The sequence below is a fragment of the Rhipicephalus sanguineus genome, chromosome 6 (assembly GCF_013339695.2).
Source record: "Rhipicephalus sanguineus isolate Rsan-2018 chromosome 6, BIME_Rsan_1.4, whole genome shotgun sequence".
NCBI classification, from domain to species: domain Eukaryota; kingdom Metazoa; phylum Arthropoda; class Arachnida; order Ixodida; family Ixodidae; genus Rhipicephalus; species Rhipicephalus sanguineus.
Genome location: NC_051181.1, coordinates 70,625,021 through 70,769,199, shown reverse-complemented (window position 1 = coordinate 70,769,199; position 144,179 = coordinate 70,625,021). Strand labels below are relative to the sequence as shown.

Here is a 144,179-nt window from a genome sequence, read left to right as displayed (position 1 = left end):
AGGTTGTATCCTCAAATAATCTAAGCAGGATTACGTGGTAGTAATTTCGCAATAATACCGCGACTTACATCATTAAAGGACGAAAAAGATGACGAGTGACTGCACGCGCGAGCATGCGAACAAGGTGCAGAGACAAGCTACAGATAGTCAGTTATCTCTTCATTGTAACAGTTGCGGTTGCCATCAAAATTTAAAAGATACCACTTCCTTTTCAAAATGCCTTGACGAGGGAGCGCGTCTCCTTTCAGAAGCTTATCACATCCACAATAGTGGCGAGGCATGTGTGAGTCTCCCCTCAATTTCCCTCCTTCCGAAGAAGATACAATTCATGTCCCATTGATCCCCTTCCTGCCTCTGGGTAGGCTCAGTCTGTAGTTTCATTGCGATATTGGTGAATATTTATGCTGACAGAAGGAATAAAGCACATTTGATGGCTGCTCAGGGCCGTGGTCTCGTGTCCTTTCTTGTCCCGCCTTTTTAGAGCCGTTTTAGGGGCGAAGCTCCTTATAGCATCACCTGGTCGGTCGTCGCTCCATCCGGCGTTTCCCCGCCTTCCCGTCTCCCGTATAATTCAATAGATGGCGCTGTCCCACAGAGGTGCATCCAAACTGCAGTTGGGTGACGATATACTAGATGGCGCTGTCCCATAGAGATGTGTGATATCGCTCCGTGGTGCTGCTAGAGGACGGACGTGTTTTTCGTGGGCTCCGGAATGACAGCGTCAGATAAGTGGATTTTTTTTTTGCATGATTCGAGCTTGTTTTTTTAGTTAAGCCACTAGATTGCAGCTTAATAGAGCTTACAACTTTGTACTGTTGGTACAAAGTGGTGTGACAGTCGCTTCGGGTGTTTTTTTTTTAAATATTTGTTTGTTCGGCCACCACGTGGCTGAAAGGTGCACGGGTGCTTTGAAGTGTAACATACTTGCGGAGTATCAGCGGAGTTTTGTGATATCATTTGGCTTTAAGTGTATCTAATCCGCCGCGCGAACGATCTATAGCCATGGTCAAAAAGACCGTAAAGTGTTCAGGATGCGGAATGGGGCGGAAAATAGAGGTTTGTGAGGATGAGACGACAGAGAGAGCTGACGCCAAGTGTAAGCAATGCGAGTTAGAGGCGAAGATGGAAATAATGATGGCCGCCCAGAATGAGCTCATGGTGAGAATCTCCGAGCTGGAGAAAGCGGTGGCGACAGAACGGGAAAAAACGATGGCTATGGCGGAAAGGCTTAAGTCAGCCGAGGAGGGATTAGCAAAGGTAGACATGCCAGCAAAGGTAGCCACGGGGAACAAGGAAGCAAGCGGCAGCGGGAACAATGGGGCATCGACCCCCACAGTGGTAGGCGCGAAGGGGGAAACAGGTTTGGAAAAGACAGGTGCAAGGGACACAGGACCCACCTTCCGCGAAGTAGTCTTGGGAACGGGAGGGGACAAAACAACAGCAGTAGCACGCTCTAGTAACAGGTGCAGTGGCCAGGTGCGGGACAGTCCAGCAGAAAAGTCGGATCACGTGATAATCGCCGGGGACTCGAATTTAGCTACATGCGCAGAAGCAGTCAAGGAAAGGGTGAGAGGCGACAAACGAGTTTTAATAGGGAAGTTCCCGGGCCATAGGCTGGGATCAGTGATGAAACAAGCTAACGCAAAACTCGCAACTAAGTCTAATGGACGTAACCTCGTGATAATCGCGGGAGGTCTAAACGACGTCTTGAGTAAGGAATCAGCCGAACTAGCGACCACATTGGCGAAAGGTGTCGATGACATGCGCGCCATTTCCCCTCAGGTGCAGATAGTGGTATGCACAATACCGGAGGTACCGGTGCGTGACGGCAACCTGCAAAGAGCGGTTGTCGACGCAAACAAAGAGATATGGCAGATGAGTAGAGAGAAAGGCATCGAGGTAGTGGAAATAAACAGAGAGGTGCACAGGTGGGGTGGTTTTCGAAGAGACGGAATACACTTCGACAGGAGGCTTGGCCATGAGGTGGGTTGGCGTCTTGCAGGACGCGCAGTAGCTTTTTTGGGGGGCACGCGGGCCCTTCGGTGCCCATGGTAGCTTGTAATGAGAAAAACAACAAGGGGGACTCTTTGACAGGTAGTATAGCGAAAAAACAGAGAAAAGGTAAAAGAAGGGAGAAGGCGCGTGTTGCAATTAGTTACATTAACATGCAGGGTGGCAGAAAAAAGGCAAAATGGTTAGAGATTGAGGAACAGTTAAACAAGGAACAGATAGGTGTTTATGCGGTTACAGAAACACACCTTAGAGACTTGGAAGAGCCACCACATATTGAAAATTATGTTTGGGAAGGATGTAACAGGATCACATCAGAAAGGAGAGGTGGGGGGGTTGGAATGCTAATTCATAGCAGAACAAAATGGGAGAGAGTGAAACAAACTTGTTCAGAGCACATATGGGTTTCGGGCACAGTAGGTGGAAAGAAAACGTGGCTAGGTGTAGCTTACTTGTGGACAGGGAATAACTGCAGAGAAAAGAATCTGGAGATAGTGAAATGCATAAGCACCGATAATAAAGAATTTGGTCATGATGCCGAGATAATCCTTCTAGGGGACATGAACGCTCACATTAATGACCTTGACGGATATTCAGACACCAATGGCAAGTTATTGCTAGATCTCTGCGAGCAACATAGTCTTGAGATAGTTAACGTGGGGCCTAAGTGTGAGGGGCAGATCACGTGGGAAGTCAGAAACAGGCAATCGAGCATTGATTACTGTCTCATGACAGAAGGAATATATGACAAACTTAGAGAGATGAGAATAGACGAAGAAGGCATTAACAGCTTGGGTAGTGATCATAAACGCATAATATTACAAATGGGATATAAAACTGAAAATAAGAACACAGAATCAAAGTTTGGCAGCTCGTATCTAAATGACAAACAAATAACAAATATAGCCGCAAGAGTCGAGGAAAAAGTAGACGAACTACCAGGCAAAGACTGGAAGTATAGTGAGCTGCTACATGTAATCACGAAAGAAATGGAAATAGAGAAGAAAACTATTTGTTGGAAAGGAAAGAAAAAGCCAAAAAGTTGGTGGAACAAATAAATCCGGGAAGCAATCGAGATGCGACGTCAGGCATCACGGGAGCACAGACAGGCAAAAAAGGAGAAGCGACCACAGGACGAAGTCAACCAAATATGGGAAATATATTTAGAGCAAAAATCCATTGTGCAGAAATTAGTCGAGGCAAAAATTAAAGGTGAAAGTGAACGCTGGATGACAGAGATTCGCGAAAAGAAGAAGGCCGCGCCTAGGATATTTTGGAGCCACCTAAAAGCGCTGGGTAGGAAGTCTGTCACAATGCAACAGCATATGGTAGATGAAGGAGGAAATAAATTGGAAGGATATGAAGCGCTAGGTTACATCCGAAAGATAACAGCCGATTCGTTTAAAAAGGTCCCCCAGGGGATTCCCCCGGTGAGTAAAAGTACGCAAAGGAGTGCAACCGACGAAGATGTAGTACTAGAGAATTTCAATTGGAAGAAGGCCGAAGGAAAAATTCCTAAGCGCACTACTCCGGGCTTAGATGGGGTGCCCATCAGTCTCATTAACGAACTCGGACATAACACTAAAGAAGCACTGCTGAAAGCCGTAGAAAAGTGCTTGCAGAAGAGGGAAATACCAGACAGTTGGCGAAAAAGTAGAAAGAACTTAATCTATAAAGGCAAGGGAGAAAAGGATAACATTCGCTCGTATAGACCGCTAACAATTACATCGGTGCTATACAGGTTGGCGATGCAGGCAGTAAAATTAAAAATAGAAGCGTGGGTAGAACAAAATGATATTTTGGGAGAACTTCAGAATGGATTTCGAATCGACAGGCGGTTAGACGATAATCTGTTTGTTCTTACCCAGTGTATAGAAATATCTAAAATAGAAAACAGGCCCTTATACGTAGCTTATCTAGATATCACCGGGGCGTATGACAACGTTAATCAGGAAATTTTGTGGGATATATTGAAGGAAGTGGGCATAGGTGACGACTGTGTACAGCTTTTGAAGGAAATATACCGAGAAAATACAGTTTGTATAGAATGGGAAGGAATAAGTGGCAAGGACAGCGTTGAAATTAGCAAGGGGCTGAGACAGGGATGCCCTCTGTCCCCGCTGTTATTCATGCTGTACATGGCGAGGATGGAAAAAGCGCTAGAAGGTAGCAACATTGGATTTAATTTGTCACACAAACAGGTCGGAGCGATGGTTGAGCAGAAGCTTCCTGGTCTATTTTATGCTGATAATATTGTCTTATTTGCGGACAGTCAAAATGATATACAGCGACTGGCAGATATATGCGGAAGGGAGTGTGAGGCTCTAGGACTAGGATTTAGTGCAACAAAATGTGGATTGATGGTATTCAATGATCACGGAGACCATACGGTCTTAATACAGGGCTAAAAAATACCGAGGGTAAGCGAGTACAAGTACCTCGGAGTATGGGTAAATGAGGGGGATAGATATATGGAAGTACAAGAGAAAGCATCGGTAGCAAAGGGAAAGAGGAATGCTGCAATTATGAAGCACAGAGCTTTATGGGGATACAATAGGTACGAGGTGCTTCGAGGGCTGTGGAAGGGTGTGATGGTTCCGGGGCTTACATTTGGGAACTCAGTGGTGTGCATGAAGTCAGAGGTGCAATCAGGAATGGATGTAAATCAAAGGACGGTGGGCCGCCTCGCGTTGGGCGCTCACGGGAAGACGACAAATGAGGCGGTAAAGGGTGATATGGGATGGACAGGCTTTGAGGTGAGGGAAGCGCAGAGCAAAATGAGATTCGAAGAGAGGCTGAGGAAAATGAAGGAGAGTAGATGGGCAGAGAAGGTTTTCAGGTATTTGTATAGAAAAAGCGTTGACACGCAGTGGAGAAAAAGAACTAGGAGGCTCACCAGTAAATATACGGCTGGAAGTGCGGGCGATATGACAACAAGGAGCATTAAGCGGAAAGTCAGAGAGGCGGAGAGGACTTATTGGATGACAGCGATGGAAAAGAAGCCGGTTCTGAGTAACTACCGAAAAGGAAAAAACGAAATAAGGAGGGAAAGGTTTTATGATAATTCAAGGGGAAGCGCTTTACTGTTTGAAGCAAGGTCGGGCTGCCTTAGAACGCGTAGTTATAAAGCGAAATTCAGTAACGAAGAAGAACAATGTACATGCTGCGGGGGAACTAAGGAAACGATGGAACATGTACTGATTGAATGTGGCGATATTCACCCAGGTATACGTGTGGGCACGAGTCTACATGAAGCCTTGGGTTTTAGGGACAACAATGGAAAGCTGAACACGTCCGCGATAGAAATAAGTAAGAGACGGTTAGAGTATTGGTGGCAGAAAAGTAGAGATAAAGTACAAAAATAAATAACTGGAAAAAAAAAAGGTCATTTTGCCTTAAGAGGCAGAGAGATGGACCGTGAATTTATATTTTTTGGTATAATAACGTAGATTTAATCAATGTAGATAAGGCATTAGGACAACATGAAACAAGGAAGTTTATTTTTTTTTCTTTCTTTTTTTCGCCTTCGAGCCTGGTGGCAGACATGTCACCGCCCCGTTATAAAGGGGACGCTCATAGCATCCATCCATCCATCGTGTGCAATATGGCGGTTGGGGGAAATCACGCTAGATGGCGTTATAGGGGCCGCTGCTCTCAGACTGCCTGCTGCGCCCGTTATCTCTCATTCTCCTTGATCGTCGCCGTACGTGGAGGAGTGCGCTTGCCGGATCGTGCTGCTTGGCGGACCATGGACGACGAGGAGCGCCGGGTGCGGAAGGCCTCTGCATCTCGTGCTCGTCGGTAGGATCCCGAGGTGCGAGCTCGAGAGGCTGCCGCCAAGCGAGCATAGCAGTAATCAAAGCGGCTTATCGCTTTGATTACTGCTGGGCCAAACCACTGAACATTTCACGGTGTAACCATAATTGCTTCAGGAGCTTCGCCTAAGCTCTTCATCATTCACCCGTGGATATGCTGTAATTTTTTTTCACTCGTAATCATGAACCAACGAACGAAGACGAACACAAGCGCTAACTTTCAACAACGTTGAAAGTTAGCGCTTGTGTTCGTCTCGTTCTTCTTTTTTGTCCGTGTGTCTTCCCGCGCTATGCTAAATGCCAGTTTATGGTGGACTTTGGGTTTACGGCGTGGTGATGTGGCGATATGTCATCATTTGTGGAGAGAAGAGGGAGCGATTTCTAGCTGGGTTTGAGAATCAATTGGAAATTGCAGGCCACCTGCTGCGCTGCATTGCTTGGCACGAATTCTCTCGGGAGCCTCGATTACCGATCGGAAGCGTTCGATGGCCATGCTCAAAAAGTGTTGCAGGGCCCCTTTGAATACTTCACGCATTCTGTTTTCTGAACATTGAAAAAAAAAAAAAATAGGGAGGCCTTGCCCTGTTAGGAGAAATGGCGGCAAGCGAACTTTGGTGATTCCGTGGCTGGCATACTACTGTAAGGGTAGCAAATTGTCTCTTCTGTGTTTCTTGCTCGCTTTTTTTATTACTTTTCTTCATTTCAGTCTACTTTATTGCGCAATCCTCCCTGCAAACAGCTCCCTTTCTCCTTACCGGGAATCGCAACACTCGAGTTCCCCTAGTCAACAACGGTCGTTGAAATAAAATCTGGCAACTACGCTCATGAACGTCGTAACATAATTCGACAGTCCTGAACCTAGGTCAAAGCAATGAAATTTGGCGGCGTGAAATCACAAGTCACTAAGAGATGAGATCAGACTGTCATGTCAGAAAGGGCTGATCGCCGAAGAGCGCACTATCCAGAGAGCATGAATTGTTGTAAAACGGCGCGTGAGTATACGCACGTGAAAAGCACACCTTCGAGGGAACTATTTCTGTACGCTCGCCAGAGGCGGTTTTTCCGCGTATGAAGCCGCCACTGAAACATTTGATTTGTAAAAGCTTCGCTTAACGTTAGACATGATGGTCGTCCTGCTGAGTCTCGCGCGCAGTTGGATTACTTCTTTCTCCCCAAAATACCATGATGTAGAAATCAGGGAAACGAACAACATGCAACATTAAATATTACCTAATGCGGCGGCAACCCACACAAGGGCGCTCACTCCAGTCAGGCCGTTCATGTTGATTCGTGCTGCAAAAATAGGCATATCAATGAATGACATCGCAGAAATGGTGCAGAAATATTACAGCCTCGAATGTCTCATGCCACAAAGTATGTTCTAACTCCAAGTTTGGACAACGCGGCGGTTGTGGGACACTGCAGGTATTTCGCTAATATTTAGAAGTCAAGTGAGTACTTTCGCACGTTCAGATCAGAGTTGCGAAGAAACATTAATAGGAGAGTTCAAAGTACAGTACTTAAAGATTGTAAAATTTCCTTTCATAGAAATATATAATTTAGCAAAGTCGCGGAGAGGTACGAGAGCGTCATATAAATCAATAACCTGCTAAGATTATTTTGCCGAACTGAAAGGGCGGTCAAAACGTAGGTAATAGATTACAATTTCCAGTATAAAAGCGAAAAAAAAAATCACGTTCATTCAACAATATTGAAACAAGAAGTGGAGCAATTCGACTCGATACTTCAATGGTGGCTTGGTTTCCTACGTTATTATTTTCACTTAAATACACACTCTGCAATCAGGCGGAATTTGTTGCACAAGGGAATCATTCCTGAAATAATCTCTGTGGAGCTTGATACTTTGCTTAATCTGGGCTTAGGTGGCCGGAGCGATAGATAGACTTTTTGATAAAGAGAGGTTTCCTGAAGATTATCCCAGATCCTTATTTGAAAATTCACGAACTAGTACCCTCTGTGAAGGTGGGAGACCATTGAAGCTGTGTAACACACAGCAGCCTGAGAGAGAGAAAGAGAGGGAGCATAAACGTTTATGGTGAGCTAGCGCGCTGTTCGCCCAAGGTGGGCAGACTGCTTACTCAAGGTAGCCTCGGCCCTTCGCCCACTCTCGCGTCCGTTGAACGTGGCTGCGCTTATTGTTCAGGTCTGCATGCTATAGCTTGGCCTCCCACAGCTATTCGGTTATTGTAGGGGTGCTAGGGTTTTGTGCTCTTTGGAAAACGCACAGAAAGTCATTTTGAATTTAGCCTACGCTGCTTTAAGGCAAGTGTCACTCGATTTCCGTGGTTTGCAGATGCATTTAATTTCCGCATTCCATTGGTTTGTTTGTTTATTCTGTTTATTTTCACTGCACCGGAGGTGTGTACTGAAGTTTGCCCGTTTTTTTGTGGCACGTAACCTGCTCTAGAGATTTCATGTCCGCGAAGTTACTGTTGATGGAGTTACGACTGGCCTAGTTGTCTAAATTTTCGCTGTAATATACCCGTTACCCATGGGTCTACGGCCATGACAGAGCACACTCACCAAGATACGAAGCTGAATCCACAACGGAAGGTTTCGTTGAAGCGTTTTCGCAACAATGGCCCTTATATACTACCAATAGCCACTGTGCCGCCATTTTAGAGGATAATCTCGGAAGTATATTATAAATGCGGTGCATAAATGCGGTGCATAAATGCGGTGCACAAATGCGGTGCACAAATGCGGTGCAATTATTTTGTGCTTCACATGTTTCACTCAAACACGAAAGAGATAAGGAAACAGCAGAGAAAATAGGTCAATTAATTGGAAATGCAATAGCAGTCGGGTAATTACAAAAGATTCAATTTGGTTTGAAGCAGCTATATTTTTACGTAACACTGCTTTAAATTATTGCGTCGATATAAATGTCGTCCTGAGCAAGCATCACCTCTTCTGATCCCTCCTTAAGCACTCAATTGTTTAATAGGCTAAATAACTGGTTATGTGATTAATCTATAGAGCCAAGATTAAGCCTTCAAACGAGTAGTATTGATTTTGCTAGAGGTTCTGATAATTTTGATCAGAACCGCAAAGGACTAGGGCAACTTCGCGCGGGTGGTGCCAAGCTTGAATAAACACTGGAACTGGGCACTGTAGCGTACCATACATGCCTAGTCTAGAGATGGCCAGTTAAGCCTAGATATATCCACATGACCAAAGATATGGGAAGCTAGGCCTAGTAAAGCCACCACTAGGCTCCCTGCCTCTCTCTTCTTTTCTCTCTCTGTCTCTTTATTTCTCTCTATCCTTTTTTCGTTCTCTCGGCCATGGCGGCGCACTCATATGGTTCTCATAAATTGCTGTTCTGCTAGCGTGCCTGGATAGACGAGTGGCTACACCGCTCGCCTTCGCAACGTGGGTACCCGGGCTGGAAACCCGCCTCACCATGAAATTTTATTTCGTTCCATTTATTTCTCCTCCTCCTCTCCAGCTGTCTCCTCCTATGTGCTTCATCCAACGCGTTGCTAGGCGACGCAATGCTGACCCCATCGCTCTGCGAAATTTGTCTGCGCGCATCGAATGACCTCATCTGCGGTTTAAACGGCTTCGCTGATAAAAATATTTTCTAATAACCTAAATCTAATGTATGTGTATGCAAATATAAATGGCACCCCGGTGGAGGCGTATGACGACATGACCAAGGTAAATGTTTGCTACATGAAGGAGTAGAACGCTTTACAGAAATCAACAGAACCTGGTAGAGCCTAGTATAATTTTGGGGTTGGGAAAGGGAGGTGAGCATGATGAGCAGGAAGACGGGTGAAGAGGGAGTGAAGCATAGTGTAGAAAGAATGTGAGAGAGAATTACAGAGTAACAAAGACAGAGAAAGAAATAGACGGAATGAAAAAAAAAACAGCTAGAAAGAAATATAGACAGCGAGAAAAAACAGATAGAAATAGAAGCAGGCGAGAAAGAGAACTAAAGATAGAAGGAGCAAAAAAGAGAAATATATAGAGAGAGACCGAAATTAGAGCTGTGCGAATAGCAAAATTTTGGTTGCGAAGCGAATTCGAATATTGAAGTGTGAGTACGAATCGAATCGAATATTTTTCGAATATTTCTCAAATATTTCTAGAATAACTTTCGAATACTTCGAAGTGAAATTGCAGAAAAAAAAGAAAGGATTCCCAAGCATATTCTCATATAATAGGAACATGAAGGTGTTTCTTTTCGCTAGGTTGATGACGCATTGCCGGGGTGAAGTTTCGTAGTTTTTTTCTTATCAAGAATGAGGCAATGTAGAGGCCGAATTCTATTTATGTACATGATTTGGTGCAACCAAAGTGTTGCCGACACTTTACACGTGATGGGCAAAGATGCCATTTCCTCAGCCTCTCCTCCTCTTTGAACTTCTGTGGAAGCCTAACTGATGTGGCGGACAAGGGTGTGCTTCCTTCAAGTCTGGAGTTCCAAATCTGCCTCATAGACGTCGATATATAAGAACATCTGAAATTTTGGATGCTAAAGAGCTTCGGCTTTCGATTTTTCGGACTTCCTGCCCAAATTTCAGGTCCAAAACAGCATTAATTGAGCCCCCAGCTCTGCCACATCTATCATCCCCATGTTGGAACCAGCGTTTTCTTGAGTTAGTACATTTGCGACCCTAGCAGAACTTGAAAGGCAGCTTTGCCGCAATACCTAAGTGTAATGAGGTGAAGCATATTGAAAATCTAGGGACCCCTTCCAATCGGACGTTGACTGTCTTGGCAAAGCCGGACCGTAACGGAGCTTGAGAGGCAGCTTTGCTGCAATAGTGAGGTGTGTGGAGGTGAAGCATATTAAAAAATCTAGGGACACCTTCCAATCGGACGTTGACTGTCTTGGCAAAGTTCGACCATAACGGAGCTTCAAAGGCAGCTTTGCCGCAATACCGGAGCGTAATGAGCTGAGGCATATAAAAAATCTAGGGATCACTTTCAATCGAACGTTGAGTTTGTCTTGTCAAAGTTCGACCGTAACGGAGCTTGAAAGGCAGCTTTGCCGCAATTCTGCAGTGAAATGAGGTGAAGCATATTGAAAACATGAAGGGACCACTTTCAATGGGCCGTTGACTGTATTTGTTTTTGGGAAGTTCGAATAGTTCGAATAGTAAAATTCCATTGCGAATCGAATCGAATAGCAAACACTATTCGAAAAATATACGAAATTTCGAATATTCGCACACCCCTAACAGAAAGAAATAAAGGAAGCACGAAAGCTCTTAGAAAAGCAGAGATAAGAGAGCAAAAGAAAGAGACCGAGGAAGATAAGAGAGAAAAAACTAAAGAAAACCAACGTGGCCACCCAGCTTCGTAAATGTTTTAGGCTTGGAAGCTGGCTTAATTCTGTGCTAATTCATTTGCCTATTTGCATATTTAATATAGTATTAATATATTATTTATTTGCTTGGTTTTGTTAATTTTTCGTAGACCAGTATTGAGTAGTGGGATTCCGTTTTGGGATAAAATTTGGTCCTCCTCCTTGGCTTTTATTAGGAAATAAGAAGAGTAAGCTAATGACGCGTAAATGTACGTTGTTTTTGCCAAATACCTAATATAAAATGATTAGAAATACAATGCCCATGCAAGCGTAAATTTTACATAGCAATATATATTGGAAAGAACGAACGATGGAATTCACGGCGAAATAGAAAAATTACAGCAATACACGACCTTTAATGATATTAGAACTTTGACATGAACAGATGCGATTGGACACGATGACCAGCTAGTAAGTAGAAAATGGTTATATACGCGTGGAAAAGGATTAACTTTGTAATTGTGGCGTTGTCGCATATTTTCTACAGCCATCACAAGATAATGTACCAGTGAGAGACGTTTTGAGATATTTTGCTCACCAATGCCTGAACGAGTGGTCCACTTCTCGGCAAGTACTGAAGGTACAAGATATGCTTCTGCCCCGAGTGGTTTATATATTCTACTCAGTACAGCGAAGCACAGAAATATGCGCCGGATGAGGGAAAATTATCTGCTACACGAAGACTCAGCTGTGAGCAATTTTCGTACTTCCGCCTAGAGCGTGTGAAATCGTGTCATAACTACGTGTCAAAGCTGACACGTAAATATAAAATAGGTAAAATTTGTTCCTTTACCCCTCGAAATGCATGTTGCCTTCTTCAGTCAATGATGGAAAATCAATACGGGCTATTAGTTTTTCGATAAACAGCGAACAGTAAAATTCTCATAAACTGCCGCCCTCAGTAAGCCAAGGGTAGGTACTAAACATATCCAATGAATCCATTAGACCTCCCAGTTGACATCATGAAATTCAGTGGGAATCTTAACAGCGAAGCGGTTCTTAAATACAGTCGAGGCTTTCATGTCCGCCGCCCATAATAGGGTATCATCGTGAGAGGGTATGCGCCACACAAATTAGGTAAGTTGCACTGGTCACCACTGGTTCAGTAAAGAGGAAGAAGAGAACTAGTCATCAAACGGGTATGTGCCACTGGGCGGCCTATCAGAAAGCTGTCATCATCATAAACGGGTATATCGCACAGAAATTGGGTAAATGTCACTACTTACCACTGGTACACTAAAAATGAAGAAGGCAACAGTTGAAGCTTCTTCGCAAACCTGTGTATAAGAGTGGTATGGTTCGTAATAAATAAGAGTTCGTAATAAAGATCAGCGATACAACATATCCGAAAGACTTGCAAAACATAGAAATGCGTTAGCCTCACGAAGGGAAGGCAACCAGCTTCGCTCTTTCATCACTGTCCGTGAAGCGGAACCGGTTGAACTTTTTTTGAAGTGCTTTCAAAACTAGCGGCGCTATTAACGAACTGTCCTATCTAGTATACATGTCCATTTCGTTGGAGCGCATCCAGCTACTCGAGAAGGCGGCATGCTGAAGGCGACAAGCTGCTTTTTGGCCTCGTCGACACACCGCACCCGCTTAGCACACTCCAAGCATCCCGAGAAATAAAGCGGACGAAATGTGCAGTTGCAGAACACAGAAAAAACTTGACAAGATTTCCTTTGCATATGAATGAATATGAGTGTGTCCAGGGAAGGCGTAACACTTCAGACAATGCGTAGGGGCCATCACTGATGCGTGAAACGCAACGCCACATTAAATTTTATTCATGGGGCTAACTTCATCATAGAATTATAATCAGAGTTATTACACGGCCTCCGAGATTCGCGCGGCTAAAATGGCATATCAGGAACCTGTGTTCCCTGCCTTGAAGCCCATCCGGTTTCTCTGATTTGTCTGAAGAGCTGTAAAACCTTCGTAACGTAAAATGACGTTGAGGAAGTAAAACTTGGAACAGGCGGTGCGCAGCGCGTCAAGCTCAGGGCAATAAGCTGCGGCCGAAGTGTACAATCTATTAAATGGACATTTCGAGAACAGCGCTCCAGCAAGACTCGGAAATAAGGAAGACTTGATTGGGCGAAGTTCTGCCTGGAAAATGGAACGTCATATACAAGCAATTCAATCTGTACACTGATAGCGACGAGAACATCGTCGGCCGTCGAGTAATCTAGTCAGCTTTAAGCCGCGTCGGCATTTGCACTAGTGGCGTCGAAGATTACAGCCTTATTGTTCGTGGCCGCGTTAGTTCCAGAATAAACTTCCCTGTTCGCGTTGGCCGGTCAAGCTCATCACAACAACAACAACAAAAAAATAATCGAGAATGTTTGACACAGGGCTGGGCAGTATCGCGATACAAGAGTATCGTGATAGTATTTCAAAGATACTTTTGAGTATCTGCATTCTGTATCGAGATATATTTGAAAAATGTATTTCTATCTCAGTAGCGAAATACATTTACGATGTATCGCCTGTATCGCGATACTATGCAGGGCACGGGTATCTCGTTACATTTTTTTTTTGTGTCGGAAATGAGTTGATGCTTGTTTCCAATGGGGGAATGGCGTTTTTTTTTTCTTTTTTGTGCCAAGACAAGCAAAGGCGCGCCGCCGGTCGCCGAAAGATAGGGCGGCGATGGTTTCCCCTCAAGCACAGAATGGTCCATGTGGTAAAGCGCGCGACGCCGCAGACGGCAGAATCGCGGGGGCAGTGTTGTCGGCCTCTGCCGACGAAAGTCACTGTCTCTCAAGGTCAGTGCAGCGCGCCAAATTTTTTTTGGGTGGCAAGCTATTACTTCGCGACCCCCCGCGCGGATACCGCCTTGGAACAGGCTTTGCAATGCTTCGCGTGCATTCAGTTCTCAAAGCGGCGGCACTTCCAAAAGCAGTTCCTGTAGTCGTGGCGGAAGTGACTAGAACATGGTTATCTTTGACGCGCTTTGAGCCACGTCTCCATTGTCAAGGTGCGTTCCTAATTGATTAAATGCGCGAAACGGTCTTTTGTGGTAGCAGGCTCCCCCACCGCCGGAGCCGACTTCGCCTGTTGCGGCTTTCTGAATGGGTGCTGGTAGCGTCGGTGGTGGTGACAGCTTCATTGAAGCCGACAGGGTCAGACGGCTTAGGATTCCGAAGATGGGGACAGACTTCGGGTTCTGAACAGTCAGAACAACCCAAGTGAGGGCGGAAGTGTTTCGGTACCCGGATGACCCGATATGAGATATCGCCACGCTGCAGGGCAATCCGGCTATGAAGGCGATATATTTTTCACTATAACACGAATTTGTGCTCGCCTTCAGCGGTAGACAGACTTTTTTTCTTTCGTGAGTCGTGTGCTCAGGCTGAACCGACGCTTTTAGAAGACATCCTATTTGAGAAGCCTACACAGCAACCTTCTCAGCAAAGCAGATCTTCAAAATAAATGTGTGCTTTTTCTCAATTCACTGGTGTTCATTAGTGATTCGAGTGATTTGCTTAAAGTGTGCTATTTCTACCATAGCTTAGTTTGTTCGCCAAGTATGTCGATTTCGGTGTCCAATCCTTGTTACTGTTGCTGTGAAATAGTGTATTTTTGTTGCAATTGATGCTTGTAATTATGTCATTATTGCTAAATATGTACTTTGTCCACCCCCTCCCCTGCAATGTCTTAATGGCGCAGAGGGTAGTGCATTAAATAAATAAATGAGCTGAACGTTTTGATGCGCTGTAACTTCAATTACAACATTATGCTGCACTAATAAGTGTCTTTGCGTAGTATGAGCATCCTCAAAATAAAAGAAGTATTCCAGTATCTGTATCGCTGTAACTGTATTCCGGAATACTTTTTTCTTCTTATTGCAAAAGTATCTCCGAAATATCCCGTTACGTTAAAGGCAAATGTATCTCAGTATCTGTATTTTAGGCTTCCAGTTCATGTATTTCGATATTTGTATACCGGAATACTTTTCTGAGTATCTCTGCCCAGCCCTGGTTTGACATGACGGCTCTGCGTGCCCAAGGCTGTGGTTACGTGTATAAAGGGTCGCTTACATGAAAAATACAAAAAGAAGGGCGCGTGGCATTGCCCTCCTCTCAAAAAGCATTGCACTGTTGGGCAAAACAGAACATCGAAGCAAAAATATCCATACACAAAGGAAGGCCAATACTAAACAAATAAATTCGCCAGATCACACGCCTTTTGGGAATCGGTTTCACGTGAAGCAGTCAGCAAGTAGTTGTCTATGCTGCATTTTTTGGCTTTGAGCCAAACGTTACGGGGTGGATCGGCGTGTTTTAGGGGCGAAGCACCTTAAGGCCGAGCATTGCGCTTCTGTGTCTGTGCACGGTACAGCACCGTGGACACGTGTGGCATCCGGATCCGTTTGGAGTCCGTGCTCATGGTACAGCAGAAGAACCGACATTTGGGCGAGTTGGATTGCGTTAAACATGATGAGTGGTTTTCAGCGCAAACGACGAATACACAGAGAAGAAGACTAATATCAATCATAATTGGGACAGAACAATATAAGACACCTGCAAGCACAAAAGGTTATACTAGTCGGCGACTTACGTACATATTATGGACCTTAAGACCTACATTTGTGGGTGTTAAGGTCCGTAATACGAGAGCAACGCGAGAGTAACGTACAGTTATTCAGACACACGATACCCAGAGCTTCCCCCACTGGTCATAATTCACTTCCTGGAGAAGCGTGGATTCTTTTTTTTGGGGGGGGGGGGGGGTAAGTGTGGTAGTTGTGTACATATCGTGGGCTTATCAGGCACTTCAACTAGACTGGCGTTTAAAGGAAATTTAGTCTTACATAACGACAGCACTCAAGTTACAACCCAGACGTCAGTAATATATAAACGAAGTGCACTTTACGGCGCGATTATGTGGTTTCGGCGCCTTCGTCGAAGTGGGCCACGATGCGCGGCGACTGTAAGCGTCGTTTTAGTTCTTGTAAAGCTTCGTAGTGAGGCGGTTCCCCCTTGCAATCAACGTCTGAGTTGGTGAGAAAAGTTAGTGGCTCGGCAATAGTCTCGACGAACCACCTGGAATATGCGCAAAGTCCAAGAAATCTGCAGACTGCCTTCATGTCGGCGGGCTGTAGGAAGTTGATTCTAGCAGCCGTCTTTTGCGGATCAGGATGGACACTGGATGTATTGATGTCATGGCCGAGGAACAGGAGTTCTTACGCGAAGCGGCAATCTTGAGGCTTGAGGGTGAGACCCGATGACTGGATTGCTTGAAGTACTGCTTCAAGTCGTTGGAGGTGGTAATGGAAGTTTGAGGTGAAGGCTACAACATCAACCAGGTATACTCTGCCACTTCTGGGCTTCCAACACTATGTCCATAACGCGTTGAAACGTAGTCGGTGCTGAGCGAAGCCCAAACGGCAGGACTCTAAACTCAGAGGCCGTCTGGCGTGATGAATGTGGTTTTCTCTCGATCCCTTTTGTCGACATCAATCTGCCAGTAGCTCTTCTTCAATTCCACTGACGGGAATGACCTTGTGTTGCACAGTGGGTTCAACGTGTCGTCTATCCGAGGGAGGGGGTAGGCGTTTCTCTTAGTTTTCTTGTTAAGACGACGATAGTCAACTCAGAACCGCAAGTTTCGGTCCTTCTTTTTCACTAAGGTCATTAGATACGACAATGGACTCCTGGTCCTTACGCCATGTTCAGGCGCGAAATAGATGTGACGAAGCTGGTCGTCACAGTCCCAGTTCGTGAACGTGGTATCTGGTCATCTGCCTCCAACCACGTTTCCGGATCTTCGAATCCTCGAAGTCGGCACTTTCCTTGGTTGATGTAGCCAGGTAGATGTAGGGGCCACCGACGTGGTCATGGTTGCTGTGGAGGTCGAAATCTTGGGCTGCCTGGCGTTGTCAGGAGGGGGCCCGTACTGGGGCTGTAGTGTTAGCTTTCTGCGGCTTGTTCGACGCTCTTGGATGTCCTTAGCGACTTCTGTTTCAATATTTGGACTTGGAACACGGCTTCGTGCAGGCGTCCGGAACATGGACAAACCAGCACCTCCACCAGACGCCACGTGCCCGTGACGCTGAAGAAGGCTCCAAGGCGACATAGAAATACAAAGCTCTTTATTGGGCGAACTTGTGCCCGGCAAATGAAAGGTCAAAGTACAAGCAATTCGAGTGGTACACTGATAGCTGCGAGCCTTACCGCTGATCTGATCAGCGGTAAGGCGCGACGGAGTTTAACTCCAAATTTATTTCACTTCCACAATAAACTCGACCGTTCGCGTTGCCCGCTCAAGCTCATCAGTAATATCTAAATTACTAGGGAATGTTCGACATGCTGCACGGCGCACGCTAGGCAGTGGTTACAAGGTCAAATTTACAAGGTCGTTCCAAGTTTCCCGATAAGGTCGGGATACTTGGAACGAAAAGTGCTCGAAAACCAATTACCACAGACACGAACCCACGCCGCAGGATTGTAGCGCTACTAGGCGACAAATAACGAAAACCAACAAATCGATGGAATTATTTTAATACTCTTATTTTATACATGCCAAAGTAAACTAAAAATTATTCTCGGTTTATTTGACACTTGGCTAAATAGTAGATTGCCTCTTTTTTTTTGGGGGGGGGGAGGGGAGGGTCGAGCGCCATAATGGGGAGGGGGGGCCTTTGTAGGCAGTCTGATGTGTGGGCTTGTGTTTAGTTCGGCGCATTGCCGGATCGACGAGGCATCGCCCGCTTTGGCGCGGTTGTTGCGGGCGTCTTTTCCGTAAGTTATTTATTTACATGTGTGTTGTTTAGAGCCGTGGCACTTTAGAGAAGCTGAACTAGATCACAGAATGTGTATATAACCGCTCCTGATTGGAGACTGCTTTCGCTAGCGCACGGCCGGCGTGCCCTCACTTTTTGTGATGGTGAACACGGCACACTAAGCGAAGAAACGCTGGCTGACGAAGTGATACTTTCAAGGCAGCTGTCTCACTCCAGTGGAGTTCCTCGATTGAGGAAAGTGAGTTTTCGAACTATTGTGCTATTGTGCTCATGAGCCATTGTGTCATAAGTTATTCATCTGCAAATTATTTTTGCGTAAATTACAAGTACACCTTTTGGCTAATAGAACAAGCTTGCTACCCCAATCTTTCTTGTTGATCTTCCTTTGCTCTCGCACATGCACTTGGCGAGCCATCAAGACGCAATAGAATCGCGCATTTATCAAAAGCACGTGAAGGGCCGGTAATTAGAAAAGAAATCAATTTTGCACCATGTAGTGCAAATGCGCGACGTCGCTACTGCTTCCGGTTGTGAAGTTATATTTTATTTTTTTTTATTTTCACTTGCTGTCAGTTATCCCCGCGATACATTGATGGCGACGATGGTAGTGAGCCTCTAACTACTTGACACAAGGGCTTCTATGGAAATTTCGCCAGGAGTTTGCATATACTTTGGTGGTTAACAGGTCGGTTACAATGCAAAAAGAAGCCCGTGTTGCAATATTATGATATAATTTCACCGCGCACAAAAGAGCAAAATGCTATACGATGTACAAGAACAAGCGTTTTTTTCTGTTGTGTCAGCTCCGACTTCGTCCCATAAGAGTTCTTACCAACCCGCCGAGTATCATCACTTTTACATCTTCGAATATTTTTTTTATTGGATTCCAATAGTGGTGGCTTGCAGAACTTTCAGACTTATTGTAAAATTTAGGTATTCAAACGGACTTTTCTTCCGTCAGGACACCTAATATCGTAACGTAATCAAGCTTTTGTGTCAAAATGACGCGTACGCTATAAGTTTTGCGAGTTACACTAATGGCTTTGGTATTCACAATATTTACCCTATTGAAAATTTATCCACCATGTGGTATGGTGGATTCCACCATCCACCATTATGGTGGATTATGGTGCTGGAAGATGGTGGCACATGGTGTATGCTGGATGCTGGCGTATGATGGATGCTGGGAATAGCGGAGCGTAAAACGGCTCTACAGCGTCGGGACCATCGTGATTAGCTGTTACACATAAATAATTGTATAGAAGGCGATGTAGAAAGCATTAGTACAAAAAAAGAAAAAAAAAGCCGTATGCAAAAAAAAAAAAACTGCCGCCACCGGGAGTCGAACGTGCGACCTAGTTGGCTAGTTGGCTACTTTTTGGATAGTTTCTTGTTCCCTCGACTTGAACAAAATTCTTCATATCTTGTGACGTTGCAGCCTCTGGGGTTAGAGTATGCGGTGTCAAAACATGGCGGCCAAGGCGTGTTTCCAGCTGCCAAAATTAAGTTTCATTTGACGCTTGCATTACACAAAAGAAACCACTTTGTATACTGGGCTGGGCGTCGAAGGAGAGTTATTGCAAGCTGCCTCGTTTCGCAGACGATCTATTGCTGAACGCGACTTTAAACTGCAAAGAAAAGTGCACAGGGCAATCGAAAGCGCTCTGCATGTAGGACGCTCTTCACTCATCCTCATTAGGAATTGAATATCTGTAGAACTGCTTGTGTCGTTTCTTAGGATGAGGTACGAACTCTGACTCGGGAATATTTATTGCTCGGACTTTGTCATCTCGCGTGAAAGAATTGCGAGAGTGACTACAGTTTATGTTTGAATCACAGTAGCTGTGAGTTTGAGCACACTCATGCAGTATTCATTATTATTGTCGCCGCCCTGCTGGTAATTCTCGTCCTTTTAAGAAAAGTCGTGCAAGATGCGCGACGGGAGTGTCATCTCTGCAACAGCACAAGGCACTTCGTCGTCCTGTACCAAATAATTTCTAAGGAGCACAATTAATGCTTTACTTCAGTAATTGTAATTTTAAATGATCAGCGCTGTACTTGTGTTTACATTTTCATCAAAAGGCTCTTGAATTGATGCATTTAAATAACAACGTCGAAGTTGTTTGCACACACGCTTGGCTGCTTCTGGCTACATGTACCGCCCTTAGCTCACGTTTGCTACTTTTTGGCTGTTTTATCCAATTGCTTGGCTATTTTCGGTCTTTCTGACCTGGCAACCCTGACAGTTTTACCTTGGTGTCACTATTTCAAAGCTGAATGCCGTGGTGGGAAGGAATTTTATTTAATGCCAAACTGAACACGTATAGAACAGTACGCTGATTAGAGTGCGTAGCTAACAAATGTATTTTAGCAAATCGAATGTCAATGAATTTATGTAAAAAAGCACAGTACTGAAAGCATGCCTGTTTTTTTTTCGGAATTTAGCTGGCCCATAGAATGATGTCTACTAAATGTGACATTTCTCCTAAGTTTCATCGAAGGAGTAACCTTCATTGCAATTAGCAGTATATATGCATAATACATGTTGCAATGTATTATGTTCAGGGGTGTGTCAATATTCGAGTTTCGAATTCGAATCGAATAGTTCCTAATCGAATAATTCGATTCGACTTTCGAATAGCTAGTATTCGAAGTTTCGAATAATTCGACAGCACGAATATCTAAAACGCGACAAAAGCCAAAGGTGCAACTTGGTTAAGGTAGGGTAGCTAAAACTAACGCTAACGCGCCGTTCGTTAAACTTTCACTGACATCCTGGTTCAAAAGCGAGCGCATGTTGACCATAAAGGTGATCATGTCATTTCCGCACGTAGGAAAACACGTATGAAAGCCGTCAGGTCCTTCACAACTTCGCTCCCGAAACGAAGGCACGGACTTTTTGCGTAGTTCTGTCGCATATGCAGCAAGCGCCGTAAAACGACCTGACTTTGGCCTGCGAAACGCTCGGTGATTGGCTTTGCATGTAAAATTTTGTTCACGCTGGGCAGTTGCCACTGCCGCACCGCACCACTAGTTCAGAAACTCCCATCGTTTCTGAGCGCAGTTAAAACACTGCTGTGAACGGGCGCTCGAAGACTTTTGGGCCCGGAGCACACATGGCGATGAAACACAACATTACCGTTGTCAGGTGAGCCTTACTGCTCGACCATGGGGAAAGAAAGCTAGCTACCGTACCCCACCCTGTTAGGAGGTGAGGAGTGCCGCTGCTGACCGGAATGGCGACTCTTCTATCAACATGCCTGTGCGCCTATAAAAGCTGAAACAAAAGCCACTCCCGAACAAGTGCGTAATGAATCTGTCAGCACGCCGGAGCGTCCGTGATTTTTCCATTGTCTTGCCTAACTGGCGGTACACATGTGTAAATATACTATTCGATATTCGATATTTTTTGCCACTATTCGGCACTATTAAATTCAAATTCGACAAGACATTAAATTTCACTATTCGCACACCCCTAAATATGTTGCATTGTCTTACGGCACGGGCTTTGAAACACGTGATGCTTCTTTCTATGTCTACCCCGATCTCTGCAGAGTGAAAGGTGCGCTTTTTTTTACTGTGCCTCAGCATTAGTACATCAGTCAGGTCGTAGGTTGCACACGTAATTATTGTACTGAAATGATGTCGTACAGTTGACATACGATGATCGCTTCATTGCCTTTTACATCCTGTCGCATTCACCATGGCATTTCGGAGCAAATATCTTGATGTCATTCAAATCGTTGATTGACCCGAACCACAACACGTGTATCATGTTTTGAGCCTTTGGGGTAGATAGTCATATTCGTCTCAATTACACTGAGTTTCACGGCTGAAACAAATTGCTCCGTAATAACGACATCCTCTAATAAGCACATGACAGACGGACATTGCAGTGAGATGTTCTTGACACATTGTTCTGTAGAGCTAATTGGGTTTAAACGAACTTTCCGAATGTGTCAAAACTACATGGCAGGAAGAGGCGCTCATGTTTTTACATCGGCAATACCGTACTGCGTGCTCCAAAGATGTAACAATAAAAGCGCATGTCATACGTGCTTGCTGGCAATAAATTTAATGGGTTATACCCTCAAAAACCCTAACCGATATGTTAGTTGCCGTATGCATTATAGACAGACTAAATACATCGAACAGGAAACCTTTGAGCGTTGTCCTTTCTTACTTAAGCTGAAAGTGAACTCATTGTAGAAATATAATTTCGTAGAGCGGCGGGCGCTGCTCATTTCGTTTCTTTACATATTTACTTGGTTGTATATTTTAAGGTAGGTACGGTGCAAGATGGTGCGTTTAGTAAGGAGGTTTAGTGGAAGTTCACGAACAAAAGGTTGCAAGACGGCGTAAAATACACCAAAAATAATATACTAGCCAAACCATGCTGCAGCAAAGTAGGAGTAACGTGCTCCTATCTACGGTATTTATGAAAGGAGGGGGGGGATCTGCCTGGTTAACATACGAAACCAAAAAAGCGTAGTTGAAAAGCTTCAAAACCATATATACAAATGAAAATTGAAAATGTGGTTAGAAAAAGGACATGCTAACGACATTGCTTTTTATACAAAGTTACATGCTGCGTCACTGCATTCACTACGAACTAAACGCAACGGAGCTGTGATCCCCAGCGAATCGCAAGCAAATGATATATCGAGGACATTTTGAAACCGTGGCTGGCCCTACCGCTTCCAGCATCTCTTAATGATTCATTGGGCCAACTTAAAGCATCAATAATATAAGGTAGAACGTGGTTGTTTGTCATATTGGTGATTTATTACAAGCACACAACTATTTAATCAAAATTCTACATGAATTCTAGAAGCTCGGATGGTCGCACTGATGGTAACAATATGGCATTGGCATTGGCTTCATTTCGGGCTCACGATCACCCTCTCCGTGGCCTCTCTTACCGCAACAGTACCGCGGCCTCTGAGGATAATTATGCTTATCCTGTGCCACCACAAACCGCGCTGTGATAGCGGCACACATCTTGTAAACCTGCCCAGGTATATAATTAAACCACAATCGTCACCTCCGGTACGCAGGGTTCACAATGTTAAGGGTCTGCTGCTGCGGCAAGAGAGACCGGGCGGCGTGGCGGGCTATCCGGTCTTGATCAGTGGACCCGGCGACCGTATCATCGTTCAGTGCTAGACTTCTCCACAAATCAAATGTGTTTTTTTTTTTGCATCTCCGTCACATATGCCTGAGGACAATTTATTGAAACAAAAAAAAAGATCCTTAGGCTGCAAAAAGAAGCGACGAATTTGCACTATTGTACGCGACAAACAACACAGAAGAAGTTGTTGGCAAGTCTTTGTAGTAGAACAACACAGTGGTAACAGCAAAGTGCTTGTTCGTGGATGCCTAGCTTTCGGAACAAGCTCAAAGCGACATAAATACGCGATATTTTCTACTCTTTTGGTACAAGAAACGAAGGATACTCTTGCTCCTCTTCCAAGCACCTTCGGTGGAGCACTTGCTTCTGATTTTACGAATGGATGCGTCTTTTTTCAAGTTAAAACTTAAATTGGATACATGTGATAATGCAGTATACCATAGCCCAACATAAGAGGCAGATTACTGTCAGTATAATAAAGAAAAAAATACTTGAATGACTTTAGTGAAAGAGCAGAATCTTTTCGTGTGAGCAGCTGGGATTCCTGTTGCACCTGGTGAAGCAGAACTTAACCATGCGCTTCCTTCCACGCGGCCTCAGAGATGTGCATCGCCGTGCAACGGAAAACCCACCGCTGGGGTCGAGTGGTGACGGTGCTCGACTGCTGACCTCAAGTTGGCGGGATGGAGTCCCGGCCGCGGCGGGTTTTATTTTGATGGAGGACAAATGCTAGAGGCCCGTGTGCTTAGATTTAGGTGAGGGATCCAGAACCTCAGGCAGTTGAAGTTTCCGGGGCCCTCCACTAAGGCTTCCGTCATAATCAAAGCGTGGTTTCAGTACACAATACCTCAACAATTACTATCAACATAGTGCTAGGAAGCGCAAAATAAACATGAACAATACAGGCGAGAATACGAGCGCCGGCATGCGTGTGCCACTTCCCGACACCAATGACAAGGAATTGGGTTGCCACGAATTTTTCACAGCGAAGTTGTTTAAGCCAGTCGACTTTACGGAGATGGACGGTTTATATCTACCTAGGAATGGCGAGAAGAGACGTTGGTAATTTAAATGCGAGAGTGTTAAGAAAAACCGACATCGGCAGCGTTGACTCGAAGAATGGAAAGAAGAAAAAAATGATCGCAGCAGGAATCAAACCGAAGCATTCTGCGTGGCATTCAGTTATTCTACCACATAGCCGCCCAGGTCTATAAACTGGTTTCTAAAAAGAGCCTGTGCAGACGTAATGTCGGTGCAACGTGAACTGTGGTTGTGGTGGTCGCTATTTATTTTACAAGAAAGGAATGAACACTATATATGTACTCCTACGATACAGGCGTCATATCAGATTAACGTCTGTGGTTCCAGTGTTGGATCCGCTTTTATAGCAGTCTAATAAACATTACATTTGTTGGGAGTGCTGTTTCTTGGGCGAGTTGGAAATTCATACTTGGAAGGGTAGCGCTAGTAGACACGGAATAGAGGAAGACACACTGACACACAGACGGAAGCGCTCTAGCAACTCCTAGAGCGCTTCCGTCTGTGTGTCCGTGTGTCTTCCTCCTTCCGTGTCTACTAGCGCTATCCTTCCAAGTATAAATTACATTTGTATTCCTAGGATTCAGCAAGCTATGTGAAGAATTACTCGACCCCGGAGGAATACACCAACGAAAGTTACGCATGATATTCGCATCATCGCATCGTAAAGTACACTAAGTCCGCGAGAACGAAGAAGTGTCCTCTTCATTTGTTACGCGGCTGGGCGAAAGCCTCATGCTGAGAAAGGATGATGCCAGATTGATTGAGAGCCGCTTCGTAGACTAGGCAACGTAGGCCACGTAAGCCCAGGTAGCCCATGAATACGACATGCGCCATCCACTGATGTTGGTCTACGTAGCACTATCCAGGCATAGCAGCCTCGACGGTCTATACCATTTTTTACACTGTTGTATACTGTACACTATTTTTATGTCAATAAATTCAATTCAATTCAATTCAATTCAATACCTCACCAGCGTGAAGGGTGACTTCAGGTTCCGGCATGTCGCCGGCTCTATCGACAGACACTTTGTCGACAAAATGACCGCGGCAGCTACGATTTTCAACAGCTGTGCTATGCCTCATACCTCGCTACACATGGACCCCTCGTCGCCGCGATCACGACCGGATCCGATAACAAGTCATGACGAGCTGCTGGTGCTCGCTGATCACGGTGATGATTACCGCTCAAGAACTGGTAAGAGCCTGTCCCACGCATGCACTGGTTTGTGAAACGTGCGTGGGATCGTCATCATAAGGGACAAGTATAAGCACTACATATGAGCTTACCACTTCTGGTGTTGGTAATACCCACGTTGCCGCTGGGAGTGTTACCGCACTGTGAACAACTGGTTATATAACACATATGCGGCTCTTCAACATCCATGTGTGCGTACAACGTTTCTAGGAATATTTAGCGTCATTTTGTAAAGTTTCGCTCAGTAAAAAAATGACGCCACAATAACCTTCCCGCCGCATGCTTCGCATAACATAGACTCCCACGGTACGTGGGATCTCCCGAATTCTTTTTTCCGAAGTAGTTGCAAGTAACATCGTGGCTTTGTGGTAGGGCACCTGCTTGCCACGCAAGCGGCCTTGGGTCGATCCTCAATGGGACAAAAAATTTTATTGTTTGTTTTATTAGATCCTTTCTCGATTTTCGGGTCACGAACAATTTTTCGCTCACAACCAACAACAGCTCGTTTTGCTCCTCCAGCTGGCTCTCATCCACATGCTGCTCAGCGGGTACACGCTTGGTATTGATTCACTTACTTGCGTGGGCGCTTCTTCTTCACCCTATACTTCCCCATATTTAATGGTGTAGTATTGCTTTCTTCTTTGAAGGCTATAACTAAATTACAAAAGCTCGAATTACGTACGAACAGCACAGGCAGCCCAGCGAAAACGGCGCAACTTGCACAACAGAGTGCCGCAGCCGTGAAGTGGACATTTTAAAATAAATCAAAAACATCAGGTCTCACAGGCTTTAAAACATACTTACACAACATAGCATTACGTAACATGTACACAAAGAGACATTTCTGACGAGACAGCAGGTATTCTGCAATCAGAAACATTCCCTTTCGGTTTCGGATACGTCTAGAAGGGGTTGGAAAAATGGTTTATAGCTTGCTAATGGCTCAAGAAAACTGCAGATTTCTTTTTGCTAAATATGCTCGAATAGACAGTGAGCTTGAAAATGTAAAATAAAGAGAAGTGAATTTTTTCAGAAAGTTCGTTTTCGAAGGTGCTGACATGCGTTAAGCTATCCCGCTCTACTCTTGAAGGCGAAGTTCAAACGTCCTCGAAATTTTTAGTTTGCTTCCACCGAAAAAAGTTCCGCTGCATTTCTGTTTCCGAGAAATGCAACGAGAAAAAAAAAACGTTCTTCTGTAACGGTTCGTAACGCCTTTTATTTTTAATTATGTTTATTATTGTCAGAAGTGAATTACGAATTCTCTGAGCAGGCTGAATGCTTTGCGACAGGGGAGCGAGCAGGATCTCAGAAGTAGCACGTCATCGAGTTCGCTCTGTTATGCGAGACCGCTGTTCTGATCAAAATAAACTTCAGCGCCGAGAATGCCCTCTCCACGCTGGTCTGTTTGACCGGCACACCAAGGTCCACTTGCGTTAACATAAGCAACTCCGGTTCATGCACTTTTCGTTTTTCCCGAAATTTCAGCAAATCTTTAATTTCGAATCGCCGCTTGACATTCGCGCTTATACTGTCGCCTGACATATGCATTATTGTGCATTAATTCTCACGCTGCATGACCTCGGTAGTTCCGGATTGCGAACTTTCCTTTGAAGCGAAAGCAGATTAAAAATATCTCGGTTTCCCGAAGCAAAGAAATAAAAGATAATGCTTCGGTGATGTTATCATTCCGGTCAAAAATATCGTTTTTGCAGCCACGCTGGGTGCAAGTGAATCAAGAGGGTCCCCTTAGTGAACAGGCGCACTCAGACACGAGCCTGGTTGAAGCAGCATCCACGAAGCGTTTTCTTGAGGCCACGACACAGTGCAATGAAGGGTCAATATTACACTCGCAACAGGCATTTTAGAGGCCGTGCCACAAGCAATAGAAAGTAAAAACACAGAAACAAACCTTCAGGCTGCTTTGGTATAATGCAGCACCGGTAGTCCTGGCGCCCATCAGAGCCGTTTAATTGTTGTGGGGGTTGGAAAACATGTCAAAAAATTCATATTGGGAGCCTTGTCCATCAAAAGGCTAATGAACCAGGCGTATGCTGTAGGGCATTTCAGCGCCGCTTAACTTGTATGCACTAGGCTAATTTAAGTGCTATTTCCTAATGCGAGTGCTGGAAATATAGTGCTGGAGTACCCGAAATACCGAATAACAAACCTTCTGCCTACCACTTATTAAAATAGCGAAATTGACTATGGATTACAATAATGCGAAGTATTAGAAACTATGTTAAATGTTTCATGAAGGGTAGTCGAGACACAACGCCATACCAAATGCCCCGTTTTTCTCGTGAGCGTCCGATGAGCCGCTACTGCAATTTTCCATAGCCGCTTAGTTTTCTTTTTAGATGTGAAGCACCTTATGGCGGAGTTCAAACCGGTGGTGGTGGTGGTGTGCGGCGTGACCACCCTTACTGCGCATGCGCAAACTTTCTCCACTTCCCCTCTCCACCCCCCTCTCCCCTTTCCCTCCCCGCATCACCTCTTCCCTTCCCTTTCCCCCTCTCTATTCCCTTTCCCAACCCCTCTCCACTTCCCCTCACCGCTCCTCCTCTCTCCTCTCATCTTTCATCTCCTCCCCTTTCCCCCTCTTCCCTCCCATCTCCCCTCCTCCTTCCCCATCACCTCCCCTGCCTCCTCCCCCTCCCCCTCTCCACTTTCCCCTCCACCTCTCCACTTCCCCTCTCCACTTTCCCCTCCCCCTCTACATTCCTTGTCTAGCCTTAAGAGGCAAGTTGACAGCACACTATGCTTAATCGTGATTAATAATAGGGGTGTGACCTGTATCATGTTGCAATGCTTATTGACTTTTTCTTACATTTAGTAATGACTAAGCAATCAGAGTTTTACTGGCGATAGTGTGAATAGCAGCAGTCCTGAGACGCGTTGTGCGACGACGCAATACGTCTGAAAAGTCTCTGGGCTGATGTGCTCCCTCGAAGTAGAAGGATTTTAAGAGATCGCGCGTTCGTCAAGATGCGTCACAAACATGTCGCTACCAGCACTGCTGATGTCATACAGCCGTCCGGTGATCCCCTATTGCGTAAACGGTAATACGTTTACAGACAAGGTAAAAGTTCAGACCGATATTTGCGAAGCTTGTTGGTGGCGAACCTTGTTAGCGAAGCTCTAGCTGGCTAGCAAGCGGAGCAGCCACTCCCATCAATTACAAAAGAGACAAGCAAAAACCGCTGACAGGGCATTGTATAAAGTGCTGTCATGTTAAGCAGCGAAAGCGATCCCAATAAGTAGTTTTGCAATGAAATTTTTATACCTTACGCTAGAACTGCAGAGCGTTTGGCATACTAGCAGACGCTATATTAAAAGTAAATACGTTAGTGCCAGTTAAGAAATAATAAGCAGGTACTTTTGTTCACAGGCGTTTGCTGCTGCATTATATACAATTATTAAAAGCATAATTTGCAAATAGGTCGAAGTGTCTTCAGATAAAAACGGAAAGTATTGCATAAGATTCAACAATTTGGTAGAATCTTTTATCTTATCGCGATACAATTACAAGTTATGCCTGCCGAGCTCCTGCCTAAAACCACCGTTTCACAAAGCCTACCACAATGACCACAATTATTCCAGTCTATTTTCAGCCCGTGAATATCACCGGGACCACACGTGCTGGCATGGAGTCAATGTGGCAGCTGTGTATTAGCTTAAAATATCTGTGACGCGCACAAGAGTCGCTGCATTGGCTGTACTGCCACAACAATGGGAAAGATGGGGAATGACACACACTGTGTTTCTCTAAAAGTAATGAGCACTAATCCATACAGCTCTGAATTATCAGTGCATCCCTGATACCTACATTACATTCAATGTTGGGAGCTATTGAATGACTGCTTCCAAATGAGGTTTTACTGTAAGAAAATAGGTGGCTGGGCACGTATGAGGTTTTTCTTGATACGCAGCTGTCTGAAGAAGGTATACAAAGTTCCATAAAGCTTTTGATAAGCTTTTATGAACATTGTGCATTCGCATGGCAGGCGCAGCCATGTTTACCGCTGGTCTGTGTTTGATGAAGAAAAAAACGAAAAACTTCTGTTTCTGCAATTTATTAGAAGTGAACACCGATTCAACATGCTCATGATAGAAGCAGGGCCATGTGAATACCGTTTCCTTCACTTCTTCCCATAAGTAAAATCTCCGCTTCCACCTCCTCCACTTCCAGGAAAGCTAACACCTCCACCTCCTGATTCAACACCGCCTCCAATAGCTGCAGCTTCATTGAGGAACAGGGCTGAAAAAGACGAGGAATTATTGTTTTTCATCTTGTGCCGTTGGAACATTTTGATGAAAATTTGTCCCCGCAACTGATAGTGCGCACTAGCTCTTTTTTATTGATTGACCTGCAATTGGCCTTTATTTCTACATTAATTCTGCCATATTTTGAGTCCATTACAAAGTGTGACTGCAGGCTATTAAAAGACAGTATCAAACATTTGACGTCAGTATTCAAGTTTGGAGAAATGAAGCGGACAGACAGACAGACAGACAGACAGACAGATAGATAGATAGATAGATAGATAGATAGATAGATAGATAGATAGATAGATAGATAGATAGATAGATAGATAGATAGATAGATAGATAGATAGATAGATAGATAGATAGATAGATAGATAGATAGATAGATAGATAGATAGATAGATAGATACGCTTAACGTGCCTTGGGTTTGCGAAGAAATCCATCGCATTAAATATGGTGAGGTTCGAAAAATGACATAATATAAAATGCCTCTGCCTGTGCCACCAAGTATAAAAAGGCATAATCCGATTAAAATAAAACAAAAAGAGCTTACGCCAATGGAAATGAATTTTTCATTGAACTATCAAAAAGACCAAAAAAGTAGAGAAACAAAAAAAAACAGGGGAATTCCTACTCTCTAGAGTGCCTCCCCCTCCCCCCCCCCAGCCGAGGGAACGGACCCAGACAGCGAGGACGCATTTGCTCAGAATTATTACAGTGCTTTTATTCCGTTTTCGTTTTTTCCTTTATGTTACTTTTCCGGGGTTTCTTCTCCCAGGCTTGTCTTTGCGACGTTCCCGTTACGTACGCTGCACGAGCGCTCACGCACTCTGTCTCTGAGACATCTCCCGGTATAACCGATGTAACAAGCCCCACATCAAAGCAGAGCCTCGTAGACAAAGCTACTGACTCACGTGACAAACCATGTTCTGTGGTTTGATTTGCACAGTCGTTTCTTGTGTCTTGCAGCGCACGTGAACTTTGCCAGCTGAGAGCTTTACCGTTGTGTTCTCTTACCGAATGTTCTTATGGAACGTTTGTCTGTCGTGATATATATGTCAATGCTTTCCAAATAAACTATAAGTTCGTAGTATACGCTTGTACTTGTCGTGCCAAGTCCCTGTTCGAGTAACGCTCTCGTATTTCCAGCATTTTGTACATGCGGTACATTACCTTGCGTTCTATTCAATGGTAAAACAAGAATGCTTTAACAAGCGTAAAGAAGCACGGACTTAAGCAATTTGAAGAACTAAAGGTATATCGTAGATTTTAGTGCTGCGAAGTTGAGTGGTTCAGAGCATCTTAGGTGCCGTTTTGATTGGGTACCTACGACATAAGTCTCATTTTCAAGAAGCCAACCATTATGACGCTTGTGCATCTTTTTGAAATGACTAAGGCACAAACAATGAGATTGATTGAAAAGGAGCCCTTTTGCGGTGTCAGGTTTATGGGACAGTTGGCGCTTGCGATACAGTGACATTTTCTACACGTAACTAGCACTAACTCCTAGCAGCTCTATGTTATATAATTGTCACTCCGGTATCAATATTAATTTAGATACAGAGAGTCATTGAATTAATGCTTCGTACATTAGTATCCTTGCAGGGATACCTGTAAGCGCTTTTTCGTATGAGCTCCTCCTACGTATGCAGCTGTTTGACGAAATTATTCGTTCTAAGCTCTAGGCGCATTTCTCTTTTACCTGTGTTCGAACGCCACGATCGTAAGCCTTCCTTCCACGCGCGCTATCAAAAGCGAATTATGCTTCAACATGCGTTTCATAGAAGCTTGGGTGTTTGTGTAACGTGTGTTTAACTTCTTGCCGAAAGGAAATCTTCACTTCATCCCCCTTCAATTCCAGGAAAGCCAACTCTTCCACGGCCTGCTCCGCCACCGCCTGCAAGGACTGCGGCTTCATTGATGAACAGCGCCGAAAACGACAAAGTGAATTTGTTTTTGACTTTCAGCCGCTAGAACTTATTGCAAGCACTTTTGCTACCTGAACTGAAAATACACAGAAGCTATTTCGTACCAATTGACTTGCAATTGGCCTTTTCTAATACACTGCCCGACACATCTTGTATCACGCTCGGACTTTGAGCGCAGGCTATAGAAATAGCACCCCGCGCCCGCGAGTGCACAGAAAGATGGGTGTACACAAATAGGCCCTCCCTGGTGCGCCGGTCACCGGCGGAGGGGAAGGGGAAGCGTGGGCCATTCTGATGGCGTTGTCCTTTCTCAGTCCTCTGTGCCAGTTCATGATGTGCCGAAACATTCGAATCGCATTCCCTCTCTTGGTCGTGATGCTTTCCAGCATCACCCAGTTGGAGCTGTTACTTTGGATGATTAGTCCTAGGATTTGCATTTTGTCAACCATGGGTATGCGATTTCTGTCTTAGTCGTGTAACTCTATGCATGGAGGCAGGTGTCAGCGCCAATGGTTTGACGGGCACCCTGGTCTTGGGGGCTGGTAGATCAGCAGGTCGAATTTACTGGAAGAGCGGCGACGTCCCAGTGGAAGGAGATGGGCTTAGGTGACCGAGATGGCTTCTAGCATGCGAGTTTTTAATTCCGCATCGCTGCCATCGGTCCTGCAAATGGTGACATAGTCTGCATAATGGTGTGCTCCACATGTGCAATTTCACCCGGTGCGCGAGAGAGCTTGGCCATCGCCAGTATAAATAAGAATGGTGGAAGCACCGAGCCTTGCGGTGTTATCGCCCATTTCAAAGCTCTACGAGACGTGCTCGCCTCTACGGAGAGTGGCCGCTCGATCCTCGTGAAAAGCCTTGGCGTAGTGATAGAAGCGTGGTCAGAGATTTTGGTTAGATATGACTTTGAAAATGGCTTGATGTCAGATATTGTCAAAAGCTTGCTAAACGTCGGGTCCTAGTAGTGCCTTGGTGTATCGTGTTGGGTGATCTAGCAGGCTTTTCTATATTCTTAGAATGGCAGAATTATGGAGATCTTGTATCCTGTGGACGTTTTTGTGCTGGCCGAGACAGGCGGGTAAATGAAATTGTCTATACTCTCTCGATATCATAAGTGGAATTCCAAGATTGCCACAGTTGAGAAGAAATAGCAGAACGGCGCGACGTCTTCAGCTGTGATGACATTTGTGATAATCAAGCACTGCAAGAATGCCATCCAGATTCATTTCTAGCAAACCTATCATTGCTCATGCTTAGGAGTTTTTGCTGCAGTCACCCAACAGTGCCACCACTAGGTTTAGAAGTACCATTCTATATTACAGAAGTATGTTTAAGTTAGGCAAGACATACAGCGGTCTAAAATTTGCGGACGGGTGTAAAAAAATTCAATGGTCTAGATAATATGAGAACAGAGCGGGTAAATGAAGACCCCTGGCAACGCGCTTAGTGTGAGCAGAGATGTAGAATACGCTATAAAAAGAACACCGAAATTGTTCATCTCTGAAATCTTAGATAGCGACACAAATATAACAGAGTATGAAAATGGAAAATGAGAGGCTAGGAGCTTGGCGAGTGAAAGTCATGCGTTTCATGTTAGCAATGTTCAGAGATATTTTATTGATCATGGTTTATACAATAGAAATATAATAGTAACAGCAATTGATTCAGCGCCATATAAATGAACAAACACCTTTGTGGCCATAGCAGGGACGAATATATTTTGACGCGTATACAGACCGTTTCCGCTTTATTAAGCTGTGGCAGCCAGAACAGTGTCTACAACATTGATGCTTTCAACATTGATGCTTTCAACAACTTCCCTGCTATGAATTTGCTGCGTAGGGATTACCTATAAGGAGCGGTACGTTGGGTTCATTTTTGTTGATATTGGCTTTTGTGTTGACGCTCATGTAGAAGTTGATCATGTTGTCAATCGCTTCAATATAAATAACTGTGAATGAAATTACCACTTTTTGCCTAAGAATGATTGTGTTCTAACGAGGCCCAGCGACCGTTTAAAGAAGTTTGGGGCGGCATAAGTGTCAGGTTAAAATTATCAGAGCCTTCTTTTTGTGCTTGAGATGCGGCTGCAGTAACACCTTCGCTCTGTCCATTTCAAAACTGAATGGTTGGTTGGTTTGTCAAACTTTATTAAACTATCCTCAGAGACGCGACAAGCGCGCAGTGGGCTCCTCCCACGTTGGAATGTGACGGCGAGAAATATCAAATGCCGTGGCGAAATTCGCCTGACGTCGATACTGTGAGCATTTCGACACGTGTAGAAAGTGTACCGATAAGAGCGTACAGTTATACAAATGTATAGTTGGCCAATGAAATGTCTACCAATTTGTGAAGAAATAGAGCAAAAAGCATATCTGTTTTTGCAATTTAGCTTAAACGGAGAATTATGTCAAAGTAGGTTCCACATTTATATTAGGCACAAACCAAAGCAATCACCTTTATTGTAATTCTCACTGTATATATACAATAACTGGATATATGTTGAAATGGCTATGTAGCGCGCGATGTCGAACGTGTGCTAAATTTCTCCAATCTCCACTAGAGTAAAACGTGCACATCGTTTCCTGCGCTTCAGCATTTGTACACCATGCAATCGCAAATTTCAACCGTAATTATTTTACTGACATAATGGCGTACACTCAGCATTCTATGTCTGTTTCACGTGTGCCTATTACAACCTGTCACATTGACCGCGCTATTTCTGAGCCCATTTCTCGATGTCATTCAAATCGTTCATTGCCGCTGCCTCAACACGTGTCTGAAGTTTTGAGCATTTTGGCAGATTGCGTGATTTGTCTCACTAATACTTTATTTTAAGGTTGAAAAAAAAATGCTTCGTAAGTGAGACACCCTGTAATAGGCACAATGCAAACGGCTGTTGCACTCAGATTTTTATTCAAAAAATCAGGAAAATGCGATATTTGATTGCTGCCTTCAGAATTGGTTTTTCTGTAGTGGCAGAGATTTTAAGGTGGTTAAAGAAATTATTAGGGACTGTAATTAAAAAGTTAAATTAATTAACTTTTTAATTAGTGGAGTTAGGTGGTTGTGTCAAATGGGAGAAATGAAGTTATTCATGCCAGAAACCCAACCCAACTTTGAGATTTCGAAAATGTGGCATCTAGTAGTAATTACGAAGTAATGAAATTCAACCAAATTCAATGGCGAAACCTAAACAGAAACATGGAAGAATGCAACTGCCATGTTCTTCTGAGACGTCCAAAATGAGTGAATGACTTTTTCTGTAGCGCTAGGCATCTTAAGATGGTTAGCGACATGACTTTAGACAGTAATTAAGAAAGTTAAGTTAATTAACTTTTTAATTACTGGAGTTAGGTGACAGTGTCAAATAGGGGAATTGAAGTTCTTCGTGCCAGAAACCCATCCCAACATTGAGATTTCGGAAAAGCGCCCTCTAAAAATACTTACGAAGTAATGAAATTCAACCGAATTCGATGGCTTTCGCTGTTGAAAGCCGTTGCATTTCGTTGAATTTCATTACACCACAACAATTACTAGAGGACGCTTTTTGGAAATCTCAAAGCTCGGATGGGTTCCTCGCATGAAGAACTTCAAAGCTCCCATTTGACACAATCGTCTAACTCCGCTAATTAAAAAGTTAATTAACGTAACTTTCGTAATTACTGTCCTAAATGATGTCCTTAACTACCTTAACATTCCTGCCGCTACAGAAAAAGCAATTCTGAAAGCCACGAGCAAATATCGCATTTTCCTGATTTTTTGTGAAGGTCGGACACATTTCTTGAAACACCCTGTATATTGAGCTGTGGAGCAAATTGGGCTTAAAGGACTTGACGAATGTACCAATTATGCCGCGCAGGAAGTGGCGCTGATTTTTTTCATCGGAAATACCATAGTCTGTGCTCCGCAAAATCAACGATACAAGCGAAAGTCATAATTGCGTACAATTTATTGGTTATTTCCTCAAAAACATGACATATGTTAGTTATAGTATTCAGTATCGATAGGCTAAATACATAGAACAGAAAACTTCGAGTGTTGACCCTGTGCACTGAAAATGATGGTGAAGTTATTACCAAACTATACGTTCGTCGAGCTACGGATGCAGCTCATTTTATGTAATTATTATTGTTTATGTATTTTACACCTCCTTTACATAGCCAGATTGTCCGTTAGGTAAGGAGGCTGACTAGAAGTTCACAAATAAAAGGTAGCAAAATTCCATAAAAACACACGCAAAATAACACTAACCATACATGTTACACGATCAATCGAAAATTGAGTATCGATAACACGATCGAAAATTCAGTGCTTAGGGGGTGGGCGAAGAAGAATTCATGACATAAAAAAAATATAGCTTCAGAAGCGTATATAACATAAAAATCGAAATCGCAGTATATGGCGGTATACGTGGTCAATTGCGCACAATTTTTTAAAAAAGCAAATGCTATGTCACTACTATTTATCCAATATTACATGTTGCGCCACGGCAATCACATTGTAATGAACCCAACCGAAGCGTGATCGCTTGCCCAACGAAATTATGTGAAATTATGTGACAATACCCTCTTCGACTGTCGACCTTTTGCACGAGTCGAACCTGTTCGTTTATCTCTGACGCCATATTTTACCATGTCTAAGGGCAAGCTATCGCAATAAGCAAAATTGTTAGGCCGGAAATGAAGGCCAGGTAGTTTCTTTTTTTTTACGCGAAATTAAATAGAAAGTTGTTGGTAAAGTTTTGTAGTGGAAGAAGACAATGGTAATAGCAAAAGCTTGGCGTGTCACCTCCCTTCCGAACAAGCTCAAAGAGCCGGAAGTTTGTGGCATTTTGCATTTCTTAGATGCGAAGCATCCTATAGCGGAGTTCAAACCTGTAGTGGTGGCGGTGGTGTGCAGCGTGACCAGCCTTACTGCGCATGCGCAAGCCCTCTCCACCCACCTCATCTCCACTCCTCCTCCCCATATCTTCCTATCCTCTCCCATCTCCGATCTCCCCTTTCCCATCTCCACTCACCCTTCCCCACTTCACTCGCCTTCTTCACTCCTCCTCTGAAACGCGGGCTCGACATGCCGAAATTCTCTCCTGCGCAACGCCACGATGAGTGCCCGCGCATGCGCGTCCACTCCCCCTCTCTCTCCTCTCCTACGCTCCTGTCGCCCGCGTTCCCCGCTCGCCATGTGAGAATTAACGGCCAGGCTAGAGGGAAGGCACGACGCGCGTAGCGTCCCTCTTCGCTTTCCACGACGCGAGGTCGATAGCATGCCCAACGAACGACAACGGAACGCGATCGTGCAAGTGCTCCGGCTTCGCATCGGTTCATCATCCCCTTTAGTAGGAGATGGTGTAATGTTTTTATTTGTACAAGGGACAAAAGACACTCTGTTTTCGAGTATTCAGAAAATGCATTAAAAATCAAACAGGTACGAAATCGACGCTTCTCGTTGAACTTAAGAGTTACATTAGATACATATTGTGGGGTCTGATGCGATAAACGCTGCCGCCCTCAGAACACACAGACACAGTTCACGCCGTCCGGGCAACAAAACGGAGGTTTATTAAACACTTCTTTAATATATGGCGAGCTCGCCGTCCGAATTAGTAACATGTAACACGCTAACAATGAATACTGGGAAAGCAACATGCACACTCACGACAATATAAGACATACAATACAATATAACATAAGACATACATAAGACATAAAATAAGACATACAAAATACAATACAAATGCGAAGGCGGCGCCGCAGATGCACGACTTACCACGAGAGCCCGAGGGAAGCGAGCCGCGGTACCGTCCCCCACGGACCCCAGCGTGGCCGTCGTCCATCCGCGCGCGCTGCCACACCACAAAAGAGAGACTCACTGCCGTTTCTATGTGCCGGCCTAAATTCGCGGCGGCGATGCCGGCGCCACCGCGCTATACTCGGGTTACGGCAAAGCGCATCCCTGACCTTGGACGAGCGTGTCCACTTACGCCAAGCACGTGCGTTCCAAACACAGCGGCCGCGCCCAAGCTACGACAGTCGCCTTTACAGGGGTGATATAGCACCCCCACAATATGATGTCGAAATATAAGTATACTTTAAGTAAAATCCATATAACTCAGAGGATATCTAATAAAATTTATTCATATAGTTCATTGAAAGAGGAGGAGGTTCTCGTATGAGCTGTTGGAATAGTTGTGGAACCTAACGTAGCAGCTCAACGCCGCGCTATTGTCTATGCGGCTTCTGACTACTTCGGCTGTGCGAACAAACTAAAAAACATAAAGTCAACCCAAGGAATACACCAAAGAACACTAACCTCGAGGTGGGAGTGCCAATACCACTGCCAAAGTCAAGGACTAAAATCACCTCCAATTTTTTTCATCACGTAAGCAGCAATGCTGTATGAAAGCGTTCTAGCTTCTACGAGGTAAAAAAATCACAGCCGGGTATATGTGGCAAAAGTATATCCCTCGTAGCGAAGCGTTGGAAGCCTCTAATGGGTCGCCCTCTCAAGTGCTTACTAGTGGGTCGTCCTCTTCCGCTCTTCTCGGACAGCACGCTCCTCGCGCTCAGAGTCGGCGCCGCCTTGACTGTCGCAGTCGTGTATCATCGCCGAGTGCACGCTAATAAACGTCATTATAATTTGGTGGAGGTGCGGGGTTTTCACAACAACTTCGGCCCTCATTCGATGCCCCTGGCTCTTCGATCCCGTACCCTGCCGCCTACGATGCCTCAAGACGGCTCCCAGCAAACGCCCCCGCCTACACCGACCTCATGTCCAGGTGTCCCTCGTATCCACGAACCTCCGGTCTTCACTGGCGCAGATGGCACCGACGTGGAGGACTGGCTCGCGATTTACGAGCGCGTGAGTGTCCCCAATAAATGGGACGAGGCAGGGAAACTGACTAACCTGGTTTTCTACAACGCGGGTGTGGCGGGCTTGTGGTACAACAACCGCGCATCAGATTTTACCACGTGGTCCGACTTCACGACCGCCACTATCAATGTGTTTGGCCGCCCTGCCGTCGTAAGCTGCAGGCCGAACAGCGCTTACGTGAACGCGCTCAGCAGGCCGGTGAATCATTCACCAGTTACATTGAAGACGTCCTCGATTTCTGTAAGAAAGCCGACGCCACCACGTCCGAATCTGACAAGATCCGGCACATCATGAAATGCATCGACGACGCCGCCTTCACCATGCTGCTCGCCAAGAACCCCAGCACAGTGGCCGAGGTCATAACGCTCTGCCAAAGCTACGAGGAGCTGCGCCGGCAGCAATCGATGACCCGTCGCTCTCCATCATGCGACGCCGAGCTCGCTGGCTTGTCGACCATATCCGACCACTCCGCGTTGCTCGCAGAGATGAAGACATTCGTGCGCGAGGAAATCGCGCGCCAGTTCTCTCTGCTGGACTTCGCTCGCCCGCAGTATGTTCAACAGCCGTCGACCACACTTCTGCCTCCGCACCGTCGAGCAAATGAGCAAGAAATCGCAGAGGTCATGCCCGAGTACCACCAACACCATACGGCTCCTGCACCCTTGAGTTACGCCCAAGTGGTCGCCAGAACACCCTCAGCAATCCCTACGGCTGCCCCACACATTTACGCCGAAGCCTCCGTTCGACCTCACTCTTTCGAAGCGGATGTACCGGTAACCTGCGCCGACGTCACGCACAGGCCACGACTGCAGCCCACCATCCAGTCCTATCAGTTGCCGCCCCGTCAATCCCGTCCTGCACCATGGGCGGGCCCTGCCCCAGCGAATCGATGGCGCACACCTGACAACCGCCCCATATGCTTCGCATGCGGTTACGCCGGCCACGTGGCGCGCTATTGCAATCGCGCGCAGCCGCCTAGAGTCGCGTCGCCTGCCACCAGCCAGTCGAACCGCCCATATTACGACCCACCTACGCCTCTGTCGCCGACGTCTCGCCCCGCTGCATCCACCCGCCGTTCACCGTCACCACGACGCCGCTCGCTGTCACCGATGCGGCCACGTCTGTCCCACGCGACCAGGAAAACTAGTCGTTGCAGTCCACGAGGCAAGGGCTGCGATGCTATCGAACTGCAAAAGCCCTCAGCTAAGCCCATCGAACTTGATAGACGTGTTTGTGGACGGTGTTCGTGCATCTGCCCTTATCGACACTGGAGCCGCCGTATCCGTTATGGACGCAAAGCTTAGCCGAATACTGCGAAAAGTGACGACGCGACTTTCCGGGCTCTCCCTTCGTACAGCCAGCGCCCAAAGTATTCACCCTACAGCGGTGTGCACAGTCCGCGTCATGATTAAGGACGCTATGTACGCTGTCGAATTGATCATAATTCCTGCATGATCTCACGACGTCATCCTCGGATGGGATTTTCTCTGCCGCCACGACGCCGTAGTTCATTGTGCACCCGCCGATATAGAGCTCTCACCATTCTTTACTTTGACGCCGGCAGACAGTCCATCAGCTGCGAGCAAAGTACTCGTCAAAGACGACATCAAAGTGCCTGCAAACTCGTCAACGGCGGTGTCAATCTACTGCGCCAGTCTACCCGACACCGTTGCACTCCTCTCGCCATATGACCGTGTTTGCACGAGGAAAGGCTTGCTGGTGCCTTTCGAGACCGTTCTAGTCACTCAGGGCAGCACCTCTATTTTTGTAATCAATCCCTCCCCGTACAGTGTTACGTTGGTGCGAGGAGAATGTTTCGGCAGCGTGGAACCCCTCGAAGACGCACAAGTTATGGACGAGCCCGATGACTCGCACGGCCGAAGTTCCAGTACGCTCAGTGCTGTTTCGACGTCTGGTTCATCACACGCTGACGTATTTGGTTCCTCCATAGATGACAACCTTACGCAGGTCCAGCGTTCCCAGCTTCTGGACCTGTTGGAAGAATTTCGCGATTCTTTCGATGTCGCTCAAACTTCTCTCGGCGGCACGTCGGCCGTTACGCATGGCATCGACACTGGCGACCACATGCCACTGCGGCAACGTCCATATCGCGTATCTCCCACCGAACGCCGTGTAATCACCGAGCAAGTCGACGACATGCTTCGACGCGATGTCATTCGACCCTCTAACAGCCCCTGGGCGTCTCCTGGCGTTCTTGTTGCGAAGAAGGACGGTTCTGTGCGGTTCTGTGTGGACTACAGACGACTCAACAAGATCACTCGAAAGGACGTGTATCCACTGCCGCGAATAGACGACGCGATTGACAGCCTGCAAGGCGCCGAATTCTTTTCATCTCTCGATTTGCGCTCAGGGTACTGGCAAGTACCTATGGCTGACGACGCTCGACCGAAGACCACCTTTGTAACACCCGACGGCCTGTACGAATTCAACGTCATGCCGTTTGGGCTGTGTAATGCGCCCGCCACCTTTGAGCGCATGATGGATACCGTTCTGCGCAACCTGAAATGGCACACGTGCTTGTGCTGCCTCGACGACGTCGTCGTGTTTGCTCCGGACTTCTCCACGCATCTTCAACGCCTACGGCATGTTTTGACGCGTTTGAGCGACGCCGCTCTGCAACTGAATCTAAAGAAGTGCCGATTTGCAGCACGGCAGCTGACAATCCTCGGCTACGTCTTGTCCAAGGACGGAATTCTTCCCAATCCAGCCAAGCTTCGGGCCGTGTCCGAGTTCCCCAAACCTACGTCCGTCAAAGAACTGCGCAGTTTCGTAGGACTGTGTTCCTACTTTCGGCGCTTCATTCGAAATTTCGCGACTATTATATAGCCACTGACGAAGCTCCGAGAAAGTAACGGGCCCCTCCATTCGTGGTCGTCAGAGTGCGACGACGCTTTCGCAAAGCTCCGTCGTTTATTGACGTCCCCTCCCATACTACGCCACTACCACCCTACGGTCCCTACAGAGGTACACACAGACGCTAGCGGTGTTGGCCTTGGCGCTGTCCTTGCGCAGCGCAAACCAGGGTTCCCTGAATATGTCGTGGCATATGCAAGTCGTAAGCTTACTAAAGCCGAAACCAATTACACCGTCACCGAAAAGGAATGCCTGGCGATCATCTGGGCCCTTACGAAATTCCGACCTTATTTGTATGGTCGCCCATTTGATGTCATCACCGACCATCATGCACTATGCTGGTTGTCGTCATTGAAGGATCCCTCAGGCCACCTCGCCCGCTGGGCACTTCGCCTACAGGACTACGATATCCGCGTGCTGTACCGCAATGGACGCCAGCATGCTGACGCCGACGCACTCTCGCGCTCCCCCTTACCTGACGACAATACTCCGAGCTCAGTGTCTCACAATGCCGTTTCCTCTATCGACATTCACACCATCGCTACTGAACAGCGCAAGGATCACTGGATTGCCTCACTGATAGCCTTGCTGACTGATCCATCGGCGACACGATCCACTCGTGCGTTGCGTCGTCAAGCACACCATTTCGCCGTTCGCGACGACCTCCTCCACCGACGCAATTACGGCGACGGCCGCCAGTGGCTACTCGTAATACCCCGCAGTCTGCGTTCTGACATATGCGAGTCGTTCCACTCTGATCCGCAGTGTGCACACTCTGGGGTATCGAAAACCTACCACCGCATTCGTCAACGGTACTTTTGGCGAGGGATGTACCGCTACGTGCAGAAGTTCGTTCGCTCCTGCATCGATTGCCAGCTCCGCAAAACTTCAACGCACCTATCACCGGCAGGTCTGCAACCTCTACCGTGCCCTGACCGGCCGTTTGGGCGCGTTGGCATCGATTTGTATGGGCCACTTCCTGTAACGTCGGCTGGTAACCGCTGGGCCATCGTCGCTGTTGACCACCTTACGCGATACGCCGAAACTGCCGCCCTCCCAGCGGCTACAGCGCGCGATGTTGCCTCCTTCCTGCTGCACCGATTCATGCTGCGTCACGGTCCACCCCAGGAGCTGCTCAGCGATCGAGGTCGTGTCTTCTTGTCCGAAGTCGTCGGAGCCAATCTCAAAGAGTGCAACGTTGTTCACCGGAAAATTACTGCTTACAACCCGCAGACGAATGGCCTCACCGAACGCTTTAACCGCACGTTCGGGGACATGCTCTCGATGTATGTCGCCGCCGGTCACACAAATTGGGATGCCATTCTGCCTTTCGTCACTTACGCCCAAAATACCGCCCCTCAGAGCACTACTGGTTTCTCGCCCGTTTTCTTATTGTACGGCAGGCACCCGTCGCACACAATCGACACAATCCTTCCATAAAAGCCGGACCCGTCTGAGTGTGCGCCTATTTCTACCACAGCAAGACTTGCTGAGGAGTGTCGGGACACTTAAACAAGACATTTACTACGCATGACCAAGAGCGGCAGAAGAGCATTCGCGGTGACACCACCACTTCTGCACCCACGTTCCTCCCTGGAGCACTCGTATGGCTCTCGGTCCCTACCACTGCACCTGGCCTCTCTTCAAAATTACTGCTGAAATACGACGGCCCCAACCGTGTCGTCGAACGCACGTCCCCGGTCAACTACGTGATCGAACCCCTTGAGCCATCTCTGCACATGCGTCGTCGAGGGCGCGACATTGTCAACGTGGAGCGCCTGAAACTCTACCATGACCCGCTCATAGTGACAAGCAGTTAGGTCGCCATGCGGCTCCCTTTTCGTACCCGGGGTAATTATAGCGAAGCGTTGGAAGCCTGTAATGGGTCGCCCTCTCGAGTGCTTACTAGTGGGTCGTCCTCTTCCGCTCTTCTCGGACAGCACGCTCCTCGCGCTCAGAGTCGGCGCCGCCTTGACTGTCGCAGTCGCGTATCATCGCCGAGTGCCCGCTAATAAACGTCTTTATACCCTTAATATTACGAACACAAAGCTGCCCTCAAGTTGAAATTTTCGCTAATCTGATGCATATTTAAAAATGTGTCTTGTTTTAAATGCGAAGCATTTCTTAGCGAACCTCTGGCACTTTGAGCGTTTCTATCTACGCATCTATCTATCTATCTAGCCGCCTACGTCTGGGTGCTCTCATGATCGCCCCTTAACATGGTGTAGACCAAAATTTGCATCGGAGGGTAAGAGGATTTGACGAATATGATTGCCGGGTCATGACATGAATAACTTTAAAATCCTGTCGCGTACGTCGTCAAACCCTTTCCACTAGACACGTGCGGCACATACCCGTTTACCACTGGCCGCGGTGTATGGGTATGCGCCACAGGTGATTGACAGTTTATATCTACCTAGGAACGGCGAGAACAGACATTGGTAACTTAAATGCTAGAACGTTAAGGAAAACCAACATCGGCACCGTTGACTCGGCGAATGGAAATAATCAAAATTAGGATCCCAGCAGGAATCGAACCCAAGCATTCTGCGTGGCAATCAGGTATTCTACCACTGAGCTACGCCAGGTCTATAAACTGGTTTGGAAAAGCAGCCTACGCAGGCGTAATAGCGGTGCAACGCCAATTGTGGTTGTGGTGCTGGCTATCTAATTTTACAAGAAAGCAATAAACACTACACGATACTCGTACGATGTGTACTCCTACAATACAGGCGTCATATCAGATTAACGTCTGTAGTTCCAGTGTTGGCTCCGCTTTTATAGCAGTCTAATAAGCACGTTTGTATTCCTATGATTCAGCAAGCTGTATGTGAAGCATTACTAGATCCCGGAGGAATACATTAACGAAAGTTACATATGATATCCTCATCACCGCAACGTAAAGTGCACTTCGTCCAGCAGAACGACGCAGTGTCCTCTTCATTTCTTACGAGGCTGGGCGATGGCGTCATGCTGACAGAGGATGATGCCAGATTGATTGACAGCCGCTTTGTACACTAGGCTACGTAGGCCACATACACCCAGGTAGTCTACGACTACGACAAACACCATCCACTGATATTGGTCTACGTAGCACTATCCAGGCCTACCAGCCTCGACGGCCTATACCTCACCAACGCGAAGGGTGGCTTCAGGTTCCGACATGTCGCCGGCTCTGTTGACAAAAAATTTGTCGACGAAATGACCGAGGCATCCACGAATTCCAACAGCTCTAGTGTACCACATACCTCACTACACATGCGCCCCTCGTCACCACGATCACTACCGGATCCTATAACAAGTCATGACCAGCTGCTGGTGCTCACTGATCACGGTGATGATGCCCTTGTTCATGAGCTCTCAAGAACTTCTTGCAGACATGCACACGGGTTCGTGAAACGTGCGTGCGTTCTCGGGACACGTATAAGCACTACATGTCAGCTTACCTCTTCTGGTGTTTGTAATACCCACGTTGCCATTGGCAGCGTTACCCAACCGTAAACAACCCGTTATATAACACATATGCGGCTCTTTAACATATATATGTGTGCGTATCAAATTTATACAAATCCTTAGCGTCATTTTGTAACGTGTCGCTCAGTAAAAAGTTACGCCACTGTCACCTACCGGCCGCATGCTTCGCATAACATCGACTCCCATGGTACCTGGGATCTGCCGAATTTTTTTACAAGGCATATGCGCATACCACTCTATGCCTCAGGGGCACAGTGATGGCATCACTAAAATTTTGTCATTTTACCTCCAAATCCACACAATTTGAAGAGGAACGTCGAACTTCGAAACGCGCAGCAAATGCTAGCAAAGTCGTATCGCTCGATGATGGTGACGTAGTTTTGCGTAAGCCTAAAATGTGCATTACCTTACCTGAAAGAATCATGGAGAATTTGGTGTGACCTATGGCAATTGCATAATGTCGTAAAAACACCGTCGAATACTCCGCTGTAGTGTTCGCATAGTGTAGTTAGAGCTAAGGACAATGAAAAAGTCTTGTGAATTTATCTTTCGGTGTAAACTTATTAAAGGAGGTGGCAAAGCACACCTGATGTACTCTTAACATAATATCTATTTTGTCCTGAGATCAATTTTGGATACTGATTCTATGATATACCACTGTACGGCGGTACGACAACACTCTTGGTCATGTTGTGATATGGGACAGTACCAATTGGTACAGTATCTGGGACAGTACCAATTCCACCTAAATAAACGAAAGAAGATTATCTTGAAGTTATGTGGTGAATACTATTCGTTTTTATGGTCGTCGTATCAATATAGTGGTGTAGGTTTCTGCCTTCGCTCTTAATGTTGTAATTTGCATTCACCACAGCATATGCCAGGTATTTGAAATTAAGCTCTACCTTTGCATTACGTATTTGTATTATATGAGTATCTAACCCACATATGATAAGTTCTCGAAGCTATGTGCTCCCTGATAGGTCATGTGTTTATTCTCGTCTATCTAATTTCTACTACCAGGCTAGTTTGTATCTTACGTTCGCGTACCTAACTGTCGATATCCTAGTGATGTCCCTTGGTTTCTTCATTTCTAACCAGAAGAGAAAAACGTTTAAACGAAAACAACTTCAATAAAAGGCAGGAGCCCTAGTCGGCCAGGTCAGACCTGGGCAGTAGCCCCCCCCCCCCCCCCCTCTGCTACAACATGTGATTTGGCGCCATTTCTGTGTGTTTCAGGTGTGGTGAATGCGTTAAACAGCCCCAGGTAATCTGACGCGGTGTAGGACTCCCCCCCCCCCCCCATCAGGGGCAGGAACCTCGAGAGGACGTTGGTAACATGACGTGTAATGTTTTTAGGTGGGAATAAACCCACGTTTCAATTTTTCTCCAATTGGTGGCCACCTCTCCTGTTAGGTTTTTGTAGGGAGGGGCGTATACTTGTCGGGTAAAACGCTGATGGCCAAGCAGGTCTTTTACGATTGTAGAGTTGTAATTTTTGTGAATGACTGTACCTGTGGATCCGGAGATTTAGGCTTCGTACGCAAATATCTTGTTTGAGTGACGTATAGAGAACGGACAACAATGTTTACCAAATAGAACAGGTTGAGGTCATACACTTCCTTTTTTAAATATCGCGGATGGCCGGAAAAAAGTGCTGGAGGCTCCCCCTTTCCTGCCATTAATCACTGATTGCCCCTGTCACTACTGCATGTGACCGCACGACGTGGAGGACTTCAGGTCGCACGCGGGGCCGCTGAGAGTTCGCACTGCCGCCCTGTATGAGCTCGTAGTCTAGAGCGCCGACAGGTTGAAGCTCCTCGCATCGCCCGACTTATCGCCGAACGAGTTTCTCACTGAGTCCCTAGCGTATCTGCGTCCAGATCCACACACGATGGCCGGGCTGGTACATTACGTGGCGTCGTCGAAGGCTGTAGTGACGGCTGTCGGTCATTCGCTGGATCTCGATACACAGACGCGCGAGTTCTCTGGCTTCTTTGGCATGCCGAAGGTAGATGGGGACGTCGAGTTTGTCTTCGTCGGTGACGCTTGGCAGCATGGCGTTGAACGTCATTGCGGGTCTCATTCGATAAACCAGCTTAAAAGGTACCATCTATGTGGTCTCTTGTAGCGCCGTGTTGTAGGCGAAAGTTGCATACGGTATGATAGATTTCCAATATCTGTGCTCGAAGTGGTCATACCTTACCAACATGTCGAAGAGGGTTTTATTCAGACACTCGGTGAGGACAACTGGTAGAGAGCTGTCTTTCCGTGAGCTGTCTGGCTCTATTTCAAAATTGCTTGAGTAAGCTTTGCCGTAAAACCCGTACCCCTGTCGCTGAGAAGAACTTCTCAACCATGGTTCTCAATCCTGGCTAGGCCCGGTGCTGCTCTGCGAAGTCGTCTGCTCTCAGAGTTCCCAGGAAGGTGTGGTCATCCTGATCATGTTACGGCGGCTGGTCAGTCGGAGTGTGGCGCAAGCACTCGGCATCAGCGTGCTTTCTCCCAAACTTGTACCCCATGGTGGTGCCAAATTCTTGGAGTCTGAGACTGCAGCATGCGAGGCTACCGGGATGGTCTTTTAGGTTTGTCAGGCAGCGCAAGGCGTGATGGTCGCTCACAACTTTAAAACGTCTGCCGTACAGGTAAGCGCGAAACCTTCACGTGGCCCAAATGATGAAAAGGCATTCCCTTTCCGTCACTTAATAGTTGTTTCGGCCTTTCATAGCGACCTGCAGGTTTAAGCAATGACCTTTTCCAGAATGTTCCTTCTCTGTACAAGAACAGCGAAGGGTCGCACACTGTTTGCGTTAGTGCGAGGTTTCGTTTCGGCGTCTTTGTCGAAGTAGGCCACGATGGGCGGCGACTTTAAGCGAAGGTTTAGTTCTTGTAAAGCTTCGGCATTATGCGTTTCCCTCTTGAAATCAACCTATGAATTGGTGATATAAGTTTGTGGCTCGGCCTTGGCCGGTCTGTAAGCGCACTCTCGCTCCCTTCCTTTACGGCCTGAGCAGCAGCCGCGAGTGCAATGAAACTTTTTCTATACGGTCACTAGGGCACGCTCCGCGTGAGGGCGTCGCGAGCCAACACCCCGAAGCGCGCTGCGCCGCATGCAATTCTCATTGTAAACCAGCTGTGCCCGGACAATATCTCATGCTATATATTTTAGGGGCGAAGCTCCTTAAGGCGGCACCCGTTCGTCCCTCGTAGTCGTAGTGCGCAACCAGTCGTAACGCTAGTACCAGATCTTGACCTCCAAGGTGGTGCCGGTGGGAGATTTTTTCTGTGCGTTGTTGAACAACAAAAAATTCGCAGCGTGCGCTTTAACTAAAAGCCGAATTCTTCTGTCTCTCAGTCCCCATTAGCAGCCATTGGCATGTTCCAGTAGGAAACGTTAGTGGAAGTACAAGTGTAAGTCTTAGCTAAAAGCCGACTTCTTCTGTCTCTCATTCCCATTAGCAGCCATTGTTTACCTCGAAGGTAGTGCCTGGTGAGATTTCTCCTGTGCGTGATTAAACAATAAAAATTTGTTCAAAACGCTGTTGATTGATGAAATAAACCAACGAAAGACGCCAGATGTTTTCTAAAAGCAAAACGAAAGAACGCCAGATGTTTCTAAAGCAAAACGAAAAGACGCCAGCTGCTTATCGAAAGACGCCAGATGTTTTCTAAAGCAATGGTTTTCTAAACAATGAAAATTCACAGCGTACATGTAAAATTAAAGTGAGCTGCAAGTCGTCATAACTCATCGAACCTTTAGTATAAACGCGCCCGATCTCACGTCGGTGATGATGTACTGGGCAGAATTCACGGAAGATTCACGGTTTACCGATGAACCTCCGCAGCTTCGCCCACTCGTCATCATTCACTCCGTGGATATGCTGTGATTTTTTTCAGGTTGAAGAAAGCAGTTAAGGAAGTACAGGTGCGTGTGGGGACAGTCTGGCTTCCTCGGCACCCATGCATTCGGCAAAAGAACACGCAGTGTTACTGGCAACGGGAATCTCTATTTTTTAAGACTCGACCACTTTATATTCGATGGAGGCTAAAATGCTTGAGGCCCGTGTGCTAAGATTTAGGTGTCCGTTTAAAGAACCCAGGTGATCGAAATTTCCGGAGCCCTCCACTACGGCTTCGCTCATAATCATATCGTGGTTTTGGAAGGTTAAGCTATTATTATTACCAACTTATACCACTAGCGAAATAGGAAACTCAGATCACGTGGTGGCACGATGAAACATGCGCGATGAGTTCACAGTTTTAAGCAGCATCACAACCACATTATAACAGATTGCCAGCGTTTACGCAGCAATTTTTACCTCTTTAGTTGACAGTTAGCTGTATGGACGGCATGCTGCTGCAGATATAACAATTTTTCTCATGTCTTCACCTGCGCACTCAAGACTGCATCTGGACTCGTGTGGCCTTGGGTTCTATGTATGAAGGTACTCAGCGTGGTGTGTTACGAAATGGGTTCAGCTTCTTTTTTCTCTCTACTTTAGTGCCTGCCTAAGACTGCATGACTGCGTGCTATTTCATGTTATTTTTACCTTGTGTTTTCTATTTCGAAAATTTATTATTATTATTATTATTATTATTATTATTATTATTATTATTATTATTATTATTATTATTATTGTTGTTGTTATAACTTCGTCTTCACCAACCTAGCAGACGAACCTTTTATCATCATCGGGAGTGCTCCTCACGAGCTGCCGCTCGCTCGAGGGCACGAAGCCATCTTTTCTTCCTCATGTTCCATTAAAGTGTTCGGTCGGACGTGCCGTCTATTCTTCTAAACGACATTCTGGTAGCCGGCGGACCTTGAGGTCCACCACATGGTGCCGAAACCCAGCGGGATCTTCCGAACGACGCCTCATCGATTCAAGGTGTCGCGTTGCGACCCCTGAGCCTTTGGCGAAGAGTTCCCGGCTGCCGACTGACCCATGGAACGGCTACTCCGACGACGCAAGTGCTTGCGCTTGCAACTGGATGGCATCGTCCAAGAGGCGGAAGGCCTCCTACGAGAAGAAGAGCTGTCATCGTCACAGGTCAGCGTTTCAATTGACCGAATCAACGCGATCTACGCACAGATAACAAAGATAGATGAAAGCCTAATAGACGAGACGCCTGACGAGCTGATCGAGACTGAGATGATAGACGCGAGCAATTATGGATACAAGATTGTCACATTGACGGCAAAGCTTCGCTTTGCGATTCTGGACAACCAGGCGTCTCAAGCCTCGCGCCCGACGACGAGTCAAGCTTTGACGGCGACGAGCCAAGCTTCCGTCGGTTTCAGGTCGAGACTGCCGCAACTAGAGCTCCAGAAATTTGACGGCAACAGACAAAAATGGCATCGATTTTGGATGCAGTTCTCGACGGCCGTGCACAACAACGACGACCTCAGCGCTGCCGAGAAATTCAACTACTTGAGCACGCTTGTCACTGGAACTGCCGCTGCAGCCATTTCCGGACTCCAGGCAACGGGAGAGTGCTATGAAGACGCGATAGATATCCTCAAGAAACGCTTCGGGGACGAGAGGATTATCGTTCAGGAACATCTTCGAAGCCTCTTAGATCTGAGGCCAGTCTTGTCGTCTTCTAGCACCACCGAACTTCGAGACCTCTACGACGAAGTACAAGTACATGTGAGGAGTCTCAAAGCGCTCGGAACAAGCCCCAATACATACTGCTCCATGCTACAGGAGATTCTCTTGCGAGTCATACCATCCGACTTGGTGCTCAAGTATCACGAACTTCACAAGCTGACGACAACCGCGGTATCAACGATGCAAACGCAAAGGGACCCACAGGACAGGACGACAGAAATGGAGAAAGAGCTGCAAGATCTTCTGCAGTTCCTCGAGCATCAGCTTCATTGCAGAGAAACTCTGGCGGCGTGTGCGTCCCCAAGAAGACCTGAAATCCCTAAACCAACTGGAGAGATGCCGCGACGATTTGGGCATCGTACTATGTCGTCAGCAACGTCTCTGCAGTGTGTGCTGTGGAAGCCTGATACATGTGTGTTTTGTAAGTCAACGAAGCATCGTGCCGAAGTCTGCGACGACGAAACGAGTTTGACAGTTAAGAAGCATATTCTCACCAAGGCCGGGAGATGCTTTCGTTGTCTCAAGCAAGGTCACCTGGCAAGACACTGCAGGGGAAGACAAAAATGCGACAGATGCTCTCGACGACATGTAACATCCATGTGTGACCCGGACTTCCGGAAGAAGGCAAACGACGCTTCTGCGACAGCAGTCAACCTCCTCTCGGAACAATCGAGCCCTGTTATATTATTACAGTCCTTGACAGCCAAGATAGCAGGCACGATGTCTTCAAGGTACTACAGGGTACTCTTCGACGGAGGGAGCCAGCGGAGCTTCATCACCATCGAAGCATCTCGCCAACTTGGCTGCCAGCTGTTACAAGAAGAAACGGTGACAGTTGGAGTTTTCGGAGGTCCCAAGACGCAAAAAACAATGAGAAGAGTCCGTGTGAGCATTTTCGAAAAAGCCACGAAGGCACCGATTATAATCGACGCTTTAGAAGTAGAGGACATCTGTAGCGAGCACATCCCTATTCCAGGCGAACAAGTTATAAAGAAAATGGAAGAGAGTGGAATGGATACACGAGCACTTTCTCTAGAGGGAGACAACGGAAATTCCGTTGCGCTACTAATAGGCTCCGACCACTACTGGAATTTTGTGACTGGCGACGTGAAAACCGTGTGTAACAAATGGAAGAACCTAAAAGCTGTGCAGACTAAATTAGGATGGACTGTGCAAGGGCCAATTCCTTTCCCAAGCAACAGCGCTCACTGTTCCACAGTCATCGTACTTCGGACATGCGTAGAAGAGGACTGTGCTTCTGACGCTCTCACAGATAATTGGTATCCAGAAAGTTTACTTGGTGGAGCTGATGAAGAAACTGTGTTGGACAACAAAATGAGGCTACAACAGTTCACTAGAAGTCACCCGAAAGAGGATGGCCGCTATAATTTCCGACGCCTTAGAAGTTCGGTGTGCAAGCTTGACAACGGCCGCTGTCACTTGGAAAAGAACAAAATCATTCGTATGTACCTAGATGAAGGACCAGCTGACAGATTTCACGCCTACAGGACACCTCGAGCACTGAACAAAGAAGACCTTCGTCGGGAACCGGGTGGCCAAAATCCACAAGCCAACGGAGCCTTCATGCGGCGCTTCCACCAAGGCAAAGAAAATCCGAGAGACTTACAGACAAGAGAGATATCAGCAGAGAAGCTACAGCAGAGAGGACCGCGGTGGCAGGAATCAAAATGGATCGGGGATTCTTCAAGGTGGCCAGAAGACTCTGGTAAAGACATGCGAGCAGAAGTTCCAGAATGTGCCGCCGCGACATTGACTCATGCTGTCAGCACGAAACCACCATTAGGACGACTAATTGACACGGAGTGGTTCAGTTCTCTTATGGATGCTCTACGATTCACCTCGTGCTTAATGATATGCAAGAAAAAGCTGACAAGAGAGCCGACTTCATCACAGGGGCTTTTGACTGAACTTCAAAAGACTGAATGCCACCGGATACATCTCAGACTAAGGACACCTCGTCGACAACCTGACGTGCCTTCAAGAAAGGCACATTCATACGATGACCCAGGTTAAGTTCACGTCGACAACGGCGGACAAGTTTGTGTAAAAGGTCTGCACCTCTTCCATTCGTCTGCCGGGCGGAGCTACATTCAACCGCACTGTTCAGCTGCTATAACCAATTTTAGTCAAAACGCCATCTGCTGGGCGCGGGAAGATGTTGTAACTTCGTCTTCACCAACCTAGCAGACGAACGTTTTATCATCATCGGGAGTGCTCCTCACGAGCTGCCGCTCGCTCGAGGGCACGAAGCCATCTTTTCTTCTTCATGTTCCATTAAAGTGTTCGTTCGGACGTGCCGTCTCTTCTTCTAAACGACAGTCTGGTAGCCGGCGGACATTGAGGTCCACCACAATTATTATTATTATTGTAAGGAGGAATACGATCATATTGAAGCTTCGATGGATCGTCCCACTTGTTGCTAGCGCCCACCTTTTCAAATGTCGACAGCCAATCTTCGACGACTTGTTCATCGGTGCCGTCGAAGAAAGGTGGATCGCGCAGGCGTAGCGCCGTGGGCACGATGATCATCGGGGGTTGGGCCGCGCCTTGCTGGGTGGTTTCGTCAGCCATTTCCGGGGGAGCGGGCAGTCTCCTGTTTCGTAGTTCCAGGTTGAGTACCCCGCACCTCCACCACTCTGCAACGGGGTTTATTGGCGACAAGTAGCGCTTGAGAAGGAGGCTTACGGACGCTGAAGGCGGGCAGCGAAAACCAACACAAGAGGATGAGAACCGCTGAAAAATGACAGATATTTACACTAAATTTGAGCACCAACTGGGAAAGGTGAATCTTCTTAACTCCCTTAACATTTATAGATTTGCATGTGTATTTATTGAAAATATCTTTGGGAGAAGCTTTATGAAAATAAACCATTGCAAATAGTGTGGGCACAGAACAACGCTGCGCCACATGCTCTGGGCGCACCATCTAATAAATCCTTACGTTGTCGAGAGTGTAAATGCATGCCCAAATTCGATGACTGCTAGATTTTGTAGCGCCAAAGGAACGAAGAACCGTGTTTAATGGTTGAGGCTTGGCATATCGATAATAGTGGTGAAGCATGCGTGAGCCAAGCGAACCATCGACTAACCTGCATAAAAAAAAGAAATCAGGTGACTGAATATTTACCTCTCCCGTAGACCACCAGGCATGCCGGGCTGATATGTTCGTCCATGGCATGGGCATACGGAGATAACTTTTCGTGCTTTCTTTCTTTTCCGCCGTTGTGCGTCTCTTCAGTTGTTAGTCGGCGTTCGTGGTGTCCTGACTTGTCTCTTGCGTCCGTGTTTGCGCATCCGGTTTATTTGACATAGATAACCACCGTCTAGTCAAGCTCTATGACAACGAGATGACTGGTTGGCGTAAAAGGCAGTAATGAGGCCTAAAATCGATCGTCTAAACATGTATACGTCACAATGTAATACAATTATGGCAATGGTAAGTGAGGGTACCTATGACATTAAAATAAAGGAGGTGATAATCAAGGCAAGCCTACTTCGTTAGTCTATGTGGGTTATATACAAGCAGTGCTAATGCCTCATTCGAGCCCTTGGAACCAAGGGTCGGGAGGCCCGTGCAGTAATTATCACAGCCACAACGGCAGCATCTGAATGATGCTGTGCTATGTCGAAAAATCACAGCATATCCACGGAGTGAATGATGATGAGTGGGCGAAGCTGCGGAGGTTCACCGGTAAACCGTGAATCTTCCGTGAATTCTGCCCAGTACATCATCACCGACGTGAGATCGGGCGCGTTTATACTAAAGGTTCGATGAGTTATGACGACTTGCAGCTCACTTTAATTTTACATGTACGCTGTGAATTTTCATTGTTTAGAAAACCATTGCTTTAGAAAACATCTGGCGTCTTTCGTTAATCAGCTGGCGTCTTTTCGTTTTGCTTTAGAAACATCTGGCGTTCTTCCGTTCTGCTTTTACAAAACATCTGGCGTCTTTCGTTGGTTTATTTCATCAATCAACGGCGTTTTGAACAAATTTTTTATTGTTTAATCACGCACAGGAGAAATGTCACCAGGCACTACCTTGGAGGTAAAGAATGGCTGCTAATGGGAATGAGAGGCAGAAGAAGTCGGCTTTTAGCTACCGCTGCGAATTTTTTATTGTTCAACAACGCACAGGAAAAATCTCCCACCGGCACCACCTTCGAGGTCAAAGCGTAAGTCTGGTTACGCACTACGACTACGACTACGAGGGACGAACGGGTGCCGCCTTAAGGAGCTTCGCCCCTAAAAGAACGGTTCAGGTCTAAAGCAGAATCTGCTACAGTGGAGTTGGCGGATTTCGTTGCGCCTGATGTTGCAATTTCGTCTGATGTCATGTTCCCTTCATTGCCTTTCTGCCCAGGCACTCAGAATAAGGTGGTTGTCATGAGTAAGAAAGAGCCCTTCGCAAGAAAGAAGACGATGAAACGTTCGAAACGGCGCGAGCGCGCTCGCCATAGCGTGGAGAAGCCGGAGGCGCGTGACCCGAGCTGTGATCGGGACGCAAGGAACGACGCGCTGGCATTGTCTACGTAGACTTGCCAGGAGAAGGTTGTCTCGCCAGCAAGCGCACTGGCGACGGGAGCGGCAGGAGTTCGACTCGGCAGCCTGTGACATGGGCGTCCCGAGAGGTGGCCTGAGTCCTCGACCCGGTTCGAGTGAGGCGTCTCGGGATGCAGCAACCGCGCACAGCCATCACCGACGTTCCTGGCGCAAGCCCCCTTCGAAGCAAGCCGCCGAAGACAGTCCCCGGTGGGCCACGTCGGCTCTTAGCACCGGGCATCAGCGACCGCCGCTAGGCCTAACCTCGGAGGCCTCCGCCACGTCAGCAACGAGATCATGCGATGACGACGACGGACGACGATTCGGCAGCGGCAAGGACGGCAATGGTCGTCAAGAAGGTCGAGATCACCGACTAGGACACGACGCGACCGATCCCGGACTTTGACGGGAAACGCATCAACGGTACCAAGTAAGGTTGGCCCGAGACATGAGCAGCACAAGGCTAGAGCGCTATAGAGCCACCTGACTTTTTCTTTTTGGGACAGTTTAGTTTGTAGTGTGTTTTGTGTGTAGCCGCAGTTTTTACAGTCTCTTTTGGTATTTGTTTGGTATGTTCTTTGTGTATCCTATAAAATGCCGTGCGTGTGCTCATTAAATGTGTTTTGCCGTTAAGAGTCCTGTCTGAATCCATTACCCGCAACTACCTGAAATTCGTGACAAATTTGGCGAGCCTGCCAAGATCAGTCCTGCCCAGTCACCTATTATCGGTTTTTGCGGAGATGGATTGGGACAAGATATTAACTATCATTCGTGAGCGAAAGCTGAACAAAGAACAGGGCTTACAGTTGATCGAAGAAGAGAGAGCACGCATTCAGAAAGAGCGGGAGCACGCGAAAAAAGAGCATAATGCCAAACTTGAGGCAAGACGCGACGAAATGCAAGCAATCTATGCTAGGGAAAAGCAGGCACTAGAACATCAAATAAGATCGGCACAGGCCACGGAGTGCATATGACCGAATGAAAGAATGCCCACAGAGGTTTCATCGACATACATTAGTGTGCCAGATTTTGAGGTCTGCGCTGCAGTTGAGAAAGTGGGTAGTGAGCACAAGAGTTGTGTAAATGACAGCAGTCTTTTAGGCACTGAACACAGAGACGATGACTTACATGTTGTATACAGCTGCAGCAAGACGACGCTTAGCGAAGAGGACGCGAATGTAGCAGAACAGTGCGTGGAGGAAGTGAACGCGACCCATACCGGTAGCAAAGAGATAGAGAGTAGCTGTTCGCTGATAGGCATGCATATTGGGGGAAATTGCACGACGCATTCGCGAGAGATGATTCCAGAGGGTGCTAGAATGAATTATGTGCTTCAGATGCACGGTGTCAAACGTGTAAAACTAAAACAAAATGAAACAGCACGAAAGACAAAAATCGCTTCAAAAACGCTCAATATAGATCCCAATCATCTGGATGAAAGTAGAGTGGGGCAAAGAACTAGTGATGGAAATAGAGTTAGGACGCTGCCTGGGAAAGCTGTTCAGAAGAGGCATCGGGTGAGCAGAAATAGAGGCATCAGCTGTAGTGAGCGTCTGAGACGTTGGGTAGCGAGTAGACGCAGGAAGAAGCTGAAAAAGTTGCGAAATGTGAAAAGGCACAAATTTAAAGGTGGAGTCGTAAATTTGTGGACACCCATAGAGAAAGCGAGATCTCGTGAGTGGGAGGAGTTCTAAATCGAGCAAATGTATAGTTTTCTTTGTAGTGGAGCAAAACTGCTGTGAGCATTGAACTTGCGAACATTTGTACAGTCAGATCATTTGTAGCTTGGTAGTTCTTTTTTGTGTGCGAGAGAGTATCGATATTGTGTTACGGACAATGAATTATTGGACATTGAGTGGTTCAGTGCAGTGTTTGGTGATGTGATCCCAGAAGGGCGTAATGATGACCAGTGAGTGAACGCGAGTTGATGTTACAGATGAAGGTTATGGAAAGCTCAAGATGGGGGCAAGAAGTTTTTTGAGAAGAAACTCTTGAAAAGGGGGCGTATATGTCATGAGTAAGAAAGAGCCCTTCGAAAGAAAGAAGACGATGAAACGTTCGAAACGGCGCTCGCGCGCTCGCCATAGCGTGGAGAAGCCGGAGGCGCGTGACCCGAGCTGTGATCGGGACGCAAGGAACGACGCGCTGGCATTGTCTACGTGGACTTGCCAGGAGAAGGTTGTCTCGCCAGCAAGCGCACTGAAGACGGGAGCGGCAGGAGTTCGACTCGGTCTCCTGTGACACGGGCGTCCCGAGAGGTGGCCTGAGTCCTCGACCCGGTTCGAGTGAGGCGTCTCGGGATGCAGCAACCGCGCACAGCCATCACCGACGTTCCTGGCGCAAGCCCCCTTCGAAGCAAGCCGCCGAAGACAGTCCCCGGTGGGCCACGTCGGCTCTTAGCACCGGGCATCAGCGACCGCCGCTAGGCCTAACCTCGGAGGCCTCCGCCACGTCAGCAACGAGATCATGCGATGACGACGACGGACGACGATTCGGCAGCGGCAAGGACGGCAATGGTCGTCAAGAAGGTCGAGATCACCGACTAGGACACGACGCGACCGATCCCGGACTTTGACGGGAAACGCATCGACGGTACCAAGTTAGGTTGGCCCGAGGTATGAGCAGCACAAGGCTAGAGCGCTATAGAGCCACCTGACCTTTTCTATTTGGGACAGTTTAGTTTGTAGTGTGTTTTTTGTGTAGCTCCAGTTTTTACAGTCTCTTTTGGCATTTGTTTGGTATGTTCTTTGTGTATCCTATAGAGTGCCGTGCGTGTGCTCATTAAATGTGTTTTCCCGTTAAGAGTCCTGTCTGAATCCATCACCCGCAACTACCTGATATTCGTGACAGTGGTGTACTGGTTTGAAATACAGGTACACAAAATAGAGTAAAGCTCGTTCAGTACAGGATTCTTATCTGTAATCAATGACCGTATAGCCCTTATGACGCTTAAAGAGTTGAAAAGATCACATATCTAGGTATTTTCTTTTATATGTCGGATAGCTGATAGTATTGCATCGACCTCTTCAGTAAATCAAAATCACAAAATCAAAAGGAGAATTTTATTAGACCGTATTACGAAAAATGCGTACACAGATATTTGGACGCTAGCCTAAGCGGCTAGTAATGGGCCCAATAGACGTCAGACTCTGCCCAGGCGGCGCTGCGAAAAACACCGCCACCAGCGCCCTCATCGTAGCCCTGGCACTAACTGGGTAGTGCAAGGAGAGCCGCCCGCAAGCGAATGTGCATAGGCCGCAATAAAACCCTCCTCTTTCGTTGGTGTCGAGGCGCGGTTTCCTGAAAATCAACGACCTGGAAAGCTTCTTCCGCCAATCCACGCTTCAGAAACAAAGGAAGCTGATCAAAGCGAACTGCGAGTACAATGCAAAATAAGTTTTAGTTATTCCCGCGCGCTGCAACTCGCAAGTACAAGCGAGCATCACACGACACCGAGTTCGAGGCAAGCCCTCCGACATCCGTTCTACAGAGCCTCAATGCGTTAAAATCGGGTATATACGTATGCCGCAGCGATAAAGTACCTACATACACGATCAATTTACTTAGCTATGCATCTTACAATCAGTGCTACAAAACTCGGTTCATCACGGGCGAATGGCTCCGGCGATTTTCGCTTTTTCAGTTGCATTCTCCCTTAATCTCTCGCTTCCTGTGCATTGGAGTGTTTTATTACGCATCCTCAAATGGTCTCTTGATGGTCGTCTTCCGTTTGTATGTACTGCAAATGGGGATACGTGAGTGTCCACTTTCGCGGGGTACAACCAAAGGCAAAACCGTGGCCTCCGAGATAGCTACGGCAACCGCGGAGGACACGGGAGAAACAAACCTGAAGGGGGTCACGACAAACATTCTGCGATTTATTTGTGTGACGCACGTGGTGTTAGCTAGTTAGAACCAGAACTCTGAGCCTTCAAAACGTACATACGTCCGCAATGCTGTGTTGTGACGACCAACTCGTCGCGGTGGGCGTATCACGCGTCTCCAGTCTGCCTCTAGCTGCTCACTTCGTGTTACACGACAAGCACCTCTGCAGAGCTTCATAGTCAAGGTTAGCACGGTTTTGCATCAGGGATACGCAAAAGAACAGCAGAGCCACACATTCATGCCACCGGCTGTGGAGAACGCGGGCACTTCGTTTACCCAACACGCTCGCAACGGCCCGCCTTTCTTCTTTGTACGACAACTATGGAAATCGGTAAAACTGAACGTTGTTATTCAGTCTTTTACGTCCGTGGCAATTCACAACGCAACAGTGCCTCTTTTGCGGAGTTTGTTCGTAGCGTGCGGAGGGCTCTCGTCTGCTGCTGTTTTCGCCGTCGTTCAGGCGAGTGATCCAGCAAGCACTTCACGACGGCTCGGTGGCGCGTCCGACTAGCGGAGAGCAATTCACAGCTCTCGTTCTGAGTGCTAAATGCGCAAACACACGCGATATTAAGTTCAATCGTTGTTTCGCACTCGCTAGTTGCACCTGGTTCAATAGCAAACTGTGCGAGAGAGTCGGTCTATGCACTACTCAATACTTCTCCGACAGGTGGCGCCACACATCTTGGAAACTCCAGAGTCTGACGTCTATACAGAAATATACCAGTTTCTGAATGCGCGAGGTTAGATTCCGAAGAATCCGGGCCTACAGCTGCGTAACAAAGGCCTACACGTGACTTCGACGCACCTGTGTAAAATCGAGGGCAAACGTACTTTGACTGCAACTCCATAAAGTGCATGCGTATTTGCACTTCAGGCGCGTGTTTAGTGCCCTCCACAAATGATGTGTCACAATCTATGAGTTGCCACAGCCACGGTGGCGGGAATAATGCCGGAGCCATCAAATGGTATTCAAGCAGTGAAACGCCCATTTCTTGCCCAAGCCTCCTCACATGACGTGAGAACGGCTCTCTAACTAGAGGTCTGTTATGAAACAGTCGGTCACGCGAGGTATCTAGTCATATAATTGCACAGGGGGTGCTGGCGATTCGCACGTGCATTGATAATGTATCTAAAGCTGGAGTATGAACGTGGAAGGTGAAGCGATCACTCATTCGACTCAACATACAGGCTCTGTACCGGACTTGCTCTGAAAGCTCCAGTAGCTAAACGTAGCCTGAGATGGTGGACTGGGTCTAGTATTTTTAATGCCCTTGGGGTTTCAGAACCGTATACAATGGCGCCATAGTCAGGTCGTGAGTAGACTAGACTCTTACATTTGTTTAGAAGGCACTTCCGAGCGCTACCCCATGTTGTACGCAATAAAAGTTTGAGCAGGTTCAGTATTTTCAAGCATTTCATTTTCAGATATTTAGGATGGGAGGTGAACGTAGGTCTAGAGTGCAGAATTACTCCTGGGAACTTATGTTCGTAGGTCACAGAAAGCGCATCGCCCTTGATCGAAATGCTGGGGACTGGCGTCACACCTCTCTTGTTTGTGAACAGCACACAAGTATTTTTGTCTGTTTATTTTGAAGCCGTTTTCTTCTGTCCATTTAGACAACTTCTTTAAACAAAGCTGCACCTGTTGCTCGCATATAGCAATATTGCATGATTTCAGTCCTAGTTGAACATCATGAACGTGTACGGAGGAAAAGATTGGGCGTGGAACAACCGTGCACAGTTAATGCATCTTTACCACAAAAAGTGTACAACTAAGCACACCCCCTTGCGGCACTCCGGTCTCTTGGACCAATGGTCTAGACAAAGCGTTTCCAGCCTTTACTCGAAATGTACGATCACGGAGATAGCTTTCAGTGACGTTCAACACGTTGCCGCGGACAGCCATAGCAGAAAGATCTCGTAAAATTCCAAAGCGCCATGTAGTATAATATGCTGAGGGTGTAGATGCGGTCACTGACCAAGTCAAGGTGAAAAACACAAAGACGTGTCGGGACCCATACGGGTTCCTTGTTCACACTAAGCAGGCAAGAGCCGTGTGTCGCTGCTTTATGCTAAAATGTGACGTAATGAACGAGTGTAGCTGGGAGGGAAATTCCCATCTGTCGTGTTGATAGTGTCCTCAGTCCTCTGGATAAAAACAGATTCCAAAAGTAGTCTCGTGGTCGAATTCTTTTCCTTGGCTATTATAGCGGCGTTGTCTCAATCGATGAAGTGACCGCGATTATCGGCTTGCTCAGCCAGAGTGTTTGACGCTTTCTTGTTGCTGCCCACGTCCCTTTGATGTTCCTTTAATCTCCTAATGAAGTTGCCAGTTTTGCCGATGTAACTGCAGCTGCAGTCTGTGCATGGCACCTTATAGACAACACCGGTGTATCGCTTGCTGTCTGAGCGATTCTTCACGCTCACCAGCTGATTCCTAAGCTTGTTGGACGGCATGTGCGCAACGCGAAGATCATATATTGAAAAGATACGGCTTAGGGCTTCGCTGACCCCAGGAACATATGGCACGCCGGCACGTGTTCGAAACGACCTGCCTGGAATGGCTTTGAATGGAGGACAGGATCTTCAGCATTCTTAATACACTACGGGTACCCGTTCGTCAATAGTTCTTGGTGTATTATTTGAAGCTCTTTGCTCATTGCATCTTCACTTGAGAAAATGCGTATCATATGCTGTTTCAATGTCAAAAAACACAGATAAGATATAATGTTTGTCTATGTAGGCGTCTCTAATATCCGCCTGAATAAGAAGCAGATGGCCAGTTGTTGACGTGGCCTCCCTAAAACCGCACTGATTTGGGTCGAACAGCATTGAACTCTCTAAGAAATCTAACAGGCGCCTGCTTGCAATTTTCTCGAGACATTTGCAAGTGCAGCTGCTTAATGCTATGAGCCTATGGCTGCTAGGAAATGATGGATCTTCCCCCTTTTCCAAAATTGGTATTACGGTAGCCTCTTTCCAATTAGACGGAATACATCCAGTCGACCGCATATCAATGGAAAGGCAAAAGAAGATGGTTGATCCATCCGTCATAGGAATCGGAATAACAGGAAGGTAAAGCGTGCCCTTACAGAAGTAACTGAATGTTTACTGTACTTTGATATAAGAGAGTTTGCACAATGTATATTGATGTCTGGCAGGTATAGCACCGTTTAATGTGGATGCAACCACTTTGATGATTGCTGGTGCATCTGTATCCCGACGACTAACGTCCATGTTCAATGATTACACAAAACCTTGTGGTAGCTGTAGTAGTTAACGGTGAAAGCGTAATCAGAGAACGAGGTATGATAGCCAGACGAGCGTCGCATATTGGACGCAGAACTTGGTCGGCATCCCACGGCATGTTAAAATGTGACTGAACACCACGGCCGGACTAGAGGGAAACGCAAAGCGCATCGTGCCGCCACCCGGCCGCGATTTTTCTCGGAGCGAGTGCGTAAGCGAGGAACGTGGTGTAACAGCCAGGTGAGGCAGGCGCGCGTCGCAGAGCTATTTTTGGTTTGGATTAGCGTCATGCTATGAGCGAGGCCGATGCTTTCACTACGCTTGGGCTAAGATCGCCACCTCGCGGTGTGTTAAGACATTGACAAAATTGGACTTCTATTGAAAACACACTGAATGGGACGAACGTGTAACGCGTTACAGTTATTATTCGCGGAGGCAGTAATGATGACGAATTACTTTACTTCACCGCTGCCAGAGGGCAACACCACTAAGCCGACCGGGAGATTGGCAGATATAAAATGCGCGTTTTTAAAGCCTGTAGAGTCTGTGACCATGGCGCAGTGGATAGCGAGCCCGGCATCTGTTGTTGCGAACCGAGCGGTCGTGAGTTCGATGCCTGTTGACGGAACTTTTTTTCTTTGCCATCTGATCGTGTAAATGCTTCCTACGTCATTTCCGTGACGGAAATACGTCACTGAAGCCTTGGTGGACTCCGGCATAAAACACTTTCGTGTTAAAAGAGTTTTCTTGGTTTCAACGTGCAAGTGTTTCATCATTTCATAAACGGTCTGACTGAGCAGCAGATTTGTTACAGCTGTTCAGCGATGCCTGGAGTTACGCTAAACCAAGTGGACGGTTGTAGACCTCAGTTTTCTTGCACTTTTTTTAATGGGTACCGCTCTATGTGTTCTTTGTATCTCATGAATGAGTCTGTGTAGTGTAATAAGCCGGAGATGTAACCAAATGCGCCCCCAAAGAGTCTCTCTGGTCCTCGAGGCTCTCTCCTTCAGGGTTCTCCAGGGGTAGTTAGTATGATCACCTCCAATTTATTATAATAACGCTATTCCACACTTCCTTTCATCAGTGTAACAGTTTATACTCGATACGTATTTTTGCCACCATATTCGTTTGGCTTGTCGGCACGTCCTTCTTCCCTGCGACTTTACATGCTTGAAATTTATTAGGTTTTCCGCAATTCGGAAGTCGTGGAGCAGTCCCCATGCCTTAGTTTGCTTCCTGAGAGCTTCTCTACAATTGTCATTCGACCAGGAAACCCTCCGTTTGCCCATCTGTCGAGATATTCTGGGGATAGCTTTAGATGCGGCATTTATAGGATTGTATAGGATTCCGTATAGCTACAGCCTCTTCTAAGTAGGCCAAACGGGTCGCAGCATTAACCGGAGATTAATGGAACATAAGAGATCGCTAACCGGATAATTACCGTCTAATCCATTTTTACATGCTCGAGTGTGTAAGTGCCCGCCGAAATTCGCTGAATGTGCGATTTTGTACCGCCACAGAAATGAAGAAACTCGTTTAATAGTTTAGGCCTGGCGTATCGATAATAGTTGTTACGAATGCGTGAGCCAACCGTCGATTAACCTGCATGAAGAAGAAATGAAGTGTCTGAATATCTCTCACGTATACTACCACGCGTGCCGGATTGATAAGTTTGTCTGTTGCTTGGGCGTGTACAGATAAGTTTCCGTGCCTTCTTTCTTTTACGCCGTTGTGCGCCTTTTCAGTTGTTAGTCGGCGTTTGTGGTGTCTTGACTAAGCTTTTGTGTCCATGTTTGCACGCGCTGTCTCTTTAACACGAGAGCATAAACCACAGAAGTAGGCTTGGGGTTCTGCAGAAGTTATTGGTATTAAACGAAAGATAGAGATGAACAAGCACTACAGAGGGCCCCTATACTTTCATACACTCATAAATACGTAAGCACACGAGCTGACTCTGTACGAGCAGCGTTCGCAACTACTGACTCAGACACAAGTCAATTAAATGTGTCACAGTTGGTTAGCTAGCCTGCCGTTGATGAGTACCGCTACTTTGATTGTCTTCAGGTATAATGGACAACAAGGAAGACAGACGAACAGTGGAGTTGGGTATTGATCATCATGCTAACTGGCCTTATTTCTATAAGCCACCTGACTTCCTCGGTTTTTATTATGTCCATTACCTGTATTATGCGCTGAATGCTGAAATGGTACATAACTCACTCTCCTCTTGAAATAAAACGTATTGCGTATCAGGTAATGCGCGATAGCAGTAAAAGCGTAGAGATTCGCTTTTCGCTTGCTAGCCGTATTTCTAAAATAGAGAATATCTGACAAAAAATTCAGATTAGAATATATTGTTCTTTCAGACACACACGCACACACAGCACTGCGTCGAAAATGTTACCTAATGTCACGACGACAGCCACAAGAATGTCCATTCGAAAACAAATGGTATATGATGATGCGGGCTGTGATGAAATGTGTTTTAAAATTAATCATTCGTAAGAACAATTCCTTCTATTCACTCTACCCTATATTTGTGCTTTTTATAAAGGGCATAAACATTTATTTTATAGTTAGAAATCTTGAGATTGCGTAATATATAACCGCTACTTTGGTCTAGTGGTTATAGTGCTGACCCGAAGGTCGCAGAATCGAATCCCGGACACAGTGGCCGCATTTTCGGTGGAGGCGAAAATGCTTGAGGCCAGTGTAGTTAGATTTATGCGCATGTTAATGGACCCCAGGTGGTGGAATTTTCGGAGCCCTCCACTACGGCGTCTCACATAATCATGTGGTTGCTTTCGACGTTTAACCCCAACAACAATTATATCAATAGTGTCTAATATATGTACTCACATGAGAATTGCTGTAATAATTTGCGCAATCCGGCGCACTGATTTTGCAGGGTCTGCAACATTAATGTAATAAATTATAGTTCAAAAGTGTGACACAAATGCTCTTTGCTTGATTGATGTTCCAAGGTGATAAAGAATATATAAAGAATATATATTCGCCGCTTAAGGGAAATTGACGAAGTTGTTCCCTGAATACATCTCCGAATGCGTTTGGTGAAACTCCGTGTTCATTTACTCAAGGGTAACTGACAGTACGCTCTAAAAACTGGTGAGGGTATCACAGGAGATAAAAAAACTCCGGCTTACCCTTTAGAGCGTTCTACTCGCGCAAAGCACCAGATATGGTGAAATGCATTGTTCACTCTGTATGAAAGGAGGGAGTGAAATGTGTTTTATATTCCACGTTTCTCTGAGTGAGTGGAATGTCCGTATTCTCTTCTGGTATGACAGAGTGAAACGCAGTTACAACGTACAACGTTTTCTACACAGAAATTACTAACCATTTAGCGAGTCAATGCGATGCCGCGCATATCTTCGGTTGCGCTAATCTTGTTTACTGCAAAACGTGCCGGATTGACGTTCTGATCCCGGGAAGCACAAAACAAACAAATATATGACCTTCTGTTTGGCTGTCGCATGTTTGGAGGCGCTCAAATCTGCGTTTCTAAACAAGAAAATGAGGACATACCAGTGGCATTACTTATAGGGTGAAGGAAAATGAGCTCACTAGCCGTCTTCCTGTGTGTGGTTAGTTTTGAAGAGCGAAAATTTCACGAGGTAACTACATCGACAAAACCAAGTACTGGCAGGAGAGACGCTCACACGGTTTCGTCGATGTAGTTTCATCAAGTTTTCGCTCTTCAAAGCTAAACATGTCGAATCAACTAGCCCAACAGTTCACGCTTCTAATGAGATATCGCGGTAGCGTGTCGGACTCGGAAGCTGAAGTGTGTGAGTAGTTTTGTGAATTCAAATCTCGCTTGCTCGTCTTTTTTCTAATGTCCTTTTTTCTTTTTGTCGTAGGGTTCGTCATGTAGTAATCATTACAACCTGCGCATGATTAAACTTAGCAAAAGCAATTTTGAAACCCAAATTTGACCCGAGTTCTGCTATTTTTTCTTCAGGCGCCCTAAACCGACTGGTGTACTACTTCTCCCTTCGGAGGGGTCCTGTTACTCTCTTTGGGCAACAGTGATGTCACTTTGTTGAGGTGGAGTCTGATGGCATTACTGTACTCTGCCTCGAAAAGAGGTGATTTGCTCTGGAAAAGAGAGTAAAATATGGGAAGAGAAAATACTCCCCCAAAGAGAGTGCCCGGTACTCTCTTTTGTCCGGTACTTTTTAGAGCGTAGCCTAATTTATTCTTATGGTTGACTTAACTTAGAGGCCAAAATATTGTCCAGCGGGTATTGAGGAACATCGTAAAAGTACAGAATAATGCTTGGTTTACCTTTTATGCCAATACAGGCACAGAAAAGGGGTGTGCTATTTTTCAAAGTGAACGGCCAGCAGTAGATAGAGTTACCAATTGCATGAATTCATTTCTTATACGCTGCCATCCTGCTTTTAGGAAAGCCTCCGTGGACTACTCACCCGTTCTGCGGCAAGGAACAAGCGGGGAAGACAATATATGCATGTGACGCTGAGATAGTTTTTCGTGGCCTTCATATACCGAGAAGAACATAACAAGCATGTCATTTACCTCGAAGGTAATTAAGGAATTGGTCAATCAGTGGGATTAATTAGCTGAAGAAACGTGATGACTCTTAATCATGCGCTACCTGTTGTCGGTGTCGTCATGGCCACTTGAGATTATTACATGCGAAGCATTTATTAGCAAACCTTCGGCACTTTGAGCGTTTCTATCTATCTATCTATCTATCTATCTATCTATCTATCTATCTATCTATCTATCTATCTATCTATCTATCTATCTATCTATCTATCTATCTATCTATCTATCTATCTATCTATCTATCTATCTATCTATCTATCTGTTACGTCTGTTCAGCAACTTGTGGCTGTACGACGATTTATTTTACACAAGGAAACATGAACACTTTAAAAATCGCAGCTTAGGCGTTGGAGTCACGAATGGCTAACGTTCGACACCAGAATGACGCTCGTGCCACAGCGCCAGTGTAGTCGCGCGCGCACTTCGTTGTCGTTGTCTTCAAGCAAGACATGCCAATTCTTCCCCCCTTAGACGAAGTCTCCATAACGGTCTGGAGGCCGCCTAACCTCTGGTGGTCGCAGTTGCCGGGTGGTTTCTGCTTGTGACATCGAGATGGACAGTTGCGAGGAAGTCTTGTCTTGCGTGTTGAGCAAGTCAGGCCGTTGATCAACAGAACTCGACGGCGTCTCTTCTGACGTGTCCGAGAAATCATCTGCTACGCTCCAACCTGTCGGTGATAATGTTGTGTGTCCGGTCTGGCTCGTTTTCCTCGTGTCGTTGAGGTGACGCCGAACCTTTCCGTGGTTGTTTTTTACAAGCCAGGATCGTGGTCCGACGCGGCGCAGTATTTGGCCTTCAATCCAATCTGGCTTTTTCAAAAACTGTCGGATGAGCACTTTGTCTCCTACTGCGAAACGACGGGATTTTGTCAATGTCTCCTGGCTCTCAGGAATTGGTATATCCGTCTCCCGCTTTAGAAGATCGAGAGGACATAGAAGCTCTCGTCCAAACATCGCTCTCGCAGGTGACATTCCTGTCGTATTGTGAATGGCTCTGTGCTGTCGATACAGGAATCTTGCAAGTCGGCACTGTACAGGCTTGTCTGTATCACTCAGGAGTGCTCTTTGCAGCTCTGCCACATAGCGTTCTACCTGGCCGTTTGTGGCAGGGTGGTAAGCTGCTGATGTTGTAGCCTGTATGTCATTTGCCGTATAGAACTGCCTTATCTCGTTGCAAAAAAAGGCTTTTCCGTTGTCGGAGATGACTTTTCAGGGAATGCCAAACGTAGCAAAGATACTTCGTAGCACATCGATGACAACCGCGGATGTTGCTTGCGTCACGTGCCGGACTTCCACCCACTTTGCGTGTGCATCAACAACAACCAAGTAGGTGCGCCCGAGTAGTGGTCCCGCGAAGTCAACGTGCGCCGTGTGCCATGGTGTCTTGGGACGGTCCCAGGAGGGAATAGGAGCTTTGGGTGCGCTCTTCTGCGTTGAAAGGCATTCACGGCACTGTCGCACCGTTTCTTCGATCACCTTGTCGATTCCGGGCCACCATACGTATCTCCTTGCGCGCTTCTTCATGGCTACCATGCCTCGGTGACCAGCGTGCAGAAGTGCCAGAACGTGGGATCGTGCTGAGCTCGGTATGATCACCCGGGATCCAAGCGTGAGGCACTCGCGATGAAATGCTAGTGTGGTCGCTCGTCGTCGGTAAGGAGTGAACTCATCTCCAATGAGTTTCTCCACTGTGCCATCCTGCACTGCCTTGTACAACCTCTGCAGGATGTGGTCGTCTTGTGTCAGACGTGCTATTTATGCAGCAGTGAACGGAGGTCTCGACAAAGCTTCGAACAATAGTACGTCGCCTGGTGGCCAGGGTTCATCGAGACGTTCTGGTAGTGGCAATCGGCTCAACGCGTCCGCGTTTTGATGGTTCGTGCCATGCCTGTAGACGATGTTGTAGTCATAGGCCGAGAACTTGATGCACCATCTGGTCATCCGTGGTGAGAGGACTTGAGCCGTTGGCTTCCCTGGACCCAGTATGCCGAGAAGCGGTTGATGGTCCGTACTTGTGGAACTTGTGTGCAGCAAACACTACGGCAAGGCCTTCTCTGTGCAATTGAGCATAATTGCGTTCCGCTGTACCTAGCGTCCGAGATGCGAAAGCGATTGGCGCCTCTCTATTCTGGTCATCACGTTGAGACAGAACAGCTCCTATGCCGTATGGTGAAGCGTCGCATGAGACGAGAAGCTCCTTCTGTTCGTCGTAGTGTGTCAGTACGGTCTGACTGAGAAGCAATCTCTTCAGTTTATCAAATGCTTTTTGATGCTTGGTCTCCCATCTCCACGTGGCGTCTTTCTGAAGAAGCTGGTAGAGACAGCTGGCAATTGTTGCCCTGTTCTTCAAGAACCTGTCGTAGAAAGCCAGCATTCCAAGAATTGATTGAAGTGCTTCCTTGCAGTTTGGTGCTGGAGCCTCCGTTATTGCTCGAACTTTCTCTTTGTTGGTATGAACCCCTGTCTCGTTAATTCGGTGTCCCAGAAAAGAAACTTCTCGCACTGGAAAGCAGCACTTGTTTTTGCCGAGACGAAGGTTGCAATTGCGCAGCCTCTTCAGAACTTCTTCCAATCTCTCGGCGTGTTCAGTGGCGTCTTTTCCACTGATGATCACGTCATCTAGGTATGCGCAAACGCCTGTGATGCCAGACAGCATAGTTTCCTTAAAGCGTTGAAAAAAGGCTGGAGCTGCAGAAATTCCGAAAGGCAATCGTTTGACCTTGTAAAGCACTTTCAGCGTGTTCAGGGTCAATATATCTGCTGTCTCTGGCGTTACGTGAAGTTGCTGGTAAGCTTGTGCCAAATCCAGGGTGCTGAATACCTTGCCTCCCCTCAAGTGGCTAAGGATTTCATCAGTTGTTGGAAGTGGGTAGTCTGCCTTTTTTGATACCTGGTTCACTGTGCAACGGTAGTCGCCGCATATTCGCAACGAGCCGTTTTTCTTTCGAACAAGTACGAGAGGCGTTGCCCAATCCGAATGCTGAGCACGCTCGATTATACCTTGACTTTGCAGTCGATCCAATTCAGCTTCTGCAGCTGACCGCAGTGGTCTTTGGTTTCGCTCCTTCCACGAGTTCAAGTTGTACCGCAGGACCGACGTGTCCTGAGATGTCCTCGTTGAACACAGACTGGTACTTGTCTAGAAGCTTCGAAACAAGTTTGTCGTCTGATACGTCATTGATGCCCATGATCTGTATACCCAGATGAGGAAACCAGTTTCGTCCGAGGAGATTACAACCTGCTCCTTTGATGACAACAAGCGGTAGTGTGAAATTCTGGTTCTTGTGCGCTACATCCACCGTTGCACATCCGAGAACTCGGAGGGACTGGCCTGACTATGTGCTTAGGAGAATGTTGTCCATTTGAAGCTGTGGTGGGTCATCTGTCCATGTGGCTTTGAACGTGGCCCCACTGATGAGTGTGCAGGCTGCACACGAGTCGACTTCGAACTCCAAGGTCTTGCCATGTATGCGTAGTTGAGTCATGACCTTCTGCGTGCTGGACGCGTCGATTGAGGTGTTGAGCTCGTAAAGTGCCACGTCTGGTGAATCCTGTTGAGCCATGACTGGTGCTGAGGCCACTGCCGAAGTTCCTTGTCGGAGATCTACGATGTTGTTGTTCTTGTTTGTTCTCGCCTCTTTCCGCTTTTTCAGGCAGGCCTTTTCTATGTGTCCGCGTTTCTTGCAGTAGTTGCAGGCAGCTGTCTGAAACATGCAAGTGTCCGGACTATGCTGCGCGTCACAACGCCAACAGTGTTGTTTCTTCTTTTGCGCAGAGGCAGAGGCACTCGAGTGACGTTGATTTTCTGTCTTGCAGATATTTGTGCAGGCTTCGTGAATCTCTTTGAATTCCGTTTTCACGTTTTTCTGATCTTCGACGGCGTTTTCAGCTCGCAGTGCGATGTCAAAGGCTCTCTTGAATGTCAAGTCCTTTTCTGAGAACAGCCGTTGCTGGACCTGCTCGTTCCGAAGACCGCAAACGAAACGATCACGCAGCATTACATCAAGAGGCAGCATTGTTGGATTCGCCGCAGCGTCTACGCTTGTTCCAAAATTGCAATCTGCTGCTAGCTTCTTGAGCGCTGTTACGTAATCACTGACCATTTCGTCATGCCGTTGGTCACGACGTTGGAAGCGTGCCCTGCAGAAGACCTCAGACGGCTGTGGATCAAAGTGCGCCTTGAGCACCTCGACTATGTTATCGCAGCTCACTTGGTTGGGCTGCTTGGATTGAACGAGGGCGCAGACGACGTCGTAAGTCTGTTCCCCGCATAACGTTAGCAGATGAGCACGTTTCTTGGAAGCGTCCGTAATGTCGTTAGCCTCGAAGAAGAACTGTAGCCTCCCACACCAGGATCTCCAGGAGCCGGAGCTGCCGCTGAATTCGGGTAGCCGACCAAAATCAGGCGTCGACATCTCGTTCCGTTCCTTGACATCGGTGAAGTGCCGGTGAGTCCAGAGTCTTCCTCGTCGCCAACTGCTACGTCTGTGGAGCCACTCGTGGCTGTACGACGATTTATTTTACACAAGGAAACATGAACACTTTAAAAGGCGCAGCTTAGGCGTTGGAGTCACGAATGGCTAACGATCGACACCAGAATGACGCTCGTGCCACAGAGCCAGTGTAGTCGCGCGCGCTCTTCGTTGTCGTTGTCTTCAAGCGAGACATGTCACTATCTATCTATCTATCTATCTATCTATCTATCTATCTATCTATCTATCTATCTATCTATCTATCTATCTATCTATCTATCTATCTATCTATCTATCTATCTATCTATCTATCTGTCTATCTATCTATCTATCTATCTATCTATCTATCTATCTATCTATCTATCTATCTATCTATCTATCTATCTATCTATCTATCTATCTATCTTGCCGCCTATGTCTGGGCGTTCTCATGATCTCCCCCTTAGCATGGTTTAGATCAATAATGGCATGGGAGGATAAGAGGATTTGACGAATATGAATGTCGAGTCATGACATGAATAACGTCAAAATCCTGTCGCGTATGTGCTCAAACCCTTTGCTCCAGACAAATGTGTCACATACCCGTTTACCACAGGCCGCGGTGTACGCGTATACACCACAGATTTTGGTTGGTAACAACTTTATTGATGGTCCGGCAGAGCTTTCGTCGACTGGGCTCCCACGTGGGGACGTCGAGGCCTTGCCTCACCGCCGCCTCGCGGTCCTGCTGGACAGCCCAAAGTTGGTCGCCGAGGCTGGGGCTGCGCAAGGCAGCGGCCCACAGCGGCGGAAGGGTTCCGGAGTTAGCACTTAGCGGGTTTTTGTCATAGTCCCAGAGCATGTGATTTAATGTGGCGACCTCAGTGTGGCACACCTTGCATATATTTGTCGGGTATGTATATGGGTAGAGTCTGTTACACTGTGTGGGGTTGGGGTACGTGTGCGTTGACAGTTTATATATACCCAGGAACGGCGAGAAATGGCATTGGTAACTTAAATGCGAGAGCGTTAAGAAAAACCGACATCGGCAGCGTTGACCCGACGAATGGAAAGAATCAAAATCAGGATCCCAGCAGGAATCGAACCCAAGCGCTCTGCATGGCAATCAGGTATTCTACAACAGAGCCACGCCAGGTCTATAAACTGGTTTAGAAAAATAGCCTATGCAGGCGTAATGTCGGTGCAACGTCAATTGCAGTTGTAGTGCTGGCTATCTAATTTTGCAAGAAAGCAATAAACACTACATGTTATTCCTACGATGTGTACTTCCACGATACAGGCGTCATATGAGATTAATATCGGTGGTTCAAGTGCTGGCTCCGCTTTTATAGCAGTCTAATATACATTGTATTTGTATTCCTATGATTCAGCAAGCTATATTGAAGCATTGCTCGACTCCGGAGGAATATATAAGCGAGAGTTACGTATGATATTCACATCATCGCACCGTAAAATTCACTTAGTCCGCAAGAACGACGCAGTGTCCTCTTCATTTCTTACGAGGCTAGGCGATGGCATCATGCTGACCGAGGTTAATGCCAGATTGATTGACAGCCACTTTGTAGACTAGGCTACGTAGGCCACATACGCCCAGGCAATCTACGAATACGACACGCGCATTCAACTGATCTTGGTCCACGTAGCACTATCCAGGCCTACCAGCCTCGACGGCCTCGACGGCCTATTTATCGAAGAAATGAATGAGGCATTCACAATTTCCAATAGCTGTACTATATCTCATACTTCCCTATACATGGACCCCTCGTCACCGCTATCACGACAGGATCTGACAAGAAGTCATGATCAGCTGCTGGTGCTCACTGATCACAGTGATGTTGACCTTGTTCAAGAACTGTCAAGGAACTCTTCCACAAATGCACACGAGTTCGTGAAAACTGCGTGCGATCTCCGTCATAAGGGACAAGTATAAGTACTACATATCAGCTTACCGCTTCTGATCTCGGTAATACCCACATTGCCGTTGGCAGCGTTACTCAACTGTAAACAACTGGTTATATAACACATATGCGGCTCTTATACATATACGTTTGCGTATAAAATTTATTCAAATATTTATTTCATTCTGAAACGCTTCGCTCAGTAAAAAAAAACGCAACAGTCACTTTCCCACCGCATGTTTCGCATAACATCGACTGCCACGGTACGTGGGATCTGCCGAATTTTTTAAGTCGCTTTTCAGTTGCCAGTTCAACTAAAACGGCCTTCGCCTGACATGTTCATTTAAAGTACGTCGAAGTCATGCAGAATAGGATATAATTGTGGATCGCATAATGACAAAATCGGTTAGAATAGTAAGATAAATTATTTTAGCAGTAATGAGAAAATTCCTCGCTGACGCTGAAACAAGGGTAAGCAATAGCAATGTTTCAAATACAATTATAATTTTCTGCTGTGGAGTTTAAAAGCAAAGTTGCTTTGTACAAAAACAGTTTAACAATTTTATATTGTCCAGTCAGGTTCACTTCAGTCTGAGTCTTTATTTCAGACATGCATACAAAAAATACATGGCTGAGGAGGAGGGAAGAAAGGCCGCACAGTCGTGGCTTGACGTTGCTCCCTTCCCCCCGTATACATCGGTAAAGCGGTATGCACGAAAACAGAAATAGCACAGGATAATGTTGTAGCAAAAACAGAACTCAAAACAGAAAAAAACAACACGGTGCACAATGAAATAGATAATACTACAAATACATTATATCTCCTGATATATTCAAATAAAGTTGCGTACAAAATATATAATTAAGGTGGTGGGTAAATGCACACATTAACTAAATAAATTTCGAATAGAGTTGAAGGAAAGTTCGCGTGTCGAGTTGTACTTATTTAGGATAGCTCTTTTAGTGAGTGAGAAAACACATCACATCATCAATTTATCATAACTAAACAAATCAGCTCTGTGCCAATGTATAGTTTCTTTACGTTAGAGATCGTGTATATATGAACCACTGCAGCAATCACGGATACAAAATTTGTTAGGAAAGAACTAAAACATGTAGCAGGCATCGTAGAGATTCCACGTTACTTAAAAAACATGGCTGATCCCGCCGTCATAGGAATCGGTATAACACGAAAAAGAAACGTGTCTTCACAGAAGTAGTGCTTATTGCGTAGTGATATATGAGAGCTTGTGCAATGTCTATTCGTGTTTGGCAGCTATAGCACCGTTTGACGTGGATGCACCCATGTTGACAGCATGTCTCTATCGCGACGACTAAAGCCCATGATCATGATTAAACCGTTGTGGTAGCTGACGGTGTGAACATATATTTGGGCACAGCGAATCGTGAATCCCACGTAAAGATGATATCAACAAACTCATAATCAACACTGGTACCCGGTATGCACTACGGCACGTGGTGCGCTTTCTAGTAATGGGTAGCCGACGCCTGTGCTCATGCATACATAACACACTGCGCTTCTGCAACACGGAGGTAGAGGTTCGTAGCCTGAGCCGCAAACGCGTCAGTCCCGCTGGCCTCTGCCTCGCAGGCGCTGCTCTCGCTCCACCAAGGCACGACATTCTCCTGTCGAAATCGCGTGCTTTCTGCAACACATATTGCAGCACTTTTGTTAGTCGGTGCTCTCGCAATTGAAGCAGTCGGCGGCGGAGAAATCCCGTTGGTGCACGTGGAAGCTGCACTACTCCGATGAGCCGACGCACGCTAACACGAAGCCAAAGGAAAAGAACGTGACGACGTAACTGTGTCAAGGGTGCCTCGGCGACGCCAGCGCGGCCAGTCTACCTCTCTGGTATCGAGACGCTTTAACCATGACCTCCGATATCGCACGCAATCTCGGAGTAAGCGCTAGTAAGTGTCGATCGCGAAGCATTACTTCTTTTCACATCTGACAGATGGCGGCACCGCCCCGCTCCGCCCGCCGCGAAAGAGAATGTGTGAAAGATATAAGGCGCGTTCGCGCCGTGTCTAGCATCTCCCGGGTTAGCTTAGTGGGTAGAGCATCGGGCGCTTGCCGTCGCGGCCGCAACGTCGTGGGTTCGATTCCCAGCGGGGTATCTTTTTCTTGGTTGTTTCTTTCTCACCTGTTGGCGTCCATTTTATCAAAGTCATATCCGTGACGGATGTACTTGGTGGACCCCGGCATAAAACACTTTCGTGTTAAAAACGTCAGTTTCGTCTCATGCGTGAAGCAACGACTGCGACAGCAACACTTCAGAATCTCACATGAAGAAAGACAAGCAGCTCGAAACTTGCTGCGCGCTGCTCAAGTACAAAGGGCGCAGGAAAAGGAGACACACAGGGCGAGCTCGAACTAACAACTGTCGCAGCTCGACTCTTGCAGCCCGCTTCTGAAACGCAAAACAGGGCGCTCGAAAAGAACGCACATTTACACACAGGACAAGTGCGAGCTAACAACTGTCAGAGTTGTTACTTCCACTAGGCCCTACTTTCGCTCTTCTAGCTAGCAGCTCACTCCTTTCGCAAACGCGACCGCTGCAGCGAGCGAAGTGATGATCGTGCGCTCTATAGCTTCAATGCAATGTTTGCGGTGAACGCACAAGATGTAGTACAAACCTACCCCTTCAAGAGTTAAGTGCGCGAGCACGGGAGACCACGTCCTGGATGTCAAAGTACGAGTCGGGGGCGCACATTCCATCTCCGGGGAAACCCTAGAGTGCATTAGAATTGGGGACCTGACAGGCTGGGGACCCATGAAGTTTGCGAGCAGCCAGGGCGCATGCAAAGAACCAATGTCACTCCTTGGCTCTTGCGCTCGCGTTGTCCCAACACTCTGTAGCGCGCTCCTTTAGGAGCCGAACAAAACCACATACGCTTGACCTGAAGAGAAGAAAACAAAGGCGGGGTTTGGTAGTGACACGGGAAGGCACGCCTCGCGTTCCCTGCTGGCGTCGTTTCTGTTGATGGCGTAAGATACATACTGTGATTCCGGTTGAGGCGTCTCGTTTCATCCCTCCTTTCGCATAAGCCTACAAGAGAGAAAGCGTTTCCACTAGCTTGCGGCTATCCGTAAAAGATGATACACGACCTTCGTGATATTGTTCTAAGAACAATAATCAACGCAGAGGCGCACGGTTCCATCCTTTTTTCACTATCCTCATGTGAAACGCCCATGAATCACTGCAGCTAGCAATTTGTGATCTTTCTTCATAGCTGTGATCTGCCTCCTCAAAGCAATGTTTAAATCTTGCCATGTGCCAGGTCGTTTCAGAAAAACAGAAAAAAGTTTTTCCGCACTTCAATTTGAAAGTATTTTCACCTGCCCATCTTTAGACCTAATGTACCTCCAGCTAAATTTGCCGTTCAAATATTGTCAAACTCCAGGGCTTGAATTTGATCTACATATAATCAACACAAACAATGTAAGAAGACAATGCGACCGATCCAGCACATTGTAAGAATCGGTTTAATGCGATACAGTGGGTGCTTAGCTGTTTATGCTGCATTTTTCGTTTGAGACAAACGTTACCAGGTGTATCGATGTATTTTTGTAAATGGAGTACTTTTGTGCACATTGTATGGGCACCAGGCACGCCGACTACGCTGGCGTTTAAAGGGTAACTCATGGTCTGACGTAACCTCGGCACTCACGTTAGAGCTCAGACGCCAGTTTTATCGAAATGAAGTGCACGCTACGGTGGATGATGTGAATATCATTCGTAAGAGTATTTCTTCAGGGTCGCGGAACGCTCAAATATAGCTGGCTCAGTCATAGTAGTACATGTGTAATGGTAAATAGCCTGCTATAAAAGTGGAGCGAACACTCGAACCACAACTGAAGTTAGGCCGCCTTGACCCTTATACCATAAGCGCACATATGCAGTGTTTATGACCTTGTTATAAAACTAGATAAAATTTGATAAAAATGTTAAAAAAATGGGTGTTCCATCTTGTGTTCCTTTTCGCACCTACCAAATCGACCAATGTAAATCTTACCGCAAGAAGTTCGAATCATGTAACGACTTTCAAAACACACTGAATATACTGGTTAAGTTTTTGATGTGTCACAGATCAAACACTAAACTGCGGTGTATCTACCCTAGGACACAAGCATGCCAGCTTGTTTCTCGCTGGGAACTTCATGTCCACGTTACACCTGTTTCTAATATGTTTCAAGTTGTGTACCACACCGTGAACGTACAAAATGAAAGCCATCCTGCTCCTTTTGAAGTTTCTGCTTCCACTGTGCGCCCCTTTTTCCACTCTTGACATCTTTGATTAAACTGTTGCACACTGAATTCAACAGTTTCGGCTAGCCAGATTTGGTGGAATTTCACTACTGAAACTATCGCTTACGAGATTCACACAACATTCTGCGATGGTGTCGTGAAGCATGCTTTTACAACGCCCCTCTTATCTAATTTTGAATTAGTTGAGTGGGGCGAGGAAAAAACAACACTTTCCTTGACGCAGAAAAAGCAAGGTGTTTTTCGGAGTGTATGGATACTGTTGTGGATACGGGTGAGGTTAGTAGGATGCCTATACTGAAACCTATTTTTCAAATTTTCGCTACGAATGAGTTACGTTTTGCGGCAGCCGATAAAAAAGGCTTTTTGGTAGTTCTTGATAAAGGCGTGTTTTGGAAAAGGAGTCCGCAGCTGTAAAAAAAAAGATTTTCGTACTATCCTCGAAAGATAGCAAAAGTGCCATAAAAACAGCGAGGTCCCTTTTGGACGATACAAACTATCTCGATTTGGCATCTAGGGTAAAAAAGGCAGAAAAGCTGGAACAATAAGTGTTCTTCACAATCAAAACAAATAAGCCGGCGATGACTTCCACGGCTATGATTTTGGAGAGAGATACCGAGCGAAACGTAGTGCCATGTTATTTACCGGAAAACTTGAGTGATCTTTATTTGAGTGATCCTTACTTACTGGAAAACTTGAATGATCCTTATGGCCTGAAAAACTCGGATCAGGTAGCAGACTTCTTTTCGGAACGCAACCCTGGCTGTAGCTATGGAGTCAGTCTTGATATTGAAGATTTGTTCTATTCGATCCCGCACGACAAATTGATGCTGACTGAAAAGGATTGTGTAACGAGTGAAAACTATGAAAGGAGAGTTTGCCAAAAAGCCGGTGTTAACGTGTCAGCTTTCTTAGAGTTGCTTTTCTCCTATTTACGGTCTATTTTTATTACTTGGAAAGGAAGCTCTTTCCTCCAACGATCGGGTATATGGGTCGTCTGTCGCACCCATTATTAGCGAAATCTTTTTAGCAAATTTGACAGGAGAGTTGAACAAAGCTTTTCTGGTATTGCTTATTATATTTTTCGGTATTACGATGATTTCCTTATATTCACACAGGGTAGGGACTCGTTCCGAAAAGTGGTGAACGGCATAAAGATTTTGAGGGAAAATAACATAGGCCTTTGCTTGACCTCAGAGCTGCCCACGGACCAAGAATTGCAGTTTCTGGATTTAAGATTGGTCTTTATTAATGAGCATGTTCGCCCAAAAAGAGTAAAACCAGTGTTTTATTAAAAATCTGGGCATTCAAAATTAGTTAAGAGGGACGTAGTGAAAGCATGTTTCATGGCAGCATTGCAGAAATCGTGTGTGCATCTCGTAGGCGCTAGTTTCAGAACTCAAGTAGAAAAATTCCTGGAACATCGCTACGCCCAGCAGTTGATGCATCCGGTGTGCAACAGTTTAATCAAAGAGCTCAAGAGGGGGAAAAGGGGGAGCACAGCGGAAGCAACCTGCGTACAGCATTCCAAGAAGCACGCTCAGTGAGATATTGAAGAACAACGCCGACTAAACGCTTCCGGCGCCCGACGATTACGCAGAGCTGCGCGTGAAGATACTGAAGTACTATTTACAGCCATACCGTCTTTCCTCGCGTTTAACCTGCCCCTGCATATAGCCCCGCACTCCCAACTATATAAAAACTGAAAAAAAATGCAAAATAAAAATAAACGTGTATGGCCGTGAAGACGTCTTCCTTACTTCATCATGACCTAGTGCAGGGAAGCCAACTTGCACAATGAAATACTATCGCAAATAAAATATCTTTTAGAAGTTCTATGTCAGATAATCGGATATACCAACGAATAGCCGTGTTTCGGCGAGTTTGATATATGCGGGTTCGATTGTATATACCATGCTAAGGCTGCAACGACAGCATCAAAACGTAGATAGATAGATAGATAGATAGATAGATAGATAGATAGATAGATAGATAGATAGATAGATAGATAGATAGATAGATAGATAGATAGATAGATAGATAGATAGATAGATAGATAGATAGATAGATAGATAGATAGATAGATAGATAGATAGATAGATAGATAGATAGATAGATAGATAGAACCAGCCGAAGCGCCCTTCATTCACCAAGAAATATAAAACAAAAAAGCAGTTATTGTTCTCTCTTATCGGGGATGAGACGGAAATGGAAACCAACAAAGTGCTAGCGGTGCGTTAAGTTGTAGCCGTGATAAAAATCAAAAATTAACAGGAATATAAAATTGTTTCGAGTAATGCTTGGCCAACGTATTAACAACATACTTGGCTTTTGTTTGATGTAGCATTACCTTACCAACCATGTGAACAGCTATCTCAACTGGATTGTCATGCATGCCCTACCTATGCTTGGCCGACTGATGTGCTGTCACGCCTGCCAATACATTGGCTCTCATGGCCTCAATAACTTTCTCATGATACACAGCTGGGACATTGATAGTTTAGCATGTTTAGTTCCAGCAAACCTTGCCGGTAGGGAACTCTTTTTTCCTGCCTCCACTGTAGGGTTATGTTGAATAATTATGAAGATTATCGCTCTATATGTGTTTTGAGTGCGGTTAACACAGGCTTCAAAAACTCATTGCAAAAGGGGTCAGGAATTTCATCGAACGAGATTAGGTGCTAACACCTTGTCAACTTGGTCTGAAATATAAGATGTCCACTTTCTCAGACATTATAAACACATAATAAAACAATAATATGGTCGTATCAGGTTTATTCATTTACATAAAATAATGCTTTCGACACTGTGCATCATAGGATATTACTTGAGAAACTAGAACGTTACGGTTTTCGTGGTGCGTGTCTACACTTCTTCAGAAGCTATCTAATAGACAACAAAAGGTACGATTCCTCGATGTTGAATCCAATTTTCCTGCTGTTATAACGGGAGTACCCTAAGCATCAGTGTTAGGACCCATAATATTATCATTATACGTGAATGACCTGGCACTGATATCGCATAATATCATTCCTGTCATGTATGCTGATGACACTGTTCTCATTTGCGCACATGAGTCTATGACGTAAGCTTGCCACTTAGCCAACGAAGTGATAAAGCTTACCAGTGATTTGTTTCGCACCAATAAACTGCTACTAAAGGTAAAAAAAGACAAACTATATTCTAATTCACTCCTCACGCAAACCAGCAGTCCTCGACTCATGTGTGTTTCAGATAGAGGCGAAGCCTGTTAAAAGTGCGAATTGTGTAGCTTATCTAGGTATTGTCATTGACCACAATTTGAATTGGAAAATGAATATTAGGTCGCTATGTAAAAAGCTCAGCACCAATATTGACGCTGATTTAGTTTGCTCTTCTCCAAGATCAGTTATCACGCTGCATAGCATCATGGGGTCTATGTATGTTTCTCACTAAAAGCCACTGGTAGTGTTACAGAAGCGAGCATTTTGATTTTTGTCAAATTCAAGCTATGCAGCTCCTTCCAAGCCACTCTTCAACAAACTTCAAATCATGTCTCTTAACTAGCTCGTAAACTAGACAACTACAGTTACGGTTTATAATTGCATCACTAACAATAGTACGATTCACAGTTCTTCATTTCTTTCCTCCCGGTTTCGCATTCGAGGCTACGAAGCCGGCAACTTCTCACAGCCACTTGTAAAAAAATGTACATGGCAAAAGACGGCTGTCTAGCGTTGGTTGCAGTATGTGTAACAATTTACCTGTCGAAATAAAACAGAGTAAATACTTTCCTGCTAACCTGAAACACTATTGTAATGACCTGTAATGCTGTTTTAAATCTAATTCAAATACCTTGTAAGTTAGATGCATAAAAATAAATAAGTAAACAGTTAAAATTTCGATTTTGTACATGTATATCTGTAAGGTTTTTTTCTATAGATCACAACTATCTGGATACTAAGGATCCAGATGTTGTTCATGTACTTATACATTCATGTATCTTTTGGCAAATAAAATTAATTCAGTTCAATTCAACAGAAGTGCGTATATCAGTGCTTATTGTGGAACTAACTTAGCGCCCAAAGAACAACGACTGAAGAAAGAGGGATACACAACAAGTTCTTTTTTTGTCCGCGCCACTCATTATTGAAAATGATCCCACCTGTGCACGTACATGCCCGCTGTCGTCGCCAAAGATTCCCACCACAACATGGTTCAGTACAGATGTGCAAAGAACAGGCCAAACCGCAGCTCTCTGTGTACACGTGGTGAACACTTCAGTGTGCGTTCGAGATACAGAAGCTGAGTTGCTATGCCTTGAAGTACCTTCGTTGCCCGCTTCCTTGCGCAGCATGTTCTACGCGGCGTAATTTTCTTGCGCATTATGATAGATGTAATAAAAGTGTCCGCAAATAACAAATACAGTACTCCGCTAATAAAACGCCGTAGCCAGTCCGAAAATTGACGGGCACTTTTTTTCGCCCCCGTAAATCCTTGGGCCTCAAGGTAAGACAAGACCATGTTACCTATGGCACCAGTGGCTACGAACGCCATGATACTGCATCGCAGATTACGAGAAACGAATTATACAAAATTTGCGTACACCAACCATGCACAGATACGCATAGTTGGTCTCTTCCCGCATATACTTTATTCTTCAGCGCGCTAGACTCGTAAAGCTTGCAGTTGAAGTACCACTGTAGTCCAGGTGGAAATACTATATTCACTTCTTGCGGCCACCATATTTCTGTCGATCCCTCCACGGCACCGCCTTGAGTAGCAGCTTCATTTCAAGCGATGATTATCACAGCTGAAAGAGAACGCATATCGGCGATAAAATTGGATGACATCTCCAATATAGCAGAAAATCTTCTGATTGTACCTGTTAAAAATGCTATACATGGCTATGTGAAGTGCCGTAGTGGGGTCCTACTTTGGAACGCGGGTTCTTTAATGTGCGCCTCAACTTAAGTGCTAGAGTGCTGATCTTGCGACTATCAAAATCCAGTTTACGTGGCTGAAAATGGAGGCAAAATCCTCAAGAATTGGATCCAAACATTTCATTTACGAAGGCAATCGCGCTTGTTGTGACATATTTATGAATGCGCAAGAACCTAAAGCCAAATATGCGCACGGTTATGTCCTATCCAAATCTTTTTTGCGCGTTGGGTTCCTGTTTTAGTGCTAGGAAATATGACAGAACAGGCGTTACGTTACCCGCTTGGCTGTGACGGTCGATGCCACTTTGGTGGAGCGAGTCTGTTCGGCTTACTAAAATTATGTTAACATGTTAAGAGCCATAACTGTTTCTGAAAGAGCGTCCATTTGAATGTAAATATTGCGAAGACAACACTTGTTCAACAGCAGCTGTCTTGGTCTACAGCGGTGACGAAATCACAGATAAGGCCAATCGAACATCCTCATTTGTTCAGTAGCACGCATATGTCAGTTGTTGATTTCAGATATGTGAGTCAGACTTGTAAGATAGAATTTGCTCAGAACGCTATATATAGGCACATACGACTGGATGAAAAATTTGGATGTTTATCAGCGAGGGGCTATGTTAGAAGTATGAATCTGAATTATGGCACACTCGTTAATACAGAAAAAAGTTAACTATTGTGCCCAATGAAATTGGAAGGCTATAACAGATTTATTTTGCATCTTTGTATTGAAAGTACGAAGAAGTCAATGAGGCGCGGGTGTAGTCAACAATTAGTACATTTGCCAGAATAGCTTTGCGTTCAAGTTTACAGAATAGAGTGGTTTTTTTCAGATCAAAAATAACAAATGCATGGCTTTACGAACTTTTAAATAAGCATTGTAGTTGACACAAAATAGCCTCTGAGGTCGGTGCCCCGATAGAGCCAATTCATTATTGGCCTTGACTTAAATCTTATCACTTGGGGTAGCTGTGTGCTTTTTCCATTGCACAGCATCAGCGGGGGATGGCTGCGCAAAAGAATTATTTTATGATTACTGCAACTATAGTCTTGGTTACTGCGTCCGGAGTAATTTCCCGCTAGTAATGAATTGTATCGACGTTTGTGTAAGGTTTGAAGGACTTCAATTTAAGCCATTTATTAGACATCTAATCCAGGGATATTAGACTCAATTTTTTTTTCTTTCGCTGGCTTGAACAGCATGAGTGAAGTGTGTTTCGCCTTATATAAGAACCAGTGCAGCCCGTATTGCCCTATGTACAAATACTCTACGAGGACGTGCTACAAGAGCTGTGGGGAGTGAACGACTTCATGTGAATTTCTTTGTAAATATGAGCTACATGAATATTAATCTATAGTTTATAAAATTCTGATCTTCGAGTGTTCGTTATGTCGTTTGCTGCGTGTGCTGAAAAGTACAATTTTGCTCGCCGGAACTTGCCCACTTATATCGATGCTGCCTATCATTAATATTTGATCCATTACATAATAGTTGAACTCCTGGCTATGATTCCATATTTAATATTTTTAAAAAATAATGATTCAACAATAGTTATAATATGATCTTTACACGTCTAGCCTTCCTACAGCCGAGAAGATTGGAACTCTGGTTCCGCTCAATTAGTCAGGCAGTAAAACATCTCCCCTAAATTACAGTTAGATTTCACTCACTGGCACATGGCGCAAAATTGCTTGAACATGCAATATTCAAATCATTATTTAGTTTTGTGGACGAGAACTTATTTTTTCCCGTCTGGCCCACTGCGGGTTCCGAAAATCATACGCATGTGAAACGCGGCATTTGTCTTTCACTCATAAAATTCACGATATTCGTGATAAATGATCGCGCGCTCATTATAGCTTTTCGCACTTTTCGAATGCATAGATGAAGGTGTATCATCGGCCGCTGCTTGACAAGCTTGACAAGCGTTGACCCAAATCTCCCTGAGGGGACTGAATGTTTTCTTCTGACCTGAATACAAATTGTTAGGGGCAATGCTTTCAACTCTACTTTCACTGAAGTACATTTCCAGTATTCCACAGGGATCCGTCCATGGAGCCCTTGTATTCTTTTCTTAGTTTTGTGCAACGATCTTCATTTTCTTGTTTCCCCAGAAATATTTGTGTTCGCTGATGATTGTATAATCTTTCATGAAATAAACATCGACGTTTTTATAAGCACTCTCCTCTTCGACATAGTTCCTTCGTCCAATCGGCGCATGCACTATGTGGCTGATGGAATTGAACGTCAAGGAATCAGAGGTTATGCGTGTCGCCCGAAACACTGAAGTTTTACCTGCTTACCGCTTGAACGGCCTCATATGTCAAAAGTATTGAGGTGCTCACATATCACGTAATCTGAACTGGGCAGCGGACACTGAAAACAATATTATAAAGTCTAACGGCACGCTTGGGTACTTCCGTCGCAACTTTACCGCCTCGTCATTACCAGTGCAATGAACAGTTTGCAAAACCTTAATTCGAAAAGACTTGAATACTCTGCGTCGATGTGGGACTCAATGCACGTAAATCTAATGACTGCTCCGGACCTTGTTGAGCATAACTTCGCTCGTTTTTGTCCTAACTACAATCGCATTGCAAGCATAGCAGCCATGAAAGTCAGCATTTCTCTGCCATCACTAGCAGGACGTCGAAATTTCTGCCGCTTGAAAATTTTCATAAAATATACTACCATAGCATTCTTCAAGACACGGTTATTTCATCACCGTAAGGTATGTCCGATCCCTTTGATTATCACCAAACGTAGGCGTTTCGTTTTGTGAAACGAAAACATTATTCGTATATTTTCAACCGCACATGCCAATTCAGTGGAAACACCCTCCCTCCAACATAGCATCAATCGCTGATAACCAACGTTTTCATCAGGCAGAAACCACCGTTGTAAAATCGCATTACAAGTGTGGTCTTTGCTACTTTAATAACTGTTTTCTGTCTTCGTTTTGTTCATACACCAGCCCACCTCGCTCTGCAATACCCTTGATCATGAGCATAAATAAATAAAAAATGAATAAATCACTGCCATCAGGAACCATCAGGGTGTTTTGCAGATATAATATCCTAGGCCTCTTCACAGTTTCCGCGAACCGCTAGAGATATGAATAACTTGATTATTTGTAGCTTCTCCCAGCTTTGCGTAGCGTCGTCAGAGTATTTCGATAATATCAGTGCATGCTCTTGATAATAATTACAGCGCACAGAAAACCATCGGTCACAATTGAAACCTATAAGCGTAGTCGACGTTTTGAAGTGCATGGTTACACATCTGCAGCTGCAGCCATAAATATAACTGAACAGAGATGTATACAAGTCTACATAATAAAGGTATACCTAAAGCAAAGAATCAACTCCATAGCGCATTCTTTGTAGCAGAGAGAAATAGATGAAAGTCGCAAAATAAACTTAATTAGTGTACAGGTAAATGACGCAAACGATGTAACTATAATGCTAGAACAACAGTGCCACGTGTCCTGGTTCCATGGAAAAAAAAATCGAAGATGAATCACCTCCTGGGAATGGATCTGCTTGTTGCTGTTGCCGTCGCATTAAGGAGGCAATGCTTTCTTGTAGCACCATATACGTACGTGGAATTGTACAGCTGTGTCATTTGTTCGAAATGCCGAAATCATATTATTGAAAAAAAAAAGAAACAGAAACAGCTGAGCAAAGTATGTATTAGTGAAGGGCCTAGGCTCATAGAGCTCGCCGGTTGCTGATTCATAGAAGCACAATCCATAAGCTGAGCGCTATTAGGAAACACGCAACGCGCTGAACTGAATACGTCGAGCGCAACACCGTGAGGAGCAGTACGGGGCGCGCCTTTTATTGGTCCCTCTCTATTCATCTCAATTTGCAGTCATTGTTAATATCAGCGCAGCGTTCCTTGGACTCAGTGCTGCATTGCGTCATTCATCAAGCATGTCATAGTACACTGGGTGCTAATGAACCAAGCGTTTCCAAAAGCGTGTGTGGCGTGAGTTTAAACAAGGAGGTCTCTTTGTGTAACTGATCTATTGAGAAGAAAAGAAGGATGCCATATTCTGGGGGAGGCGTATCTCATACAGTATAAGATTCATTACCTACCGGAGATATGAGGAACTGCGATATTTAATAATAATTGGTGTGGTTTTATGTGCCAAAACCACGATATCATTATGAGGCAAGCCGTAGTGGAAGGCTCCGTAAATATCTAGTACCTCGGTTTCCTTAATATACACATAAATTTAGGTACACGCGTACACGCGTAAACATTTGTCATATCCCTAATCCCGGCGTACACGCGTAAACATTTGTTCTATCCCTAATTTTCTGCGTCTTTTTATTTACCGTATATTATCATGGTTATGCATTTAGTCGGTCTATGCCGATGTTGCAATGAAATGCCATTCCATGTTAAAACAACCTATTTTCTATTTTCAGCTATGATCATCATGATCGCTAATGAAGCTGTCGCTCTCGGCGGCCGCGTCGGAGGCATTAGCTCAATTGGTGGTTTCCGCAAGAAGCAAAGCACTGCTGGAAATTTATGAAACATTGTCCATTGGGGCCGGTTTTCAGTTCAATAAACCCTTTTTATTTCAAACATCGCGTTTTGTTTACAAGAAAAAATTGAAGCGTCAAACGGACGCCTGACCGTATTTATCTTCTTATGTATTATTATATTAGGGAGTTGAGTTGGCCTATTCGCAGGCGCTGCTGTCCGGATATATTGCTTAGGAATCTCTGGGATACTGTTATACAGGCAATACTTATATCGCAAGAAGGCATCAAACACTCCATCATAGCTGCGACTGGGTAATGGGTAGAAACCCTGGAATAAATTATGTTCTTCTGTTTCCCTGCCATGATCATAGTATGATCATAGTACACGCCGTAGAGTGAGCCTTTGTAGTACATTTGGCCATATCGTGCATACGCTGCGTCGCGCCCCCTTGGTCTAAGTACACATGATATCTTTGCTATTCGTCCCCGTGAAAATTTGGTCGCTCTGAAAGGCAATCAAACTTAGATCTTCGAAGTCAAATTGCCATCAGGCTAACTCTAGTCTACACGACCGATGGCTTCACAGTAGGCAGTTACGCAAAAATAGTAGTTAGTAGTTAGCGTGAACGCTGCAAATTTTTATTGTTCAACAACGCACAACAGAAATCTCCCACCGGCACTACATTGCAGGTCAAGATCAGGGTTGCCAATGGTGGCTACTTTTCGCCAAATTGGCGAATTTGAGAGGCCTGTGGCGACCTAAAATTATGAATGGCGACATGGCGAATTTTTGGCGATTTTCGGCTTAGGTCTCCACCGAGGTTTCAATCCTAAGCCTAATGAGCGGCAACATTCTCAGTACTTTTCTTGGTTTTAGACCCACGAGTAGAATGTGCACATTACGCGTCATTCGGTATGTCCATCCTGTAACTCGTGTGTACCTCCTCAATTCATCTAGAGAAATAATAAAAAGTTTATTTGATGTTCTGTGAAAATAAGATCAGTGAGTGGGATCCTTAGTTCGGGATGCCATCTAGATGCAGGAGGTACTGGAACGTCCCCCAGCGACATTTTAGCAAAATGTAAGTCAGCGGACTGCCTTGCAAACCGCGAGGGGGCAGTGATTGACTATAGGTTTATGGCTTTAGGTGCTTTAAGCTTATCTGATGTTTCGCATCTGAAGGGGCAAGACGACGGGTTGGCCGCGCGTTCCGACCATTTGTTCCGCCAAAGCTCCAACTTCTCTGAAAAGCTTGGCGACTTATTCACTGATGCAGTACCCCCAGTTGCTGCAGCTCGCAAAGACTGTTTTGGAATAGCGAAGAGAGGCGGATACGCGGCTATATCTGCAATAAAATTATTTATTGAGGCATTTTTCACTGTTCTCGGTGAGCGTGTGCAATAAAAACAATTGCTATATAACATTTTACATTGTTATACAGCAATAACGCATCGGGTTGACGCGTGTAGATATAAGTAACTATAAGAAAGGGTCGGTGATGTGCGGTATAATATTAGTTCACACTGAAAAGGTGTAAGACTCACTAATGATCGGTTCCTGTAAGAATTCTGTCGTGTTACCTTCAATAAACCTTTTAATCCTTTTAATTCATATAAGGGTACGTAGAGCTGTCTACAAATAATGCTTTCACGGTTTTCGCCCAAGGTTTACACCCCACTTTTAGCTTTGAAACGAGAGGACAGGGATGGAAGGATATCATGAGCGTTTCGTTCATTCACCCTTGCGCCACCACGCACATCTTGCGGCTAGTCGGAGAAGCAGCACCATGCACTCCCATGGTGAAGCGGGCGATACGACTGGCATCGAGAAACGTCAGTATAATTTAAGGGTCTTGGATGGTACTGTATTCTACGGGGCTATACGTGAGTGGAAATTTTTATTACTGGGTATGCCACACATATCTAGAATGGCTACTTTTTTGGCGAAATTTGTAAAAAAATGGCGACTTTTGGCGACTTTTTGCTCGACGTTTGGCGACATTTACTCGAAAGGCAGTGGCAACCCTGGTCAAGACCAGTGCCTACATATGCGCTGTGGCCGGTGAATGGTTTTGCACGTCGAGCAGTCAGCTTTTTGAATCAAGATACTCGCTAGCAGACGCTGCCTGCGTCGGCGTTGTCTCTCGTGGGCGAGGGCACGTTCTGGTTCCTTGTGAGCTGGTAGTTCAGCGTTCATCGAAGAAATAGAGTTTCCATAGGCAACGCGCGCCGTTCGCTCTCTATAACCTAACGGCGAGCACTGAGGCCGTGGTGCCCTCTCTCGCACTCATGCAAAGGGAGCAGACGACGATGGACGCGCCGAGAGCGGACGACGATGCACGCTACACGCCGAGACCCTAAGGTGCTTCGCCACTAAAAAGAGAAAACGTTGTCTGTACATTAGATCGTTCGCCTGAGTGACTCGTCGATATGAAATGGCGGCGCACAGATATTAGGGGTTGAATATTTCGTACAATTTTACGTATCTCCTTGTGCGCAGCTCCGGTCTACAATTATAGGCATCACTACAGAAGTGAGAATAAGTATTAATAATAATTTGAGGGCGTTCCCCTAACACTTCTGCGTTTCTTGTCCATGTTCTTCATTGTAGACGTGCTCATGACGTTCACGGCTTCTAAAAGAAAGTCTCGAAACACGTCAGCGTCGTCTCACAGAAGTCACATACCGGTTGGACCAGTGCCACATATTGTTGAATATCTCAAACTGAATCAATAAGCATGTTAATCATAACAAAATACAATACAGTGCATCATCTTTACACAGTTGAGATTGAGGAATCAACATGAGTTGTGGAAGAGTCCCTATGACAGGTAGTTCTATTATATCCGGGTTACAAGAACCTTATAGGTAGATGCATGCTTTAAAAAAAGTCAGAACGGTGCACAATACTAAGAAACGAAAAAATACTAGACTCAATAGCGCAAAACGTGAAAGGAAACATTACAAAATAAGGCAGAGCAGTGCACAATACGCAAAATAATGTTTCTTTTATTTTAGAAATGTACACAATGTACCGCCGCAGTGAGTAGGAAAGACACTTAATGAATGATGACGAAGCTTTGTATTTAAGAAGTGTTGTCCAAAGTTGGCTGAACTATTTATGAATGTAACTGTAACTTTATGAACGTAACTGTTAGTAACATTCTTATGTTAGTAACATAAGAAGGATGGTGTTGGATACACTGTTATGTGCAAATGAAAATGAACTAAAAGACTAGCATATTTTTGTTAAATTTGTACGCAAAAAGTGCAATGCGAAAACGAATGTGACATGGTACCGTTAACATATTCATCATGTTTGAAAAAATGATATAGACTCAGTACGTTGCGCAAAACAGATTATTCGTAGAACTGCAATTTGTGATACCTGGCTCTAATGTTGTCTTATACGCAGGGCACCTAACGGAAATACATGACAAACGCGATGTGACACACGGCTGTGAGCGTTGACTCGTGTTGACTAAGCCTCGTGTTGTCACACAGCTCATTTTGTCCAACGCATGACCTGTCAGACATTAGTGGAACCTGGTAGGCCCCCACTCGCACTTGTGGCGTTTATCTTTTCTTCCTGCAGTGTTTCGCACCCAGTATAAAGTATTTCACTGTCCCGTGTTGTGACATTTGCAGCAGCCCTTTGGCTCAAAAACATTTTATAATGAACGGTGTACACGCGTAGAAGTTTTTCGGACACTATTTCTTCAGTGCCTTTTTCATAACCGCATATTATCATAATTACGCATTTAGTCGGTCCATGAAGGCGTTGCGATTAAATTACATTCCATGGTAAAACAGGGTATTTTCTGTTTTCAGCTATGATCATCATGGTTCCTAACGAAGCTGTTGCTCTCGGCGACGCCATCGGATTCATTGGCGCAATCGGAGGTGTCCGCAAGAAGTAAAGGCCTGCTGCATATGGTTGAAACGCTGGCCGTTGGGCCGGCTTTCATTTCAATAAATTCTTTTCAATTCAAAAGTCGCGTTTTGTTTACTAGAAAACGTAGAAGCGTGAAACAATCCCCTGACCGTATTTATCTTCTTATGTCTTATTTTGTTAAGGAATTTACTCGCCATATTCGCCGCGCTGCTGTCCAGATATATGGTTCACAAATCTCTGGGATACTGTTAGACAGGCAATACTGCCTGTCTAACAGTATCCCAATAATACACAGCATCAAACTCTAATACACAGCATCAAACACTCCATCATAGCTGCGACTGAGTGACGGGTATAAACCTGAGAATAAATTATATTCCTGTGTTTCCCTGCCATGTTCAGAGTATGATCATAGTGTACGCCGTAGTAAGAGCATTTGTGGTACTTTTGTCCGTCTCGTGCTTACGGTGCCTAAGGTGCCCGTAGTGTATGTAGAGCTGAGATCTTTGCAATTTATCCCCATCAAACTTCAGCCGATCTGAAAGGGAATCAAACTTAGATCTTCGAAATTAATTTCCCATCACCCTAACTCTAGCCTACACGACCGATGGCTTGACAGTAGGCAAAGCTGTGGCGTACACTGAATAACTTCAGTACTATGGGAAAATACTGACCGCGCTGCTAGTTATCTCCCTCATACCTGCATGTGTTCACGAAGCACGTAGGAAAGCGCGTTTCGGCTCCACTAACGCGAAACCTGTAGAGGGGCGAAACATACAGTGTGCGCCGTTGTTTCCCAAAGCAAACTCACTGCTAATGGGCAATGAGAGACAGAAGAAAGATTAGACCCAGAGACTCGCAGTCTGCTTTTAGTTAACGTGCACACTGCAAATCTTTATTGTTCAACTACGCACAAGAGAAATCTCCCACTGGCATTACACTGCAGGTCAAGATCCTGTGCCGATATATACGCGCTGGCCGGTGAATGGTAGTTCAGCGCGAGCAGTCAGTTTTTAAAGACGATAGTCCTTCTTGGGATACTTACACGGAGAAATTTTGGTCTGTCTGTGTTTCTGTTTGTCGGTACGTCACTCGATTCAGCCACTCGGAGAAAGTTGAACCACTTACCCAAGGGCCAGCCATCTTGAACTGGTACGGCTGTTCACACTTGTGAACCTTGTCGATCAAAAAGTAAATATCACGCATATCTGAGGCGCAACATCACTAGGTAAGTATTAGGTGGTGTGTTCCTTTAATAGAAAATGCATACATACGTAATTCTAAAGAACCTAGTTTCTTAAGCTGCGCTGAAACTGCGACTGCGCTGAAACTTGCCTTCCTCCGTGCCCTCTGCACGAGCTCATTGTTGTGTTTCGGTTTCGGTTCTGTATTCCACTGTACGAATGCCATGGGGCGCCGCTCTGTCATTCCTGTTTTACCCAGGCGACGTGTAAAGAAAAGAGTGTGTGGAGAGTACTCGTTGAGTGCGGACGTTTCTTCTGCTTCAGCGCTTCGCGCCAAACCGCGTGTTCGGGCTGGCTGGCGTTCCCGCCGGTCGCGTTGGTCACCGCCGGTCTTCGCCTGCTGCTGCGCCGGGACTACGAGCCCGCAACACAGCACTCATATTTCCCGACGTATTGCCAGATGGCGTCCATATCTCACGCAGCGCCTCTTATATCGTCTTTAGACGACATTTGCAGCGAAGCACGCAGACACGCGGCCAATTTTTTCAATCAAGAAACTCGCTAGAAGCCGCTGCCTGCGTCGGCGTTGTCTCTCGCGGACGACGGCGCGTTCTCGTTCCTTGCGAGCTGGTCGCACAGCGTTCATCGCAGAAAGAGCGTTTCCATAGTCAACGCGTGCCGTTCAATCTCTCTCTTTCTCGTCAGACGGCGAGCGCTTAAAGCCTCTGAAACGTCGTAAAGTAGCGACACTTAACTCCTCAGGTCTCGTGCCTCCTTGGTCTCCTCTCCTTCGCAATCTCTTTTCGAACTTGGTGCCTCCTGCCTTGCTCCTGCGTAGCAGACGGCCTTTCGCGGAGATAGCGCTAATTTGCCATGCAGCGCGCTGCAAGCATTCGCACCAGCCGTGTCACTCTTAATATTTTTTTCTGTTTTAAATATTTTTTGTTAAATTGTTTACCATATTTAACTTTTATATAGCACAGGCTACTCCTTCTTGAAAATAGAAGCCAAGAAAAATCACAATATAAAGAAATTGCGTAAGAGAGCCCCAAAGGAGAGTTCATGTTTCTTCTATAGTAGAAAGTTTCGTTCCGGTGGCTTATGTACATTTATTAACTGCACCTTTTGCTGTTTGATAGCTTATTCTAAAATTATCTAAACGAGCGTAACGGTTGCCCATGACAGCTCTCTGTAGTGCCGCAAAGAGTATACAATATGTGCAGATATCATGTGGTTGCCTTTAATTTGCTAATTTTAGTAATTTTTTTTCATTAGTCTGGCAGTTTTTTAATTGGTAAATTTTAACTCACGAGACGATACTGCGGCCCCTGAAGTCACCGCGTGCGCAAGATCAACCAGTCCTGGGCATCAGGCGTTTAGGCAAAACTAACAGGGTCACCGATACATTAGCCTAAGACGACTCGAAGGCGAAAGCCATCTTCAGTTGACGCACTGATCCTACCCCGCACCCCTCGGAAATCTTTCTGCACCTCACCTGGTTCTGCATTGCCTCCGTGATCGGGCCAACGATTACGGAGGCAATGCGAAGCGACGATGTCATCTGATGTCACCGTGTGACGCCACTTTATGGGACGCCATGATGACGTCACCTGCTTTGATATCTGTGACGTCATGATGACATCATTAAATGACGTCTTTGCGGGATATTTTGGATCACTCGTGTTGACGCCGCCGACGCGGGAGGCCGACTCCGCCGACGGTCAGTTTTAACGTTCGATGAGGCAAAAAAGCTTTCGCAATAACATTAAGCCAGAAGGCGTACATCAATTATCTTTGATGTATTTGGATGACGTTGGTTGTTTCGTTACCTGATTAAACGCACCAAGGGTATTGCCTAAGTGCGCCTCGTAGATGTATCTGACAAACGAACTAAACCGCTGAATGAATGCGAAAGCGCATGTAAAAACAAGCGTGCTACAGTAAACGTTTCCTTCGCGAGACCTTCACTCGCGGATATAAACCTTCACAAGAAATAGCACGTAAACCAAGGCGCGAAACGGCACGTATACTTGAGTTTCTAAATGATGGACGCACCCTACGACTCGGTTGGGAACGCACGCTTTTCCTAGCTACCTCGCATCGCAAGTGCAACGGGTGATCGGTCAACGTAAAAGAGCCTAAGAAAGCTATTTCCCCTTAATTAAACGAGCACGCAATGAATACAAACGGAGATTATAAATCCTAATGCGAGTTTCCGCACTCAAGCTCTGTTTACTCAAAAGAGCTGCGCCGAATCTCTCAAGTTTCGCAATCACATTGTTGATCGTAAGTTCGAGTGAATGATGCTAGCTGCGCACAAACCAATACCGTGAACTCGAACCAGTCGGTGCATCACGTCAAGCAGAAAACGTAACCACGTATTGCTGACAAAGAAACAAGAGCAAAGTAAAGACCACGCAGAATCGGTAATAAAACGTGCGTGAGATGGCGACGTACTTCAGTGCGATGCCCGCCCTACTATTGGGGCGAGGGGTTACGGAGTCGCCCTCTATTTGCGGTGTCGCACTCCAGCAGTTACGTGCTTTGCCTTTCGCCTCGTGTGACGCCTGCGCGGCATAGTAGGGAAGCTTCCACATGCACCGATGGCGTTTCTCTGCGACCTACTGGCTCGAGTGTAACAGCATCGACTAATGAAATTGCTGCGAGAAGCGCCACAGAAATGCAATCTCGTCGACGAACGAACGTCACGCACGTGAGCCCTTTGGTATAGCGAGAGACACGCTAGCGGGCAGCGGAACGCTTCCCCAGGTCACTACGAGCTCGAGCTCTGTCTCTCGCGTTCCTGAAGTGCCGTGTGGTTGTGCATGCAAGCAGGGGAGTAAGTTACAATCTTAGGGGCTTCTTTACGTTATCGTGTTACTTCTTACCGTGATACTTCTTTACATTACCGTGTGTGATGAATGGAACAAAGATGTGTCGACGACGAAGAAGGTGCGGCGCCGGACGCGTGCAATTTGGAGCCAGCTCTGTGCTTGATGCCAGCCAATCAGCTGATGACCTGTGGGAGTCCATAGAGGTAGTGTTCCACGATTGGGCCACTTGTGAAGGATACGTGGCTAAGTGCTTGGTGGCTGGGGGCGAGCCGAAGCAGCGGCAGACGCAAGACAGCGGGCCGAAGCGTCGGACGCCGGCGATCCAGGTTCCAGCCAGGGAACGCGGCCGTCCGTGCTGCGGCCGCCCGACCACCACCTAAGGCGGCGTTGCCAGCAACACATCTCGGAGCGTGGCCTGGCCTGCTGTTCTGTTCCTTGCCGAGAGCATTGCGGATCTCGGCGAGGCGTCTCCACGGTCAGCTGTTCAGCCCAGCATTGAGCGTGGCCTGGCGAATGGACACGGGTGCGCCGAGCATCGCGACTCGAGCGCAAGCTGTCTTCTGAGCAGGCTGACCATTCCTGCATGGAGCATCGTGTCTCCGATACGGGTTGACTGCTCTCGTAGTCGGACCCACGCCGTCAAGCTTCATCGTCGCCACAGCGTCGCACATCGAGACGCACCCCGGTACTCGTCAACTGTCGCCCGCCTCCTGCCTCTGCACCTCAGCGTCCGCCATGCCCACCATTGCACCGTGAGATCCCAGAACTTTGTTGTTTGAACTCGGGTTCATTGTTTTACTTGTCTTGACTAGACCGTCTCTGTGTTCCTCCTTTTCCTTAACGCTTTGTGATAGTTGTCCGTTGCTCTGTCATAAACGTCGTGCGTGGTTTATCACGTCGTCCCCGCGTCCATTTCCTCTTCGCACGGCACGCACAACAAGCGTGACGATCAGTCCAACATCACCCTTTACACCGTGTTACCGGATACCAGAAGGAATCTGCGCATGCGCGGGCCTTTACTGACCGTAATCTACTTGCCGGATAGGCTTTATGTTGACGGCCCTATCTCGAAAATCCACTTTCTGTCGTTGCTACATGCGATATCCGCTTTGCCGCGACTCCAGCCGCCGAGTGAAAATAAGCCGAAGTTCGAGCGCCAATGGGATCACCTTGTTTCAGCCGGATTATCGAAGCTAGAGCGACCTAAAATACCGAAGGAAAGAATATTAGTTTTGAGGGCTTGTTTTTGTTTGTTAGACAATATTAATGGGAACTAACAGACAATAATGCTTTCCTTGGCATTATTGCTTGTTAGCCCTCACCATAATACCGAAGTTGTAAGAGGCCTAAAGCCCCTTACAGTCTGGTTGGTGGCGCCATTAGCGGGGCCAAATGAACGAGGCAAGCAAAGAATTGTTATTGTCAGTGTAAATGCTTTGCCGCGGCATAATTACGAATGCGTTGCCTTTTTAATATTTTTTTCCTCAAAAACGCTAGGCAAAAACAAACGTGCCCATGACTGTGATTGCAAGAAGAGTCACAAAATGTCGACAACATCGCCCGGCAAGCCGGTAATACTACACCCCTTTGTGCATACCTGGATAGTGCACATGCTCAAAACCTCTCTTATGATTTCGCCGCAGCGGTAATTCAATATCATTTAAATTAGGTAAAGTTTAAATGCAGTTATCACCACCATTTAGGGGTTTTTGCACACGTACACTTTACGTAAACGTATCTAAAATATGTGTTGCGGTAACACTGTAAACGGAATCCGGTATTCCGGTAACACCGTAACGTTAATAACAATACATACAAGCCAACAGTCCATATTACTGGCGAGCGCACACCTTCAAGCTTGTCTCCTCTAATGACGATACATTGAATCAGTACTTATTGAGTACCAGTGCTTATTACGCGATTTTATTACCTACCATCTTTGGGGGGATCCACCATATGCTGTGTCCAGGTGTACGTTAACTAGTCCAGTCACCAAAAAGCTGTAATCACGATCATGAACGTAAGTCTTCCGGATGAAGATGTGCCCCTAGGTGGAAACGTGGGTACATCCAGGTGAAATGACATTATAGCTGGAAAACACGAAAATACTTTGTGCAAGCCCTTATACGCGGTGTTTCAGAAATGTGTTCGGAAATCACAAAGTTAATATAGGAAATGGTATATTCGCTTACTGCCTTCATAATGTTTTCTGTGGTGGCAGACATCTCACACAGGTAGACACATCAATTACAGTACAAAGGAAACGAAATTAACGTTTTAAATGTCGGAGAAAGGTGGTTGGGTCAAATGGGAGAATAGCTGTCCTCGCGAAGAGGTCATTGCCGCATCGAGGTTTTTAAACACCATCTCCTGCTAAAGGGGACGATGATGCGATGCGAAGCCGGAGCACTTGCACGATCGCGTTGCGTCGGCATTCATTGGGCATGCTACCGACCTCGCGTCGTGAAACGCGAAGAGGATTACTGTGCGCGTCGTGTCTTCCCTCTAGCCTGGCCGTTAATTCTCACAGGGCGAGCGGGGAATGCGAACGACAGGCGCGTTAGAGGGTGGCAGCGTAGGAGAGCAGAGAGAGGGGGAGGGGACGAGCATGCGCTGGTGCTCATCGCGGTGTTGCGCAGGAGAGAATTTCGGCATGCCGAGCCCGCATTTCAGAGGAGTCAACCGAAACAAGCGCTGGGCTGAACGCGCGCAGTGCTCTACCACTTGAAGGAAAGGAGACTAGAGGAGGAGAGTAGCGCATGCGCCGCGAGAGAAGAAGCGACAACGCAGAAGAAGCGCAAGCAGGTGCGGGGAGAGAAGTGCAGAGAGTAACGCGCAGCTGTTGGAGAGAGTGAAGGAGAGTTGCGCACGCGTAGCGTGAGAGCAGGAGCCAAGGCCGACGCCGCGGGACATATCCCCGAGCAAGAGATGCTTCGCATCTAAAATCGGCTTGTGGTATTTCGCCCGCCATACTGAAACCAAAGCTCCGATGAGCGCAATAGCAGACGATTAGAATGCCATCACAGTTCACAACAGCGATGGCAGTGGCGCAGGTTCTGCATTTTAACGCGATAGCGTTAGAGAGCTCGTTTCGCAGAAATGCCACCGTGGGTGTCGGCGTCGCTATGACGCTTGTGAGCGAAAAATCGTCCGTGACCGAACAATCGAGAAAGATGCAATTAAAATAAGCTATAAAAATCTTCGGTCCTATTGAGGATCGAACCCGGGCCGTTTGCGTGGCAAGCAGGTGTCCTACCACAAGGCCACACTGTTACTTGCAACTGCGTAGGGAAACACAGCACATAAATGACATGTAGTGGATGGAGTCTCCTCAACGCATTTTGTTCGGCAGGTGTCACGACGAAAATGAGACCACCCGGCGATTTGTAGGCGCGTTGCCGAGGCCATCAAACTACATTTTTTGCGCGACGCTATGCTTCTAAAAAAGCCGGGATAGTGCAGGCATTGCCGCTAAAAGCACACACGAACTTTCCAAGAGCTCCAAAACTGGACAACTATATCCATCCAGCGGAAAACATATCAAGCCAACGTCTGCTTTTCTTGGCATACGAGATGGCGGGCGTGCAGCGTCCCCGCCATCTCGTAGGCAATGCTCCTTTCTAGAGGAGGTGTTGATCAAGCAAACAGCAAACGTTAGATAATGTGCTGCCATCTGTGAGGCATTCTGAGAAATATGTCTTGACTCTAGCACAGGGAAGTGCTTTAGATCGAAAACCTGTACCACTGCCTGTACCATTACTATAGATACATAGGCGTTCGTGTGTGTGTCTGTGTGCGTGTGTGTTGTAGGCTCAGGGCCAAGGGTCGGCTGAAGCCCTCAGAAAGTACATCGAGGAAGAGCAAGGAAATACACCTTTACTGGGCGGAGTCCCGGGCTCGACGTATCGTCTTCCTTAAGCCAGAGCGAAGGGCAATACCCACAGTGTGTAACAACACACATTAATAAGTATGTAATTAGTGGTTGAAGTGCGCACTGGGGGCCGGATTTCGCTATCGCGTTCAACTCTTAAAGGCGAAGCTTAAGGGTCCCCCCAATTTTTGTCCACTGCGGTGATGCAGTGGTTACAGTGCTCGGCTGCTGAACCGAAGGTCGCCGGTTCGATCCTGGCTGCGGCGGTCGCATTTCGATGAAGGCGAAATGCTAGAGGCCCGTGTACTCTGTGGTGTCAGTGCACGGTCAAGTACACCAGATGGTCGAAATTTCCGGAGTCCTCCACAATGGCGTCCCTCATAATCATATCGCGGTTCTGGGGCATTCAACCTCAGATACCATTATTAGTTATTCTACATTTGTTAATCTATATGTGCAATACGTGCGGCAATCCCAAATGAAATATGTAAGACCACGAAAATATCTCGATAGATGGTTGTTACACCGACGATCGCTCATGTTGGACTTCTAGGAAGGGTATGACAGTTGCGCTCTTCCGAGTTTTGGTTTTGCCTCCGAAATTAGTAAGATTTTATTATTCGCAAATTACCATCGGCTTCTCTTGCACATTCTGAAAGCTTCAAAGTTTCTTCGCAGAATAGGCTGGAAATTGTTGTGAGTGAACCTCCTATTGCTAATAACTAAAACAGTTGATTAACTTAATTTCTTCACTTAGTTTTATAATTGACATATCTATTCATGTTAAGATGCCTGCCACCACATAAATATAATTATGAAGACAGTGTGAAAACATCTAATTTTCTTAATTCTTGAGGATTTTCGGACACATTTCTTGAAACACTGTATATAAATGTAAAATAAAAATGAGCAACTGCTTCTGTGAAGGTCGTTTCACTTTCGTGCTATACCGATTCTCATGATGCAGGAATAAACCATTTTTTAAACCTTCACCTTGCTTCTTTAAAGCTTTTTTGTTCTATTTACATTTATTTCTCAGGTCCTTACATTTATCTGTTGTTGTTTTTTCAATTTCTTTTTTTCCCACAAGCGAAGCCTCCTCCTGCTCGGGGAGAGTGAGAATGGTCTTGATAGAAACACTGCTAGCAGAAGCAGTTGATGCTTGCTAGAAGAAACAATGATCACTTGTCGGTTTGTTGGCTCCAACGACATCGCTGTTACAGGATTTTCCAATCACGAACACTGGGAAATTAAGAAAAAGTATTCCCTTTTTATATAGGAGTCCATGTTGGGCATAACATTTTTGCTGAAGTACATCGTGAAAAACTTAAAAGCCATACACTACGTTCTGACGCCTGAAAAATGCTGATACTATCGCCCTGACAACGTGTTTCTATTCTGGCCTTTAAATGTTATAATAATACGCTGAACAAAGAGGACGCTTTTATTGCATAGCTTCGACAAAAATATTCAGGCTGCAGCAATTTTATATATCACAGTCTTAGGTCTAGTCTATTGCAAATGCCATGAACAAATAAAAGGTGCAAATGCAGGTAAAGCAAAATAGCATCGAGTCATTATCACAAAAGCTAGGTGCTTTCATATTATGCAGTCATGTAGTATTTTGGTTTTCAGTTGTCGTCAACTCGGCCTCCAACAAAGCTGCTGTACTCGGCGGCGTTGCCGCAGGAATCTACGGAATCATGGGTGGCCGCAAGAATTGAATTGATGATAGTTATCGTTGAAAACATGGTTCTTGTCTTCATTTTTTTTTCATTTATTGTCTCTAAGGGCCCGAGAACGGGCATTACACAGGGGGGAATGCAATACTTTGTACAGCAAATATATGGAAAAAGAAAAATGCAATAACAAGCAAACATAATGCAAATACAATGTAAAAAGGAAAACACGTATTATTAATGCAAGGTCGGCTAGAGAGCAATAGTTGCGATCAATACATAGTACAATCTAGCAAAAAATACATAGAATAAATGAAAATCTAGAATCAGACAATACATATAACACATAGAATAAAAATACATAGAATAAATGAAAATTTGCAATCAGACAATTCAGCTAGTTATGGAAGGACCGCTCCCTAAGGTAAGATAGCAGGGCTGATTGGAAACTAGTTAATTGTTTAATGTTTGCAATGGTACGCGGTAGAGTGTTCCGCTCGTTTATGGACAACACGAAAGGAGAGTGTAAGTATTTATCTGTGCGCGCAAATAGTGGGCGTACCTTGTGATCGTGGTCACGTCGGGCCGAAATGTTTACAGCTGGATGGATGAATTTGAGTGAAAAAGGACTGTAGCTAAAGTAAATGCTGTGAAAGGAGGACAATCTCGAATATTTTCTGCGTGTTGCGAGCGGTAAAATGCCAAAAGTTGTTTTATGGATGACACACTATGAAAACGTGAATAGGAGGAATCAATAAAGCTAGCGGCTTTACTTTGAATTGACTCCAGCGTGTCAGTAAGTTATGCTTGATGCGGATGCCATATGTTAAAAGCATACTCTAGGGACGGTTTAATGAGTGAAATAAATGCCTGAAGTTTAGTGTCTGAAGTAGCCAGATGTAGGCGGCGTTTTATAATGCCAAACTTACAAACTGGTTTGGTGGTAATTAATCCAACATGATTGTTCCATTTAAGATTGTAATGCAGGATAACACCTAAGTATTTAATGGACGATACCGTTTAAACGGGAGAATTGTTGATGAGGTATATATTCGGGATTTGATTGGCATCTCGACCAAATTTAACATGCTTGGTCTTTTCAACGTTAATTTTCATTTGTCATTTGCTACACCATTGGGAAAGTGTCGTTAAGTCAGATTCCAGGGCTAAAATGTCGTTCTCATTGGCTATTTCTTTATATATTACGCAGTCATCAGCGAAAAGTCGTACGGTAGACTGCATGTTAATTGATTAGTCGTTGATATAGATTAGAAATAACAGCGGACCTAAAACTGACCCTTGTGGAACGCCCGACTTGACCTGCGTCTGTTTGGATGTGTAGGAGTCGATATAAACACGCTGAAATCTTTCAGTTAGAAAGCCTTCAATCCACTGAAATGTTTTTTTTTATCAAGCCATAGACTACATAGTTTTGTTAGAAGACGTTGATGAGGGACGCGATCAAACGCTTTAGAAAAATTAATAAAAATTGCATCGATTAACAATGACCTATTGATGGAGTCGTGTAAATCAGTAACTAGCTCAAGCAGCTGAGTGTTACAGGATTTATGTTTCTGAAAGCCATGTTGGTGTTCAAAAAGTAGCTTATTGGATTGAAAGTGAGACATTATGTGGCTGTATAAGATATGTTCGAGCATCTTACAACAAATGGATGTCAGAGAAATAGGACGGTAATTGTTAGCGATGGGCTTGTCTCGAGATTTAAAGCAAGGAATGACATTCGCAATTTTCCAGTCATCAGGAGGGCACCCAGAATCCAGTGACTGCTGAAATATTAAAGATAACGGGTAGGAAGATTTGTCTGACGTCAGCTTCAAAAGCTTTGCGCTGATAAAACTTCCGGACCCGGACAAGTTTTGCACGGTAGTCTATCTATAGCACGTGCTACGGCGGTTTCTGTTATCGTGATGGCTTGAAACTCGTGCAAAATTGCATGCAGTGGAGGCATCGGTGTTTGTAACGGCAATTCGTCGGAAAAAAACCGAAGCGAAATGCTGATTGAAAATTTCGGCGGATCGTTCTACCGACTGTAGGATACCATTTTCCCATTTGAGTTGTATGCTCGTTTGCTTCTCTTTCGGGTTTATAATCCGCCAAAATTTGCCAGGGTCGGTCTTCATTAGATTGGGTAGAGTGCAGGTAAATTATTTGTTTTTAGCATCATTTATCGAGGATATTGCTAACTTTGACAGCTCTTCGTAGTTTGCCCAGTCTAAATCAATGTTCGCCCAGTCTAAATCAATGTTTTCTAAACGTCCGTTTCTTTTTGTTAATAGCTCTGTTCACGTCACGAGTAAACAAGGGATCATCTGCTTTAGACGAGAGAGTTAATTTTGGCATGCAGTAATCTTCCAGTTCCTTAAGGAAGTTTTTAAATAAAGACCAATTGTCGTTAACTGATCGATCAGCGAAAGCATGAAGGTAACCAGCCACAAATTCCGCAAACATGTGGTCCATTTTGGTAATGTCTGCGCGAGCATAGTTAAGAATCATTTTGGTTTCTTTTGCTTCCCTAGGGCGTGGTACTTCCATAGTGCAGTGTACGGCCTTGTGATCACTTATTTCGTCAAGAACAAGAGCGCTTCCGTATTCAGGATGGTTGGTTAGCATCAGATCAAGAATATTTTCGCCTCGAGTGGGTTGTTTTACCAATTGCGAAAGGTTATGAAAGTGCACCGTATGGAGAAAATGAAGCAATTCTTGGCGATTACTGTTACCCAGAACAGAAGATGCTGGCCAGTCAATGGATGGATAATTGAAATCACCGCCCAAGAGCAGTAAGGCATTTGGGAACTTGTTTGCGACTTGTTCAAGGGCGCCATTAAAGAGATTCACGAACTCGGGCTGGCTCTCAGGAGGTCGGTAGCATGAACCAATAACGCAGTCCACGTGGCTATAACTCGTAACTACCCAAATCATTTCAAGCAGTGAGTCGATAGGAATAATAGACGGTTGCAGCTCTTTTTTGACAGCAATTATCACGACCCCTCCCCGCGACCCCTTCCGGTCTTTGCGAAAAACAGCGAATGTCTTTGGCAGCGATAGTTCATCATCTGCAATATGCTCAGTGAGCCACGTTTCAGTGCCGATAAGGATATCAGCATCGCATGTTCGAATCAGTATTTTTATGGCATCAACCTTGTTGAGTATGCTTCTAAAGTTTGCCAGCAACAATGGCACTTTATGTGCAGGAAAGTCTGCAGTTAGCCACTTCGGCTGGTCATTTTTGCGAAGATTGTCTTTCCTTAGATACGACAACGACAGTATCAGACGAAGAGTCATACCGGTAAGTTGAAATGGCGTAGTTTGTGTGAAATAAAACGAGTTGAGTCAGGTAAAAAGGTGCTCACGTCCATACCCTACTTAATTATTGAGGCTTGCCCATCGTAATGGTTGCCGAACGTACAGAAGCTTTTATCGCGCTTTTTTTCTGAGAGGTAAACATTGTTTTGTGTGCAGATCTCTTCCTATCATTTGTATGAACCCTTGTTGTACCAGCCCCAGAGTTTCTCTTATTACTGAGCGCTCCTTTGTGTTATTGTTTGTACCCGTTTTTTAGCCTACTCTATATTGCAGCTTTTATACAGCCGTGACACTGCAAACGCCAACAGTCCATTTTCACGGTAAGCTCGCTCAATGAGTGTTGCAAATGCTCTAAAAGCATGCTCAACGTTTATCATGTCCAGGAAATAAAATCAGTTTAAAAACATGCTTCAGATTAATGGGACTCACGAACCCCTGTTTTCAGAGCCAACTGAAAAGAAAATGAATGTTTGAAATGACTGAAGTCCAGAGATGTCGGGGAACAAATACTACTGGATTAACTTAAGTGTATTTTATATTTTTTTCTACTTCCATAGATCGTAGTTTCAATGTCAACACTGTTCACGGCTTAATGTACAAAACGCACAGAGTCCCTTATGCATTTGCTAAGAAGACTACAAAGCCCAACCCATTTTCTTTTACTTCTCAGTCGATATACTGATCTTCGCCACCCTCCTCCGAAAGCTTTGTGACCTAACCTGATTATGCACTACCTTCAGGATCGTAGGCACTGCAAGCTTTCTGACTCTCGCCTGGTTTTGTACTGGCTCGGGATAGGCCCACATTTGAGCATTCGACGGCGTAATGTGATAAATCATCGTCTGATGTTATCTTATAGGACGTCGTACGGGGACGTCATCAACTGATGACTTTTGCTTCTATCGCGGTGACACCGCTGCTGCCGACGGTGAATTTTCGCATTCGATGAGGCATCTAAGGTGTTAGCTTTAATAAATGGCGGTAGTTCGTGAAGAAGACAACAGTGGTAAGTTGTGTGCGCCCCTCTCCTTGTCTGCAGTTCACTGAGAGCATGGGTTCTAAAACTGGGTTCCGCGGAACCCAGGGGTTCCGTGTAGGACATCTTATGATTCCCCGAGCAGCCAGAACGAGTGCAAACCGCTCCTCTTTTACCCCCATTACCAACTAATTTATTGATTTAGACCAGCAAATTTGCATTACATTTAGCATTTAACGAAGTCATCGCCTGCCGCATCCGCACATCCGGTGTCTACGGGTAGCAAGAAACCCACGTGGTAGCAACACTGAAGACTCGTCATCTGGTGCGCGCCATGAAATTTGCACGACTTGCGGACCGGTGGTGACAGAAGTGCGCGTCGCGCTGGTAATTCATCCTCGTGAGCGTTCACACCAGTTCAAACGACATTAATGGGCACCTCAACACTTTATTCGTGGCTCATGGCACGTCGGCGATCACGTGGTGCCGTTTTCATCCACGGTGATTTACCACTGCTCTATGTCGGTTTTGTGACCAAAACGCGCAAGGAGCGCTTTGATACTCGTAAAAGGCGTCGCTTGGTCCCGGCTGTGGGCTACAAGAGCATTTAGGCTTAGCTTACGACAGGTGTATAGGTCGACGGCTGTTTCGCTGTGCCACTGGCATGCCTCCGTTTTGGTTTTGCAAGAAATGAAACAGGCTTTAGTACGTCCGCCGCCTCGTTTGCGTGCACTTGGCTTACGCTGCGTGGAATAGCGCGGTGCCTGAAGAATACAGTGTACGTTCGGAGGGCGCTTTACGCTTTAGGCGGAGTGGTGCGGCGGGGGTATCGCTAGTCTAAGTATTATCAATAGTTCGACATCAACGGCGATGACCTTCGATATTAAAGAAAAGATAACAGGTCAACGCGGGCACTGCTAATGCTGTGGTACCGAGAGTGGAGAGGCGTTATCGCTTACCCCCCCCCCCCCTTCCGCTTTGGATTGTCTTCATACTCACGACAAAGTTAGGCGTTGTTCCGCGGCACTCTGGAAACGTAGGGAGGGCTCCCCAAGGCCAGAATGTTTGAGAACCCCTGTCTTATGCATCCTTTGATCATCCTGCGGCCGGCTTCAGAGCTTAATCTGCCTGTAGAAGGGCTTGCTGCTGCATTCGGCTTGTCATGCTACACGGATTAAAAATAGATGAAGCACATTCGCCATACAGCCATTCCCTGCGATGGCCCGGAATCGCATAAAATAGGGAGCTCGGTATCGAGGCGGCGGAGAACATCCCACATTTTCTCTCTTCATACACAAACCGCAGTTTCTTTTTCGTGACCGCATCTGTATCACTTATTCTCCGCGGTGATTAATGAACTCAATATATACCAGTGACCGGTAGGAGACATAGTGCTGCAGTATTATCTTCTGACCCCCAGAGTTGTCAGTGTATACGCGCGCGTAGTTGGTAATGTTCTTAAGAGTATGTATTCGAAAGTACTCGCGGGGCATTACTGTTGCTCATGAAATGGCGATGTGTATAAAACATTTGCTGTGTTGCGTGTTGCAACAGTACATACAGCGTGTTTTAATGTAGGTACTCATGGAAAGATTACAAGGTTAGTCGAAATGAACCAGCTGAGGTGGCACAATGGTGTACAGGACCTAATCAGGAACTTCTGCAAAAATATGTCAACGTTTTATAAGCTACAATATATATTTCCTCGGCGAAGCCTTGTGATCCTTTACGGTAGTTTCCTGGAATCACGTGCGTCATGTTGTATTTCAGTTTAGGTGGCCTACGTATCGGCAACATTACAGGCAACTCAGCTAGCGCAAAATACAGTTCTACGAATAATTTGTTTAGCGCAACGTACTGAGTATATATAATTTGCTCACGCATAATATTATATTAACATTAGCTTATCACATTCGTTTTCGCATTTCACTTCTTGCATACAAATCTCTCAAAAACTACCATACATAGTCCGTCAGCCCATTTTCACTTGCGCTGAAGACAGTGTTCAACACCATCCTTCTCTTTAACGTTACTAACACTTTCACACACACGCATAAATTATCCAACACTTTCCTTCATAATTAGCGCAGCCAGTTTTGGACAACTCTTAAGTACATAACTTCCTCTTCGTCAGTTGCTTTTGCTACTTACTGCAGCCGCGCATTATTATTTTACGTATTGTAGAGTGTTCTGCTTTTTTTAACGTTCCCTTTCACGTTTTATGCAGTTGAGTCTAGTTGTGTTTGGTTTTTACAGCGAAAGCTGTTATGAGATCATTTCAGCGGCCGTTTTTGGCGCCGTAGTTGTCCGCCGCCGCCGTCGCCGCCGTCGCCGGTGTCCGTAACCACTATCGATCGAAATAAGAAAAAAAAACGAAATAAGACAAAAATCAACGACGGAACAAGGTTAGAACCTCGGCCCTCTGCGTGGGAGCCCAGTATTCAACGTCTGAGCCATGGCGGTGCTTGAAACTGCTTTGCAAAAGGTCCTATACAGGCTTCATGTCGGGAAGGAACCACATGAACATATGCTATGTAGCGTGGTACAAGAGTAAATTAAGCACCAAGCGTCGCACAACGTGAATTCTGTCACCAGGCATTACACAATGCGCATTGCGCAACGAGCAGGTTGTTGAGTGCTTCCAACCCATTACAAAGGGCTCCGCCATAATTGTTCATCGTCATCAGGCACAGCATCAACAAAGTGCGCATAATGCCTTACATGCGTTTAGCAGGTGCCACGGTTCTCCGTAGAATGACGAAAAATGCCATAGTGCCTGCTCCTCTACTTCTCAAAAATTCCAATGATTTATAGCGTAGCGGTTTCCTCGCAAGTGAACTTGTATTGGCTGCCAAGGAAGCCCATAAGCGCATGATCCATTTGCTCGGGGTCTCAGTAAAGTTATTCGCTCCCCCCCTCCCTCTTCCACGTCAACGTATGTTATACAGCATGGCGGGAGTGGGAAATAGTGACCAGGCGTCACCCAATGCAAATTGCATAACTGGTGGGCCGTTTAAAGCTTCCAACCCATTACAAAGGCCTGAGCCATAATTCTTCATCGTCATCAGCCGTCGCGTCAAGAAAGTGCACATAATGCCTTACAGACGTGTAGCTGGTGCCTCGCTTCTCCGCAGAATGACGAATATTGGCTTAGTAGGTGCTTGCCAACTTCACGAAAATTGTGATTTATGGCGTAGTGGGTACCTTGCTAGTGTACTTGTATTAGTAGCCCGAAGAGAGCTTACAACGGGCTCTAGAAACGCCGCTCTTCCAGCTTTCGCTGTGACTGTGCTGCAGTTTCAGCGCAGGCCTGGTTTTTTTTTTACGTATTGTGTAACGTTTCGATGTTCTGAATGGATGCATCCATCTATAACATTGTTTCCACACGGATATGAATGACATTATCGGTCATAGGGACCCTTGCACAACTCACGTTGATTCTTGAGTCTCAAATGCACAAAGCTGATGGACTGTATTCTATCTTCTTATGATTAATTTGCTTAATGATTCACTGATTGAGCTATTGAACAATAGGCGACACTGGTCCAACCAATAAGTAAGTTGTGCGAAACGGTGGCGTGTTTCAAGACTTTCTTTCGGAACACATGAACGTCATGAACACGTGAACAATGAAGGACATCTATGGGAAACGAAGTGTAGGGGGAACACCCACGAATCATTATTAATACTTATTCTCACTTCTCTAATGGTGCCTATAATTGTAAACCGGAGCTGCGCACAAGGCGACACATGTAAAATTACACGAATTAACAACTCCTTAATTGCTCTGCGCCGCAACTGCATATCGACGAGTCACTCAGGCGGACGATCTAATTTAAAGGCAACGTTTTGCCTTTTTAGGGCTAAGGCACCTTAGGAACGTGACGAGTCGGCGTGCACCGTGTGTCACCGTCTGGTGTAGCGGCGTGTATCGCCGTCCGTTCGCTTTGCTTGAGCGCACGCAAGATTGGGCGTGATTTGACTGAAAACGCTCTTTCTACAATGAACGCTGTCTACGATGAACGCCTTCTGCGATGACCTCTTTCGGCGATGAACTACCACGTCGCAAGGAACAAGAACACGCCCTCGCCCGCGAGAGACAACGCCGACGCAGGCAGCGTCTGCTTGCGAGTTTCTTGATTGAAAAAATTGGCCGCGTATCTGCGTGCTTCGCTGCAAATGTCGCCTAAAGACGATAGAAGAGGCACTGCGTGAGATATGAACGCCATCTGGCAATACGTCGGGAAACATGAGTGCTGTGTTGCGGGCTGGTAGTCCCGGCGCAGCAGGAGGCGAAGACCGGCAGTGACCAACGCGACCGGCGTGGACGCCAGCCAGCCCGAACACGCGGTTTGGAGCGAAGCGCCGAAGCAGAGGAAACGCCCGCACTCAACGAGTACTTTCCACGCACTCTTTTATTTACACGTCGCCTGGGAATGCCAGAGCGGCGCCCCATGGCATTTGTACAGTGCAATAGAGAACCGAAACCGAAACACATTAATGAGCTCGTGCAGAGGGCACGGAGGAAGGCAAGTTTCAGCGCAGTCCCATTTTCAGCGCAGCTTAAGAAACTAGGGTCTGTAGAATTACCTTCTATGTGTTTTCTATCAAAGAACACACCACGTAATATTTACCTAGCGATGTTGCGCCTCAGATATGCAACATGTTTGCTTTTTGATCAACAATGCACACAAGTATGAACCTAGTCAGCCGTTCACGATGGCTGGCCCTTGGGCAAGTGGTTCAACTTCGGCCGAGTGGCTGAATCGAGGGACGTGCCAACAAACAGAAAGACAGACAGAAAGACAGACCAAAATTTCTGCGTTTGAGTTCCCCAAGAAAGACTATCGTCTTTAAAAATCGACTGCTTGCGCTGCACAGTGATACCAACCTAAGCCAACGTTTTATCCCGACATTAGCCTCTGAAAATAGCCTAGATTGCAATAAAAATCCCTACATTGACTGTATAATGTCATCATTCAGGTCAATTCACCTTTAATAAGGTATAAGGTAGGATAGTTCGATTTGTGGCCCAAGCATCTGAATCCTATTAGAAGCAAAATGCATCGTATTAACAGGCTCTGCAAGTATTTTTCAGCATTTTCTGTGTATTAATTGCACATAAAGGGCTTGCAGATGATGCCAGTTGCTACAGAGACCGAGAAACTTGTCAAGTTCACTTTATCTACTCATTGAAGGCATAAGTGTGATCATTCGGGTCAATCGCAAGTGTGTAGCGCTTTCTTATACTTGCAACTTGCGAGGTGATGCTCAATTTCTTATATTCCACGTTTCCAATCAGAGTTGCGTGATTTGCAGTAGAGATAAAGGGCCCTTTTTTATTGCTTGAGAGCCATCCTGCGCACTTTTGACCAGATGCCCGTATGGCCAAATATTTTCGCAACTATTTTATGAAAACTGCTTTACGCAAAGACTGAAAACACATGAACGGTCTTTTCGTCTCTTTCCGTCACGTGGTTTCCACAATAATGAGTCCGTACCAACTTTCCCAATTGTCAGCCCTACTTTCGCGCTCTCTTTATCAAAGTCTCCTGGTCCAGAAGTTATTAGGCATGAAAACATTGCAAGGTGAAGGCACGCGGCGAGCGTGAACTTGGTACGTTTTTAAGTGCATCATAAGACAAAATTTCGCATTGTTTCACAGAGCAGCAATCCCTCAGGGCGCTCCCGATGATACGCGCATACAGGATAAGCACTCTACGACAGCAAAGTTTCTTTTCCCCCCACTATTCAGCATATGATAACCTCGCGTTAAAGAACTGCTTTCGCATTCACTCGGCCCAGCAGAACGCGAAAGCTCTCTTAAATGAAAAACAGCAAATATCGAAACTATTGTTATTTCTAGGCTTTCTAGTTGAAAAAGCGTGATTACTCAGACACGCTTTATTGAGCCGTGAATGTAACATTTCTAGAGCGTTCAAAAAACCTCTAGATTTAATAAAAAGACGTTAAATCGCTGAAACAGACAGATAATGCCTCGATCTGAGGATAAATGCCTAGGGGTGGCATTATCAGTGGCGCTGCATAACCATTCACCGGCCACCACGTATATGTAGGCACTGGATAAATATTTACGTGCAATGTAGTGCTGGTGGGACATTTTTCTTGTGCGTAGTTGAACAATAAAGATTCGAAGCGTGAGCGTTAACTAAAAGCAGACTGCGGGTCTATATGTCTAATCTTTCTTCTGCCTCTCATTGCCCATTAGCAGTGATTTTGCTGTGGTAAACACCGGCGCACACTGCATGCTTCGCCCCTCCACATGTTTCACGTTAGTGGAACTGAAACACCCTTCCCTATATGCTTCACCCCTCCCCAACTTTTTGATCGATATTGCAAATTGACGCATAAAAATGGATGGTCGTGAACCCATGCAGGTACGAGGGACACAACTAGAAATGGGGGCCGCAGTTTGCCTAATTGAAGTTAGTGTACACCACACATTCGCACATTGCATTTGCCTACTGTGAAGCCATCGGTCGTGTTGATTCGCGTTAGGGTGATGCGAGTTTATTTCGAAGATCTGAGTTTGATTCCCTCTCAGAGCGGCTGCATTTGGATGGAGATGAAAATAAAGAAACACAGAACAAGACAAATACGGTCAGGGGTCCGTTTCACGCTTTAACATTTTATTGCTAATGAAACGTGACATATTAGCCGGACACGGTGGCCAGCGCTTCATACATTTGCAGCAGTTCTTTACTTCTTGCCGACACCTCCAACTGACGTAATTCCTCCGATGGCGTCGCCGAGAGCAACAGCTTCGTTAGGGACCATGATGATCATAGCTGAAAATAGAGAATACACTGTTTTGACATCGAATGTAATTTAATTACAACGCCTGCATGGGCCGACTAAATGCGCAATTATGATAATATGCGTTTATAAAAAAGACGTTGAAGAAATAATGTCCGAAAAATTTGTACGTGCGTACACCGCCCATTATAAAATGCCTTCGAGCCAACAGGCTGCAGCAGATGTCACAACACAGAAGAATATAATAATTTATACTAGACGCGAAACACTGCAGGAAGAAATATAAACGCCACAAGTGCCGGTGGGGCCTACCAGGTTCCACTAATGTCTGACAGGTCAGGCGTTGGATAAAATGTGCTGTGTGACAACACCAGGCTCAGTCAACAAGAGTCAACGCTCCGTAATTCCACGCGTATATGCTAGGTCGACCACTGAATCCTGCAGTCGCACTGTATTTTTAGCGGGCACACGTATTTTGCCGACTGGTTGACTAAAAATAAAACATGAAATCAGAGAGAATTTCCATATACCAACCTGGGCCAAATATTTGTTCACCAGGCCTTCATCACACTATCATAGAAAGAATAGGCGTTCCTGCTCGGCACGTGTCGTAACGCTCGTTTTTTACTGTGACATATGTTTTTAGCGTGTAAATGTACACGTCATAGATGATTCACGGTGTCTACGTTCGGTTGTCTATTTGTTCAGCTTGACGACTAGGTGCAGTTGCTCGCGTCGACAAAATACCCAAGCACATTTTTGGTTCTACATAAGCAAGTAAGGAGTTGCGCTCCTGGTGTATCTTCGGAGTATTTGTGTACGGTTGCGCATCTAGTAATAATCAGTACCACGCCGGCCTTCTGTAATTCCTTTTGTGGCACAACTGGACGTCACAACTGTTCTTTTTCTGGACAAACTTTCATATATTAAGCATCGATTGCTGATGCACTTAAGTGTCTTAACAAAACAAGCAGCCTATTAGACCACGTCAACAAACAGCACTGAATATATATGTATGTATGGCAGCTATTACTAAAAACTCTTGCGGACACTTTTGCTATTTAGCTCCACTGTGGTACAGTGTTTGTGGTGTCCCGCTGCGGACCCGAACGGTGTGGCTTCGATCCCGTCGTCGGCGGTAGCTTTTCCGATGTAGGCGATAATGCTAACCCGTGTACATATTCTTATGTGCATGTTAAGGAACTCCAGGTGGTAGATATTTACGGAGCCTTCCAATACGGCGTACCTCATAATGATATCGTAGTTCTGGCACATAAAACCCCAGAAATTATGATGAACTATCGCAGGTCATCATATCTCCGGTAAGTAAGGAATCTTATATTGTATGGAATACGTCTCCCATAGAATATCGCATCCTTCCCTGCTTTTCAATAAATCAATTACAAAACGAGGCCGCCCTGCCATAAACTCACGCCACACGCGCTTTTGGAAAGCTTGGTGTATTAGCACCCGGTGTAATTTGACATATTTATTGGATGACGCGATGCTGCAGTGACTCCGAAGATCGCTGCGTGGAGATTAACAATGAGGCTACGAATTGGGATGAACACAGAGGGGCCGATAAAGACGCGCTCGTACCGCTCCTAATGGTGATACGCTCGACGTGTTCAGTGGGCTCGTTGCTTGTTCCTAACAGAGCTCAAATTATGGGTTCTCCTTCTATGTAAACAACGACCGGTGAGCTCTGTCGGCCCATGCCCTCGACTAATGCATACTTCGCTCAGCAGACTCGAGTGTTTTTTTTTCTTTTTTCTAGACTTTATTCTCGTCGTTTCGAATAAATGACACAGCTGTAAAATGTGTCATGCATATTTAGTAGTCCAACAAAGCATTGCCTACCTAGTGCGACGGAAACAGCAACAAGCAGGTCCACTCCCAGGATGTGATTCATCATTAATACTTTTCTCTGAAACGAGAAAGCGTGGCACGGTTATTTCGCCATTACAATGGCGACATTTGCGTCGTTTACCTATACGCTAATTAAGATTATCTTGCGTCTTGCATCTATTTCTTCCTGCTACAAAGGCTGCGCTATGGCGATGATGCATTGCTTCAGATGGACTTTTAATATGTAGGCTTCTAGTCACATCTCTTTCGTTATTTGCGTGGCTACAGCTGCAGATGTGTAATTGCGTCCTTTGAAACGTCGCTTACGCCTAAAGGTTGGAATTTCGACACGCGCTTTTCTGATATATTTAATCATTATGAAGCGCTTGGATTGATATTACTGAAGTACTCTGACTACGCTAAGCTACGCAGGGAGAAGCTATAAATTATATCGGGAAAACCACATTGATTGCTATGGATGTTACTCATTTATTCATGTTATTTTACTTATTTACGCTGTAGACCAAAGGGAAGTGCAGAGGGAAGTGGTTAGGAATACAGACAAAACGACGAAAGAAAACATTGAGTAAAATAAGGACGACCACATTTAGAAGGCGATTATGCAACTGTGGTTTGTGCCTTACGAAAGGGAGGGTGTTTCCACTGAATAGCCTTGTGCGGTAGAAAAGATACGAATAATATTTTAGTTTTACAAAGTTGAATGCCTACCTTACGGTTATAAATAATGTGATCCGACACATTTGGCGGTGTTTAAATAATTGAGTGCCGCGACGTATGCTAGAGTAGTATGTTTTTTGAAAATAATCTAGCGGGAGAAAATAATCTAGCAGGGAAATGCTTGCTTTCACGGCTGTTATGCTCGAAGTGCTATTGTAGTTAGGATAAAACGAGCCGAGTTATTCTGAACAAGTTGAAGAGCAGCGAGCAGTTTTCCATGTGTAGCGCACTACCGCAGGCTACGAGAATCCGACCACGGAAAAGACGACGACGACGAAGCTACCGGCACGAGACAGTCGGTCGTGTTCTAGTTCGCGTCTGTGTAAAATGGTTCCAGATCAAAAATGTTTTAAAGGCGATAGTCTTTCTTGGGGAACTTAAACGCACAAATTTTGGTCTGTCTTTCTGTTTGTCGGCACGTCACTCGATTCAGCCACCCGGCCAAATTTGAACCACTTGCCCAAGGGCCAGTCGTCTTGAACGGCTGACTAGGTTCATACTTGTGTACATTGTTGATCAAAAAGCAAACATTTCGCATATCTGAGGAGCACCATCACTAGGTAAATATTAGGTGGTGTGTTCTTTTGATAGAAAATAGATAGATACGTAATTCTAGAGACCCTAGTTTCTTAAGCTGCGCTGAAAATGCGACTGCGCTGAAACTAGCCTTCCTCCGTGCCCCCTGCACGAGCTCATTGTTGTGTTTCGGTTTCGGTTCTGTATTGCACTGTACGAATGCCATGGGGCGCCGCTCTGGCATTCCTCTTTTACCCAGGCAACGTGTAAATAAAAGAGTGCGTGGAAAGTACTCGTTGAGTGCGGGCGTTTCTTCTGCTTCGGCGTTTCGCTCCAAACCGCGTGTTCGGGCTGGCTGGCGTCCCCGCCGGTCGCGTTTGTCACCTCCGGTCTTCGCCTGCCACTGCTCCGGGACTACCATCCCGCAACACAGCACTCATGTTTCCCGCCGTATTGCCAGATGGCGTCCATATCTCACGCAGAGCCTCTTCTATTGTCTTTAGACGACATTTGCAGCGAAGCACGCAGATACGCGGCCCCTTTTTTGGTGGTCTCACAGCATCGGCGTCTGTCTGTCTGTTTCTACACATGCATTGCATCCCACGTCAACGCAGCGTATTCAAGGATTCGTCGAACTAACGCTTTCAAAAATATTAATTGGTCTGATGATGCAGTGGCGGAAAAATTGCGACGGAAGTACCCAAGCGTGCCGTTAGCATTTTTAACATTGTTTTCAGTGTGCACTGTGCAGTTTAGATTACGTGATATGTGATCACCTTTACATTTCAGACCTATGAGACCACTCAAGAGATAAGCAGGTGGAACGTTAGTGTTTCGGGCGACAGGCATAACCTCTCATTTATTGACGTTTAATTGCAACAACCAAATGGTGAACCATTTGTACAAATGAACTATGTCCAATAGGAGAGTGCTTATAGTACTGTCGGTGTTTATTTGATGAAAGATTGCACAGTCATCAGCGAAAATTAAGATTTCTGGGGAAACAAATAAATGAAGATCATTATAGCAAATTTAAAATAGAAGGGCTCCATGGACGGATCCCTGCGGAACACCGGAAGTCTACGTCAGTAAAAGTAGAGTTGAAAGCATTACCCCTAACAATTGTATTCGGGTCAGAAGAAAACACTCAGTCCGCCCATGAAGATTTGGGTCAAAGCTTTGGAAGCTTGTGAAGTAGTGGCTGATGATAAACTTTAAGTTATGCATTCGATATGTTCGAAAATATATAATCAGCGCAATATAATTTATTACGAATATCATGCATTTTATGAGTGAATGATAAATGCTGTGTTTCACATGGGCGTGATTTTCGGAGCCTATTGTGTGCACACGATAAAAATGTATTCTCTTCCAAAAACCAACTAATGATTTAAAAATTGCATGTTCATGCAATTTGCGGTACGTGTCAGTAAGTTATATCTGGCTGTAATTTAGGGCAGATGTTTTACTGCCTGACGAATTGAGCGGGACCACCTTTTCAATCTTCCTGTCTGTATGAAGGCTAAACGTGTGAAGAGAATGGTGGAAAATCTAGGTCAGTAAGCTATAACAATCGGCTGAAGTATAATTTTAAGTAATAGTAAGTGTAACGTCATAACCAGGATATGAACAGTCACGTAATCAATTACTTATTAACTATAGGCACAATGATATAAGAATGCAAGTGCGAAAGAGTGAACTATGTACTTTTCAACACACGAACTAACGACATAACGAACATTCGGAGATCACTATTTTATAAACTATAAATTATGTTTCGTGCAATACCCCCATAGCTCATATTTACAAAGATATTGACATGAATCATGCACTGACCTGAGCCTTTGTAGCACGTCCTCGTAGAGTATGTGTACTTACATAGTGTAAAACATGGGTTCTAGCGGTTCTTATATAGGGCGAAATGTACTTCACCTATGACATTGAGACCAGTGAACAAAAAACTTAGGTCATTAACACTAGATGATGTCTAATAAAAGGAATAAACTGAAGTTATTTAAAGCTGGAGAAGCGGCGAGGAGCGCCAAAAGGCGGGCTAGCTGGTATATAAATCAAAAGTTAAAAAAAAGAACACACAAGTAATTACTCGCGGAAAATTACTCGGGACGAACTATCCAAGGCTATATTTGCAGAAATCATAAAAGAAAGTACTGTGCTCGCCAATAACCCGCTGATGCTATTCAATAAATGCAGCATAGGACTACGTCCGATGAAACGTTTCATGTCAAGGCCCTTAATTAGTATAATGTTTTTAATTACTACAACGACATAACGAATACTCGGAGACCAGTTTTTTACAGGGGTGCGCCAATGTACGAAAACCTGGACAAACGAATCGAATAGAGATTTCTTCGATTCTGTACTCGAATCGAGCAGTACATATCCCATATATCGAACCAATTTTCGAATACATTTCGAATAACCAGCACCGACGGAAAAACCCTGCAGGAACAATGCTTTGGAATGGTGAAGGATAATTTTTCCGGTTTTAATAATGTGTTGGCAAGATGAATGAGGTTCAAGCTTTCACAAAGCTATCGAAGCTTTCCTCATCACCGGATGAAGTAACTTTTGCCGTGAACTCCAGTGGCGACGGGGCGAATGTGTCCTCAATGCACTATCATTAGTGAGATTCATAATGTCCATTCAAGAACCGTTATTTAACTTTTGGGCCTTTTTTACCTAAAAGCGGGTGATAAAGGACCACTGGAAAGCTGAAATACCAGTGTATTTCATCCCACAGATAAAAATGACCTCGAAGGCTCTAGTCTGTACTGTACACCAGTTTACCTCGGTATACATAACTGAGGTGTCCTTTGGCGGTTAAATGTAACGGCGATGTTACAGTGTTAACATTTGTGAAGGTTTATTTGAAATAAAAATGGTGGAGTTCTAGGCCTGTCTTTAAGATGATTGCCTCACTATTCGGAAACTATTCGAATATATTATCTTCGCATTCGTATTCGAGTCGGTATGAGCACTATTCAATTCGTGTTAGATTAGACGCTAAGTTCCACTATTCGAACACACGCAGTATTTTATAAACTATTCAGTTATGTTCGTGTAATACCCACAGAGCTCATATTTACATAGATATTCACATCAAGTCATTCGCTGATCTTTTGCAGCACGTCTTCGGGGAGTACGGGTAGGTTGTGTAAAGCATGGGCGCACAGAACAAAATGACACTTGACCACATGTGCCTGCCCGGTCCCCAATTCAGATCAAGAAGATTCAGCCTCCCCCCCACAGAAAGACAGTTCTGCCCGGGCCCCAGCCTAAATGCATCAGGAAACACAAAAACTGACGTTCGGTGTCGGCACCCCGAGTTGGTGGCGTCGGCGGTCAAACAAGTGATACAAGTGATGCAAGTGATGCATCTAGGGATGACGCCACAGATCGCCAAAATTCGTGATCGCAATATGGCGTCACCATGACGTCACGCTAAGTGATGTCACATGCTGCCGTCATCCATGACATCGTAGGATGGTCAAACGCGGGCCGTTAACGGAGGCTGCGCAAAATCTTCAGATGTGCCTAAGCTAGCAAAGCCTCCGATCCTGGTCGCAGTGCAAAACCAAGTTTCGCGCAGAAAGCTTTCGAGGGGTATAAAGGAGGATCAATGCTTCGGCTGAGAAGAAAAAGGAGAAGATGGCTTTCGCCTTAAAGTTGTCTTGGGCGAATGCAGAGGGGACACTGTAAGTCTTTTTTTTTTTGGATTGCGCCGAGCTTTGCTGTAGTAATTACGAGCCAGATTGTGCTTGTGCGGAATATTGTACATTTCACTGCGTAGTCAACGATTTCTCCTTTCGCTAGAGTAGCTTTTCTCTTCTATTTTACAGAAGAGCATGGTTTTTCGGCAGATCAAGTACAATAAGTTGATTGCATTCACCAAACTTTAAACAAACCTTGTAGTTGACTCAAATAATCTCTTGGTCAGTGCCCTTAAAACAGCCTATCAGTTAACAGCCTTGACTAAAACGTGAAATTGGAAGAAGCCGTGGGCTTGTTTTATCGCATAGCATGAGCGCGCGATGGAGGCGCTCAAAAAAGTATGTTATGATTGCTGCAATTATTGTCGTGGTTACGACGTCCATAGTATTTTCCGCGAGTAATGAATTGTATCTCCGTTGTCTGGGTATTGAAGGACTTCAATTAAAGGCTTTTATTGGACATGTTCTTTAGTGCTAATGGGCCAATTCTTTTTCGTGGCTTGAATGGCGTGAGTGAAGTATATTTCACCCTATATAACAACCGCTGGTGCCCACGTTTTACACAATCTACCCGTACTCCCCGAAGACGTGCTGCAAAAGCTGCGGTGAGTGAATGACTTGATGTGAATATCTATGTAAATATCAGCTTCTGTAGGTATTACACGAACATTAATGTATAGTTTATAAAATACTGCTGGGGTTCGAATAGTGGAATTTAGCGTCTAACCTAACACGAATCGAATAGTGCTCATACCGACTGGAATACGAATACGAAGATAATATATTCGAATAGTTTCCGAATAGTGAGGCAATCATTTTAAAGACAGGCCTAGAACTCCACCATTTTTTTTTCAAATAAACCTTCAGAAATGTTAACACTGTAACATCCACGTTACATTTAACCGCCAAAGGACACCTCAGTTATGTAAACCAATGTAAACTCGTGTACAGTACAGATTAGAGCCTTCGAGGTCATTTTTATCTGTGGGATGAAATACACTGGTTATTGCAGCTTTCCAGTGGTCCTTTGTCACCCGCTTTTAGGTAAAAAAGGGCTAAGAGGTAAATAACGGTGCATGAATGAAGATTATGAATCTCACTATAATGATAGTGCATTGAGGACACATTCGCTCGTTGCCACTGGAGTTCACGGCAAAGTTACTTTATCCGGTATGAGGAAAGCATCGAGAGCTCGTGCAAAGCTTGAACTGCATTTATCTTGGCAACGCATTATTAAAACCGGAAAAATTATCCTTCGCCATTACAAAGCATTGTTCCTGCAGTGATTTCCTGTCGGTGCTGGTTATTCGAAAAGTATTTGAAAATTGATTCGATATATGCGATATGTTCCATTCGATTCAAGTACAGAATCCAATAAAACTCTATTCGATTCCTTAGTCCATATTTTTGTACATTGGCGCACCCCTATAAAAAACTGAACTCCGAGTATTCGTTATGTCGTTGTAGTAATTAAAAACATTATACTAATTAAGGGCCTTGACATCAAACATTCTTGTGCTTCATTTATGCATAGCATCAGCGGGTTATTAACGAGCACAGTACGTTAGTTTATGTTTTCTGCAAATATAGCCTTGGATAGTTCGTCCGGAGTAATTTTCCGCGAGTAATTACTTGTGTGTAAGTTTTTTTTTCAACTTTCGAAATATATACCAACTAGCCGAACTTTCGCCGCTTCTCCAGCTTTAAATAACTTCAGTTTAATCCTTTTATTAGACAACATCTAGTGTTAATGACCTAAGTTTTTTTTTCTTTCAATGGCCTCAATTGCATGAGTGAAGTATATTTCGCCCTATATAAGGACCGCTAGAGCCCATGTTTTACACTATATGCATATACTCGCCGAGGACGTGCTACAAAGGCTCTGGTCAGTGCATGATTTCATGTCAATACTTTTGTAAATAGGAGCTATGGGGGTATTGCACGAAAAATAATATATAGTTTACAAAATAATAATCTCCGAACATTCGTTATGTCGTTAACTCGTGTGTTGAAAAGTACAAGTTCGCTCTTTCGCACTTGCATTCTTATATCATTGTGGTTATAGTTAATAAGTAATTGATTACGTGACTGTTCATATCCTGGCTATGATGTTACACTTACTATTACTTAAAATTATACTCCAGCCGATTGTTATAGCTTACTGATCTAGATTTTCCACCATTCTCTTCACACGTTTAGCCTTCATACAGAAAGAAAGATTGAAAAGGTGGCTCGCTCAATTCGTCAGGCAGTAAAAGATCTCCCCTAAATTACAGCCAGATATAACTTGCTGACACGTACAGCAAATTGCATGAACATAGGATTTTGAAATCATTAGTTGGTTTTTGGAAGAGAATATATTTTTTACCGTGTGCACACAATAGGCTCCGGAAATCACGCCCATGTGAAACACAGCATTTGTCATTCACTCATAATATGCATGATATTCGTAATAAGTGATATTGCGCTGATTTTATCTTTTCGAACTTTTTGAATGGATGACTTAAGGTTTATCATCAGCCGCTACTTCACAAGCTTCATAAGCTTTGACCCAAATCTTCATGGGCGGACTGAGTGTTTTCTTCTGACCCGAATACAATTTGTTAGGGGTAATGCTTTCAACTCCACTTTTACTGACGTAGACTTCCGTTGTTCCGCAGGGATCCGTCCATGGAGCCCTTCTATTTTAAATTTGCTATAATGATCTTCATTTATTTGTTTCCCCAGAAATCTTAATTTTCGCTGATGACTGTGCAATCTTTCATCAAATAAACACCGACAGTACTATAAGCACTCTCCTATTGGACATAGTTCAGTTGTACAAATGGTTCACCGTTTGGTTGTTGAAATTTGATGTCAATATATGAGAGGTTATGCCTGTCGCCAGAAATACTAATGTTCCACCTGCTTATCTCTTGAGTGGTCTCATATGTCAGAAATGGAAAAGTGATCACATATCACGTAATCTAAACTGCGCAGTGCACACTGAAAACAATGTTAAAAATGTTAACGGCACGCTTGGGTACTTCCGTCACAATTTTTCCGCCACTCCATTATCAGATCAATTAATACTTTCCAAAGCGCTAATTCGACGAATACTTGAATACGCTGCGTTGGTGTGGGATTCAATGCATGTGTGGAAACAGGCAGAGAGACGTCGATGCTGTGATCTAGAACCATTTTACACAGACGCGAACTAGAATATGCGCGACTTTCACGTGCTGGTGGCTTCGTTCGTCGTAATCTTTTCCATGGTCGGTTTCTCGTAGCCCGCGGTAGTGCGCTACGCATTAAAAACTGCTCACTGCTCTTCAACTTGTTCAGAATAACTGGGCTCGTTTTATCCTAACTACAATCGCACTACGAGCATAACAGCCGTGAAAGCAAGCATTTCCCTGCCATCGCTAGCAGCGCGTCCAAGTTTCTCCCGCTAGATTACTTTCATAAAACATACTGCTGCAGCATCCTTCACGACACTCAATTATTTAAACACCGCGAAATTCGTCCGATCGCATTAATTATCGCCATAAGGTAGGTATTCAACTTTGTAAAATAAAACATTATTGTTATGTTTTGTAACCCACAAGCCTATTCAGTGGAAACTCCTTCCTTTCGTATGGCACAAGCCACAGCTGCATAATCGCATTCTAAATGTGGTCATCCTTATTTGACTCAATGTTTTCTGTCATAGTTTTGTCTATATCCCTACCGACTTTCCTGTGCAGTTCCTTTGGTCTACAGCGTAAATAAGTAAAATGAAATGAATAAATGAGTAACACGTACAACCATCAATGTGGTTTTCCAGCTGCAATTTAAAGCTTCTCCCTGCGTAGCTTAGCGTATTCAGAGTACTTCAGTAATATCAAACCAAGCGCTTTATAATGATTAAATTTATGAGAAAAGCACGGGCCGCAATTCCAACCTTTAGGCGTAAGCGGCGTTTCAAGCCGCAGTTACACTTTTGCAGCTGTAGCCACGAAAATAACTAAAGAGATGTGTCTAGAGCACATTGAAAGCGCATCTGAACAATGCATCAGCCCCATAGCGCAGCCTTTGTAGCACGAAGAAATAGATGCAAGACGCAGGAGAAACTTAATTATTGTATAGTTAAACGAAGGAGATGTCGCCACTGTAATGGTAAAATAACCCTGCCACGCGTTCTCGTTTCGCAGAAAAAAATTGATGATGAATCACATCCTGGGATTGGACCTGCTTGTTGCTGTTGCCGTCGCACTAGGTAGGCGATGCTTTGTTGGACTCCTAAATATGCATTAGATGTATTACAGCTGTGTCGTTTATTCGAAACGCCGAGAATAAAGTCTAGAAAAAAGAAAAAAAAAACACTCGAGTCTGCTGAGCGAAGTATGCATTAGTCGAGGGCATGGGCCGACAGAGCTCACCGGTCGTTGTTTTCATGGAAGGAGTATGCATAATTTGAGCGCTATTAGGGCACAAGCAACGAGCCGAACTGAACAACTCGAGCGTATCACCATGAGGAGCAGTGCGAGCGGGTCTTTATCGGCCCCTCTGTATCATCCCAATGCGTAGCCTCATTGTTAATCTCCACGCAGCAATCTTTGAACACACTGATACATTGCGTCATCCATTAAACATGTGAAAGTGCACTGAGTGCTACTGCACCAAGCGTTTCCATAAGCGCGTGTGGCGTGACTTTATAGCAAGGCGGCCTCGTTTTTTTATTGATCTATTGATAAGCATGTAAGGGTACCATATTCTGGGGGAGACGTATCCCATATAATAAGAGATTCATTACCTACCGGAGATATGATGATCTTCGATAGTTCATCATAATTGCTTCGGTTTTATGTGCCAAAACTACGATATCAAAACTACAACCTCGGGTTCCTTAACATGCACAAAAGTCTAAGTACAAGGGTCTCTGACATTATCGCCTTCATCGGAAAAGCTACCGGCACCGACGGGTGCGCAGGGCCACACCACACACACTGTACCACAGTGGAGCTAAATAGCGAAGGTGTCGGCAAAAATTTTCAGTAAAAGCTGACATACATACATATATCTTTAGTGCTGTTTGTGGACTTGGTCTTATAGGCTGCTTCTTTTATTAAGACACTTAAAGGGGTGGTGCCACCAAATTTCGAGGCTATAACAAGGCTGTTGTGGGTTTCCTTTGTATGCAAGGACATTCCACACGAAGGGTCGGGCACAGCAAACGTTTAGAATACATTTTAATTCACTTCCAAAGTGTAGCTAAATGCTCATTCTCCCGATCGAAACCCATCGCTAGCGCGCCAACACTGACGTAGATCTGTAGGATGGGCAACGAAAGTTGTAGTGACGTCACACCAAGTCTGCTGTAGTAACGTGAGTGACCTCCGGACCTCCGCCACTTCCGCAATGTACGTACCGGCCGTAGTGAACTAGAATATATTCTAGTTCACTATAGCACCGGCAAAGCATCGGTTGCTACATCACTCGCCGAGTTTCGATCGCTTCCTGGCCATGTGCGTCACAGCCTTGTGTGGTCACGTGACCACGCCTCCTACACTTCTACGTCACTGCCCAACCTCGGCGCCCAGAAACCGAAACCGAAAGTTGTCCAAATAAAAAGGCGATATTAAATTATTTAGCGAGAATACATGAATCTTGGTGCGTGCATCATGCTTCCTGCAGCTATAGGAAACGCTTACAGCAAAGAACGCGCAAGCCACAAATTTGGTGGCACCACCCCTTTAAGTGCATCAGCAAGCGATGCTTAAAATTTGAAAGTCCGTCCAGAAAAACAACACTTGTGACGTCCAGTGATGCCACAAAGTAAAGTACAGAAGGCTGGCGTGGCAAGGATTAATACTAGATGCGCAACCGTACACGAAGACTACAAGGATACACCAGGAGCGCAACTCGCACCTTGCTTGTGTAGAACCAAAATGTGCTTGGGTATTTCGTCGACGCGAGCAAGTGCACCTAGTTGCCAAGCTGAATAAATAAACAGTACCTAGACACCATGAATCCTCTATGACATGTACAATTACACGCTAAAAAACATTTGCCACAGTAAAATAACGAGCGTTACAACACGTGCCGAGCAGGAAGGCCAATTCTTTCTCCGATAGTTTGATGAAGGCCTGCTGAACAAACATTTTGCCCAAGTTTCTTACATGAAAAATCTCTCTGATTTCCTATTGAATTTTTTTAAACCAGTCAGCAAAATACGTGTGCCCGCTAAAAATACAGTGCGACTGCAGGATTCAGTGGTTGACCTAGCGCATACCCGTGGAATTACGCAGCGTTGACTCATGTGACTGAGCCTGGTGTTGTCACACAGCACATTTTATCCAACGCATGACCTGTGAGACATTAGTGGAACCTGGTAGGCCCCACCGGCACTTGTGGCGTTTATCTTTTCTTCCTGCATGTGTTTCGCGTCTAGTATAAATTATTATATTATTCTGTGTTGTGACATCTGCAGCAGCCGATTGGCTCAATACCATTTCATAATTGACGGTGTACGGACGCACGCATTTTTTCGGACATTATTTGTTCAGCGCCTTTTTTATAAACGCATATTATTATAATTACGCATTTATTCGGTCCATGCAGGCGTTGCATTTAAATTACATTCCATGTTAAAAAGTGTATTCGCTATTTTCAGCTATGTTCATCATGGTCCCTAACAAAGCTGTTGCTCTCGGCGACGCCATCGGAGGCATTGGCGCAATCGGAGGTGTCCGCAAGAAGTAAAGGACTGCTGCAAATGGATGAAATGCTGGCCATTGTGTCCGGCTACGTTTCATTAACAATAAATTGTCAAAGCGTGTGACGGGCTCATGGCCGTATTGATCTTCTTCTGTATTAATATATCTGGTATTCACGAGCCATATTAGCTGCGCTGCCGCCAAGATCTATTGTTTCGGAGTATCTGTGATACTGTTACACGGGCAATACTTATATCGCAAGAAAGCATCATACTCATAGCCGCGACTGCCTAACAGGGCGCAATCTGAAAATAAATTATATTCTTGTGTTTTCCCTGCCGTGATCATAGTATGATCATTGTGCACGCCGTAGTGAGACACCTTGTGATGCTTTTGGCCATCTGGTGCATATGGTGTTTAACGTGGCCTTAGTCGATGTAGTCAGGGGATCTTTATTTTCATCCCCATCGAAATGCAGCCGCTCTGAGAGGAATCAAACTCAAATCTTCGAAATTAAACTCGCATCACCCTAACGCTACCCAACACGACCGATGGCTTCACAGAAGGCAAAGGCTATGTGCGAATGTGTGGTGTACACTAACTTCATTAAATGGCAAACTGCTGCCCCCGTTGCTAGTTGTCTCGCTGATACCTGCATGGGTTCACGGCCATCCATTTTTGAACGTCAATTTGCAATATCAATAAAAGAAAATTGGGGAGAGGCAAGCCTGTATAAAAAGGCGCTTCTGCTCCACTATTGCGAAACATGTCGAGGGGCCAAGCATGCAGTGTGCGCCGGTGTTTCCCACAGCAAGATCACTGCTAATGTTCAATGAGAGACAGACGAAAGATTAGACACAGAGACCCTCAGTGCACTTTTAGCTAACGTGCACGCTGCGAATCTTTATTTTTCAACAACACGCAATAAAAACCTCCCAGTGGCACTACATTGCAGGTCAAGATCCAGTGCCTATATATACAGGGTGGCGGGTGAACGGTTCTGCAGCGCTATTAGGCTGTCTTTTTAAATGCGAAGCATTTCTTAGCGAACCTTCGGCATTTCAAGCATTTCTATCTATCTATCTATCTATCTATCTATCTATCTATCTATCTATCTATCTATCTATCTATCTATCTATCTATCTATCTATCTATCTATCTATCTATCTATCTATCTATCTATCTATCTATCTATCTATCTATCTATCTATCTATCTGGCCGCCTACGTCTGGGTGCTCTCATGATCGCCTCCTTTACTTGGTGTAGACCGAAATTGGCATGGGAGGGTAGGAGGATTTGACGAATATGGCTGTCGGGTAATGACATGAATAACGCTAAAATTCTGTCGCCTACGTCGTCAAAGATTTCCTCCAGACGCGCGTGGCACACACCCGTTTACCTCGGGCCGCGGTGTACGAGTATGCGCCACAGGTGATTGACAGTTTATATGTACTCAGCAACGGCGAGAACATACATTGGTAATTTAAATGCGAGAGCGTTAAGGAAAGCCGACATCGGCATCGTTGACCCCACGAATGGGAAGACAGAAAAGTAGGATGCCAGCAGGAATCAAACCCAAGCATTCTGCGTGGAAATCAGGTATTCCAGCACAGAGCCACGCCAGGTCAATAAAGTGGTTTGGTAAAACAGCCTATGTAGGAGTAATGTCGGTCTACCAGATTCTCTTAAGATCTGGCAGGTCATGTGCTGCATAAAATGCGCTGCATGGCTTGTTTTGTCATATCTTCTGTCTCTCTATTGGCCAGATACTGTCGATGGCTGTCGATCTGACCCAACCACACTACAGTGTTGCGCCACGGTGATATGCGAAACAGCTTTGAGAACGTTTACTCGCGCCATGCAGGCCTTTTTAAAAGTTAGAACGGTTTCTAACGTGGCAATTCTGAGTACTTCTATTCAAAGGAACACGATCCATTGTGTTCTCTACGAGTACCTCGGTTCCTCCGCATTCTGTGCACACACGGTTACTTGTAATCACGGTTTACAGAAGCTCCACATCAATCAAACCACAGAATTTTTCAGTGCAGGTAGCGTTTTTTCCTTGCGGCGAGGCGCAATGGGGACAAAGCTTACTTGCTGAAGTGCTCGCGCGAGTGCTCCGGGCCTCCTGTCTGTTAGTAGCCGAAGCAAGTCGATTTCCCATTATACTGCGCTTTCTAAACAGTTTCTTCAATTTCTCAACAAGAGAATGTATTTTGCCGCCGCAACGCAATAAACAAAGGTGCAACTAACCACAAAATAAATGCACAGAACCGAGTCTCCACGCGCGTCTCACACAAATGCACCTCAAGCAGACTCGGTAAATGCCACGTGTGTTCAAAAAAAACTGCACCATGTGCCTTTAAGCAGCCGGAATACTTGAAAAAAAAAACACCTGTAAAGCTCAGGGATGATGATGATGATGGTATATGTTGTTTAATGGCGCAAGCGCCATATGGTGGACAAAGAGCGCCAGGACATTTGAGCTCAGGAAAACAACCAGTTTCGGAAAAATAACTGGGGAGGGGCTAAGCATGTAGGGAAGGGCACTTCAGCTCCACTAACGTGAATGCTGTGGAAGAGCGAAGCATACAGTGTGCACCGGTGTTCCTCACAGGCAAATCACTGCCAAGGGGCAATGAGAGACAAAAGAAAGATTAGACACAGAGACCCGCAATCCGCTTTTAGTGAACGTGCACGCTGCGAATCTTCATTGTTCAACTACACACAATAGAAATCACCCAGCGGCACTACATTGCAGGTCAAGGTCCAGTGCCTATATATACGGGGTGGCCGGTGAACGGTTCTGCAGGGCGATCAGGCGGTTTTTTAATGCGAAACATTTCTTAGCGAACCTTCGGCACTTCGAGCGTTTCTATCTACGTATCTATCTGTCTATTTATCCATCTATCAGGCCACCTACGACTGGGTGCTCTCATGATCGCCTACTTTACTTGGCTCGACCGACATGGGCATGGATGGGTTGGAGGATTTCACGAATATGGCTGTCGGGTCATGACACCAATAACATTAAAATCCTGTCGCGTACGTCGTCAAAGCCTTTCCTCCAGACACGCGTGGCACATACACGTTTACCACGGGCCGCGGTGTACGGGTATGCGCCACAGGTGATTGACAGTTTATATCCACCCAAGAAAGGCGAGAAGATACACTGGCATTTTAAATGCGTTAAATGCCAGAGCGTTAAGAAAAACCGACATCGGCATCATTGACCCCACGAATGGGAAGAACAAAAAGTAGGATCCCCGCAGGAATCGAACCCAAGCATTCTAGCCCAGTTATTCTAGCCCAGAGCCACGCCAGGGCAATAAACTGGTTTGGAAAAAACAGCATATGCAGGCGTAATGTCGGCGCAACGTCAATTGTGGTTGTGTTGCTGGCTATCAACTTTTACAAGAAAGCAATAAACACTACATATGTACTCCTACGATACAGGTGTCATGTCAGGTTAACGTCCATTGTTCGAGTGTTGTCTGCACTTTTATAGCAGCCTAATAAAGATTATATTTATAATCCTATGATTAAGCATTGCTCAATCCCGGGGAATACATTAACGAAAATTGCGTATCATATTCATATGATTCCACCATAAAGTGCACTTAGTTTTGGTAATACTGAGGTATGTATTCCAATGTGACGGCTGAAGTTACATCGCACCACAAGTTACCCTTTAAACGCCAGTGTTGTCGACGTGCCTGGTGAAACCACGGTGTGCACACAGCTACAATACTTACAAAAACACGTCGAGCTGCCTCTTAACGCTTGGCTCAATGAGAAAACACAGCATAGATGTACTCGCTGACTTCGCATGAAACCGATTCCCACAACACGTGGGATGTGCCGAATTTCTAACACGAAAATATTTTATGCCGGGGTCAACGAAGACTTCAGCGACGCATTTTTGTCACGGAAATGACGTCGAAAAAACTTACGCGATCAGGCAGCAAAAAAGGAACGTACCGTCAACGGGCGTCGAACCCACGACCGCTCGGTCCGCAACACCACACGCCGGGCACGCTATCCACTGGGCCAAGGTCACAGTCACTAGAGGCTTTACAAACGCGCCATTTATTGGCCGCGAGATCGAGCAGAGTCGCCGCCTGGCGGCTACTGGCTGAAGCGCGCCTAGTGTGGATTGCTCCCTGCGTCGTCTGCTAGCCACTTCGTGTTTGCATGTGCGCTTACGTCATGCATGTTCTCAAAGGGCAGTTTGTTCTGTTATGTTAGCGCGAGTTTAACTGCTTCTACGTATACCTAACATGGTGTGCAGAAGCAAATGGGCTTGCTAGGCTGCATACGTATTGTAATAAGATCAGTGAGCGTGACTTTTGAAAGGGGTTTGTCCTCGTGTCGTACCCTTCGTTCGCCAGAATAATTTCACTGTTGGGGCCGCTTTCTGGTTCAAGCACATCGTAAAGTGCGCTTGGCATAGTCCCAAGCATGAGGAGCATTAAATAATGTGTGAACGCAGCGTTTTACCGACTCGGTGGTAAACAGAAACGAGGCTCTAGGCCATGCACTTTCGCGTTGTTGTTAGGTGCATAACTGCGGTGCTGTAGTTCAGCGGTTATGCGTTGAGCTTTAGTTGTGCTTGGGATGACCTTTTATTGTACGGTCGTGGTCTCACTAAAGCGAAATATTCCTATCAAGTGAACTCTGACACTTCGGTACTCAAACTGTCCCCTAAAAAAACAGACAATGGAATGACACGGCAGTGATAAAATGCAGTTGCCTCGCGCAATTTTAACTTGGGGCAAAATTTATGGAGAACCACCCGTGTGCTTAGGTTTAGGTGCGCTTTGACGAACCCAAATGTTCGTAATTCCGACGGCGTGCCGTACATTTATGTCGTATAATTTCACGCAAAACCTTATCCTTTTTTTACATTATCTTAAGCGTTTGTGTGGAGTTGTTATCAATTGATGGAAGGCAGCGGACATTATTAGTTTGAAAAAAAAAAACACTTATTCCATAATATAACCGAACTTTTGTTGCATCACTGTCGTGCACGTAATCAATGGATGAAAGCTCTGTGCTAAACTCTTACCTTTTTATTCTATTACTTGAGCAAGAACAAGTGCGTACGCGTTGAACGCCTCCGTGGCGCTAAAGCGCTGTCAACCACGTAGCTTTCCTGACTAGTTCATGGGTAAAATACAGCACACACCAGACAGAGTGCTGACTTCAACTGGTTTGTTGAAGTCAGCACTCTGTCCCGTGTTTTCCTTGTGTTAATCGTCTGGTTTGTGCTGTATTTTACCCATGAACTATGCTTCACCAACTAGCCTGCCAACAAATGTTATTGCATTTCCTGACTAAACTTATCAACTGTCCTACATGTCGTGGAGAATTGGAAAATAAAAAAAATGCGTAAAAAATGCAACAGTGCTGTTGAACTCGGTGCACAGGAATATTGGTTGGCATACAAATGAACATGTAAATACTTACGTAGTTCAGTCGTGCTACAGCAGTGCGTAGTACATAGAACACAAGCTAAACACGTTCAGAGAAAACAACAAAAAACTTCATATAGTGCGTAAGCGCAGACTGTCATCCAGGGCAAGCATCCCTTTCATCGGCAGATTCCGCTTCTCTCACTAGTAATAGTAACGTTGGATGATCTTCGTGCACAAATTCAACAATGAAGAGTGTATATATTACCAGTAAGCTGCAGTCAACAAGTTTTATTCGCCGATAATCGGCTCAAATCACTCACAACGAAGTGCCGCTGTGTGCATTTGTATACGCGGCCCCGACCGCCTATCCACACTAACGCGGCGACGGTGCTGCCACCTATAGGTCGATCTCGCGGCCAATATCTACCACACTCCAGGTCGGCGGGGTGGTGTTGCCCTCTGGGAGCGGTAAAGTAAGGTAATTCGTCATTACTATGGCCTCCGCGAATAGCGCCTGCAACGCGTTACATGTCTGTCCCATTCGGCGCGTTTTCAATAGAAGTTCACTTTTGTCAATGCCTTAACACACCGTGAGGTGGCGACCTTAGCGCAAGCGTCGTAAAAGCATCGGCCTCGCTTAACACCGCGTTCCCCGTTCACGCGCTCGCCCCAAGAAAAAATTGGCCGCGTATCTGCGTGCTTCGCTGCAAATGTCGTCTAAAGATGATAGAAGAGGCGCTGCGTGAGGTATGGACGCCATCTGGCAATACGTCGGGAAACATGAGTGCTGTGTTGCGGGCTGGTAGTCCCGGCGCAGCAGCAGGCGAAGACCGGCGGTGACCAACGCGACCGGCGGGGACGCCAGCCCGCCCGAACACGCTGTTTGGCGCGAAGCGCCGAAGAAGAAGAAACGTCCGCACTCAACGAGTACTCTCCACATACTCTTTTATTTACACATCGCCGGGGTAAAACAGGAATGCCAGAGCGGCGCCCCATGCCGTTCGTACAGGGCAATACTGAACCGAAACTGAAACACAACAATTAGCTCATGCAGAGGGCACGGAGGAAGGCAAGTTTCAGCGCAGTCGCATTTTGAGCGCAGCTTAAGAAACTAGGGTCTCTAGAATTACGTATCTATGTATTTTCTATTAAAGAAACACACCACATAATACTTACCTAGTGATGTTGTGCCTCAGATACGCGTAATGTTTGCTTTTTGATCAACAATGTGATATGGAATACACTTTAGTTGTGAGTCGGCGCTTGTGTTCGTGTGATCTTTCGTCATTTCGTCTTCCTTGTTGCACCGTTCTGAATCCATGCATCTGCACCAACTCGCTCACTTGTCAGTGCTACACAAGTATGAACCTAGTCAGCCGTTCAAGATGGCTGGCCCTTGGGCAAGTGGTTCAACTTTGACCGGGTGGCTGAATCGAGTGACGTGCCGACAAACAGAAAGACAGAAAGACAGATCAAAATTTCTGCGTTTAAGTTCCCCAAGAAAGACTATCGTCTTTAAAATCGCGGCCGGGCTACCGGGGTGGCACGACGCGCTTTGCGTTTCCCTCTAGTCCGGCCGTAGTGTTTACATTTTAACAGGCCGCTGGACGGCGGCCACGTTCTGCGTCTAATATGCTACGCTCTTCTCGCTATCACACCTAGTTCTCTGATTACGCTTTAACAGTTAACTGCTACATTTACCACAAGGGTTTGCTTAATCATTTACCACGGACGTTAGTCGTCGGGATGGGGATGTACCACCAATCATCAAAGTGGGTGCATCCACGTTAAACAGTGTTATAACTGCCAGGCATCAATATACATTGTGCAAACACTCTTATATCGATGTACAGTAAACATTCAGTTACTTCTGCAAGGGCACGCTTTACTTTCGTGTTATTCCGATTCCTATGACGGACGGATCAACCAGTTTTTTCAAGAAACTCGTTAGCAGACGCTGGCTGCGTCAGGCGTTGTCTCTCGCGAACGAGGGCGCGTTATCGTTCCGCGCGAGCTTGTAGTTCAGCATTTATCGCAGAAAGAAAGTCTCCGGGGTGAACGCGCGCCGTTCGCACTCAGTCGCCACACGGCGAGCACTGAGGCGGTGGTGCCCCCTTTTGCGCCCAAGCAAATGGACAGGACACGACGATGCAACAAACAAATTGGTAACGACGATGCACGCGACGCGCAAAAACGTGAGTGGCACTGGATATTGTTAAGGAAGGCCCTATAATGTCAAAGAAGCAAACATCTATATTTCGATGTTATTTTTTTGAATTTCACCCTACCCTGTGTGCATAAGATTGTGCGCTGGACGCGAATAGTCAAGTTTATTCGGGAGCACGGAATACTAGTCCGGTGGACGTGTGAGGACCTGGACGCCGATACGCCGACGTGGACTTATCAAGAAGCTTCGTCACCGATACTTGTGCCCTTACAAGGTACTTCGACGCCTCATCGCACTTGACTGCGAAGTTGTTACTACATTACTAGGTCTTAGCGGCGCCGCGCACGACCTGAAGTCATTCGTGCCGTGCGCCTTGAGCCGTTCTATGCGGGTTAAGGAACCTGACGACTATAGGTTTTGTTTGCTTTATTTTCACTTTCTCGCATTGCGTGCACTTGTTTCACTTCCTTGTTCTGTTTGAAGCACAGGGACGATGCTCTGGGAAGCATCGTGATTGTTTGAGGTCATGTTTTTACTATTACGCGCAGGACGCGAATATTCAAGTTGATTCGAGAACTTATGCGAGCATCAGTGATAACGCCGGAAGGTTCGATGATCGATGTAAAAACAAGTCACAGTTTCGCCACAACGGCGAAGTAATGAATGTGATGGCAGTGAATTGGAATGTAACGCGAAGAACACAATGCAGCTTGACATTTCTAGCGCATCGGTCAAGCGCAAAGGACGCAAGAAAAGAACACACACAGGATGTGTGCGAATTATGATGTGCCACAAGCGCCCTGCTCAAACATTAAAGCGCCCGCTCAAACATTAAGAACGACGCACGAAACGAACGCACGGGTATACACAGGACTAGCACGAATAAATGTCATAGTTATTGATTTTTTATCTCTTTGAACAGCGCGCTACTTTGGAAAACACGGCTGATACAGCGAGCGTAATGACCTTAGTGCGCTCTATAAGAACAGGGTGGGCATCGCGGTGAAATCACAATACATACAAAGCACAAGACACAAGACAAAGCACATATCACATAACATGTAGTGACGTGACTATACATCACGTAACAGCCCGTGCCATCTATTCACGCGACAAAAATCACGTGACAACTAGTGACCTAATTCAAACCCCCTAGCAACTGATCACGTGAAAAAATTCATGTACCCTCACGTAACAACTAGTGACGTAACATGCTCCCGCCGTAAACCACGTAACCGCTAGTCGCGAGAATACATTCCAACATCAAATAACAACTGGTCACGTGACATGATCCCGCCAAAACCCCTTAACACGTGTCGTGTGGGGAACCAACCGAACTCGGAGACGAACAGCCAAGCCTAGCCAGACTTAGTACAACTAGCAAAAACTTAGCGCCTGTAGGGTAAGCCTGGCATTACTAGCGAAAACAGAAGAATGGGTCGCGCCTGCGGCTCTTTGCACCGATCAACACCCCCCCCCCCCCTGCCGCCCATCAGCGGTGGGAAAATCAAAGGGGCCTAGTGTTCGTAGTGGCAGTCATTTTCAGAAAATATTAGGAAACTATGTTAATGTTTGACAAGTCAATTATAGTTCCAACACCATTTCCGATGTTGGTTACTGCTTTGCGTCCCTAGTGCGAGGTGCGCATATTTTTGTGTTTTTGTCGTTTTCAGAAGCGAAGCTGTTCTTTGTTGAGAAATTCATCTCCGGAATCCGTGGTAACGCTTGTGGGCATCATAAACTGGTATGCGCCACTAACATTGGGTAAATCTTTCTATTCACCCTGGCCCACTAAAAATGAAGGCAATAGTTAACTGCACGAACGGGTATCAGCTACAAAAATGGGGTAAATCCCACTACACACAACTTCTGCTAAAAAAGAAGAAGACAACAGTTAGCCGAACAAATGGCGTGCGCGTTACCATAGTCGCACCACTGCCACGTGATATGGTTGTAAAATATGGTGGCTATACTACCACATCAAAGCTTAACAAAGTACAGTGATGCAACTTATCAAAGCATCTTCAGCTAAGGCTTATGTGTAAACATCTGTATAAGAGTGGTATGGTAAGAATGCAGTAAAACACTACTACCACCTCATAGCTTAAAAAAGGGTGTTTAATAAAGCGCATTGATCCAACATATCTAGACGCCCTGCAAAACAGACAAGTGCGTTAACCAAACGAAGGGTCGGCCACAAGCTTCGTTCTTTCATCGGCGTCTGCGAAGCGGAGCTGGTTGAATTGTTTCATACAATTGCGATGTTTACGCTGGCTGTATGACACAAGCTAACATCATATTAAAAATTGTTTATTTCAATTTCATTGTGTTACGCGTTTCTTTTCTCATAGAAGTAATTCCAGAAGCTTCTAAAACTAAATTGAGAACTTGGCACTTATTTCATGCGCTAGTTGAGTGCGCGAGCTCCATTCATAGGCGAGCTGAATGCAGCGCTTCTTGTAGTTCTCCCTCGTGATTTTACGCGTGGCGCGTGCAATGTAGTTCAATATGATGATCTTCTAGTACTTTCTTACACGCCCTGGTACATTATGATGAACTTCAATGATATGAATGAACAAATTAGGAAGAAATTGCTCTGATTAATACCATTTAGCTGATTTAGAAACATGCAACATACAATTCTGAGCTGTAGTGTTGGCACAGTGTAGTTTCAGGGCGTGTAAGAGCAAATCAGAGAAGCTTAGCTTTAAACGCTGCATGGGCAGCCTTCGTTTCGTCGTTATATTATTACATTAGGGAGCAGGCAAATGACGCGTGCTACACATTCAACATAGCAATATCTTTTTGGCCTTCGTTTTGTTTCACCACTGCACTGCGCGCCGTCTTGCTCTCCTAATTTTTTTAGCTTAAACGTATTGCGCATACACTATCATTTCACCCATTAAACGTACTGAAACCGTCTTTGTGATGTTATGCAGTGACACTCGTTTCTTTTTACGTGTTTTATAAGATTGCATCGATCTACGTTACCACAATCGGCTTTTTCGTGGTAATCTGAGTTCACTAAAACGAAGGCCAGTTCGCATTTGTAGTAAGAATGTGCAAATGCCCTCTTTCGAAGTATACGAATGTCTCTGTACTCCAATGATATTTTCGCACTGTCTCTGTGATCTGCCAGCCATTTGCCAAACGACGATGTTATATTGTGAAGTCATCGTGACGTCATAACTTTTGGTGATCAGTGACCTATTTATGGCATTCCCTTTCTTGAGTCCTGTTTATTTACCGTACCATAGTAATAGAAAATATGCCATAAAAAGAAGCCCGTTTTGCCACTTTAATCAAGCTAGCAGTCTAACGGCATTCGTGACGGCGCGTTAGAGTGAAGTCGTGGGGTTTTCGGTACGCCTTCGGCTCACATATATGTACTTAGGTATTACGTGAATTTTGACTGGGCATTCATGCTCACTTTTTTGCGTCATTTCTGCTGACACCACCGTCACGCGACATTTTATTTATTTATTTATTTATTTATTTATTTATTTATTATTTATTTATTTATTTATTTATTTATTTATTAATACTGTAAGCTGAAGGCTCATACAGGAGTGGGCATACAAAATAGTACTGCCAAAGCATCCATTTCAAAGAAGACGGATGAGATCAAGAACGACACAGGAGCAATTAAATACAATAGACCAGCTCTGTCAAGAAATAGTAAAAATAAAATAAAAAATAAAAGAAGTCAGCATCCACATTGGGCACCTAATTAAAAGCCACGTTAAACAAAAATGACAAATAAGCGACGCAGTGAGCCACATTCGCGCACGCGTATACACTCAATAACATGTCTTCGTAAACACTAAACAGCATGTGCAAAAAAAATGAGCATAAAAAAAAGCTGCAGCACAGTACAAGGACAGAAAACGCGTAGATAGCATGCTACACATCGTACTCATGGTTGCGATAACGACTCAAGGTGCAACTCGAGTGCCGATACAAAAGCAGCCACAGATTGCGAACAAACAATATCAGTTGGAAGTGAATTCTATAGTTCTATTGTTGAGGGCCATAAAGAGCATTTCAATGTGTTACAACGGGAAATAATTGGCCTAATACATTTGACATGGTTGGTTTTACTAGACCGACGTCCGGGCGGCCCCAAGTAGTCGAACTTGGTTAACTTTGTCCGGTCGTGATAAATTAGATAAATAAATTTCAAACAAGCTTTCTTCCTCCAACAAGCGAGCGTAGGTACAGCAGATTCGATGCGAAGCGCGATTACGCTGGCATGTCTCGAATATTTTGTCTATATAAACCTGATGGCCCGGTTCTGAATATTTTCTAACGCGAGGCACAAATATTTTTGATACGGGTTCCATACTATGCGGCCGTACTCCAATATAGGCCTGAGCAGAGTTTTATAAGCGGTTAATTTCACCGAGGGGGAAGCCGTAGCTAGCTTTCTTCTTAAAAATGCAAGTTGTTTAAACGCTTTAGCGCAAACATTACTTATATGTAGGTCCCACTTGAGCGATTTTGTTATCGTAATACCTAGGTACTTAACCGAGTCAACTCGTTCCACGCGATCGTTCATTAGTGTGTCTGTGAAGTTTAAAGGTTCTTTTTTACGAGTGACGGTCATGTACATGGTTTTCTTTGTGTTAATTTGCATGCCCCATTTTTCGCACCAAGTGCTGATATTTTCTAAGCAATTATTATGTTTTATCTGATCATCGACTGTCCTAGCAGAAGTGTAAATGACGCAGTCATCTGCGAAGAGCCTTATTTTTTACCCCGGGTTCCATACATGAGTAGATATCATTTATGTACACTAAAAATAGAGTTGGCCCCAAAACTGATCCTTGTGGGACCCCTGAAAAAACGCAAGATGGTCTGATTTTGCATTATTTACATAAACGAACTGGGAACACTTGCACAGGTAGGCTTCAATCCATGAGACCACTTTGGAGTTAATTCCTAGTTATTTAAGTTTGTAAATTAATAAATTGTGTGGGACGCGATCGAAAGCCTTAGAAAAATCTATAAAAATCGCGTCAGCTTGCAGTCCTGAATCGATTGTAACCGCAAAGTCATGTATTATTTCTGCAAGTTGAGTGGTAGTTGACAGTCCTTGTCTGAAGCCATGTTGCATAGAATATAATGAGTTATTTTCCTCTAGGTATGCCATTAGCGCCTTATTAATTATGTGCTCCATTAACTTGCAAAATGTGCTGGTCAGGAATATTGGCCTGTATGTGTCTAGAAGGTGCTTGTTTCCACCTTTGTGAATTGGTACTACCTTATAACCACTAGACCACCGTGGCGGGTAATATGGCCGAATTCGGCGGTATCCCCAATAGCACCCCTGGAACGAGCGTAATCGGACATTCATTCCTGATGATCTTGAGTTTTGGTTGGATTTGGTTGGATATTTGCACGGTATTAGTAATGGACACCATTTTATTAGGCCAGTTCCACTCTTATGTTTCTTTTTAGGGGCGAAGCTCCTTAAGGCGGCACCCGTTCGTCCCTCGTAGTCGTAGTCGTAGTGCGTAACCAGTCTTACGCTTTGACCTCCAAGGTGGTGTCGGTGGGAGATTTTTCCTGTGCGTTGTTGAACAATAAAAAATTCGCAGCGGTAGCTAAAAGCCGACTTCTTCTGTCTCTCATTCCCATTAGCAGCCATTCTTTACCTCCAAGGTAGTGCCTGGTGAGATTTCTCCTGTGCGTGATTAAACAATAAAAATTTTGTTCAAAACGCCGTTGATTGATGAAATAAACCAACGAAAGACGCCAGATGTTTTGTAAAAGCAGAACGGAAGAACGCCAGATGTTTCTAAAGCAAAACGAAAAGACGCCAGCTGCTTAACGAAAGACGCCAGATGTTTTCCAAAGCAATGGTTTTCTAAACAATGAAAATTCACAGCGTACATGTAAAATTAAAGTGAGCTGCAAGTCGTCATAACTCATCGAACCTTGAGTATAAACGCGCCCGACCTCACGTCGGTGATGATGTACTGGGCAGAATTCACGGAAGATTCACGGTTTACCGATGAACCTCCGCAGCTTCGCCCACTCATCATCATTCACTCCGTGGATATGCTGTGATTTTTTTGCTTTTCGAGGGCCCATACCGCTAATTTCCAAGCTAAATGAATAACAGATGGCAGTTCTTGATGTTCCGGCGCGCCGCCGTTTAATGTTAACTTTGCTACTCTATGGGGGAGACACTGAGAGAAACCCAGGGCCTTCTAGCCTACAGAGAGAACGGTTACTTGAAGGAGCCAGTACAATTCTTTTTGCAAATTCTCGGCAATCGAGGGTCACCAAACACAAACCAATGCTGATGTAGCGGAACTGAAAACACATCTGGCTTCCTTAGGAAAAAATTGGCCGCGTATCTGCGTGCTTCGCTGCAAATGTCGTCTAAATACGATAGAAGAGGCACTGCGTGACATATGAACGCCATCTGGCAATACGTCGGGAAACGTGAATGCTCTGTTGCGGGCTGGTAGTCCAGCGCAGCAGCAGGCGAAGACCGGCGGTGACCAACGTGACCGGCGGGGACGCCAGCCAGCCCGAAAACGCGGTTTGGTGCGAAGCGCCGAAGCAGAAGAAACGTCCGCACTCAACGAGTACTCTCCACACACTCTTTTATATTCATGTCGCCTGGGTAAAGCAGGAATGCCAGAGCGGCGCCCCATGGCATTCGTACATAGTGTGCCTCGATGTGCATCAAGGCACCCTATTCGTACAGTACAATACTGAACCGAAACCGAAACACAACAATTACCTCGTGCAGAGGGCATGGAGGAAGCCAAGTTTCGGCGCATTCGCATTTTCAGCGCAGCTTAAGAAACTGGGGTCTCTAGAATTACGTATCTATGTATGTTCTATTAAAGGGACACACCACCTAATACTTACCTAGTGATGTTGCACCTCAGATATGCGTAATGTTTGCTTTTTGATCAACAATGTACACAAGTATGAACCTAGTCAGCCGTTCACGATGGCTGGCCCTTGGGCAAGTGGTTCAACTTTGGCCGAGTGGCTGAATCGAGGGACGTGCCGACAAACAGAAAGACAGACAGAACGACAGACCAAAATTTCTGCGTTTAAGTTCCCCAAGAAAGACTATCGTCTCTAAAAAACGCCAGGCCTGCGCTGAAACAGCAGCACAGTCACAGCGAAAGCTGGAAGAGCGGCGTTTCTAGAGCCCGTTTAAGCTCTCTTGGGGCGACAATGCAAGTACACTAGAAAGGTACCCACTACGCCATAAGTCACAATTTTTCTGAAGTTGGGAAGCACCTACTAAGCCATTATTCGTCATTCTGCAGAGAAGCGAGGCACCAGCTACACGTCTGTAAGGCATTATGTGCACTTTGTTGACGCGACGGCTGATGACGATGAAGAATTATGGCTCAGCCCTTTTGTAATGGGTTGGAAGCTTTAAACCGCCCACCAGTTATGTAATTTGCATTGGGGGACGCCCGGTCGCTATTTCCTTCTCCCGTCATGCTGTATACCATACGTTGACGTGGGAGAGAGACGGGGGGGCGAAGATCTTCACTGAGACCCCTAGGAAATGGATCATGCGCTTATGGGCTTCCTTGGCAACCAATACAAGTTCACTTGCGAGGAACCCACTACGCTATAAATCATCGTAATTTTACTGAGACCCCGAGGAAGTGGATCATGCGCTTATGGGCTTCCCTGGCAACCAATACAAGTGGACTTGCGAGGAACCCACTACGCTATAAATCATTGTAATTTTTGAGAAGTAGGGCAGCAGGCACTGTGCCATTTTTCGTCATTCTACGGAGAGCATTAGTACCTGCTAAACGCATGTAAGGCATTATGCGCACTTTGTTGATGCTGTGCCTGATGACGATGAAGAATTATGGCAGAGCCCTTTGTAATGGGTTGGAAGCATTCAACAACCTACTCGTTGCGCAATTCGCATTGTGTGACGCCTGGTTACAGAATTCGCGTTGTGCGACGCTTGGTGCATATTTTACTCTTCTACCACGCTATATTGCATATGCTAATGTGGTTCCTTCCCGACATGAAGCCTGTATAGGACCTTTTTGCACCGGCATGGCTCAGAGGTTGAATACTGGGCTCCCACGCAGAGGGCCCAGGTTCGAACCTCGTTCCATCCTGGAATTTTTTTTTCTTATTTAGTTTTTTTTTCTGATTTCGAGCGATACTGGTTACGGACACCGGCGGCGGCGGCGGCAGCGGACAACTACAGTGCCAAAAACGGCCGGTGAAATGATCTCATAACAGCTTTGGCCGTAAAATGTCCTGAAGATAGAGGAATTAGGTATAATCCAGCAGATATCATCAAAGAAAAATAGAAACAAGACGAACATAAGAGGTTCCTTCATATCGGGAAATTTGATGTCCTTGAAAGTAGGGAAAGGCGTACGGATCTGGTCTGCAACGAATGAGAGGACTCGGCAGCAGGCGAAGTTATTTGTTGCTCAGGCTGAAGAGCTGATTCTTAAATTTTGATGCACGAAACTTGGCCTCACTTGCGTAAATATTGAGCGTGCCCCCAGAAAAGGGTCATATCAAGAAAAAAGAGCACGGCCAGGAATTCAGTATTCTTTCTTTTAAGACACGTTAGAGCGCCTAGACGAATGCATAGAACCTAAAGGGGGCCGCATAGAGCATATCTGAGGATTTTTCGCTTACAGTCCAAGAAATAGAAAAGAAACCGTGCGCACTGCGAAAGATAACAGGAACGAGGGAGTGGACACTCTTTTAAGTTTTATTTATCCCGCCTGGGTGATAATCGACATCGAATTGACATCACTACAGAGGTAGTCTTTGTATATATTTGAAAGTTTCTTTTTTTCAAACCAAACCAAAATATCTATATCATAATATATATATATATATATATATATATATATATATATATATATATATATATATATATATATATATATATATATATGTAACGTATGAACAAGGCGATGGTAGGAGAAGGCGACGAAGAAGAAGTGCGCGTGCATTAGAATAAATGCATGGCAACTGAACCACGACGCGTCTCTGTTTTGTAACGTTACACAAGTCGACAGGATCGACCTCATCAACCTGCCATGGCTAAGCCGAAGCCTCCGCTCAACATACCGAAGTACAAGGGAACACCAGAAGACGTCCCCGTCGACAAGTGGCTTCTTCTTTTCGATACGAAGGCGGTCGAGGCATCGTGGACACACAGCGATCGGGTCAGTCACTTCAGCGAATACATCGAAGGGGAAGCGTTCAAGTGGTACCTAACAGAGATTTTCGGCAAGGGCGAGACATGGGACGATATCAAGAGCGGCATGCAAAACCGCTTTGCTACGACCGACGGAGATGCCTTCCGTCTCTTCATTCACTATCGGCTGAAAGGAGGGCAGACCATCAAGGACTACTACGACGAGAAAAAACGACTGGGCTCCTTGGCCGACCTTAAAGAGTGCCACATCATTTCTGGACTGATTGACGGTGTTCCTCCTGATGTGGAACTAGCGCTCGCCGGACTGTCTTTCACCTCGTCATCAGAGTGGCTCGCCGCTGCTCAACGGGTCGAGACATCCTTAAAACGGGTGAGAGGAGTTTCTTTTGCTCGTAATCCTGGCACTACATCAGGAGCTTCACGTCTCTTCAGCAAACCGCAGCAGCCAACGTTGACTTCTCGACCGCGTGCCCCACAAAACGAATGTAGATATTGCTCAGCTGCTGGCTTCCCACGGCAGTTTCATTGGCACAACGAATGTCCGCGCCGCGGCAACGTGTCCGCTATTGAGACTAGACCGGGAAACGAGGAGAGCGACCCAGAGTTTCATTAATACGCTTCAAAGCTCTCATCAACGGAAGGTCAGTAACTGCAATTCTTGATACAGGAGCAACCATTACTTGTATCAGTGAGGATGTGTACAAACAGCTCAAACTTCAGTTGATGAGAGACTCAAGCATCGCTGTCCAGCAAGTTACTTCAAGCATTCGAACTTTGGGTCGCGTAAACATTCACTTGCAAATTGGGAATGTAACAAAGAAAGTTTATGTACACGTTCTGCGAGGCATGAGAACGCAATTAATTCTTGGCCTAGACAGCGCTTCGTACTTCAATCTTTCTGTAAATTTGGAAAGCAAGTCAGTGACGCAAGGACATCAAAATTTGAACCTACCGGATCATAGTGAAAAGCAAACCATTGAAGCCCCGCTGATGAACACCCTGACTTCGGAAAACTTATCAGAGCGTGAATCTGCAGTGCTCGACTCTCTTTTAAACAAGTATGACGAGATCTTTTCGAAATCCCAAACAGATATTGGATGCATCACTACTGAGCAACATAGGATCGCACTTACCAATGCTGTCCCAATTCATCGAGCACCATACAGATGTTCACAGGCAGACAAAGCGGAGATTAACAAACAAGTTGACGCCCTCATTAAGCAAGGGGTTGTGAGGCCTTCGTTGTCCCCCTACGCCGCACCTGTCATCTTAGCGGAAAAGAAGGGCGAAGGACGTACTCGGCTATGTATTGACTACCGCAAGCTCAACGCCATAACGGTACCCGACTATCAACCAATTCCACGTATAGATGATATTCTTGACCACTTGGGAAAGGCGGAGTTTTTCACTACGTTGGATGTAACGTCCGGATACTGGCATGTCCGAATGCATCCCGATGACGTTCAGAAAACTGCGTTTGTCACGGCTAATGGTCATTATGAGTGGTTGGTAATGCCGTTCGGGTTAAAGAACGCTCCGGCTACATTTGAAAGAGCCATGAAATCAATAATAGCCAAACATCAGCTCACTAATGTTAACAACTACTTTGACGATGTGGTCGTATACTCGGAGACATTTGACGATCATATACGACACCTTGAGGCTTATTGAAAGCTCTTAAAACCGAGAACGTAAGACTAAAACGAAAAAAGTGCCAGTTTGCAAGATCCAGCATTGAATACTTGGGCCACAAGATTTCACGTGGAATAGTGACACCTAAGCAAAGTAACGTGGCTGCAATACTCAGATTTCCGACACCGAAACGAGAGAAAGATCTCCAGCGTTTCCTGGGCACTGTAAACACTTACAGACAGTACATCCCTCATTTCAGCGATATCGCTCTTCCCCTCACGAAGCTACTCTGCAAAGGCAGCAAGTGGTCGTGGACAGAAGCATGCGATAAAGCCTTTCGGGAACTGAAGGAGCGAATGACTGAAGAACCGGTGCTTCGCATATACGATCCTTCTATACCATGTACTGTGTACTGTGACGCGTCTGCCGAAGGCATTGGTGCAGTGCTCAAGCAGCCTGACGACAAAGGCAAGGAACATCCCATTGCCTATTATTCCCGCAAACTACTGAAGCATGAGATGAACTATGCTATTACAGAGAGAGAATGCCTTGCCATTATAGATGCCATTGATAAATGGCATTGCTACCTTCACGGAAAGCCATTCACTGTCGTAACGGATCACTCTGCACTTCAATGGTTGAAGAATGTTAAAAATCCTCAAGGTCGTCTCTTCCGGTGGTCTTTAAAGCTGTCAATGTATGAAGTCAACATCAAACATCAAAAAGGCGTAAGCAACGTAGAAGCGGATACACTCTCCAGAGCCCCCATAGTTCAACTTCTGTCACACGACGAACTTCAACGATGCACCAATGAGCACCCAAGAGGACCGTATTCATTGGAAAACAACATAGTCATCGTCAAAAGAAAAGGACTAAGGAAGATATATGTGCCACATGAACTGCGCCCTACCATTCTTAAGAACGCACATCAACATTTCGGGCATGTCGGAGTGAAGAAGACACTGTCACTCCTGTCTCCACAATACTATTGGCCGGATATGGTAACCGATGTTGCCATCTATATTCGGCAT

At 45.5% G+C, this 144,179-nt stretch overlaps 2 protein-coding genes across 2 annotated transcripts; both read right to left on the bottom strand.

Annotated features, from left to right (window-relative positions):
• Nucleotides 1-67,810: 67,810 nt before the first annotated feature.
• Nucleotides 67,811-69,789, bottom strand: LOC119397326 (uncharacterized protein K02A2.6-like). The gene is made up of 2 exons (XM_037664759.1): nucleotides 69,643-69,789; nucleotides 67,811-68,320 (listed from the first exon to the last, which is right to left on the bottom strand). The coding sequence occupies exons 1-2, from the start codon at nucleotides 69,787-69,789 to the stop codon at nucleotides 67,811-67,813; spliced, it is 657 nt and encodes a 218-aa protein (XP_037520687.1).
• A 147-nt stretch (nucleotides 69,790-69,936) lies between these two features.
• On the bottom strand, nucleotides 69,937-71,016 carry LOC119397325 (uncharacterized). The gene has a single exon (XM_037664758.1). The coding sequence runs from the start codon at nucleotides 71,014-71,016 to the stop codon at nucleotides 69,937-69,939; it is 1,080 nt and encodes a 359-aa protein (XP_037520686.1).
• Between the last annotated feature and the right edge of the window lie 73,163 nt (nucleotides 71,017-144,179).

Excerpts from the sequence above, each read along its gene's own strand:
- LOC119397325 (XM_037664758.1), bottom strand. The coding sequence starts at position 71,016 with ATGTCGACGCCTGATTTTGGTCGGCTACCCGAATTCAGCGGCAGCTCC.
- LOC119397326 (XM_037664759.1), bottom strand. The coding sequence starts at position 69,789 with ATGGGCATCAATGACGTATCAGACGACAAACTTGTTTCGAAGCTTCTA. Across the intron at positions 68,321-69,642 it reads CGAAACCAAAGACCACTGCG|AGGTTGTACAAGGCAGTGCA; the intron begins GTCAGCTGCAGA and ends CACATCCTGCAG.